At 37.3% G+C, this 144,179-nt stretch overlaps 2 protein-coding genes across 2 annotated transcripts; both read left to right on the forward strand.

Annotated features, from left to right (window-relative positions):
* Nucleotides 1-53,711: 53,711 nt before the first annotated feature.
* UFL1 (UFM1 specific ligase 1) lies at nucleotides 53,712-77,222 on the forward strand. Its single transcript, XM_016220229.2, has 19 exons — nucleotides 53,712-53,810; nucleotides 54,950-55,095; nucleotides 56,117-56,145; nucleotides 56,831-56,928; nucleotides 57,374-57,488; nucleotides 58,276-58,406; nucleotides 58,743-58,801; nucleotides 60,898-61,044; nucleotides 62,276-62,451; nucleotides 63,627-63,806; nucleotides 66,120-66,240; nucleotides 68,432-68,548; nucleotides 71,812-71,929; nucleotides 73,208-73,374; nucleotides 73,460-73,590; nucleotides 74,309-74,389; nucleotides 74,713-74,798; nucleotides 75,298-75,478; nucleotides 76,110-77,222. Exons 1-19 carry the CDS (start codon nucleotides 53,734-53,736, stop codon nucleotides 76,326-76,328), a joined length of 2,379 nt encoding a protein of 792 aa, XP_016075715.2. The 5' UTR covers nucleotides 53,712-53,733; the 3' UTR covers nucleotides 76,329-77,222.
* Nucleotides 77,223-100,232: 23,010 nt separating this feature from the next.
* Nucleotides 100,233-111,068, forward strand: FHL5 (four and a half LIM domains 5). Its single transcript, XM_016220199.2, has 5 exons — nucleotides 100,233-100,403; nucleotides 101,207-101,381; nucleotides 102,255-102,424; nucleotides 106,090-106,276; nucleotides 110,905-111,068. The coding sequence occupies exons 1-5, from the start codon at nucleotides 100,245-100,247 to the stop codon at nucleotides 111,066-111,068; spliced, it is 855 nt and encodes a 284-aa protein (XP_016075685.1). The 5' UTR covers nucleotides 100,233-100,244.
* The last annotated feature ends 33,111 nt before the right edge of the window (nucleotides 111,069-144,179 follow it).

The following is a 144,179-nucleotide window of genomic DNA, read 5'->3' on the forward strand; positions in this document are numbered from 1 at the left end:
ACATATCCTGCAAACACCAAGATTTGTGAGAGAGAGGCATTTCAGAGGGGATGGCCATAGTAAGTGGCTTCAGATGGCACATCAAGTATACTTTCCCCAGGTTATATCACACACACACAGCACTCACGTCATTCCATAGCATCTGCATGAATCAGAGGGAAAAGACCACTCCATAATCAAAGATGAAAATAAAACACGATAAGGCAGGAGATAGAAGGTACATAATTTGCAATTCATAAGTCTGAGTTTTGTTTGCCCTGTGACAGTATAGATATTGCAAGTTCTTTAACCAAGGATTTTGTGAGGAGATGCCATGAACACAATGACTCCTCTAAGTGTAATTCCCTGGGTGTTAGCAACCTGTGAGGATGAGCAGGGTATCATGCAATATGCTCCACGCTGAGGGCCAAGATTTTCTCTGGTTGTGCTGTGCTACAACTTTTCTGCCCTGTTTTTCAATGTTCATGTTGCTCTTGCCTTGTTTCCAGTTTAAACATGAAACTTTGAGTGAGATTATATTTTATGTTTTTGTCTCTTTTTCTCTCCCCCATGCTCCTTTCTACTCTTCCTGATGTGTGCCTCTGGATGTTGATCCCTGTCTGCATGCCGAGAGGACCCTTCGGTTCCATATTCCAACCCTGTCCCCTGCCCCCTGTATAGCTGTTTTACAGTCCAGCTCCATTATTTATCGAATGCTGTGGAACAAATTATCCCAAACTTGGTGACTTAAAATAGCAACAGCAATTATCTCACAGTCTCTGTGGGTCAGGATTCCAGGCATGACTCAACTCCCAGCTCAACTGTGTGGATCTCTCTATAGAGCAGCTCACAACACTGCAGCTTGCTCCACGAGAGTGAAAAAGCTTTAAAGGGGGAGAGAGTGCCAGCAAGAGAGACAGTGCCAGCAAGATGGAAGTCATTGTCTTTTGTAATGAAATCACAGAAGTGGCATCCAATGCCTACCAAGCATGAGCAGAGGCGAGTAAGGGGAATGTTTGGGCAGGATGGAGGAGAGGGCTGAAGTGTGGGGGCCATGTCAGAACTGCCTATGGCCCTAGCTTGATGGCTCACCCACACCAGATACACAATGTCCTTTTCTTTCTACTTACACCCAACACTCACCTCGCTTTGTCCTTTTAGCAAGATTCTATACTCTCTGAGCCCTTGGTTTTAACCATTTGCCTAATTGTCTAATTTTCTGTCCTGCCCAGTAGCAATAACTAACATTTATATATTAATATATATATAGATTACAAAGCATTTTCCTATAAGGAATTGAGCTTTAGAAAAAGATATAACCAAAAGGCAGAAAACGGTGGTCAGATAAGTAGAAACACCAGAGAGTGCAGGATCATAGCAATCAGTAGTTCCAAGCATTCAATGGTCAGCCATTAAGAGGCTTATGCTTCCCACTTAAAACTAGATTCCCTGAATCACCACTGTAGATCTAGGATATTATTTGCAAATTACAGAGTTTTATAACTTAGTTATTTTAGTAAGCTTAGTAAATTTGATATAGCTGATGTTTGATTACTATAATAAACACATCAAATTGTGAGAGTTGTAAATTTTAAAAAGAAAAAAAATCACATAATTTTGAATATAACCATGGAAACTGAATTAATATCAGGCCTCTTTGCTTATTAAGGTCATTTCTAACAGGGGTTGCTATGGTTGTGCTTGATGGTTTTCACTGACTGCATAAGAATGAGAAACTGATCTTTCTGGTAACCAGGGACTGAAGCAAATTCAGGTCCAGCCACCTTTTGTACTTTGACCTGGCATTTCTTCCACAGACACGGTCATAGCAACACACAAAAATCAATCTGCAGAAAATGAAGATTTATGTCAAGTATGGATTTTCCAACAAATAGCCTGTGAAAACACCTTTCATGTGGATAATGACTAGAAGTAAAAAGTAGATTGATTCCCAGTCATTACAGCCAGGTGTGCTTACTGCATCACCAGTAAGTAGTCTATTGTTAGGGAACCCAACAAGCCCAAAGTAGGTTAGGATACAAACTATGGCCCAAATGAGGAGATAAATGGGGGGCAAAAGAGAGAGTTTATTCTATCTTGTTTGTTATCCCCTCACCACATCCCACTGTATTGCATTTGGGCATCTTTTCATTTAGATAAAGGTACATAGGTGTCAGCCGATGAACAGCGTGCTTGTATTCCATGAGCACTTTCTGGTAGATCTGGATTACACACGGATGAAAAATAGGCCATATGGCTTTTGAACAAAATGAATGGCTGCAAGCCCTGAAAGATTCTAGTGGAAAGGTTGGTGTGGTAAAAGGTTAATTAAAATTGGATTCTGCAGGATGGATACTTTTATTTATAGAAACTTTGGCTGATTTTCAGCGGCCATGTTTTCTTCTAATTAAAATAATATGAACAGCTAATAGCAATCAGCTTAGAGAACTGAATATTTTAGAGAAAGGATGATTCATAGGCTTTTCAATAACCATTTTACAGTAGGTGTCTCCACTAAAGAGCATATAAAACATTTGTATTCAGCCATTGTCTGGTTCAGCTATCAGGAAATATTAAGTTGGAAAAAGCGAATTATTTAAAGCTGTCTAAAATAAGTCACTGATATTATCATATAAATTTGATACCTCCCTTAAGGTTCTGGAATCACTCTCTGACATGGCACTGCTCATAAACTCTGTTCAAGTAGACCATTAGAAGCATTATCCTAAAAATGGGAATTTCCTTATATATTCACATATATAACACACACTGGCAAAGAATCATATTTAGGAAAAGCAGACGTTTGTTATGGGAACATTATGTACACATTCAGATAGATACAGAAGTAGAGAGACAGAGGAATAGATAGATATAATAAGAATCATTTTCACTTCAATAGGATTAACTATCCTTCTCCCCAGCTCATTGAGAATGAATAAAAACCTGATTAAAATATGAAGTGGGAAGGTGGGAACATTTTGCATCATGACTACATATCCTGACATTGACCACAAGCTTGGTGCCGGCCAGTGGAATGCACATGGGGGTGAGGTCTGCATCCCTGTGAAGTGTGCATCCTCCCCTCTCCCCTTCTGCTGATAGGAATGTGGGTGCTTGTGCTCTGGTCAGGGCAGCCTGCTGAGGTAATGGGAGAACTTGAGTATGCAAAGCCTGCAAGACCAGGCGTTAAAAAGAGCCTGGGTCGCTAATATTGTGTGTGTGTGGCGGGGGGGGGGGGGGGGGGGGGGGGTGTGTGTCAAGCCAGTCTTGGATTGTTCTAACTAGCTTGTACTTTGAGAGAGCAATTTCTACCACTTAAATCCACTATTTGGTTTTGTTTTGTTGTCATTTTAGGGTAAACCAAATCCCAATTAAGTATACTCTCTAAGATATGAATTTATTCAAGAGAAGCAAGAAGAGCAACATCTCCACAATTTAAGAGAAACTACTAAACTTTAAAACTCAAAACATACAGTCTCCCTGGAAAGACATAAGTGCACTAGACCAATTATTCTCAACTTTCCTGTACATCAGAATCACCCAAGGGCTTGTTAAAGCACAGGTTGCTGGACCCCAACCCAAAATATATGATTCAGCAGGTCACAGTGGGGCTGAAAATTTGCATTTCTAATAGCCTCCCAAGTGATACTGACCGCTGCCTGACTACAGAATAGGCTCCCAGGACACACCTGCACTTCCAACACGTGCATATTCTGTAAGTCCCACAGCAGGATATAACTGCCCTTGTCCTATCATCAGGATGTCCTCATTTCTAAGTGTCATGCAAGGCCACTTTTAACAACCTGGAATACCTTACTATTCACCTAACAAGCTCCACATTTTTATTATTTTAAATTGATTACAGCTTTATAAAAATAGGGAAATGAATATAATACAGAATCATGTTTTTATTTATTACTTACTGTAATAGATTTATTTCAAGTTCCAGGTAAAACATAAACAAATTGTAGAAAAGGGGTTTCCCCTATATGTAAAGGGAGGTAATATAATTGGGTGAGCATTTGTTTCAGATTTTCCTAGAGCCCTTATGAAAAATGGAGATTCTGGGCCTCATCCTATACATACTGAATCAAAGTATCTGAAGGCATGTCCTAGGAGTCCTATTATTTAACAAGCTCCCCAGGCGATTTTTATGAACCTAAATGTTTGCTAATTATTGATCTTGTTGAAGTGTCATCAGAGACACTAGCTCAGACACAGGAGGATTTTTTCAGCATGACTGAGCATGAAACAGACAGCTAGGATGACCTCCTTAATACTGCAGACAAAAGGCTTGAAACCCACTTGTAGTTACCAGCAGGTAGTTAATGGCATGAGGCAAGTAATCGCCAGTAGAAAATAACCTAAATAATGGAATTCTTCTAATTCAACACTATGTTTGAAAGATGTTTTTCCCACCCAAATTCTAGCAAATACATAAAATCCACCCATGTAGTCACAAAAGGCACTGTTGTATAGGAAGCCTTTTGCAGAAGGCACTAGCAGGGATGTTCCTATTGAGAAGAAAGCAGAGAAAGCTGCACCCCTTTTTCCCCCAGCATTATAGAGACCTAAGTGGTAGGATATAGTTAAGAGTAAAACATATAAATGGCCAGCAGGTGTTGAAAAGGTGCTGAACATCACTAATCATCAGAAAAATGCAAATCAAAACCACATTAAGACATTACCTCACAATTGTTAGGATGTCTATTATGGTAAAGACAAAAGATGACACATGTTGGCAAGAAGAGAAAAAGGAACTCCTGTGCATTGTTGGTGGGAATATTCATACAACCACTATGGAAAACAGTATGGAGGTTCCTCAAAAAGTTGAAAAAGAAACTACCCTGTGATCCAGCAATCCCACTTCTGGGTAGATAACCAAAGGAAACAAAAGTATTGTCTTGAAGAGGGATCTGCATTCCTGTGTTCTTTACAGCGTTATTCATAACACCCACGTCGTAGAAACAACCTAAGCGTCTGTCAACAGATGGATAGATAAAGAAATTGTGACGTGTGTGTATATACCGAATATATATATATCAAATGGAATACTGTTCAGTCTTAAAAGGCAAGGAAAGTCCACCATTTGCAACAACAAGAATGAATTTGAAGGGTACTATGCTGGGTGAAATAGGCCAGACAGAGAAAGGCAAATACTGTGGTGTACATGGTGTCAAAAACAAAACAAACCAACAAAAACTCTAATGCATAGAAACAGAATAGAAGAGTGACTGACTGGGGCTGGGAGGCGGGAAAGAGGGAGAGGCTGGTAAATGGGTGCAATTTTCAGCATTCAAATGAATAAGGTAGGAGGATCTATGGTGACTGTAGTTGATAAGACTATTAAACAGTTGAAATACGCTAAGGGAGTAGAACTTAAATGTTTTCACAAGAAGGAGGAGGCGGAGGGTAAATATGTGAAGTGGTAGATGTGGGAATTAACTCATTAACTTGATAGGAAGGATCTTTTCACAACGCATTTGTATATCAATTCATTACTTTGTACACTTCAAATACGTTACAATTTTATTTGACAATTATACCTCAGTAAAGCTGAATTTTTTAATTTAAATTTTTTTAAAAAGAAGTAATACCCAGAGCAGTTGAAAAGCTAAAGCTACCTTTTTCATATCTCTCCACTCCACCCACTTACCTTGAGCTCCACCCACACTGCTGTATTTTAGGCCACCATCAAGTCTCTCCTACACTACTTTGGTTGCCTGTTAAATGGCTTTCCTCTCTCCAGTTTTACCCACCTCTAATCAATCCTTCACATGCTATCAGAAGACTTTCTAGACACAAATCTGATCTTAACATTTTACCACTGAATATCTTTTGGGGCTCCCCATGCTTATTAGGAAAAAGCCCAGATTCCTTAATGGGAGGGAAGCCCTTCATGATGTCACCCTTTCTTACGCCTCCCACTTCATATCTCGCCATCTCTCTCCTCCCACCTGCACCACAGCAAATTTTGCAGTTCTTTTAATGTCTCCCGCTTTCTCATCCAAAAACTTTCCTCTCTGCTTGGAAAGCCCTCTGCACACATCTCTACCCACCCACACCTTTTATCCCTGGGTAATTCCCACTCAGCTGTCAGGACTCCACCCAGGTAGCACCCTTTTTTGGAGGTCTCGTCTGACGCCTCTGCCCCGGACTGATTTTCCATTGTTATTACCTTTGAAGTCATCTGCCTCTCCACACACCCCCTTCTTTTTCTTCACTCATGAGCTCTTAACATACATACTAAGAAACAAAATTACTATTTACCAGCCAAAAGTAGGAACTTGCATATCCCAGCAATGGGAAACATTTCTAGACCATAATGCATCTTTGATACACTTTTCACACACTCTATTATGTGATTCCAAGGACTATTGAACAGTGGTGTCCTGAGGAACACAAAGGAACAGGAATTTCCCTTAGCATCACTCTATCCAGCTTTCAGGATCTCCCTCTTTTTATGCCCTCACCCAATCAGAATGCTATTGCTTCTACAAGACACTAACAAGACCTCATATTCTGGGTGTTTTCTCTTGAGCTCCACTTAATTTTCACCCCCTTCAAAACTTGCCTATTCTAAAACAAACCTGAAATTCTGTACTAAAAAACACACACAAAAAACAGCAGTTCATGCAGATATCATAAGCATCAGATGAACATGGCCTACAGACCTTAGAAGTAGAGGCACTAGCAGAGAACATGGTAAACCAGGAGATAAATGCAGAAAGAATTGCCTCAGAGGCACTATTGGACTCAGCCCTATTTGTGGTCTCGGTAGTATTCTAGTATTCAAGTTCTAGTCAGCACTTTCCCTGACACACATCCATTCAGGCTAATATAAACAGTCCCAGGCCAGGAAGAGATATAATTTACCTGATACACTTAGATGACTCAGTGACTCTGCCTCCTGCTACCTCACCCGCTTTCCAGGTTTCTGTTTTGGCAAAATCATCAGCTGTGCCCTGGCTCACCTCTCTACTAAATTTTATTCCTGGCAGTCAGCCTTGGCTCCTTCCCACACATGCTTACCGTAGGCCTCTAATACTATATCCTATTTAATACCTGGCTTCTCTGTCTTCCCTCCATTTCCATGATTTCAGAATTTTTATGCCTCATGCCAGGATGGTACATCAGTAGGAGGATTTTCTATCTAAGGTTTGAATATGCTGTTGTTACAATTTTCAGTTCAATTTTGGTGAGCTCTATATACTTTATACCGTATTGTAGACTCAATGGGTCTTAAACAGTTTCAAGTTAAAGAAATCTCTTTAGGTACTGACTAGTAAAGATGCTGGAACTGACTAGATGAAACCATAAGATTAAGGAACCCTGTAATGACAGGTCTTTGAGCATGGTTTCTGTGGGATTGCTGTTTCTTACAAATAGTGATGGACTTCCTGATCCACCTATCGCCTGGCCCACCAGGGTCTCTTAAATAGTTCTGGCAATATCCATATGATGATATTGCTGTTACTCATGGTTTAAATTACATGTTTGATCAATATTGACTTTGAGCTACTTTTTATTATTTCAGTATGAAATAATTTGGAATTATAAAATTAAATTTTGAGTTTATTACTGAGACTTAGTTCACTGATCCTTGTGAAAAAGAGTAACTTTCTCTTTCTTAATCCACAAGGTAAAATATAAATCTATATGGTGAATGGAAGTATTTGTCTCATACTGGGCACCCTCTTAGAAACTATCATTTCTTTATAATCTATACTTTAAAGATCTCTGTTTTACAGTTCAAAGTGAATTTATCACAGAGGTTGCCAGTTTATAGCAGAGGGCAATAAATGCCTTTTAGTTCAAGGACCAGAAAAACATCAATTATAAAAGAATGCTGCAAATCTCCCTACTCTGATTCAAAGCATCTTTCAGTTCTTTTCCACTGGGATACAATCTAATGCTATGCATTCTTATTTTGGCCCCTGCTGTTGAAAGAAGATGACAATAGTTGGTGATATTCCTCAGGCTAAATCTATCAAAAGTGTATTCTAGCAGAAGTGACATATGATAGCAGTACATCTACCTTTTACACACACACACACATACACACACACATGTGCACACACACACATACAGACACTTACACACATGCACAAAGTAACTACTCAGATCTGATAGAATATTAAAAAATATATTTAAATGATCTATTCTCAAGTATAAAATCAGAGGATTGAATGTCAATGAAACTAAATTTTCTTCTCCTTAGAAACTAAACTTACTAAATTTAGAAACACAAATAAATGAGTTGCCAAATCTTTATCTCAGGTCTGCTTCTGGGAGCATCCAAACATTTATACTGTCCCCATAACACCCCATATACCTAGACTCTAAAATCATTAAAAGCAAAGAGTATGTGTTGTTAAGTATATTTCTACTCTTTGCCCAATGCTTCACATGTCAATTAATAATCTGCTTTCTACAGGCAGAATTGTGTAAAAGAGTGTCCCAAGAGATAACTATTGTGAGCTCCTGGAAGTCAGAGGCAGCCATGTATTTCCTTCTCTGTACCCTCTTAACCCTGTGTGTCCCATAATCATCTACTGGGACACTTAGAGGTAAATTGTTAGTACTAGCACAGAAATCCAACCCCCCTTTCCCAGATTCCCATAGAATAAGTCATAACATATAAAAATGGGAGAAATCCTGGCTATTGGGAGGTTCTCTCCATTTCTCAGTATTTATTCTAATTTCTGGTAGAAAAAAAACAAAAACAGGACCAAATATCTGACACATACCTGCCTGATCTTCCCTTCTCTGAACATATTAGTCTTGCAAGTCTTCTCTACCTAGGTAGGTCTTTAATGCCTTCAATCAGATTTGGGGCGATTATATTTTTACAACTCTTTTGTCTTACAACTCTGTTTAGTTATTCTTCAGTTGTCCAGAAAGTAAACTAGCTCACTATTTCTGGCATGAGAACACTTTCAAATAAGATATTGTTAAAAGGTAATAAAAAGAATTGTATTGAAACCCCCCAGAATAGCAGAAAGTGTTCTCTAAAAAGACTTAAATATATTAAGGAGAACACAAAAAGTCAGGGAAAATCACCTATAAAAAGAAGGAAAGTTTAAGAGATGCAAATAATGATACCTAAAAGACAAATATGAAATACTCAACCTATACATAATAGGAATTCCAGGATAAGACAGAAGAAAGAGTTAAAAAGCTAAAAATTAATCGAAGGAAGTTTTTCTTCACTGAAGAAAATTCTGAGATATGTCTGAGCTTGGGGATTGGAAAAAAAGAAAAAAAATAACCTTACATGTACAAAGAGAGTGAATGAAATTCTTTGTAAATAGTATGGAAAGAATGATTATTTCATGAAGTTATTATTCATTGTTTTCTTACATAAAAGATACCAAAATTTAGGTTCATTTGCATCTCTACAATAATAAAAGCCTATACTTTTAAATTGGTATTTAGGTGCACTCAGAGTTTCTCTAGACTGATAACTACTGCTTGGTATCAATTTAGTGGTGTGGTCGGGAAGAGTGATCATAGTCTTTGTTGTCAAGTTCATTGTGGGAAGCTTAGGGATAATGCCTTCATCTACTGCAATCTATGATGATTTCATATTGTTCTCCATTTCTTTATCATACTTTGTACTTTCACTCTGTTCATGATTGTGCTTCACAGATCCAGGTTCCAAAGAGAAATATAATTTTTAAATTTTTTAAATGGTAAATGACATTTCAGTGAAGTAAAAAAGTACAAGTAAATAAAATATAACATTTGAGGATATTTTTGTGAAAAGAGAACTCACTTTGGTTGGAAACGGAAGGAAACAAAGTCACATGTCTATAAATTAACATTTAATAAAGCACAATTTTAGCACAAATTTGAATTGATTGAACTGATGGAGCTTAGCTTGGTTGGTTGGTCATTGGTTCAAGTGGAGAAATAAAGCAATGATTTATAAAGTGGTAAATTTTACTTTTTTTAACAAAGCTACATGGGCCCCCCACAGACTTAGTATACAATCACACAGCCCTGCTCCTCTGTCTGATAGACTTGCAAAAGCCATGGGGTGGATGACATGAGTATATGTTTTTAACATCATGGCATACCCCACTTTGTTTCATCTATCATACTAATTGTTTATACTAATTAATAATACTAATTGTTTCCTGGAGTACATAATATGCCAAATTTTCCATATACTCTTCGCATATTTTTTTTCTAGGTAATATCTCTCTCTCTCCTCTCTCTCTCTCTCTCTCTCTCTCTCTCTCTCTCTCTCTCTCTCTCACACACACACACACACACACACACACACACACACACACTGTGTACACAGAAGGTACATACAAAACCAGAATTCTTCTGATTCCTTTGTAAATATATATGACAAAAGGATTCAACAACACTTTCCCAAGCCTTCAGATAAATGGCATTCCAGTAAAATAGCCCATTCTTTGCTGGCTAAGATAAACACAGGCAAGGGATATCCTAGGAGTATGTAACCCTACTTCAACAAATCTTGCTCTAAATAATTTTTGTTAAAAAAAAAGCTAGGAAATAAAACTAAAAATAAAAAATAAATGAAGATGATTGAATCATCATTGGGTAGCTTAAGAGCTTAATAATTAAGAATAACAATGCTGGAATAAAACTGCTTGGGTTTAAATTTCAGTTTTGCAATAAACATTCTCTAATTTTTTACACTGATCAGTAGAGAGAAAGAACTTCAAATCTGGTATAAGCAATAAAAAATAATCACTAGTGTAATAAAAAGTAGAATGTAGACTTTCCAATGCACCAGAGGAGAAAAACAAGCCCACACAGAGTCCAAATAGAAGCACAGGAGAGAGGGGGAAGGGGGAATGGGGGAGAGAGGGGAGGGAACTGGCAAATCTATAGAACTCAAAAGTATTTAAAATGTAAAGCAGAACAATTTTTTCTTCATCTTTGTCCCACTCGCCCACTGTCCCTTCTTGATTCCTGAAAATGCCAGCTCCCTTCTGGCTTCCTGTTATATACCTAAGCAAGGGTGAAAAAAGTAGGCTTTTGGTAGTGCAACTAAAACTAGAGCAAGAAACCAGGATGCTCTTAGCATATCAGTGCACAGGACGTCTGCACTGTAATATGTCTGAGTAATGTCTGATGGCTTTGCAGCTTCCCCTCCCATACAATCCAAAATGCAGCCATCCCCACACCATTCCAATCCTGTCTAAAATAGACACAGATTGAACTGAATAATAATTCTTCTGAGGTCTAGAAGAAACTGGGGCCAGTAGTAGCCGGGAGGTGTGAAAAGAGAGCAAGGAAGTCCAAAGAAGCAGAGGTTTTGAATTTCAGACTAACTGTGACAAGAGAAGACTCATAAGGCAGCTCAAGAGTTGAGCCTGGAGAGCTAGGAGCATGAGATGAACAGGGATGAGAAGTCATTCCTTAATTCCACTGGACTCTGTGTGGGTTGGAGTGCCTGACTCAAGACTGGAGTGCTACTTTATGCATTCCCCTGAATCCTCTCAGCATTTGATGAGCTAAGAGTAGGGCATTTGTTGTTGTTTTTATTTTTCAATTACACTTTACATTTCATATTATTTTGTATTAGTTTTAGGTGTACAGCATAGTGGTAAGCCAATCCTATATTTTACAAAGCAATCCTTCCAATATTTCAAGTACCCACCTGGCACGATACATTGTTATTACAATATTATTGAATATAGTCAATAATATAGTCAAGAGCAGGGCATTTAATATTGAAAAGTTTCACCTCTCCTAGGTACTAGTACGGGTACAAGAGTATCCAAAGTACACAAAGGTAAGCTTTTCCTGATAATCAGGTTGTATCTTTGTAAAGAGTATCTTCTTTCACTTACCTATAAGACTCTAAAGAGAGTTTGCCTTCTTAGCAACTATACACCCCCAATATGAACACACAGTACATTTCCTGAACACTTAGCCAAATGTTCAACAATTGATCATTCAGCTCCACTGGGTAGGGAGTCTTCCAGTATCCAGGGAAACCAGCTTAGCGAGTCCAGCTCTCTGGGGTGTTAACTGGTCTGCTATCAATTTTGAGACTCTCCTTTGGTTCAGCTTGACCTGTTCTGAATTCCTGACATTTCTTTTCTGTATTAGTGACAAATCCCTATCCATAAGAGGCACAATTAAACATGACACCAATGCCTTGATGTTTTTACTTTTCTCCACTTACATTGCACTCCACATTGTCAAGGCAACCAATAAAAATTTCTTCCTTATGTGTGATTCTGTCTTTGGCCTTAATCACAAAGCTCCTCACAGAAGACAGTATCAGTGGTCCCTATGAATCTTAGCTTCAAAACTCATATATCCTAGACACAGCAACAGTTTGTTCTATAGTTGTCAAATCAAATGTTTTTGGGTCTATGTTATTTAGAGATTAAAAATCTATTCATCATGATTAAATGCAATTTGTTATTTTGGAGTGGATCCTGAAATAGATAAAGGACATTAGTATAAATGTTGGTAAAATCTGAATGTAATCTAGAATTCAGTTGAAGTGAAGTACCATTAGTCTTCTGATAAACGTATCTTGTTTTATACAAGGTGTTAACCTTAGGGGTAACTGAGTGAGGGGTGCACAGGAACTCTCTGCATCATCTCATATTTAAATTTTATATAAATTTAAAATTATTTTAAATTAAAATCTTATTTTAAAAATGTTTCTTTACTCACAAGCTCTAAGAAGTAGGCAGTTGAAGCTGTTCATAGCAACTGAAGGAAAGCAGCTAAAACAAGCCACTGCCTTATTTACACCAAAAGTCTTTGGAGGAAAGACTGCAGCCATCAGTAGTGGCAGCTCTTCAGGCAAGCCCTTGTGAGGAAGACCAAGACTTAATCTGCACTTAAATCTCATGTAGACATTTTATTAATAACTCTGTTTATTACATTAATCAACTTTCTGCTAGTATTAGAGACTGTGACAAGATTTTTTTATATATTCAAATATTTTTTAAAATATGTTTCGCCCGGCCAGGCGTGGCTCAGTGGTTGAGCATCGACCTAGGATCCAGGCAATCCGGGTTTGATTCCTGGTCAGGGCACATGCCCAGGCTGTGGGCTCGATCCTCAGTCAGGGGCATGCAGGAGGCAGCCGATCAATGACTCTCTCATCATTGATGTTTCTCTCTCTCTCTCCCTCTCCTTTCCTCTCTCTGAAATCAATAAAGATATATTTTCTATTGATTTCAGAGAGAGGAAGGGAGAGAGAGAGAGATAGAAACATCAATAACGAGAGTCATTGATTAGCTGCCTTCTTGCATGCCCCCTACTGGGGACAGAGCCCGAAACCCAGGCCTGTGCCCTGACTGGGAATCAAATTGTGACCTCCTGCTTCATGGGTTAATGCTCAACCACTGAGCCACTCTAGCCAGGCTCAAATATTTTTAATGGGACAAGTCAACACAGTGATCCAGAGGGACAGAACCTACTCACCAGATTCTGTTCATGAATGGACTCACTCACTGCATTTCATGTCCACTAATGGGACTCTCAGGCAGGGCCAATGTTACAGAAAGGCCAAATCTATTTGCAAAGCAATAAATGTAAATGAGTTAAGTTCTCTCATTAAATCACAAAAATGCTTAATTTGAAATCAGAAACAATAACAAACTTAATACATTTTATAAAGAAAAAACCCACATTGAGAGACTTCTAGATGAAAATGACATAATTCATTCTTGAAAAGTGTCTCTGTTTTATAGATAAACAAGTGACAGAGAAGTAATATAAAATGAGAATACCAAAGAATTTAAGAGTTAAATGTCATGATGGACTAGAATTGGACAGAAAAGCAAAATTGTCAGTGGGGAGTAGATCCATAGAATAGCTGGGCTTTGGACCAAAAGCTGACAGTGGGGACAAAGGAAACTTAAAGAGTTTCACATAAAAACAGTGCCAAGTTCACTTTTCAAAGGGTCTGGGTTTTGGCTCTTCCAAGTCCTAAAACGAAGATTAAAAAATAATAAATCATTTAAAATATATATTCTCGTAGAATGTTGCCTGGGATTATAGTCCAAATTAGGGAAGCAGAAGACTTAGAACAGCCTCTAGACCAGGACCTAAGGCCAGCTACATTTCTCTCCCCACCAGCCAGACTCTGTATTCAGCATCTTCAACATCATTGTGGGAAACTGGCATTTAAAAAGTTATAAGAAATGGTTCTGGATTGGGGATCAGTATGTTTAAGGGAGGCAGCAAAACCATTCCTCAGGGGTGGGTAAAGAAAGCAAGTAGAAGGTAAAATGTATGCTGAAAATTTATGTACCTTCCCCACCCAAATAATCTATAAGACATGTGATGAGCGGAATTCTAAGATGACCCTCAAGATTCCCATCCTTTGGTGCACATGCCCTGTGTAATCCTCTCCCCCTGAGAGTAGGCAGAACCTGTGAATATGATGAATGGCACTCCAGGGATTATGCTACATCATATGGCAAAAAGAGAAGGGATTTTGGAGATGTAATTAAGGTCCCTAATCAACTGATTCTGAGATAATAAAAAATGAACTAATCCTAGATGGGCCTAACTTAATTAGGTGAGCTCTATAAAAAAGGTCAGAGATGTTTTCTCCTATTGGCCTTGAAGAAGCAAACCACCATGAGTTCTACAGATGCAAGGAAACAAATTATGCTAGCAACCACATAACTTGAGAGAAAAGTTCAAGCCTCAGATGAGGCCTCAGTCCTGACTGACACCTTAATTGCAGCCTGTTAGACCTTGATCACAGGACTCACCTAAGCTGTCCCTAGACTTTTAAAACATGGAAAGTGTGAGATAATAAATGAATGTTGTTTTAAGCCACTAAGTTTGTGGTAATTTTTTATACAGCAATAAAATACTAATAGAAATTCCAGTGCTAGGAAAGGCAACCAACAAAATTAATACTTGGTACAGGAATTCACTCCAGATGAAATCCATCTCATTTTAAAAATCTAACAAAAACTTTAAAATAAATGTATTGCAAATTTCCAATGAGAAAAACAAAGGTATTACTCAATTTGAAAAATAAAAAAGAAATAATGAGACATAGTAAAAACAAATGTAAAATTTTAATTTAAGATGCTGAAATATAAAATAGAGCAATTAGAATGAGAAATGCAATGAAGCAGATAAACTGTATAGTGTACACAGTCAAACTGAGAATTAATACGTAGAAATGCAGTACTAAGAAACTCACTAGAATGCAGAGAATAATCAGAGATTTATAAAAACACAAAAGAAACCAAGATGAAAACTTAGTTGTGCATTGATAAGAGAGGCTTACACACAAAAACATTAAACAATATTAATAATATGGTAAGAAGTATTTAACTGATAATTAAAGCATAACAAGATTTTGCAGTCAAGAGGAATATAAAATAATGAATAAATGTAGATGTCATACTAAGTAATATAAACGTTACTCTTAAACCATAGACTAACACTTTTCTTGCAATCTGGCATACTGTATAACCAGAAAAAAATTCCAAATACAAAAAAACTAGAAATGATGAATAAAATTTAAAGTATGAGCTCATTGGTGGCCTAAAGACAGTGAGGATAAGATATCATACCTGGCATTGAATAGAAGGAGTATGAAGGTTTAGGAAGATGACACTGGAATATAGCTACTATGTGCAATCTGTTTAGCCAACTCTAGCCACTCCTCTTGGTAGGGCCCAGAGGACATCACCTTCGTCAAAGTATTAATAAATGCATTGGCGTGGGGAAAACCAGTACCCTCAAAAAGCTCTATGGTAGCTCTTTTCTATAGACCAGAGATGATGTTGAAGGTGCCATCATAAAATTGGGCCCCCAGTTTCATTTTCAGATGAATAGAGACCATATGGCACTGTGTAATCATTAGAGACTTGCTGTGTGCAATTACCCTAATAAGCCAATGGAGTAGAGCAGTAATCAAAGTGTTTTAACCTAAAATGATCTCTCGTGGTGGTTAATTGAGTATGAAGATGCTGAGGAATGAAAAACTGGGCAGTCATTAAAATACTCCTTGACATATAAAAGTGAAAAAATTCTAGGTCTAGTGGCAAAAACTTGATGCAAGTTACTGTGGGGATAAAAGAGCACTTACCTAGGTTCTCAACTTAGGCCACTTCTCAAACCCAGGGTCCCTTGATTAGGTACTAGAGGAGACCATTCACATGGCCACAAATGTTTACTAAAACTCTTTCTTAAGTCTTCTCCAGAAGGATATGTGGTCATATATCAGGTTGAATATGCACTGAAGAAAGGGAAACACTCATTAGGAAGTGAACAGAAGCTACACTGAACTTATGCTCACCCTCAAAGAGCTGAAATGCCACCATAGTCAAACTGTCAGAGGGGATTGCAGAGGTATGGTGATAGATGGAGTCTTGGACCAAGTCTATCTCACAGTTGATCCACTGGGACTACAGACCCACTTTTTGGTTATCCCCCTCCAAAACTGGGGGTATCTGCACATTGGTTCTGTAACTCATGGTGTAACAAGCCCCCTTTACTTTCTACCCCATTATTGAAAGTAATAGTATACCCTCGGTGTTGTGAGATTAGTGCCATCATCAGAGACATGAAAGATGCAGAGGTGATGATTCCTAGCATATCCTCTTTTTACTCTCCTATTTAGCTGGTACAAAAACCTGATATATATTCAGGGAGACCTATGTATTGTCATAACATTAATCAGGTTGTGACACAACCTTCAGCTGCTGTTCACAATGTGGTATCATCAATGGAGCAAATTATCACAGCCCTTGGCATCTTTAATGCAGTCATTGACCCAGCAAACATTTTCTTTTCTATACCAGGTAGTAGAGAAAATTAGAAGTGATTAACCTTCACTCTTTTACTTCAAGGCTATGTCAGCTCTGACTTTCATTCTTATGTACTAGAGGGACCTTGATTCCTTTGATATTCCACAGAATGTCATGCTGGTTCATTACATTTAGAACAATATGCTAAATAAACCAGGTGAACAGGAAGTAGTAAAAGAAGATGCTGTTTGAAAGGTACGTGCAGGCTAAATGGAGGCGAAACAAACCCTTGAAAGTTTGGAGACCTGACACATAGATGAAGTTTCTACAGGAGTGGTAGCCTGTGGCAGGTCAAGATAGCCTCTGTAAAATGAGACAAATTGTCTAAACTTAGCATTCTACCATTAAGAAGGAAGCACAATGCTTGATAGACCTTTTTTTTTTTTTTTAGATTTTTGAAGAGAATATAAACCATATTTGGATATGCTGTCCCAACTCATTTACAAGGTAATACATAAAGCTGTCAGTTTTAAGTGAGTTCCAGAGTACGAAAAGCCTCAACATTGGGCACAAGGTGTGGTGTCAGTGACCCTGCCATTTATAATTTATGACCAAAGAGAGTCAATGATTCTTAACGTGACTTCAGCAGACAGAAGGCTCAATAGAAGAATCACAACACAGATTTTAGGATTTGGGACTAAGGACATGCTGTTATTTTCCAACTGCTAACCTTCATTTGTAAAGTACATCTTGGCTTGGAACTAAGTCTGGCTGAGGTACACGACATCATGTGACTAAGTGATCAGAGTTGACCATAACAAAGGAGGCTTTATTTGATGTGCCAAATTATAAATTTGAACATGTGCAACAGCATTCCACACTTAAAATGGTACATTCATGACCAGCTTCAAGATGATCTAGACAGCATAAGTAAATTTCATGCTTTGGTAAATCAAACTGCATGGGACCTACCCCACTGCCTTGATGCCTCTTCCTCACCAACACTTATGAGCTCATAAGCTGTGCTTTACAACTAGCTGATAGGGGAGGAAAAACACAGACTTCTTTAAGGATAGGTCTACAAGGTATTATGTCAGCAGCCAAGAGTAGATCACTGCTTTATCACAGCCCACTTAGGGTGTCCCTAAAAGATACTAGTGAAGAGAAATCCTCCCTCTGAGCAAAAATTTAGGAAATAATATTTGTTCCAATTTTTGGAAAAAGAGAGTTTGGCACAAATCTAAATTAATTATTTGTTAATGGCTAATGGGTTGCCTAACTAGTGAGGGTCCTTTAGAAATGTGAAGATTGACAATATCTGAGGGAAAGGTACACAGATCAATGTGGTGGCCATGAAAATGCGTTGCTCAGCTCTCCTGCTTTAGAGAGCGCAGTTGACTAAGGACTCAAGCTTTTGATCTTCTGGATCTGCCACCATATTTTTGTCCAGGTCACACTTCCAATGGGCTGCACCAAGCCAATGACTTTGCAAATGAATTTATGGACACAGATCCATTCCTGCAGACACAAGACTTTTTCAGTGAAGTACTTTGACTAGAGGACTTCCCATCAACCTGGGCAAACTTTCCTGCAATTGCATTGCAGTCTGAAACACTTTGTACACATTGTCCCTTCTCTCTCACTCTCTTTCAGAGATGTCAGAACTGCACTGAAGGTTTACCCTCACCACCTCTAGTTCCCTTCCCCTTTCTCTTCACAGGTATTTCTCCAATAAATCTCTTACATATCATAGGAGGCTATATTTAATATATGACGATATCAGGTCATAATCCCTAAAATCTGTAAATGTACCTTATTTGGGAAAAGAGTCTTTTCAGCTGTAATTAGTTAAGGACGTGGGAATGAGGAGATTATCCTGGATTACCCAGGCTTGCCCTAAATTCTATCATTAGTGCCCCTATAAGAGAGAGGCCAAGCAAGATTTGACATAAATGCCAGCAGAGGAGAGCGCAATGTGAAAACTAGCAGTGAGAGAGACATTTGAAGATGGTAATGTTAAGGTATTCCAGCAGCCCCCAGAAGCTGGAAGAGGCAAACAATAGATTCTACCCTAGAGCATCCAGAGGGAGTGAGGTTCTGCTGACAGCTTGATTTTGGCCTATTGAAACTGATTTTGGAAACTCTGGCCTCTAGAACTGTGTGTTTCTGTTTGAAACTACTAAATTTATGGTAATTTGTTAGAGCAGCCTTAGGTAACTAATACACATGTCTAATTCTGTCTTGTGCCTGCCTCTTGAGGACCTGAACTAATATAAATGGCGCCCCTTGTGTCCCAAGAAAAGAGGCAATGAGGTAGGTTTGGGGGATAAGTTCACTCCAGCAGGCTAGGATGATCCCATTCTGAGTGGTGTATCAGACATGGTTAGTCCTTGGCACAAGGCAGCCCACTTGCTAAGCTCATCAATGATGACCTGGAAAGCATTTGAAAGACAAAAAGGAACAATACCAACAAAGATAGCAGAGTTCACTGGTTACTGACAAATTGCATTGCTAACTACAAAGGAAAAACAAGAAACTGAGTGCTACTAAAAAGCCATTAAAGGCTCAGTGTGAGAGCCATTGGCCAGTTTAATAGCTTACAAAGTGGAAGAAAAAATACAACTGAGCAGCAAACAAAAGATCTGAAAGTTAAAGTTGCAGAGTTCCAGGTTGTGAAATACTCAGTCAAGGAAGGTCTGTTGTCCTAAGGTCAGAGCCCTGGGTGGAAAACCATGGGACCCTGACCCATAAGTTCCCATGCTGGAAGATGCAGCCCAGGCCTTTCCCATGCAAAGCAAGATACCCCTCTCAGAAGCTGCTGCAACTCCTCTCCTGGTTGCCAGCTTGATGACTAGGGTTAAATCCCGGCATGACCTGCATGGTGCTATGCTGGGCAGAACAAAACTAAACACCCAGTGAGCTGCAAGAATAGCTACCTTACACCAGCAGGAGCTGGGAAGGTGCATTGGATTTAGAGGGAGCTTTATCAAAGGGACAGGAACATACAATTTGGTGAATAAGGATTTACTGATTTGGGGCACTTTCTCAGGGCATGAGATCTGACAACCTGGCAGAACCTCAGGCGGTGGGTACGTTTGTTCCCAGAGCAGTTCCCAGAAGTCTGAGGAAAGTGATGGCCCATGGCAAATGAGGTGGTAATGTTTGGTTTTCCCAAAAGGTAGTAAAGAATAAAGGCTGAGAGAAGGGGGCATGCTGGAATAAATTTATTAGTTAAGCTGGAATAACCATCAGATTATGTTCCACCAGTTAAGGTATCATTCAGCATGGTCACGAGAGAGGAACACGGGCATCACTAAGAAGGTCTACAGTGGTCCTCTCTGCAGGCCAGGGCTGACCATGGGAGAGGTGATCACAGAGTTGAGTTTGTTAATATCAGTGGAGATGGGAGTGCTGCTGGTGGCGCTTAGCACCAGAAGCCAAGAGCCAAAATTACCTGAACCATTGGCAAGGCTAGATGGGCAACCCAGGGGCTTTAACTTGCTAGGAGTTGTTAATAGAGTTTCACACTTCTAGGGCTCAAACAGACATGCATCCAACAACAGTGCTACTTAATCTCTACAACCAGATAAAAACTCAAGAACAGAAAAGCAGGAAGGTGAGCGTGGTCGTTCCAATAAGAAGTCACAATCCCACTCAGTCCCCCAATATAAGCCATTTTTCAGATTCAGAACACATTAACTAAAGAGATGGACTGAGTCAGTTTGACTTTAATTTAAAGAAACCGAGACACAGGCAAGATAAAAATCTTGCCCAAGATCACACATCTAGTGCAAAGCAATAAACTCAGGAAAATATATGTGCAATATTTGTGGCAAAATGTTATTATGTAGAAGGAACTAATAAAGTAGATGGATATGCATGCAAAAATGTGCAAAGGAATAAAGGTGATTCATAAATATATGATAAATTTAGTAAACAAAAAAACAAATTAAAACAATGTGCTATCATATTAAACTTAATAAATATTTTTAAATAATAAAATGCTGAGTAAAAAATTCAGGAGTTTATAAAGTGGCATCTCATGTTTAAGGGTAATTTTTACTGTATTTATAAAAATAGTTAAATTTGAGGACTCATTTGACCTTTAAATTATATACTTCAGAATTTATTTTACATGTGTCATCAAATGTGAATAAGGGTCCATTTACAAAGACAATAAATGAGCATAAAGTATAACAGAAAATTAGAAAAAACAGACTTAATGTTTAAAAAATTGGAAAAACTTTTATATAATCATGTAATTGAATAATATAAACTATTAAAAATTATATTATTGAATAATATTCAAATGACATAGAAATGTTCACAAAACATTGTTAGGTATGACATGGAGGTTTCAAAAGAATTTTTATACTGGTATGCACGATTCTTAAACCAAAGAAAAACTGAAAATTTAATAAAGATTCAAAGAATTATAGGAGCCAGACTTCAGAGATCAATTATAGCAGCACCTCCATTTCTGATGAATCTACTGAAACCCAGAAAAGTTAACATTTTAAAGTACAAAAAAAAGAAATAGATGAGAGCAATTTTGAATCCAAGAAAAAAGTATTTGTGTGTAATAAAAGAATTATAAAAGTTTATGCCAAAAATGTTCCTAGTACTTATCTGTGGTGTAAGTATAGGTAAATAATAATTTCATATATTTTCTTCTATTTCCATTACTTTCACAATGAACACGTAAGAACAAACAAGATAAGTTATTTTTTTAAATCTGTTCAAAGAATTAATGTGTGATTAAAAGCCCTCTGATCCAAAATGCTTCTCAAGATGTGTCTGCAGATACCTGACAGTTCTCAGGTGGGCATTCATTAGTATTCACACAAATCCTTTAAGATCAATATCACCTTGGGCTCAGTTGGGCGTGGCTCAGTGGTTGACTGTCCACCTAGGATCCAGGTGATCGGGGTTCGAGTCCCAGTCAGGGCACATGTTGGGGTTGCGGGCTCAACCTCCAGTTGGGGGCATGCAGGAGGCAGCCGATCAATGACTCTCTTATCATTGATGTTTCTATCTCTCTCTCTCCCTTTCCCTTCCTCTCTCTGAAATCAATCAAGATATGTTAAAAAAAAACAAAAAAACAAAAAACTCAAAATCACCTTGGTCAGAATGCAATCTAAATTTTTTTTAAGATCTGAAGCAACAATCTCATTGCATGATTATAGGACTAGATTATATGAACACTGATGAGTACATGAGTAAAATTAAATACAGGAATCAATAAAACTTAGAATGTATGTGATATATTTAGCTATTTATATAATTGTTATTTTGCTGCTCAATAAATAAACCTAAGTTAAAATTAGATCACAAAAATACTGTAATCAGTATTTTTTTCATAGCCAAACCAAAATTTGAAATTTCCCTCCTTATGTTGTCTCTATTATGAGCACAAATTTCCAGTTTTCCCCAATGGCATTTACTATTTAGTTGTCTTCACCATCATCATTAGTATAATTACCCTCACACTGCACTGACATGACACATTGGAAAAGCCTGGACCTGGAGTTCCAGCACCACTGACTTCCCCCTCAACCCTAGCGTTGATATTATGTATGTTCATATCCATCTGTGCACTTCCAGACTCATCACCTCAATCTGAGAAGTCTTGGGGCAGCTAGTAACTGGACCACCCCTGACACAGGACTTTAAGGCCCTTAGGAGAATGAGCCCATAGCTTATCTGGAGTGTCAGTTCAATAAATACAAGCAGGTGCAGGTGGTGGGGGAAGGTAGAATGAGGAATGGCTCTGCATCTCTGGAGCCTGAGAATTTAAGGACTGAGAGATCAGAAAAGAGAGACTTGCATTAAAGAACATGAAAGACAGAAGCTAGCCCAGGAACCTTACTTCTAGTCCAGACTTCTAGGGCATTCTAAAAGACGACAGAGGTTTTACCTTCAGGGTCAATCTTAAACACAATTTAATTTGAGGATAAAGAGGCCATTTGCCAAAAAATATTTCTAACCATTCATGCCTAAAAATATTTTACATACACACAAAAAAGCCTTTATTCCTCAATGAGAGAAACACAATGAAATACAAATACCAGGAAGAGTTTATCAGAAGAGTAAGTGGAAACAGTATGCACGTTAATAGAATTCTAGGGCGGGGCCTTAGAGATCAATTATAGAAATATCCTCATTTTATAATGAGTCCACTGAAAGTCAGAGAAGTTATATTATGAAGAATATAAGTAGAATGCACATTAATTTAGTAAATCCCAAACCACTGGAACCAGAAGTAAGTTTGAAATTTTAAAGAGATTGTCCTAAGACAAAAATAAAAATGCAAATTTTTGTAGTGGTACATTAATTTAATTGAACCCATAATCATGCACATGCCTCTGAAAAATAAAGGTTTAGATAAGTATAAAATAATAGACTCCCAGTAGTTTATTAGGATTGATATTATGATATAGTCCAAAGGCCTCTGGACAGAGATCAGAAGTTGTGTGTTCTCCTCCTATTCCGCTAACCCATATATGGCCCTCGGCAAGATAATGGATGTCTTAGGGCCCCTCCAGTCACTCGAGTGTAAGAGAGAGGGAGGAATACATGATCTGTAAAGCCCAAATTCCACACAATACTATGAAAATCACCCCTTCTGAAAATTTTTTGAAGACTCTGTAGAGAAATACTAGACTGTCTGCACCTTTGGTTTTATCCATTAAGAACCTCTTATGATTTCCACATAAACAAAAAAACACACACCTTATATCATTAAATCAATAGATCTGTGCCATTACTGTTTTATTAAAACTGCCTTGAACTTCTATAGCAGACCCTAAAATGATGCATAGTGCAAATATATGACACCAACTTAATAAATGCTATAGTGATAAAATTCTAATAAAAGTGATAAAATGTGTCCCACAAAAAAGAGACAGCAACAAAAATACAATAACTACTTATCCCCATGAATGATGAGCTTATATAGAACTGTCCTGATAAAGCCTATGAAAATTTTTATAACTAAAGATAAAAAAAATTTTAAATTAATTCTCTTTGTAATTATAACTAATAAGAAAGGCTTCTAAATCAACACTGACTTCAAGCAAGTTTCCATGTACTGGCTCTTCAAATACCCAATCAATTAAAGCATTTCTTTAAAATCACAACTTCTGCTTAAATTATATGACTGTATCAAGACTTAGAAGACTTTTTAAAATTATTTCCTTATCCCTTCGTGAAAAAAATGCTTTGCAAATGGTTTTCAAAGACCTGACCTTGCCAAATGTTTTACCTCCATCACCCTCTTTCTAAGAGTCAAGGAGACTCAGTACAGTGGTTGGTGCAGTGCTTGTTAAATTAATACCTCATACTCCAGAAACAGGAGTACACAGAAGTTAACCTCTGACACACAGGTTAAATGTAAGCCTAACAGGAGAGACATTTTTTTCTAAGATTATTGGAAAGAAAAAGAATCCAATCTTATACTATTTTTTTCAAGGAGTGAGTATATTTCATTAAAATACTCAACCACCTGGAAAAATAATAACTGAAGAAGTTCTGAGGGCTATTTTTTTTTTTTTAAATCAAGTTTAAAGGAAAACAGTAAATGAAACTCTCTCTTTCTTGTTAATTTATTTACAATATTAGAAATTCAAGCATATTCACTCCCATCAAACACCTAACCTCCCTGAAGGGCTCGTGCACTCCCATTTATCAAGAAATCATTCAGATTTTCAGCTTGCCTCATTTATGGTTTCAGGGAAAGATCTTGACATCAATTTTGGGTATAACTCTGACTTCAATTGGAGTCCTGCACACAATTCAGTAACATAAAATGATCCCTCACTTAGCAGTCTATGCCTCTCCCATAGAGATATTTTATAGTTTCCATTCCTACATTTTTATTTTCTAAATCATTTGCTCATATCTTCAGAGCTTTCTCCCTAACTCATCTAATATCTTAAAACATAAAGCTCAAAACTTGGGTAAACCACTTTTAGTTTAATTTTAATTTAATATTTAACACAAAGTCTTCATGGCCTCAAGTGCCTACAAGGCTTTCCAAACACTGTTACTGGCACTATCTTTCCAAAAGAAAAATTATAAATTACAATAATCTTAAGATTAATTTAGTTTATAGCACTACTATTAATGAGTAGTTGTATACTTTTATTTTGTTGCCAATAGGAATAAATATGTTTTTTTCTTTTCACAGGAATTTGTCATTTAGGAAAAGTTCTGGATCAGGTAAGAAAATATGTGTGCTAATGTGGTTCATACATTAAGGACATTTTAGTGTCTCACTTACCAAGACTCCTTGAAATTTCAAAGTTGGTTACTTTAGCTGCTCAAATATGTTAGGGCTCTGGGTTGGCACTTCACTCATGGTGACAGTAAGGCTGCAGCACCTCCAAGCTTCTTGCTCTCACACCATATCTCCTAAGGCATGAAAGAAGATTGTGGGCTTCATATCATAATTTATCCCCTGAAGCTAGTGGTATCATTAAAATTCACTTTACCTGCTCACATTTCAGTCATATACATGAACAAACTCAGAGTTTTGTTTTCAATGAAGTGGGAAACAAGGACAGCCAGTCAGTAGTGTCTATAGCTAGAACTTCTTGCTCTAACACAATAGAAGCCACATTAGCTGTTAATTTGTGTGAATTCTCTTGGGGTAGCCACAAACATACAGAAAGTTCCCAACAAACAATACAGAGTATATATGTATGGTGGGGTGGTGCTCAGACACGCAACATACTTTTTCACCAACCAAGGACCCCATTATTAAATAAGGCACCATAGTCAGAGATGTTGAGATAACTTATGAACTCATGAACACCTAATTACCTTTACTGTATCATTAACCAGAACATTAGTATATATTTATTTAACTATGCATCCATTCACATGAGTGCCAAAGATACAGACTTTGAAAAATAACCAACACATTTGCAATGAGTGAATTGTATGGTGTGTAAGTTATAACTTAATAAAGCTGCACCTCCCCCCCTCCACAAAGGTAATGCAGCTTCTGCACTGGTGCTCTCTCTTTGGGATATGTGCCCCTGGAACCAGCCATCATGTAGTGAGAAAGCCAGGATTGATGGGGAGTCTACATATAGATGTCCCAACCAAATCCCCAGCTAGCCCCCCAGCTGACAGCCAGCATCAACTGCCAGACACTAGAGTGAGCAAGCCTTCAGATTACTGCAGCCCCAGCTGAGGCTTCAGACATGGAGCAACTCATCTCTGTTGTTCCCTATCTTAATTCCTGACCCACAGAACCATGAAAGATAATACGTAATGATTGTTGCTTTAAGCCACAAAGTGTTGAAGTGATTTGTTACATCAATAGATAACTAATACTGACACTAATTAAACCACAGCACAAATGAATACAGAGTGATGACTATGACAAGTTGTAAACTGAAAATGTATTTGGAATAGTGAGAGTATATGACTTCTCCCACGTTTAAAAAATTCAGGGAGTCAGGAAGGGCTTACAGCTGTGATATGCTGAATGAGTGGGTACCAAGTAGAGTCAATAAGTAACATGACTTTGTTAGTACGTGAAGGCAACCATGAACTTGGGCTTATCAGACAAATCTCTCAGGTTGGTATTCCCACTTGACCACAATTAACTATGTGACTTTGGACAAAAAATGGGTGTTTGGGAGGGTAAAATGAGATGAAGCATGCTAAACACTTAGCACAGGGCCAGACTCAATAAACATTGGTTATTTTTGTTAATATCTTGAAATACTTGGAGTACCACCAATATCATGGCCCCAAATTATCTATACCAATAAAGTTGCTACTTAACCCTTGGATTTTAGAGACATGAAAATAATAATTCTTTTGAAGTCCTTCTTGTGAACATATTATTTATGAAGTTCAAGAATCTTCATATTTTCTAATTCTTAATTAATTGCTCAAAGTCACTTGTAGAAAATAGTCATGGAATCAAGAATTGCAGTGGTTGCTAAACAGATAAATAATGAGGTTTCCATTTATGTATTTTATGTAATTCATGGAATTAGATGGTAGTAAATATAATTTCAGATGATGCCTTCATTGCTAGAGAGGCAGTATTGCCATGTCACTATTTGCATGACTATTTTATCAGATGATACGTTTCTCTACACTCTATTTATGCTATTTTTGAGAACAAGTGAAGTCAGGAGTCGATCTAAAATACAGTGATGGAAGAAGAAAGTTGATTCTTTTTCTTCCATTAAAGACATTACATGTTTATGACCTGAGAAGCACATCAGTAAGCAAGCAGGTAAATAGGAAGCTTCAAGCAACCAAGAGCTTGCTGCTGATAGACAGAGAGGACACTATGAATCAAATTCATCTGAAATGGGCATCTTCTGTTGAACTTCACTGAATGACGTGGAACATGAACAGAAAGTGAGGTTGACCTCTAGTAAGAAACAAGCATGTGTTTGAAGCTTTGCATTCTCACTGTGTCATTCCATTACTTCAAGGATATCAGCAAGAACTTGCTATCTGAGGACATTTATGAAATAAAGAACATCTTTCTAAGACTTAGTGTAGAGTCTAATTGTATCTTACCTGTCTTTCTGTCCTTAGCACCTTATATGATTTCTATATCATAAGAAATACTCAGTAAATGTTGCTGAACTGAATTCAAGTACCAGACAAAAAGTAGACTCAAAACCTTCAGAAGAATACCCTATAAAACCTTGAGCATGAAGAAGTGATGTTTCTCCCCTAAGCCCAGTGAAGCTACACTATACCTGCTGCTGGACTTATCTCACTCACTCCAGGGCTTTTCTAGGGCTAGGACTATACAGTGTAGCATAGTAGGTAATAGCAAAATCTCTGGAGCATGATGCATGAGTTCAAATCTCAGTTCTGCCACTTTTCTAGCTGTGGTACCTTGGACCACGTCACTTATCTTCTCTGCAAGTTAGTACTTCATATGCAAAATGTAGAATAGCAATGCCTACCTGTTAGGGTTATTGTGAGGAATAAATACATAAGCGTATGTAAAGTAAATATATTGAAACTGGCACATAAACAGTCAATACATGTTAGTTGTAATGATGGGCATCCAATCTGCTATTGTCTGGTGCACACCCAAATTCTTCCCCTTTGCTAAACTGATTAGGGAGTCACACAGATGCTGCAGCAAAGAATGTTCTTTGCATTCACACACTCTGAGAAGGATGGCAGGGGAGGACTGTCTTTCCACCAGAGCTCTAGAGAGTGTGATGGTTGGAGACTCACACTGACAACCCTTGGAAAGTCCAGCTATGAACAAAAACAGTCTTATTTTTTTTTTTTTTTTTGTGAACAGTTATTTTCCTTCCAGTACAGTTGCAATTAATGCCAACTATGTCTTGAAAATTCAACAAGTCCTTGATTTTTCTCAGCATATTGGAGAGTCTTACCAAGCTTCCCCCCAAATCATCTCTAGCCACATTCAAGAAGAACACCTTGTTTTGTGTATTTTTGTATGTATTATAAAGACTTGAAATGCTGCCACCTACAGACAACTATTTCAAAAAAAAAAAACCAAGGCAGTCAAAGACCACTAAAATAGAACATGGACATGCTTTCTAAATGTGATTTTAAAATTCTATCATGTAAACTGGTAATTTACCTGTTTTATACAAAATAAATAGGATCCAGTCAGATGATTACCACACCTATTGTGGTAATCATTTTGTAAGGTATAAAAATGTTGTACACCTGAAACTGAGACAATATAATTAGAAACTATAATTAGAATTAAAAATTTAAAAATAAATGAGATCAAATAAAAAAGTAGAAAGCAATTTAAAGTAGAAATAAATAGCATCCTTCATAATTAATATTTTTAAACCAGTTGTCCTACCAGCATTACACTACTTTTGTTGTTATGACTGGAATAACCCCTCAGTCAGAGCAGAATGGGAGCATATAGGAGTTAGAACATTTGGCCTTTCAGCCTACCACCCACGCCTGGGTGTTGAAGTCCCCCCTGCTGTGCCCTGCTAAAGCACGTGCTTTCTCAGGAGAACAGGAGCCAGATGGTGTGTGCATGGGGTGTTTCCTAGAGCCTCATTTACAGGCTTCCTGCACTGCTCTACAAGCCTCTCTCTGTGCGCACACACCTTTTTAGTCTTCCGGGATTGAAATTACACAATGGAGGACAAGACCTGAGTAGCTAGTTAAGTTCTTTGGTTACAATTAGAAATTTCATGAGGATCAGAAGAAAATTGTTATTTCAATCCCAAAAGAAGGTTTTTCTAATACTATCCTTTCTGCAAAGGGGAAAAGTGCAACCATAAATACACCAAAGTTTCCACATTTTCATTACCATATCACCAATGCCTCCTTTCCAGCCTTCAAATCTCTCTTGCTGATATGTTGCTTTTGTAAAGTATTACTGTCTTTCGTTGTTGTAAAGCAAACTTCATTTTTAAAAATCATTTCCACCATTAACCTTTGCCTCTATTCTTGTCCACTTTGCATTCACCTACAAACTCCAGGAGTTAAGTCATTCCACAACCGTCCACAATTGTGCAGCCCCTAATAAGAATGGAATAAAACAGAATTACGGAGATATCAGAGATAGTTTGAGATCATTAAATAGAAAAGTGTCATATTTAGAAAAACATATGAAGAACTTTAACTCCCAAGCAATGTTCTAGCTATAGTCTAGCAGATACTAAAGGAATAAAAGCCTACATGTCTTTTATTACACACTTGGCCGGGTGGGACCCGATTTCCCAATTACCCCCAAGGAGTGGCATAATCACTACAACCACACTGTTTAGTGGCTGAAATCTCATACAATACCTAATGCATTCTGACATGAGATATGAACTTAGATCTCACTGTTCACAACAGGATGAGATTTGATTATGCATCCAAATGCAACCACAATGAAATTATAGATTTAGGTTAGGAACAGGCATCACAGTGAGATAATGCTGTATCACATTTGTTCTGGAATCCTAGATCAAGGATAAAAAAAAAAACGTATGGAATGAAAAGTCCTCTAATATTTTTCTCCCTATCTTATGGTTTTGCTCTGCTGCAGTCAATCTTGGGACTACTGCACTCTTTTGAAGAGAATACAAATTAGGTTCTAGTTCCTTTGCAAACTCCTAGCTGAACTGAGTACTTGAAGCTGTTTTATGATATGTTTTATAAGTAATGCTTTTGAATGCCGTTTGTAAATATTCTACTTCTAATATGTAGACAAAATATATGAGGAAAGAATTCTTAAGCCATGTGAATTTACAAAAAGAGAAAAAAAATATGGAAGCACGGCAAAGCATTCCTGAGATCAGAAACCCAGTCTCCCTCCCTCCCTCTCTCTCCCTCTCTCTCACATTCTTTCTCACACACACCCACAAATGCAAGTAAAAATAATCAGAGATAGAGAGGCATAACAAAGTAAGACATCTCTAAATCATTGAGAAATCAGATAAAATTCAACATATGATACTTGCATAGTCATTGTTCATATTCCTAAGTGAGAAGCTTCTGTTTCATGGAAATTAAAAATCTGTTGATGTGAAATCTCAGAACAAGAAGAGTATGGATGACAGAGTAAAATTTTTTCCTCTCCACACTTTTTAAAGGTTAGTAGAAAATAATTATCCCAGAATTTGTTAATGGTGATAATGGCCTGGCCAAGTATTTGTCCATATTCTCACAAGAAAGATATTCTTTCGACAGAATTTTTTCTGATTTCTTTTAACAGTTCTTCTAAAGCTAGTTCTTAAGAGCAGGAGAATAGTTCGAAAGCCATGCCTTGAAAATTAGTGAATGTTCTGCATGTAAACGTACTTTGAGATCAAAATCACAACTAAAATCCAGAACCACCATCACTCAGAGCCTCCTGAGATCTGGCTGCACAGAAGCCCCACAATCAGGGAACTGAAGAAGCACCAAGAGCAGGAGGAGGGGCGGAGAGGCGGGCGGATCGGGGCTGAATCCTGGACACACAGCCACGGGCCCCCACCCGGTGCCGCGGTTGAAACCAGGGAGGGAATCTCGGCGGTGGAGGTTTCCCGGAGGAGGGAGGGGTCCCAGCCCCACAGCAGACCCCCAGCCCAGGGCTCCAGGGGCCAGGAAGAGACATCCCCCCAACTCCGGGCTGTGAAACCAGCGGGGACTGTGGCTGAGGGTTGAGGAAGCTGCGGGAGCCCCAGCAGCTCCTCTAAAGGGCCCGGCACGGACTCACTCGGACGCTCCCTCTGAGCCCAGCGCCGGGCAGCAGCCTGACAGCAGCTTGAAAGGAACCAGGGACGCTTGGGGAGGAACTAACCTGCCTGAAATCTGGGCGAGAGCTGGAGGGCGGCTTCCTCCCAGGCAGAAGAGCTGGCAGAGGCATTTGGTCGTTTGGCGAGTCCTCTCCGCTCACAGCCGGCAGGCAGGCGCCATATTTGAATCCCCAGCACCTGACCCACACCTTTGGCCCCGCCCCGTGATTCCCGGAGGCCCCGCCCATCCCCGCCTGCAGCTCATCCGGGCCATTTCCAGGGGCTTTTCTGTGCAAGTGGCCTCTTGAACCTCATGCTTAGGACTTTCCTAAAATCTCTCAAACAAGCAGCAGCGGGCCCCATATGGCTTGATAAGTGGCCCCAGGCCTGGCACTAGTGGCAGCCTGCATTGGCTCATAGCTTGGCCTCTCCTGGGCACCTCCAAGCCCAGCACAAGTAGCAGCCAACTACGGTTTGCTGTGTAGCTCATGCTGGGTGGCCCTGGGCAAGGCACTGGCACAGGCTGACTTTGCACCTCCCGGGAGGCCTCAGAGACATGCACCTGGTGGTCAGACTCGACCACGCTGGATTACAACCCTACCATATCCATGAGTGACACTCAAGAGGCGCACTTGGTGAACACCAAAGCTCCACTGAAGTAAATCCTGCTCCATAGGGGTGTCTCCAGCACAGCAGCTCTCTGGCTGTAGTTGCATCTGGTCCTCACAGCTGATTGGCCTGGGGGTCAGTTCCTCCCAGGGACACCAATAGCAACCAAGGCTCACCTACAACAGGACAGTGCACACAGCTCACACAGGGGAGAACCTAGAAGGTCCAGCTCAGGTGACTGGGGAGGCTGAGCCACTGGACCCTACAGGTCACCTACTACACAAAGCCACTACAAATTCCAGAAGACATAGCAGCTCTACCTAATACATAGAAACAAACACCTGGAAGCAGCCAAAATGTGGAGGCAAAGAAACATGTCACAAAGGAAAGAACAGAAGAAATCTCTAGAAGAGGAACTAAATGAAATAGATCCAAGTAAGCTAATAGATACAGAATTCAGAATTTTGTTTATAAGGATGTTTAAGAAGACTATTAGGGAAATAACTGAGAAAATCAATGACATAATAAAGTACCAATTTGAAATGAAGGCTACACAAACTGAAATGAAGAATAATTTACATGGAATCAACAGTAGAGTCGAGGACACTGAGAATCAAATCAGCAATTTGGAACATGAGGAAACAAAAAGCATCCAACCAGAAGAGCAAAAAGAAAAAAGAATCCAGAAATATGAAAATAGTATAAGGAGCCTCTGGGACAACTTCAAGAGGCCCAACATTCATATTATTGGGATGCCAGAAGGGGAAGAAAGAGACCAAGAAATTGAAAACCTATTTGAAAAAATAATTACAGAAAACTTCCCCTATCTGGGGAAAGAAACATACTTACAAGCCCAGAAAGCACAGAGGGTCCCAAACAAGAAGAATCCAAAGAGGCTCACAGCAAGACACATCACAATTAAAATGCCAAAGGTTAAAGACAAAGAAAGAATCTTAAAAGCAGCAAGAGAAAAAGTTAGTTACCTACAAGGGAGCACCCATACGACTGTGAGCTGATTTCTCAACAGAAACTTTGCAGGCCAGAAGGGAGTGGCAAGAAATATTCAAAGTGATGAAAAACATGGAACTACAACCAAGATTGCTCTACCCAGCGATGCTACCATTTAGAATTGAAGGTCAAATAAAGAGCTTCTCAGACAAGGCAAAGCTAAAGGAGTTCATCACCACCAGACCAGCACTACAGGAAAAATTGAAGGGTCTTCTTGAAGAAGAAGCTTATGAACAAAAGAATCTGGTGAACTAAATAGATCCAGAGACACTGACGCATGCAACAGATGATCATATTCAGAGGAAAGAGGGCAGGGGGCTGGAGGGTGGGAAGAGATTAACCAAAGAAGTTATCTGCATAACCCATGGACTCAGTTAATAATGGGATGAAGGCCTGGGGAGGGGGTAGGAGCAAAGTGGAGGGAGTCGATTGGGGGCGGGAAATGGGACACCTGTAATTCTCTCAACAATAAAGATAAATTAAAAAATAAAAATAAAAGAATAGCCAGTTGACTTCAAAAAAAAAAAAAGTACTTTGAAGCATAACAATGACTCATTTAACAGTCAGGAATTCTGATCATCTACAATGTATCCAAACTGTATTGGGTTTGTAGAATTCTGGATAATATTAAATGATCTCCACATTCACCAAATCCTAATGACATGTGATTCAAAACAATATACACATGCTAAAAATTAAAATAAATCAGAATCCAATGGTTCCCTAGCATTTTCCCCCATAATAGTACAACAAATCATACCCATTCTAATTATTACCATAATTTTTATGAAACAACCTAACATGTAGTGCCATTATGTCATCAAACTGAGAAGTCCTATTCCAGCTTGATCCCAGGACCTCCTTTAATATAGCTTCCTTGATATACCAGGGTGACATAAGTAAGGCAGAGTAGAATTCATAGGAAATTTCATTGACTATGCTGCCCATCAGCATCATGGGTGCAGATGCTAGTAACACATAAAAGCTCAAAAGGAAAAATTTTTCTCTAAATGTTTTTCCACATTAAACTATCTTCTCCAATTCCCTCCCAATTCATCCCCTACCTCAATTCCCAGAATTTCATAACAAAGTTGTTATAAAGAAAAGTAGAAGAAAAGAGCTTTTGATACTTGCTTTTGAGAGTTCCATCTGATGTGCTTATCTGGTGGTGTAACACATTGCCAATTAGTACTGTAGAGGTTCCAGATTCATGCAGGTGCTCTAGATATTTTGGTACCTGAGTTACATACATCTTTCATGACAAAAAACTAAAGATAAAAATGTGCTTCCATTTTATCACAAAGAAGATTGAAATAAGCCTGAAGCTAAAATGAAATGCAGATTGAAAGCCTCTATGGAGGCATTCATTATTAATTCATTTTTATTAATAAAAAAATTAAGTTTTTATAGAAAGCTTTTATCCCCAAGAACAAAGGAGAGCTAATAAAGTCATGCCAATATATAGACTTTTAAATTCTGAGCTGCCTCTTCTGGGGACCCACAGTTGTCCATCCAATTTGAGTTCTAGGCTACTAGGAGATGTAGCTATAGGATAACTAAAATATCACAACTAGGGTAACATAAATATTCTTGAGCAAAAATTCACAGATACTCAACAATGTATAATGTTTTCATTAAAACAGTTTCACACCTAATAAGATTAGTATTTCTTTATCTGCTTCATACAGGTGAGCTAAAGTAAATATACTGTCCTCTCTGACTATACTAAAGGCAAAATGAGAGAAATCTTCTCTCTTCCAATCCAGGGAACGCTTCACAGCCAGAATAAGTTCTATAACTGTTCTCACCATGTTACTTTTTTCCTCAGCCACATCAAGGGCTTCCTGATGAGAGTCGAAACAACCCTGCATGCACTGGCTCCAGCAGCTTGGCCCTGCCCCGCTTGTCCTCTCTTAGGCACTGGTGCACGGCCACCCAAACCCTCTGCTCTAGTTAGGCTTGCCAGCCCTTTGTTTTCAAGCACAGTCGTAGATTTATGATGGCACAGCAATGTTCCCCGACTTTCTTCACTTCGAATGAGCCCTCATCCGTATCTCCAGCCGTCTGAACCTTACCCATGTTTTCAGGGTCAGGGAAAGTCTCATGTTCTCCTTGGAGTTGCTCCTAATCAGCCCATCTCACAGTTGTGGATACTTCTAGGGACTTGTATTGCATTTATTGTCTTTTCTAACTAATCAATATGTGTCTATTCCCTGTGTTTTTAATTATTACTTGAATTGTTATAGATCTCTCTCCATGCATTTAAACTTAATAAGGAGAGACACTTTTTAAATATTGCTTTTGCCTTTAATTGGCCTCCCTCAGTGTACTGCATGCTCATAGCAAGTGCTCAACAAATTCTGAATTTATTTGGATAAACACTAAAAGCAACAAAAGCGATTCACCGCTATATAAAAAACATTCCTTTCCAGAGAAACCTGCTAAACATTGCTCTAAGTTGCCAAGAAGACTCTCACCCCCTGAGTGTCATTAAAAATAGATACACACTATATTGTGCTGGATGATATAAAGGAAAGTAATAACTCAAAAAATATAACCAGGGGTGCATGAGCCCCAGTTCTCTTGTTTCATTACCCTTTAGATAGTTCAATACCTTCCAGACATGTAAACATCCAAAGGAAATAATTTAGTACCTGTATGGGTGCTTTGGACTCCAATGGATGGGAAAATGAAGTAAACCATTGATAGTGAGTCCTATTTGAGATTCTAAAGTTAAGCATGATAAATTTGTGAAAGTTTTAGAATATACCAAGTAGCAATGTCACATTATATCCCATAGTTTTCACAATATATAGCTTCTACTGAGTAACAGTCAGAATCTACTATCACTGCATCTCTCTGTTTCATTATTTTAAATCTATCTCTACAGTCATCAACTCTGCCTTTTGATTGGTCTGCCAGGCCATTTAATTATTGGTTATTGATTTGGTTATTGATAGGGTTGATTTAAATACACCAGTTTGCTACTTGGTTTGTACCTGTTCTGCTTTTCTTAATTATTATTATTATTGGTTCCTCTTTCCCTATCTTTCTTTGGGGGAAAGAAATTAATCATATAATTTTTATAATTTTATTTTAATTCATATGTTTATTTTGGAACTACACCTTTTTGTATTATTTTGGGTAGTCATCCTAGGGATTAATTTACCACAGTGTAGTTAGACTTAATGGTGCATGCATTCATGTAAAATTAAGAATCTTGCAAGAGTAAAATTCCATTTAACTACCTCCTACCCTTTTGCTATTGTTATCATATTATTAACATGTTAATCATGTCATCATGTTAATCATATTAAAGTTCTGTGTTACTTATTAGAAAGGAGACCAAACACTTATCTAGCACTAATTATATTCCAGACACTTTTTATGAACTTTATATCAACTCATTTGATCTTTCCAACAACCATATTAAATAGGTAATAGTATTACCACCATTTTACAGATAGAGAATCTGAAGTCCAGAAAGATTAAGTATGACCAAGTCCACAGGGCTGCGAGGGAGGGTAGCCAGGGTCTAAGCGCCTTAGTCGGACTCCAGAGTGTGTGTCCTTTATGCTTAGCTCTCTCATTCTAGTCGAATCGATTATTCCCTGGCACAGCCTTGATTATACACATACAAATGATAATATTCTGACATGCTTTCAAATTCATTTAAACCACATTTTAAGGGAGTAGGTTTCTGTTGTTTCAGTTGCCTTGATATTTTTTCATTTTTCTTCAGAAATGGAAGCAAAGGGATTGACACTACTCAAGGACTGTTGCTACAAGGAATTAGCCACTGGGCTGCAGAACACCAGCTTCCTTATGTTGAATTAAGCCAATAAGTAGTTTGTTACTTTGATCAAAAGGTTCTTGGTTGAAACAATATTTAGACTATGTGTATTTTAATTTAGAATTAAGTTTGATAAGGGCTGTGTTTTAAACATATGCACATGCTAAAAATAAGCCTGCCTTTTTAAAAAAAAAAAAAAAGCCTGACTTAAGAAACTAATAAAAGGATATCAATTTTCTACCTGGAGGTCATATTTTTAATATGGCTGAGTTTGTTTTCAATCCAAGTAGTTGACAGTTTTCTCAGTAAAAAATTTCACAGTTTAGGTTATTCAAGACAAAGCTAACAGACCTCAGAATAAAAGTGAAATAATTTTTATTCCAATTAACTCTAAAAGGCAACACTGTTAGTATCACAACTGGGATTTTCAGGTCTCTCAGGATATCACACATCTGGTTCATAGGAAAGAGCTGGGTTTCCTGAGAACCCTAATTATTTTCATTCACTCATGTATTCAACAAATATTTCTTGTGCTGCTCCCATAGGAGAGCATATGCTGGGCATTGGAAATCAAAAATTAAGTTAGATCAATATGGTCTCTGTCCTCATGGAGGGTGCAGTCCAGTGGGTTTCTCAGGGTTATGTAGATTTACCTATTCCAAATGCCATTTGTAAACTGAAAAAGTAGATAACCAGGCATATAGGCATGTAGGAATGTTATATAAAATGCAGGAAGTAGCTTCTGAATGAGAGCCTGAGGGATTTCCTATAAAATAAAGCACATGAACTTTATGACGTCAAGTTGGAACTCTGAGATGTTCACTTCCCTTTCACTTCAGATTCTCTATTTTTATTTTACAGCATTATCATTTTGTAAGGGGCAGTAACATTGGTCACATTCATAAATTTAAAACTCTCTGTGGCCATATTTTCAGTGAGCGTGTTTCTGTTGATTTGTCACCTGGCATTAGGTGCTCCCTTTTGCCAAGGCAGAAACGGAAGCCAGGGAGAGCAGCACTCTCGAGGGATTAGCATGTAGCAGCTGGGGGGTTTGGAATTAGCACCTTCCTTGAGCTTCCTCAGTTGAGTCAAAATGAATTTCAGAGATTTTTGCTAAGAAGTTTATTGATCCTGCAAATATTTTAGTCAGGCCAAAAATATAGCTCATTCTGATTCTCACTGTCTCAAAATAAACATCACAGTGTTAAAATAACAAAAAGAAAATATTGGCAACCTATGAAATCCCTAGTATCAAAACTGAATGTAGCTATTACTTTAAACAGGCTAATTATATTACCTAATGATTTTCATAAATTCCCCCCGAGGGGCTCTAAGCAGTTAGCCACCTCCACAGGAGACTTGCCTGCCAAGAGCTGTGAGTTGCCAAGACCACTGGTATCAGACCAATTGTTGGCTTCCTTTATCCCTGGGCACGTCCTAAGTCTGACTTACCCACCAGACCATTAGTGCAGAGGCTCTTTCTTCTTATTGTCTCTGAATTTCACATTTTCAAAAAAACTATGTCTTATCTTGTTCACTTTTTTCAACTCATTTTATCTTTTATTGTTTCAAGTCCCCCTCATGTCTCCTTATTTTCTCTCTTATTTCAGGTTCCCCTGAACCAAAGTTTTGTTTTTGCTTCTTGTTTTTTTCCATGTGGAACCTGCTGGGAGTGAAATCAACAAGGCTCTCTCATCCATGTTTAATTTTCCTCCCAGCAGGTGCTGTGGTGCAGCAGAATCCTGCACAGAAACGCGGTCAGGCTTCTGTCACAGCTGCCAGGCTAGTTACAAGAGATCAATAAATGATTAGAGCACCTAACACAGTGAGCGATCCCAGGGGCGGCACTGAAATGATGATACAGGAGCCACCTAAAATGTATACATGCTCTTATTACTTGGCTGCCAAGATTTCAAATTTAACATGCATAGTGCCACCTAACCAGTTTCTGCATGTATTCTTTGAAGTTTTAATGTGGATTTTTGTGTCCCATGTTGCTATACACATTTAGAGAAAGAGAAAAAGCTATTTAAATGCTTTGGCAATTAATTTAATCAGGTAAAAAGTAAAGGCATTTGGTAAGTTTTTTTGTGCAGTATTTGTCCTTGTAAGGAGATTTTCTGGATAGGTAATGTTTATTCTTTCTAGCACAAAAACTTTAAAATCTATAATCATTTCAACTTCAATAAAAGCTTTCAAAATGCCTATACGCAATTCCTTTTTTTCTTCAAATTTTAATATTGAATATAATTTCATCAGTTTCTTGATGCAAGATTCTAATTATTCATTTGTCCTTGCTCTAAATGTGCCTTTGGTTTTAATTGTGATTTTTTACAGTTTTTCCATCTTTCCATACTAACAGAAAATGCCACCACAGTCTCACAAAATGAATATTGTCCCAATTCTCACGTCCACACTCAGGCTTTCAACACTGATCAACAGTCCTTTCTATCTTGATGGTCTTCTTTCCGTTTCCATGCAGAATCTAAAGTTTCACCCATGTCCTCAACTTCCAATTCCACAACCTATCTTTTCCTCCTTCAGTCCTATTATAATGCGAAAACTGAACCACAAAACTATCTAGATCTTGTCCATTTCAAATTGAGCATTTCAACATCAGCTTCCCTTCCTCAAAGACTAAATGGGCCCTCTCCCTTCAACCTCTGCTCTCAACCTCCTTCCTGTGTACTCCCGGATCTCCATCAATTATATTCCCTGACTCTTCCAACTTAAATCTGTTTTTCCTCTTGACCTAGAAACATACTTAAGTCTCTTCCATCTTGAAAATCAAAACACCAAACAAAGCAAAACAAAAACTCCCACTGATGTACCACATGTTAAATTCTAGTGTTTGTTGTTCATACTGACTCACTCATGGTGGCTTGTTTCTTGACTATTTTGTAATTTTGAATTTTGAGCTCAATTCATCTAAATCTATGGAAATAATGAGGGGAACTGAGTTAAATGTATATTTTTTCCAATGTAATATTATTTGCTTCTGCCAGATACCCATGAGCATGTTATTTTAATCTCTAGAATTGCGATGATATAAATCCAGATACCAATTCCACATGAAGTCAGGGTTATATTTAGGAATTTTTAAGTACATTATTTTTGCTATACCTAGGGCCAAACCAAGGACAAACAAGTGACCTTGTCATGTATCTTTGCTGGTTAGGAAGACTTTCTTTTCCCCTAGCTTGTCTTTTCTCTGAGAAAACATTCCATTGAAACTGGCAGTAGGAATCACTTTGCACAAGAACAAGGTATTACTGAGCCATGAAAACACAATTCTCCTTGTTCAGAAAATACCTTCACACAGCCACAGATCTGGTGTTGGCTTACTACACAATATTTCTGCTTTTTCTTTTACTTTTGGAAAATGAGGGATTCCCTTGTGAACTTTTCAAAGTTGTTGCAGTATATCTAGCACCTTTTGTTGTGGTGATCTAGCCTCTACATTGCTGGAAGCAAATGTGCCCCCCCCCACCCCCGTTTCTCTAGCAGTAAAGATTTGAGTCCTGTTTGTCAAGGTAATGTCAGACTGAATCATTGTGGTTATGGGAAGCTCTAAAATACCAAACTCGATATACTTACAAAGCAAAACATTTAGATAATAACATTTTCTGATAGAAGCAAAAAATTAGTCCAAGGTTCCTCACCTTTATATTACTAGGACAGGTAAAAATAAAATCTACATTGTACTACTAACCATGGAAATTATATTTGACATAATTTTCACCTCAAATAGATGGAGAAAATCAAACCTTAAAAAGTTAAGCAAACTGCCTCAGGTCACACAACAATTAAGGAATAAATCCAGCGTGCCAACCTAGATCTCCTCCTTTAAAAGCCCCCCAATAAACAACAAGATTATATCACAAGAACTTCTAATAATACAGTTACTGAGTAAATGAGTAAACACTATAAAACAACCATCTTTAGAATGAAAATAAGAGACATGTAAAAGGAATTTAAGACGTACTAACAAAAGAAGACTGTAAAAAAATTTTAAATTTAGGAAAATTTTTCAAAGATTAAAATAGAACTTATGAAAATGAAAAGCCCAGCAACTGCTTCTGATTTTTACATCCAGTAATTCTAAGCTAAGTACATCTGATCAACCTTCATGCTAAAAATAATTTTTAAAGCTGGCAAAATATATTTTTTTGATCTGTTTGGTTTCATTTGAGGATTAATGAGACAGGAATAAATTAAAAGACTAAGATCTAGGGGATGACAAAAAAGAGAAGAGCTCTGCATTTGGGGCCACTTTTCCTTGATAGGTTTAGAACATGGTATCACACTGTGTGTTTAGAATATTTCTTATTTGTTTACGATGGCAACATATCAAATTTCTGAAACCAAGCCCCATACATAACTAGTAATGCCTTATGGACTTCTTAACATGTTTTATTTTATGTTGTTTTTTCTCTACAAAATTATCCAAAAGACAGCTATCATAGACAGAAATTAAATGTGTGATGCCTCCATATGGTGGCTGTGGCTTTTCATGGTACAGCTATAGAGTTGAATCTCACTCCTGCCTTTAGCGTTGGAATCATGGTCTCAAGTAGAACCACTGAATCTTTTTTCTCCCATATCCCCATCTATTCTAGTGCGCATCATTTGCACAAAAGATAAATATCTCATATTGCAAGGAGCACAGATGTGCCTCTCCTTCTCAGATATAATGATGAAAAACTCCAGTAAGCAATTATTTTGTGAATAGATTTTACAGAATACCAACGCATGCTGCAAAACTAATTTATCCTTCTGTGAGCAACAAACATTCATCCAAATTTCTCCCCACGTGCCAGAATAAATATGGTAACAAATATAAGATTTTAGAAAAACATATATTTACCAAGTTCTGGAGCAGTGTTTAATCATAGCAATATTATAGATTTTTATGAGGAAAATCCATTACCTTAACATGTTGCAGTATCTTTCAATCTAGAACATTGTACTGTTACAGTATCTCAAAGGAGCAACCTCATTCTGAAAGTTGTTTTGACCTCAGGAACAGCAACAGGAAATCTCTAATTTAACATATGATACATTATGCATACCTTGAGGAGTTGGATATTTCCTTTCTGACCCTTTGTTTACTGTCTGATTTTTTTAAATTTATAACTAAATACTTAAAGAAGCAAAATAAGCTTTACTGTGTTTGTCAGAGTAAAAGATTATAGGTTTGAAAAAACCTCGATGCTTTCCATTATATTTGGGGTTTGATCTGAATTCTGTGTTTTCTACCCAATAAAAATCAGAAAGTTCTTATCACATCATTATTTACTAAATGGAGAGTCTCTAATTGCTTCAAATGCTGCATCCCCAGCACCCCAAGATAATCAGTGTATAAACATCCTTACTTTTGTACCTCACATCTGAAAGGAAGAATATCGCCTCTGATATCCAAGTGTAGTCTATCTTTATTAAGTTTCTGTGTCTGTGCTTTAACGAAGTCTTGGCTTACAGAATTAACAGTGTATTTTCTCCATGCCTCTTCCAAGGTCTCATGGCTCCAGGCATTCCTTGGCTTGAGGCCGCATCACGTTAACTTCTTTGTCCCAAAGTTCTCTCTGCCTCTCCCTTATAAGGAGGGTACATGCGACTGTGGTTAGGGCCCACCCCGATAATCCAAGGTAAACTTTTCCTTTCAAATATTTTTTCTTTATCACATCTTTTATAGTGTAAAGTAACAGTCTCAAGCTCTAGGGAATTGGCAGGGATATCTTTGGGTGCTAATTTTCAGCCCGTCACACACCATCTATCTGTGATTTTTATCTCATGCTTTAGGCCATTTCTGAGATTTTTCTCCCTCTGATGCCCATCCTTCCCCCTGCTTCCTCCCTTTGCCTCTTATCTTTTATTCCTCCAGCTGCAATGCTTCCTTCCTCTCATTGTATAATTATACTGTTTTAGTTTTCTAGAGTTGTCATAACAAAAGACCAAAGACTGGGGGGTTTAAACAACAGAAATTTATTTTCTCACAATTCTGGAAGCTAAAGTCTGAGGTCAAATTGTTGGCAGGCTTGGTTCTTTTGAGGCCTCTCCCCTTGGCTTGTAGAAGGCTGTCTTTTCTCTGCCCTCACGTGGATTGTCCCAATTTCCCTCTGTACATTTCTGTCCTAATTTCCTAATTTCCTTTCTTATAAGGCCACCAGTTATACTGCATTAAGGTCCACCCTAATGACCTCGTTTTACCTTAATTACCTCTTTAAAGACCCTACCTCCAAATACAGTCACATTCTGAGTTACTGGGGGATTAGGACTTCCACATATAAATCTGGGGGGAACACAATTTACCCCATACACAGACTATCCTTATTATGAGAAAAACAAAAGCAAAACCAAAAACCTTCCATCTAAAGAACCAATCCCTCAAAGTACCAGCTGTACCAGACATTTACTTCCCATCAAATAGCCCGTTCTCCTCCACTTTCCCTGTTCCTCCTGCTAGAAGGAGGAGCCTTGGGACTAATTTTCAGGAGGCAGTACTACAGTTCTAATGGACCAGTAGGGGCTTGTACTATGAAAATGTGGATATAAAAAAGAAAAGTAATTTCATTTTAGAGTCACAGTCTTATAAGACTGGCAACAAATGGATTATAATGTTTGCTTCACAAAAAGCAGTTTCTGTGAGATTCTCAGGTGCATTTTGCTCTTCTGCCCTCAGCTTTTATCAATGGAGGCTATAATAAACAGCTTTATAAAACCCATTATGACATTTCCTATAAGAAAACTATTTAGCACATCTTCGAAACTCTTCGCTTTGCTTCCCCTGAGGCTCTCTTTTCATATTTTGGTCAATGATAGTATTGTAAATGACACATTTGTTTGCTTTTTGTTTGCATGTTTGTTTGTTTGTTTCTGTTTTCCTTAAAAGCCATATTTGGGATGCCAGTTATATAGCTAGAATGTAAGCTCAATGGGGTTAACAAGTAGGCTGTCTTAGTCATTCATGAATCCCCTATGCCCAGTACGGATGCTCAATAAACATTTATTAAATAAATAAATGAATGAGCCAACTTTATAAGACTATATGGCCTAAATATCTGCATTGGTATTTTGTTCCCAGATCTGTACTTTCTATTCTTATTTGTAGTTCTCTGCACATAATTATTTTCTGTTTATCCTTGAGACAATAATTATTTCTGTATCAATAATTCTGGCATGTACTTTCTTTAAATTGTGAATGTACATATTGCAAATGTTATAAAAATATCTTTAATAAACATTTGATTGAATAAATTATCTAGCTTGATATATGTTGTTTCCACAGACCAGATACTTTTTGAATGATGCACTGCTGAGGGTAGTCCTAGCAAGAGGCCTTCTGCATTCATTTTACATCAAGTCAGCAGTCATCCTACAATGGGTTAAGGAGGCAGTTATGAAGGTGTCAGTCAGGAATCTCTGCTGTCCCCAAAATCTTTAAAGGGGAACTGTGAGGTCAAAACTATTTTCAAAATAGGATTAAGACATTATTTTCCTTTTTCACACTTATTTTCTCCTGAGTGTATAGTGAAGTTTTCCAGAGACTACATTATGTGTGATATCATAATAAATTGAATTAAGAAGGCAATTATCTTCTATTAAGCCTGTAAAAAAAGACACCAAGATGGAGCACACAATCTGAATGCACCCCTAGATCAAACACTTATGGACGCATCACCAAATTTTAAAACTGTCCTGATTTCTATGAAATGCTGACGTTGTCCTTAAACAAAACTTAAGCTTTCTTCATCTTAGGATGGCTTTATAGCTTCCTTGCCAATCAAGTAAGTGTATTTACAAACAAGTCAGCTTATACAGTGCTGCTGCTGTAGCCAATCACAACAGAAAACAATGTACATTTTCATTCATATAAACTAAGCTGTAACTGCTGAAAGCCAAGCTTCTACCACTTTTAGCTTTGAAGTCTCTATGTGACACCACAAAAAGGCAGCATCTTGTAACGAGAGGAATCTGAGTGAGAGCTACACAAATAGACAATATATAGATCTGTAGGTACAGCTCCACGGTATGTTTTCGATTTTCACTCCACCCTACATTTACTCCAAATTTAAACCAGAATTATCTTCTTTCAATTCCTGAGAAATCAAAATCTTTATCTGATTCTCCTGGTACAATTTCCTACTGAAAAAGATTTCTGACATACTCCTTTGTGACCCTTATATTTTTGATGCCACTACCCAGAAATCTATTTATATAGATTATCTCTCAGTGGTAGGGTCTTTCTCTGGAATGGTAAATATACTTTATAGCAAGCGCCAACTCTGATGTATTGTTAGTGGTTGGCTGGAACATTGTTTGAGAAGGATTCTGAGGCATTTCCAGGCTTAGCAAGACAAATGCCATAATTGATTAGTGGTCTACCCTGGTGCTAGAAGAAAGAATGTCAACTTATGTGCAGTGTATTTGCTTACCATATGAAATCAGTTGGAATTGCTATGGTCAAACAGATGTAGAGCGAGACAATTTTTAATCCATGTGAAAATCACACAGAAATATAGTTACTATGACTAGGTATCAACAATACTATCACTCTCATACACAAACTCAATCCACTTAAAATATAAGCATAAATTTTAAGATTCAAGGAAATAAATTACTTTAAAAGAACATAAGAATGTGGAATCTAAAGAACAAAATAAACTGGTGAACAAAATAGATCCAGAGACACAGAAGCATGGAACAGACTGATGAATCTCAGAGGGAAGGTGGGGGTTCGGTGGGTGGGCAGTTGGGGGAGAGATTAACCAAAGAATTTATATGCATATATGCATAACCCAAGGACACTGACAATAGTGTGGTAAAGGTCTAGGATGGGGGAGGGGGGACAAGGTAGAGGGGGTCAATGGGGAGAAAAAAAATTAAATAAATAAATAATAAATAAATAAATGAACATAAGAATCACCTTAAAGGTTTGCAATAAAATATCTTATGTATCTATGTATCTGAAGATTTTTTTACCTTTCACATTAATTAGTATAGATGCCAAGTACCCTTGAATTTGGCACTTTTACAACTTTGGCCAGAACTTACATTCGGAAACAATCTCCTCTATGAAATTTCCTAAGATGAATTTTAGAGATGTCAGCTGTGGCTCTTGACAACTGCTAGATGTTGTTACTGCTACTACTATAGTGTGACATCTGCTACAAGTTCTCAATTTCTTTACAATTTATTGTCTTGTTGGTGTAATTAATAATAAGTGGAGGAAAAAACTCATAGATACAGAGAACAGGTTGGTGGTGGCCAGAGGTGAGGGGTTGGGGACGGGCAAAATGGGTGAAGGCAGTCAAAAGGTACAAAAAGAAAACAACAGAAGAAAAGGAAAGATACAAGTTGTTGCTGGAGATTTGAGCCAGTCTGACTTTTTCCTTGCTTGGGAGAGAACACAGATAACTATATATTTCTTCAGAATGTGTTCCTATGACTATTAATTCTACACACCACTGCCTTAGCGGTGATACAAGCTGGCAATATGTTTCTTTAAATCACATTTTGCTGATAAAGTAGAAGAATTTTCAGCTTCTTTGAGAACAAGGCCCAAGCACCGACAAGAACACTAACTTGTTCCATTGCAAATTTGCCTTTTTGTCATTTTGTCTGGGGATTATACTGTGAAGAAGTATACACAGGAAAGTAACTGAAGCCTGGAGCTAATAAATCTGTCTCTAAACACAGCATTGTGAAGAAATTGGAGGGGGGGAAGCAAAACCAGAAAAGACTAATATAGAATTTGTTCCCTTGGAAACAAAAGAGTACTTACTGCTTCAGAAATAAAGATATATATATATATAAATATATATTTGCAGCACAATTTTCCCAAAGATGAGGCTCTAAAATGAAATTTTGACAATATAATCACAAATAACAGTAGTGAGAAATAAATTGGAGGCCTAAACATATACAGAATTTTATAATTTACAATTATATGCATTTGACTCTATAGGTCAGACTACAAAGATTATGTACCAAAGATGAAGTGATGTAAACAAGAAGCAATGCCAGTTATTGCTTTACTGATGAAGGTGAAAGGTCACAACGAGTAGAAATTTGCTCCCTCAACCCCCAATAAAACCTACAAATAATATCAAAAGGGAATTTGAAACCTCATTTTGGAATTTGAAACCTCATTTCATATATATATATATATATATATATGCAGGAAATATTCCAAAATAGATTATTAAGTAGATAGATAGATGGATCTGTAGGATTCAGATGAAGAAAATGGTGATTATTAGGAAACAGTATGAGTTCCTTAAGAGTAAGTCTTGAAAAATTTACTCCTAAGAGCAATAAATTTGAATTCTGAAATTCCATAAACAAGGTAGCATTCCATGATCTTCCCCTTAAACTAGTGGAGAAATATGGTATTTAAGACAATCATATGCAAAGGTACATACTAGCTCTCTTTAATAAAGTAAAGGAATCAGGCTGTTCGATATCCCTACAGTCCACCCTAGCTCTAAAATATTTTAAATCTAAGATCCTAATGGATCATTGTCACCAGCTAATCACAGGAATATATCTTTTATTTTCTCTGAACCAGTTTTGTTATTAACTTGAATAAAGTCTTAATCATATATTTTCAAATTTATAGGTGATAGATAAGGACAGAAATAACATTGTTGAATGACATATTTAATTTTTGAAGTAATCCCAACTGGTTAGAGCAGTTTGTTCTTCTTGGTATCATCAGGGCATACCACAAAGGCTAGCATATAGTAGACCTCAAACACTATTTGCTGAAAGAATAATGAATAAATGAATGAATGGGCCAAACTAACACTGTGAAATTTATCAAATAAAATTAATTTGTTCAGGTACAGAACAGCCTAAACCTGGTTTGATAGCAATTTAGATAAATACCAGTCAGATACAGTTCATTACCAGCTCAATTTAAGCCAAGAGTCCAATTAACGAAAGTATAAAACCGAGGGAAATTAATCTCACTGTCATCTGCTCTAGTCAGGCTATGTGTAAAATACTAAATTCCTTCTGGGCATCACTCTCTAAAGCTGACCTTGGCAGACTAGAGTTCAATGAATGAGAGAGGGTGTCCAGGCCATTTAGAGGTCTTGAAATCTTATCAGAAGATATAAATGAAGGATCAAAGATGTTTAACATGAAAAAGGAAAACAGCAGGGACACGCTTTGGCTCTTTGGAAAGTTGTCATGAGAAAGATATATTAGAGTCATTCTGTGGATCACCCAGGGAAAGAATGTGAAAGCCACAGGGAAACAGATCTTGCTTTAGTATAAGGAAGGAATTTCTAACAGACCTGTCCAAAAACAAATTAATCTACCTTGCAAGGATGGGAACACTTCATCATTTTAAGTGTTCAAGCAAAAAGTATAATCTACCAGGACCTTGCAGAAAAATTATTGCTATGGATGGATATTAGCATGAATGATCTGAAGAGGCTTTTTTGACTTGATATTCCGGGTGATTTGCTGCCTCCCTCTTCCACATCATCATCTCTCTTTTCACTGGCTTATCTTCATTTTATTTAATACCTTATCAGGTCTCTCTTTGTTCCTTCTATCATTATTCTTATTTGCTCTTGAGGTAGTCTTACAACCTGATTTCCTTTGCAAACATAGAGGGGAAAAAAATCCCCTCTTAAACATCACATCTTTGCTCTAATAGCCAATGGGCTTGCATTTATTTCCATTCTTTTTGACTCTATAGAGGTACTATTAACTATTCATCCTTTATACTTTCTTGCATCCCTTATTTCTTTTTTTTTTTTTCAATTTCATCATCTTCTTTACTGACTTTTTTCTCTTCTTCCACCCATGCACAATAACGGTTTCTTAAGGAATTGATGCTTACTGCGTATAGGATTTACTGCCATTTTTTGATGGTGGCCTAAGGTATTGTTAAATCTCTTACCACAATAAGATAATATGAGCAATGTCATTTACCTTGTCACTGTCTTTGTAAATTCTCTACAGTGACAAATAGTAAATACAATGACAAATAGTAAAAATTCCCCCCTTGTCTGGGATGCATGCCTGAAACAGTGGGTAGTACCAAACCTCGTATATGCTATGTTTTTTCCTATACATACATACCTATGACAAAGTTTATAAATTATGCACAGTAAGAGATTAACAATAACAAATGATAAAATAGAACAATAATAACAATATACTGTAATAAAAGTTATGTGAATATGTTCTCTTTAAAAATACCTTATAGCTCGGTCGGACGTGGCTCAGCAGTTGAGCGTCGACCTAGGATCCAGGCGATCAGGGTTTGATTCCAGGTCAGGGCATATGCCTGGGTTGCAGGCTCGATCCCCAGTCGGGGGTGTGCGGGAGGCAGCCGATCAATGACTCTCTCATCATTGATGTTTCTATCTCTCTCTCCCTCTCCTTTCCTCTCTCTGAAATCAATAAAGATATATTTTTTAAAAATAAAATAAAATAAAAAATAAATAAAAATACCTTATAGTACTGTACTCACCTTTCTTCTTGTGGTGTATCGGTGGAACCATTCCATAAACAAGATGGCTATGATCCATGCTTTCTGACTATGCTTTCAGAAAACAGGCAGGTAATTTTGTTTTTGTTTTTGAGAGCACATGGGTTCTTCACTTTGTGCACTATACTTGGCTTTATTATGTGCCCTGCAGCATTAACCTGTCCTTCCATATTTTATGCCCTGGTGCCTCCTTTGCCCGTATGAATGTAGGTTCTATTGGGCATCTTCTTCCAGAAGAGCCTGATTTCACAACAGAAGACTTGCTTTGGTGGTGTCCTTTCTCCTTAATCAACTTCAACTCTCCCAGAAATATGACACCAGCTTCTTCATTAGCAGATACAGCTTCTCCAGTAATTTTTATATTTTTCAGTTCAAACCTATTCCAGAATCTGTGTAACCACCCCTTATTGCAATCAATGGTTTGGTGTCACTCATTTCAGGGGATCCCTTGCCAAAGTCTTCATGTTTATGCTCAGTGCTTTCTGGCCCATCGCATTGCCCATCAATTGGAGCACGTTTTCTGTTCTTCTTTTCCACCCACAAATACAATGCCTTTTCCATTTTAACTAAGCACTTATCACGCACTACTTTTGCAGTTTGAGGCAAGACAACAAGACTAACATGAATTTCATTTTCCTTTTTCACAAAAGATTGTTTCTTACCTTAGAACTTAGCAACCTCAGCATAATTTTTTCCCCCAAATTAAGTGAAGAACTTTCACCTTTTCACTTAAAGAACTTTATGGCTTTCTTTGACATATCCAAATTATAGCACAACTATTCTTGTGCTTTGGGGCTATTATTAAGTAAAATAAGGTTACCTGAACATAAGCACTGTGATTCCCCTGCAGTCCATCAGATAACCTGGAAGACTACTAAGTGACACAAGCTCCATCTCGCGACGGAGAGGGCAAACACAAGATTTCATCACTCTGCTTCCTCAAACAGTGCACAATTTAAAACTTACGAATTGTTTATTTCTGGAATTTCCCATTTAATATTTTTGGTCTGCAGTTGACCTCTGTACTGAGACCATAGAAAGCAAAACTGTAGATAAGGGGGTCTACTGTATTGACTTGTTTCACAAAACCCCTTTTAGTCACTTAGTTTTATTTTCCCAGTTAAGTTGGAATAAGTACTTCAAATTTTATTGTTTCATCTTTCTGGTAAACAAAGGAAAATGCTTCATATTTTATTAAAAGAAAGGTTTATTTTGGGGGAACTTTACAAGATTACATTTTCTATGAGTGAAACCATCAAGCCACATTACTGATGTTAGAATAGTAGCCTTTGAATTTAAAATATATCTGAGGATGGTGTCACAATCACAAACCTAGTGTAGCTGAAAAGAGCATGAGCCTTTACCACATAATGTACATGTCAAAATTCATCTTAATTTATAGACACAAGCTGTAGAACATTTTCTATAGAATTGAAGCTCCACTTTCCAAGTCTATCCAAAGCTGTTCTTAAAAAGAATCTCTTAGCTCTTAATCAAAGGTCAATAGTGCTGTTTACCATTATGCTATACATTTATTATATTACTTAAAGCTCCTTTAATCTGTATAAGATGTTGTTCAACACTGAATCCTTCTCCATTCAGATTCTTATTCCCCATTTAAAAATATGGAAAACAGAAGCTGAGGTTGCTAGGTAGAGATAGCTGCTCACAATCTCAGCGTCTGAACAAATGTGTGCCCTTATCAAAGGTCTGAACCAGAGCTGTCCAATAGGACTTTCGATGAAAATGAAAATAGTTTTTCTATACTATTTCATAAGATAGCCATGAGGTGCATGTGACTATTGAGCACTTGAAAGGTGGCTATTGTGACTGAAGAACTAACTTTTAAATTTCATTCAACTTTTAAGTTTATTTTTTATAGAGCAGTTTTATGTTCAGAGCAAAATTGAGAGCAAAGTACAGATTTCCCATATACTCTCTGCCTCCACACATGTACAGCCTTTCCATTACCATCCCTCACCAGGGTAGTACATTTGCTACAATTGTTGAACCTACATTAACTCATCAAAATTACCCATAGTTCACAGTTTATATTAGGGCTCATTCTTGCTGTACATTTTGGATAACTCCTTTATCAGATGTGTCTTTTGCAAATATTTTCTCCTAGTCTGTGGCTTGTCTTCTGTTCTCTTGACATTTACTTTTGCAAAGCAGTTCTTAATTTTAGTGAAGTCCTGCTTATCATTTATTTCACTTGTTGTGGCTTTGGTATTTTATGGCTGACATCATCTAAATTTTCTTCTGTTATCTTCAAGGAGTTTTATAGTTGCATTTTATGTTTAGATCTGTAATCCATTTTCAGTTCATTTCAATAGGTGTGTTAAGGTCTGTGTCTAGATTCATTGTTTTTGCACATGAATATCCAGTTTTCCAGTAACATTTGTTGAAAAGCCTATCTTTGCTCCATTATATTGTCTTTGTTTCTTTGTAAAACTTTAGTTAACCGTATCTATGTAGGTTTATTTCTGGGCTATCTCTTCTTTCCCATTTATCTATTTGTCTATTCTTTCACCAATACCACCCGGTCATGATTACTGAAGCTTTATAGTAAGTCTTAAAGTCAGGTAGCGTCAGTCTTTCAACTTTGTTCCTCTTCTTCAATATTGTGTTGGCTACTCTGGGTCTTTTGCCACTCCAGATAAACTTTAGCATCAGCTTGTTGATATTCAACAAATAACTTGTTGGGATTTTGAGAATAACTGACATCTTGATAATATTGAGCCTTTCTATTCATGAACATAGTATACCTCTCCATTTATTTAGTTCTTTGATTTATCAGAGTTTACAATTTTTCTCATAGATTTTGTAAAATATTTTTTAGATTTATACCTAAGTGTTCCATTTTGGGGGGTGCTAATGTAAGCGATAGTGTGCTTTCAATGTCAAATTCAATTATTCATTGCTGGTACAATTTCATTTAATTTTAATTATATTTAAAGAGCTTCCTCTGGCTAATGGCCACCATTTTATACAGCACAGTCTAGTCGATAAAAAATACAATCATGAGTTATTCCTTTTTAAGGAATAAAAGTAAATGCTATTACTGTACCAAAGTTTAATGCTACACCAAAACAATTACCCTGACTTACTCATTTCACATGTATGGAATATATCAGGCACTTTGTACTAGTTGTCTTATTGAATGCTAAGGAGCATTTAGAAGCTTATTGAGGACCTCAGACTATTGAGAGATGTAATAAGTAAAAATTACTATATATTTTTGCTTGCTACTAGAGACATCTGAATAGTGTTGTGGAGTCAAAGAATATAGAATAACTGTGTGACTTTTAAAAGATTTCATTGAAGAGTTTTATTTAAGCCAGAACATCATGGAAGAATAAGTTACAAACCAAATGGGGGCTGGGTGGGTTGAGGAAGAGTATAGGCATTTCAGAAATGGCAGGTGTCCTGAAAGGACTTGGTGTTTCTAGGATTCAGCAAGCTATTCCACATGTGGTGTACAGCAGCTGATGATGCTGCTGGAAAGTAGACTCCAGGCTGACCCTGAGAGTCTTACATGATAAGTAGGAAGTTTGGAAGCCAATTTGTCACATAGTATGTTATATTTCCCCTATTGTTATAATTTTTATACTCTATGTGAAGTACTCTTTTAAAAATCTGCTTCATTAGAGTTGTAAGTTGTTTATGGCAAGATCATGTCTGCCTTATCCACTGCACTCCATGGCATCTGATAAAGAATCAGAAAGTATGTTATGTGAATGAACGTTTGTTTCTGCTTGTTCTGAAGCTTGATGCCCTTTGGAAGCATACCACCTACCATCATCCAAGTTACCTCTCTGACTTGACTTCTGGTGTTCCCCGTTGGTTGGTAATCACATTGTCTGACAGTGCAGCTGTTTGGTGGCAGTATTTAGTGACAGGTTTTATGACTGTGTCCTCTGCATTTTAAATAAAGCTGGGAACTTTACTAGAAAAGTATATTTATGGTATTGGATTTGAGTCATCCAAAGTAAGATAGTGAGTTGGAAAATGACCTGAAAAAAAACCTCCCTTCATGAACTCTATAGGGCATGCAGTTAAAAGGATTTTTTTTAAGTGAAGAGTGTGGTCTAAAAATAAAAGAATGATAAAGGTACTGTGGAATAAGTATCTACTTCTTTCTAATTTCAATGTAGGGGAAAGCACAATAAATGTGTCCCTTGCTTCCTCTATTTCACCCATAGCCATATACACTTATTACCTTGTGTTTATATTTCTTCATTATTTGATGGGGCTAATCAACCCCATAAGAGAAATAGGAAAGGCTCCTGAATACATGAGAGTAATTCGCAGCCTTTATGGCATCCGAATGAGTCATCCTTGTGCAAAGTAATTACCTTCAGTAGTGTTGCCTACCTGTCTCCTAAAAAGTATATCTTCTCTGAGCCCATGTAAAAATAAACATGATTCCCTACTGAGGGAATGCTAATTACAGGCACAGGCACATCTCCTCCCTGCCCCCTCCTTGCCTCCCAACCACCAGCACCCCAAAATAGAGGGCAGAATAAAAATAAAAGTGGTTAACTTGATTATCACTGCGCAGAAACATCAGGAATAACGCAAGCACGGACTTAAGTCACACTGGACTACTTTGGCCCCTCCAGCATCCCACCCGCAGCCCCACAGAGACCTCCAGGCCTGGCTCCCAGCAAGCCACGCCCCGCTGGTGCCCGGAGGGCACGCCTCCTGCGCGGGGTGGGCGGGGCTGCGGCGCTTCCGGCCAGGCGCGCCCGCGCAGGGTGCGCGCGTTCGGTAATTGCTTAGGCGGGGAAGCCTCTTGTCCCTCTGCGCAGCCCGTTCCGCCGCGGCTCCCGCTGGCCGAGGGCTGACGTGTCTGCGTTCCTCCGCCGCTGCACTGGTCGGGCCGTGATGGCGGATGCCTGGGAGGAAATCAGGCGGTTGGCGGCTGACTTCCAGCGGGCGCAGTTCGCCGAGGCCACACAGAGGTGCCCGACCCTCCCTCTCCTTTGTGGCGTCCAGAATAGCCCCTGGGTGGCCACCCCAAGATCTGAGGCCGCTGGTCCCTGACCCTTGACCCGGGACTTTGCCAGCCTCTGTCACCGTCCCCGCCTCACCCCTCTTCCCGAGCCGGGATTGTGGTCCCCAGTATAGTTCTCGGCCCGGAAACCCGAAACCTGTGCCCCGAAATTCCCCACACGTACCCCAGCCAGGTGCTAACGCCCCCTGCCCACCCCCAGATGGCCTCGGCCGGTGACTTCGAGCTTTCAAAGTGTCCCTTTAATCCTTACCCGTCGTCAGGCGACTGTGGCATCGTTGTCTTTTATGCAGTTCCTAACCTAGAAAGCGCGTGAGAGGAGAGGGTGGCCCCCTCATACAGTACTTTGCAATACTATGTTGACTTTTGCCTCTTTGTCCACCAGAGCAGACGTGCTAGGCCCGACCCACGGCCCCTTCTGTAATTTCTAGGGACGCCTGGACCCTGACATTCCCTGTCAAGCCGCTCACTTGGGGGGATATGCATAGGGCACCCTCACTCTGCTTTTTAACAGAATGCATATAATGGTAATAGAACTCTTGTTTACCCCATTGTCTGTTTCTGGCCTTCGATGTTTTTGTTCCTTCTGGGGCTGGAGACCTTAATGCCTGATGCTGTGTTTTGGAGCACGGAGCAAACTGGGGCACATGCGGCGCTGAAGGGCTGGGGGAGCTAACGATTGCAGCTCTGGTTTTCCTAGAGGCCAGAGCTGCCTACAGACCAGGTGTCAAAGGCCAGGTTTTTTTCTACCTAAATTATACGTCCTCACTTTTCTATTCAGATTTGAATATTAGAAGCAGGCCTAGGAGAGAGCAAACTTGAAATCCACGGTAGAGTGATATGTACGAATCAAATACATGATTTATGTGCATGTGAACCTGCTTACTCCCGGGTGTGTGTGTGCTTTTTAACTCACTGAATTAGTATTGTTATAGTAATAAAAGATAGAGATATTGTAATATAGAACCTAGTGACTCTTTACCAAAACTTTTATTTTTTTACTTTAAAAAAGCCCCTCATCATACAGTATATTTTATTGAGCACCAACTGTATCAAGTGAATTTTCTAAACTTTTCTTGTTTCCCTCAGGTTGTCAGAGCGGAACTGCATTGAGATTGTGACTAAATTGATTGCTCAGAAACAGCTAGAAGTAGTTCACACACTTGATGGGAAGGAATATGTTACTCCAGCCCAAATTAGTAAAGAAATGAGAGATGAGCTACATATCCGAGGTGGTAAGTAATTTTTTTTTTCCTTCTTGTTCTTTGGAAGGGGAAAAAACCTTAAAACCATGAATAATAAATCAGTTGGAGGTTTTAAGACACCCATCTCAACTGTCAATATGGTAACACCCTTAATGTTTTTAACTGGTTCAGGTAAACATGATTATATAATTTAAATGAAGTCAGATACAGTATGTCACTTTACAAAATAGCATTAATATTTTGAGTTATATGTCTGTATGATTTAGTCAGTTCTTTTCACAATTCATGAATTTATTGCATGGCTCAGGGGAGGGTACTTAGCTGCCTATTAGAGTGGTAATTATGAAAGGGAACAGATTTTAAATGATTATAGATGGTTGAAAACCAAAGCTGTGCTACCATGCCCTTTTTTTTCCACTTACCTTTAAGTTACAAATTAGGAAACAATTCAATATGATGCTACACATATTGTAGGAAATGTTATTACAAGCACACACAGAAAGTTTTTGTTTTCTTTTGTCTTTTAAAAATTTGAACAAACTGCAGAACTAATTTGGACACTGATTAAAATAGAAACAACTATTCATCAGATGTTACCAGATACACCCTTGGTGTTTGTTTTCTTTATTTTCCTGCATAGTGCTAAGAAAATATTAGCCATTATTTGGAATACTTAACAGATTTTCTTTTTCTCATAGGCGGAAGTCTACCAATTTTAAATAATTGAAAATAAATTCATCTCAATTTAGTTGTCGATGTCTCTTTGGTCACGGTAGATAATTGTGAAGGGAGATAAATAACCTCTATAGGTCTGGTCAACTTGTATATCAGTTGATGCTCCTGACTTGCCTGATGTGACAAATAATACATTGAAAATAAATTATAAGCCATGAAGACTTATGCAGTTAATGGTTTATTATTATTGTGACTGTATGTCTTTTGTAGAAGGAGAACTTCTACTGTCCAAAATGAAAATCTGTTAGAATTTACTGTGTTTGGCTAGTGTGTACTTATACATAATTTAAAATAAATGAATGTCTTTTCTTTAAAGGTCGGGTAAATATTGTTGATCTGCAGCAGGTAAATTTTTAATTCATAAATTTTTTTTCCTATGATTTGTCCATTATTTGATACTATGAAGTTTTTCAGTGTCTTAAATATTTACCAGTACAGGTATCAGATTTTGTATAATGTTTGTGAAGAAGTAATTATATTTCTCACTAGTACACTGAATCAGTTTAATAAGTCTTGATATATTGAATTGATTTAATAATTTCTTTCTCAGTTGTCCTAGTTATTCTTTACTCTTTACCAAATAAACTCAAAATTGTCATTTTATATAATTACAGGGTTATGTAATTTTGGGAGGGGAAGAATCATTATTTTCATGTTCACTTGTTTTTAGTATGTGGAAATAAGAGAGAAATATGAAAAAGTAGAAGATACTTTTAGAAAATATAAGTGCTCATGTCATCACTGAGGTATACCATTTATAGAAAGCTTTTGAATCCTGTGTGAAATGGTGCCTATTATATGAAAATGTAACTTCTTAATACAAACTTCCCTAGCAAGTATAAGTGTAATTGTTCAGAAGTGAAAATAAATAAGCAATAAGCCTCTCCATTTTATTTGACTAAGACTTTTTACAATATTTCCAATAAATTTGAAATCCAACTAAGACTAAGTTTTTAAAAAGGTAGTTCTAAATATATAATTTTGAACTTAACCATATGAACTTATCACTAATAGAATTTATATTTTCCAGGTAATTAATGTGGATCTGACTCATATTGAAAATAGAATTGGTGACATTATTAAATCAGAAAAACATGTTCAGCTAGTGTTGGGACAGCTGATAGACGAGTAAGTAAAATATTTAAGAGCACTTTGTTGTGTGTGTTTTTTAGTAGTGTTTATATTTAAATTTAGAACAATTGTGGTTAATTCAGTACTTTGTTTAGAACACTTAATGCTAATTTTCAATATAAGGGTCATTGTACTTTAAAAAGTAAATGCTTAATAGTGTGGAGTACTTAGAAATAATATAAACTTTGATTTCTTCTATTATCTTAAAGCAACACAAAACATTTTTTACAGAATTTCCATTATTTAAAGAAATCCCAGCATTTATCATTTGATTAACCTTACATTTAGCTACACTGATAAGAAAAATTTTTTTCTGAGAATGTGAGTAATGAATAGTTTTGGAACATACCTATTGCAACAGAAATTAAACATAAAAGATAGGGGAAAACCATTTCATTGTTCCTAATTGGTTGGTTTTTTGTTTGCTTATTTTTACTATTAGAAACTATTTGGACCGGTTAGCAGAAGAGGTAAATGATAAATTGCAAGAAAGTGGTCAGGTAACCATATCAGAACTGTGTAAAACCTATGATCTTCCTGGAAACTTTCTGACACAGGTATTTTTTTCTTAATAGTAAAGTGTGTCTTTTTAGAAAGATAAACAAAGAATCTTAATGTTTTTCAGTTCTAATTTTTCTGAATATCACAAACAGTATTATGGAAGCTTGTTAAGAAGTTGATTAAACAGCATTTTTCTGTACCATAAAAGTATCAGCTAGGCTGACTTGAGTAGATTTAACTTATCTTGGGATGTGAAATATGTTCACACTTATTTCAGATGTCCTTGACTCCAGTAATACTGTAGCTGTGGAGAAATACTCTCTGGAGGTTACTAAGAAGTCAGGTTTTCTGCTAGTGTAGATTTCTGTGCACAGACAACTTGTTAATATTTGCATCAAAGGAGGTAACTTTTCAAGTCTTGTGTCTCCCTAGGTTGCACATTCTTGGAATAATATTTCTCTCTCTGTTAGTGTTAGAAGCTACAGAGTGGGTCTTCTCCAAGACTCATGTATATGTCGTGGCTATCTGTGTTTCAAATTGGCTATATCAAGGAAAGTGGTTAATCATTTTTATTTTACTTTAGAAATAGCCCTTATTAGCAGGTAACTAAGTCTTTTAACATATCAGTTGTTTGACTCATTCAGTTCTTGGCTCTGTCATGAGATTATGATATTTTCTAGATCCTAAATCTTGATTTTGACTTATATCTTATTTATGCTTGTTGGAATTTCTCAGTTATATGATTAATACATCAGCATACAGCACAACTCAAGTAAGACTGTAAAAATGTATATGTGTAATTTTTTTCTTTCAAATTTATAAAAATTTGCATTTTTACCCCAGGCACTAACTCAGCGACTAGGTAGAATTATTAATGGACATATTGATCTTGATAACAGAGGAGTAATATTTACTGAAGCTTTTGTGGCTCGACATAAAGCACGCATCCGTGGACTATTCAGTGCTATTACCCGGTAAGCATGTTTTAAAGTCTGTATATTTCTTTGATCATGGTTTGCGTCAAACATACAATAAAGGTCAAGGCAGATAGTCAGGTATCCCTAAATCTGAGGTAAAAATTTTTGTGGGAATGTAAATTGATCCTGGATTGGGAAGGCAGATCCGTTCTCCTGGTATTTCAGTAGTATAAGTCTCATTAAGGATGTACAACTTGATGCAATTTTTGCCCTCATTTATTTTAAACTAATTGATGTTTTTCATAAACTAATTATCCTAATTATTTTTAATTCATAAATATGTATAACTGTATAACAAGTAAGAATTTTTTGTTTTGTTTTCTTTCCATAAAGGCCAACAGCAGTGAATTCTTTGATATCAAAATATGGATTTCAGGAGCAGCTTCTTTACTGTGAGTTGGTTTAAATTTTGTGGCTTAATTAGCTGCTGAATAGACTTAATATAAAACTTAATCTTAAAATTTATGTAACAAATATTTCTGGTTGAAAAATTTTTCTGTACCAATTTCCATGTATGTGTCTGTTATACCCACAAAACATTTGTTGTTGGTTATCACCAGAGGAGTGGAATAAAAATTAAAAATGCGTGTGTGTGTATAAATATTCTGTTATGCATATACATACAGAGAGAGATTTAAAATTGTATTAAGAATAATTTTTACTTTGTTTCTTACAGATTTTTACTACATTTTCTAATACCAAAGTAAATAGTGTTTGTTTAAAAAATTTTACAAAGACTTTATACCAATAAAAAATATATTCTTAGCATTCAAACAGAATAGGAATATCTCCAAAATCATCTTGGTTCATTACCTATTTTGTGTGTGTTTGTGAAGCTTTTTTAAAGATTTGAGGGGTTTTTAAAAAAAGCTTTGCTAGAATAATTTTCAAAAGCAGTGACTTGATCTTTTGATTCAGATTCCTGTGCAAATATAAGAATTAAAATGAAGAATGGAAAAAACTCAAGTTTAAAACAAATTAATTTTTATTCCCTATATTTTTCAGAATATGGAGTTAAATTTAAAATTTTAAAGATGTATTTAAAACTAAAATGATATACTTTGGAATCTACATAAATGGGGGTTGGTGGGATTTCATTATAGTATAAAGTTCTTCAAGTAATTATTGGTAACTTGATAACTTTGGTCTGAATTTAGCATTTAAAATTATGTATTGCAGTCTATTGAGAAGTCTAGACTTTTCTGATGAATTCTAATTTATTCAGTAATGAAAGTCTTAATTCATATGTAAACTGATGTGTATTTCTATTAAAGGCTAATTTTCTTAAACCTTCTTTGTGCCAGGCATCTTTTGAATGTGCTTGCTGATTCTCTTAGAAATAATTCCTTCCTACCTGCTTTGTCTTTTTTTAGGGGATTTTGATGTTTAGTTTAGTTAAATGTTATTGTTTAAGTAAAAACAATAAATTTGGTCTTAGTCACAGCACTATCCAGTTCTCAGATTGGCATCACCAGTCTTTTGATGTTGATGATTGTGGTGGTGGTGGTAATGGTAATGGTAATGATATACAGTTTACATATAATGGGTGCTTATGATATACTAGCTGTGGTTCTAAGCATTTTACTTGAATACATCCACCCTATAAAATAGGTATTATTATTATTCCCATTTCACAGATGAGAAAATAAGACATAGTAAAATTACTTGCCTAGTGTTTGTCAGCTAATAGATGGCAGAGTAGAGATTTGGACTTAGGCTGTCTGTATCTGGATCCATCCTCTTAATCATGACATTATACTTTTCTTTATAGGTAGGGTTAAAATGTGTTGCTCCAAATTAGTGGAAATGTAATAACTTATCAAAAAAATTTTGGATTTTTTTGTTTTTGGGGGTGGGGGTTTGAGAGAGAAGAAGAGAGAAGAGTGAGAGAGAAACATTGATGTGACAGCAAAACACCAATCAGCTGCCTCCCACTCACCCCACACCAGGGATTGAGCCTGAAACTCGGCACGCACCCCAAATGGGAATCAAATCAGCAACCCTTCCGTGCACGAACAATGCCCAACCAAGACACACTAGTCAGAGCACTTATAAAAATTTTATGGCTTAATTTCACACTGTTGATTCTGATATGATCTAGGTATCTTGATTTCTCTAAATATGAGAAAACTGCATTTGGTAACATCTATTCCCAAAGTATTTAGTCATCTGCTTTTAAACAAATCATGAGATTAAATAATGGCATGGTGTTTTTTTTCTAAAATTACTCAAACTAAAAACTTAGTGTTATTACTAGTTTTTACAATTTCTGCATCTTTAGCTAGTCGCCAGATTTTCTAAATTTATGACCTGAGTATTCTCATAAATGGCAGGAAAGTTTTTTTCTAAAATATGTCTTCATTTATGCAATTTAAATTTTAAATTGTGTTTTTAAAGGGTGAGAATAACTAAATTATAAAATAGTAAAGTTTCAGGGTTTTATTGAGATTTATACTTGCTGATTTATTTCTATTTGTTTTGTTTTAAGCTGTCCTTGAGGAACTTGTTAATAGTGGACGCTTAAGAGGCACTGTGGTTGGTGGGAGACAAGATAAGGCAGTGTTTCTACCTGACATTTACTCCAGAACACAGAGTACTTGGGTGGATTCCTTTCTCAGGCAGAATGGCTATCTAGGTAACTTTTTTTTTTCTTCGAAACTAAAACTTCTTTCTAATACTAACAACATGCTTAGGAACTTTTGTATGGTCCTGGGAGTACACACATACTTTACTGTTGCCCAGCAAATTATTTCAGTTCTCTTTGAGTGCAAAAGTAGTCACACTGCAGGTTTTTGTGGGTCGTGGAAACTGAGTTTAATTCTGTAGTTATTGAACTGTTGTAGAAAGGCCAAAAGCTGGCATTACTTGTTATCAACCTTCCAGTTATATACTATTAACAACTTCAAGTATTTTTTAATACATAAAAAGGAATTATATTTATTACATTTTATGAAGTTACCCAGTTTTTCAGGTTATTATTCCTGAAAATATTAGAAATATTTTTATTGGCTATCAGCTTTATGATGTTCATTTTTATTAGTTATCTAATACTTCAGAAACATTGAAGTTATTCTAAATTCAGATTCTGAGGTTCTGTCATTTTGATAAAGTAGGTTGATTGAATTTAGCCATTAAAGCAATTAGCAAATATATCTCACTTTAATTTTATAATCCAAGTCAAACCATGTAAGAGATCATTTGCTTTCTCAGTAATAAACCTGTGTGTAAGTTGTTAGTGTTCAAATACTTAAAGGCATGCTAGAATACAGGGTTTAGATTAGAACTTTGTTTCAATTAGTTTTCTTAAACATTATTTGGGGATGGAGAGAAGACCATAGATACCGTCAGTAATTTTAATGGTTGTAAATCTGTCTTCAATTTTAACTTCTGTTTTATATGCTAAATCTCTTACTAGTTTAAATTAAAATGGAGAATTACTTTTTCCTAAGTTGTCTAATGAAACATTTGAAAAATAAATTCCATTCCTTTATTTAACTATAATAAGCAAAATAAATTCCAGTTTTTGGTTCTTTACTAAAATCGTTACATTCTCCTTTACCCACCCTTTCCACTTTTATTTCTCTATAGTTCTCATGTTTCCCTTTGACCCCTCAGTTGGAGAGGGAGTAAAGCAACTGAGGTTGAGAAAGTACTTGAACATTTTTCTACAAATATGTTAATAAAAATTTGGGAAGGTAACATAAGCAGGGGATAGGCTATGGTACATTTCTATGCTTTAGTCTTTAAAAAAGAAAAGATATTAGAATATAGTTCATTCACAAAGAATAGGGTTTGGTAGAGCTTTTTCTAAGATTCCTGGGAAGTGGAGATTAACAATTCTTTTCTAACTTGGGATGTATTTCTAGAATTTGATGCTTTGTCCAGACTTGGAATCCCAGATGCTGTGAGCTACATAAAGAAAAGGTACAAGACTACACAACTTTTGTTTTTGAAAGCAGCTTGTGTTGGTCAAGGACTTGTGGATCAAGTGGAAGCATCAGTAGAGGAAGCCATCAGCTCTGGAACATGGGTTGATATTGCAGTAGGTTTTTTTTCTTTTTCTTCTTAACTTTTCTTTAAACCAATGACAACTGATATTTCATTAGTTTATGGCCATTTTAAGAATTAGGATACATAGAGGTCTTGGCTTTAGAGCCAAATTCTAGCAGTCATTGTTTCAACAAAATTAATCTTAATTATTTTATGCTTAAAGATTTTCTAGCTTTTGAAGTTAGGTGGCATTTTGTGTATGTATAGTGAACATCCAGAATTCTTATAAATATCAAACAAGGAGACAGTATAACACTCGTAAGTCCTGCCAGACAGAAACTAATGAGACTTCTCACACTTTTATCCCAGTATTTACAACTTACTGGCATCAGGCATCATGTCGCATTTGTTTGTCCCTTATCCGTTAATCTCTGCTAATATGTTAACACAGGCTGCTTTAGCACTGATAGTCTTTTACGTCTGTTTTCAGTATTGACCTGCCTTTATTATGTCAAGAAGATGAGTGTAGGTGAAGAGAAGGCCAATCCATTACACAGCAGAAATTTCCTTGTTTTAGATACATGAGTTCCCAGAGATTCTAGATATAAGGGTTTATTCATTGAACAAATTTTATTAAGTGCCTTCTGCATGCCAGGCACCATTTTATTTGCTGGGAATGTGATGTCCAGAGAAGATTCCTGTTCTCAGGAAGGGGTACTTTCATTGGGGGTAAATAGTTAATGAAAATGGTATTTTCAGATACTAGAAAGAGCTTAAAAGAAATATAGTTTGGAAGTAAAGTTATCAAGACTTGATGGTGGATTGTTTGTAGGTTTATGAGAGGAACTGAGTGTGACTTGTAGGTTTGGGACCTGATAAGCTGTGTGGAGAGTGGTACCATTAATTGAGATGGGGGAAACGATGGGAAGAGTAGATGGGAGCTGGGAGTCTGGGGCAGGTGGCTGCAAATCAGTATTGTCTGCACATGTTAAATTTTGATGCCTACTAGGCATGGGAGTGGGAAGGTTAGGGAAGCAGTAGGGTATATGATTCCAGAACTCAGAGGGATGATGAAAGCAGAAATGTAATTTGGGAGGTTATCAGCATATAGATGGTTCCAAAAGCCATTGGACTTAATAAGATCATCTAGGGAGAGCACATATGAAACAAATGGTTTATCTGTATTATATTGCATTGATATATTGTTCATTTTGTTTGCAATTCTAGCCTCTGCTCCCCAGTTCTTTATCAGTTGAAGATGCTGCAATGTTGCTTCAACAAGTTATGAGAGCATTTAGCAAACAGTCTTCAGCTGTAGTCTTTAGTGACACTGTTGTAGTCAGTGAAAAATTTATAAATGACTGTACAGAACTCTTCAGTGAACTGATGCACCAAAAAGCTGAAAAGGTATGCCAGATTTCCTTTCACCTAGCAATCTTAACAGTATTTTCACATTAGAATCATTTTTTTAAATTGGGGTAAGCTGTATACCCCAGAATGAACACTGTTTTATACATCATTTTCCTTTACTGCACCATTCCTTTTTATTTCCTCTCCTGGATTTGTTTTTCGCCTGCTTTATTCCCATCAGGACATATAAGTTTGAACTTAGGGAGCTGATTTCATGAATTAAAATCATATAAATGAAATTATACACTTCACAATTTATTTACATGAGGGTATCGTCCAACATTAGAATCCATAAATATACAGTGTATTTATCTGTCACTACAAAATATATATATTTTTTTAATTTATTTTTTATTGTTGACAGTATTACAGATGTCCTCCATTTTCCCCCCTCTTTGCCCACCTGCACCCAGCCCCCACCCCACCACACCCCAGGCCTTCACCACACTATTGTCTGTGCCTATGGGTTATGCACATATGCATATAAGTTCTTTAGTTAATCTCTTCCCATCCCCCCCACAGCCCCTTTTCCTGTGAGATGAAGTAATTTTTTTCCCCAGAAAGATATATGTATTTAATATAAAATTCTATTTTTTTAAAATTTATCTTTATTGTTGAAAGTATTACAGATGTCACCTTTTTTCCTCCATTGATCCCCTCCACCGGGCATCTGCCCCCACCCCCTGGGCCTTCTCCATACTATTCTCTGTGTCCATGGGTTATGCATATATGCAAATAAGCTCTTACTAAATCTCAGAACCTCATTAATTTTACCTGTTTGGTGCACAAACTGGATTAACTTACTGAGGAAAGAAAGTGTTATTTTCAAAGTTGATTAGTTCCTCAGAGCAACTACTGTCAAAAGTATTTAGAAGTACAGGTCATAACAAGTCTGTTTTAAGGACTATTCAGTTCATGTTTCTAGTTAGCAGCACTATCTACTTATAAAATCTACTCACAAATAAGTAGAATAAACCCATTTATCTTAGACTGTTAATAAACTTATGAGAGCTTATTAAATATGTAAATAATTTGTATTTACCCACGTTCCTTTAAGCTCTTTAATAGTCTAAACAAATGAGATAATTTTCTACATTTGGCCTGTAAGCAGCAGATAGGAGTAAAAAGTACACAGGATTGATATCAGTAAACCTGAATTCTTTTCTCAACTTGTTTACTCTCTGTTTAACTTTGGACAATAGACCTCCAGTTTCTTCATCTTCAAAGACAGGATGGTGATACCTACTCTCAAAAAGATAAATGCAAATAGCCTTGGCCAGGTGGCTGAGTCAGTTAGAGAGTCTTCCCTTGAACCAAAGGTTGCTGGTTTGATTCCCCATTGGGCTCGTACGGCAGGCAGCTGATCCATGTTTCTCTCTCACATCAATCTCTCTCTCTTTCAAATGAATAAAATCATATCCTTGGGTGAGGATTTCCAAAGACAAAGATAAATGTACATAAAGGAAGGATGCATATAAAACGCTACATGTTAGCTACCAGTTACTAAATGTCTGTATTATTATTTTTATTTGTGACCTTTTGCTAAAACAAGAACTTAACATGGTCATTGTTGCTTTTTACCTTGTGCTCCTGCCTTCCAAACACAAAAATTCAGAAAAAGAGGGTTTTATCATTTGAACTGTCAGCATTCTAGACATTTTTCTTTGGAAAACCAAAAGGGAAATATTTTTAACATGAAAATTGACTTTTGTCACTACAGATTTAGAATCCTTTTCCTTAATAAAGAACCACTTTCTAAAATGGGAAATGGTTCATTGTTCTTAACATAAATTTTTTAAAAGCAGAAATCAAGAATGAGTCCAGAGGAGAGAATAAAGTTTATATGCTAAATGTACAATTCATATATGCTCATTATGATGAAGTTGTGTGGGTTGGGGGGTAGATTTTTTTAAATCTTTCTAATAATCTCATGTCTCCAGGTATGGCACTGGATTTGGGAGTCTCAAAAGGAAAGGGAGTAAGGGTCATCTTTCAAGCAGTGGTAAACCAGCCAATAACAGCTGAAGAGGATACTGTGCAGTTAATACTGTGTGATCTGTTGTTCAGTGACCAGATAGGATTTCTCATTAGTTGATAATAGATAAAAAAAATCCAAGAATAGCAAAGAAAGAGACTGATTTTTGGCAAAGAGAAACAGTCTCAGTGGCAACTTTGAAGTGAATCTCTATAGTTCTTAGCAGTGAAACCAAACAAGAGTAATGAGGATATGAGTATATAAACAACTTTTATTTTATGCTTTTTGTAATGCTATATATTTTTGCCTACCAAAAAAAGCATATTTTATTTTAGGAAATGAAAAATAATCCTGTTCATTTAATCACTGAAGAAGATCTGAAACAAGTCTCCATTTTAGAAAGCACTATTACAAGTAAAAAGGACAGAAAAGATGAACGAAGAAGGAAAGCAACAGGTAATAAATTATTAACAAGAAGAATGAAGGATGAGTATTTTATATGTTGCAGTGAACTCTGTATTTGTTAGGCCTTGGAAATGCCTTTTATTTATTTGGTCAGATCATCTTTGATTGCTAATATTAACCAAATATTTTACTAATGAATTAAATATTGAATATAAAAATGGGAATATTGGTGATTACTTATTCTGTGTTTTATTTGAGAGAGCTAAGTTAATTTCATGCTTGGCCCATATCCTGTTGTTCTCCCTTCACCCTTTATATTCCAGCCCAGTAGCCTTTTTTTTTGATTCTCACAGTTGGCAAGTTCCTGTTTACCTCCAGGCCTTTGCACTAGCTATTCTTTCTACCTGGAGTGTTCTCTCCTGAACTTCAAGTAACTGGTTCCTTTTTTTCCCTTAGAGATCAACTTTAAATGTCAGTTCCTCAGACAAGTCTCCCTAATCTCCCAGAATAGTGGACACAGTCACTCTCCATCCCGTTATTTTGCCGATTCTTTTCATCACCTTTATCACTGTGATGTGTTTTATTGTTTGGGAATCTTGTCCGTCTCATTTTTTTTGCTGTTTTCCTAGTACTTAGAGCCCTCTTTGACATATTTTAGGTGCTCTATACATATTTATTGAAGGAATGAATTTTATAAGGAGATACTACTTTTTAAAATATCTTTTTAATTTAGAATCACTGGAAATTAGGTAGCACTGTTATACTAGTAACTTGCATTTGGAAACTAACATGTATTTTCTGTAATTTTTACTGTAGGAACAACTTTTATTTGCTGTGGAAATTCACTCCTATTTCTTTGAGATCGTTTTCTTTCCTCTTCGAAAGCCTTTTCCTATAATCTTTCAACAATGATATTTTGAAATGTCTTTCTGTTCTTCTAGGAAAACTATATAGTAAATTACTCCAATAAATCATGGTAGTATTCACAGCCATGGATAATATTCATGGTCCACATTTTATGATATTATTTGAAGACACAGTTATAAATTCACCTTAATGAATTGGTTGCACTTATGTCAGTATAAGTAGTCTGTTTTATTTCCTTCTAAAAATGTAGGGTCATTTGGTGTTTTGTCTCAGTGGTAGTACTGTTGTATTATAATAGTCGAATTACAATGCATGGAATAATGCCAGACATGAATGTCTTCCCCATAAGAAACTTATTACCAAATGCAATAAAAAGCACATTCACTTTAAACTTGTGCTTTTAAAAATTATATTTTCCTATCATAAAAGTAAGGAAAAATAAATTAGTACTTAAGAATTATATGATATGATGAAATTTAAGGTAATTTTACTTAGAATTAAAATATATATATAAATTATTTTATTGAAAAAATGAACTTTATGAAGGAAATATATTTTCAGTAGTTCTCAATGTTTCAATCCCATTATTAGATAAGTATTTATTTTGTTGAATAGATATTTTGAATGTAAATATCAAATAAAGAAATACCTCAATAACATTTTTTACTTTTATTTATAGTGTTTTAGTTTGTTTCATAACTTGTATGTGTGTGGTTTTTTTAGTCTTCATTTAACCAGTAGGTGATTGATATCTATATTTTTGTACTAAACCAAATTATATTCATGGTCCACATTTTTAGGTGCTCTATAAGTGGTATTTATTGATTGCTTGTTATATGTCAAGTATTGCTTTAACCCCAAGATACAAATAGTGAGAGATGCTTCAAGTTTATTTTGTAGGGTGGTGGAAAAGTCAGAATGTCTCCTATAAACATGGGTTATAATTTTTCAACCAAGAAGACAAAACCAAGGATAATTAAATTTGTGATATAGTGTAATAGGGGATATTCATGAGGCTGTGGTAACAGAAGGGCAAATGAGGGCACATTTCTTTTGGGGAAGATAGAAAAGGAGGTAAATGAATGGGTTTGGCCAAGAAAAAGTCAGACAAAGCCACAGAAAAAGAGTGTCATTAGAGGAGGAGGAAGAGACTACATTTAGAGCACGTAGGCTGTCTAAGTGAGTTCAAATTCAAGAGATTTCATATTTTATTTTTTTATTTATTGAATTTACAAAACTTTTAGTGAACTTTAACATTAAACAGTGACTAAAAGATTATTTGGCTTTTATTTCTCTGCTGTGACAATATAGTGTCATTGTTTTCTAAAAATGCTAATTAAGTTAGGTAGTACTAACTAATGTCATTTTCCACCAGAGGGCAGTGGAAGTGTGAGAGGAGGAGGTGGTAGCAATGCCAGAGAGTACAAAATTAAGAAAACCAAGAAGAAAGGAAGAAAAGATGATGATAGCGATGATGAGTCATCTCACACTGGTTTGTAGCATTATTTTACTCTTCCTTTGAATATGGATAATTTTTTTTAACATTTTTTTAAGATGTGTACAGTTAGGTGCATATTCTTATACAGGAAGTCCTTGCTTTGCAGTTTCAGTGGGCATAAATTTCAGTTACCACAGTTCAGTAAAATGACAGTCTCCCAATACCATGGTTCCTATTTCAGTTGCCAAGGTATAGTAACTGTGAGTAATTGCATAAAGTACCAACTTCACTCCTAGCCTCTGAGCCCAGAAATCAGCACATAAATAGCAGATGTGTATCATGATCTGTGACAATCACATCACTTCTTCTAGTTTGTTAGTGTTTGATCACTGTGCATCTCTTGTTCACTTTATGCACAAAATATGTAGTTGTGCTGCCTCATTGTTTCCCAGTGGTAAATCCATGTGACATATTACAAAAATGGATAATCAGCAGAGAGAATTGGCCATCAAAGGTGAAAGTGCAGCAAATAAGTGAAAAGTGGTAACACTGGGAATAAAATATGAATCAAGAATAAATGGAGTCATAGGAAAAGTAGCTGACTGTGGGACTGTTGACATTGCCACTGTCAAGGGACTCTAGCTCTGCAGCCAGAGGAACTTCGTAAAGGTGCACTTACTGACGTAAATGACGAAAGTGCTTGTGACAAAAGGGATGAAAGTATCTTAGAGGATATGAAGAGCTGGCAAAAAACTTCACATTAGAGGAATTCTCAGATGTTTCACAATGTTGAAAGGGCAAAGGATAACATGTAGGGTTAAAAATCGAGTAGGACAGCTTGCCAAGGCATCGGAAAGATGTTTGCTTTGTGTTATAAATGTCAGGGTCAGGAGCAAGCAAGCACTGTTCAAACTATTCTTGATTAGTTTTGTACAGAGAAATAAAACTTTCATTCTCGGTGTTTGTGATGAGCTAAATTATAGTGTGCTAAATTATAAATACTAGTTTTATTTTTCACTTCCCTATACATTTGTAACTGCCAGTAAGAGCTTTTAATGTTTTCACAAACATTTTTAAAAGGTCACAGAACAATTGTAAATTTTCCCATTGTTTATTAAGAACACTTTGCATAGTTTCAGCTTGCATAGTCATTTTTAGGGTCTCCCACTGCTTTGTAAAACAAATTACAATATTTTATGAAAAGTGTATTTCTGCAAATTTAAGTAGGAAACATTCATTTTCTTTTTTTTCCTCACCCAAGGTAATTTTTCCATTGATTTTTAGAGAGAGTGGAAGGGAGGGAAGGGGAGGGAGGGAGTGAGGAAAGGATGGAAAGAGAGAGAGAAAGACGGACAGAGACACAGAGACACTGGTTGGTTGCCCCCCACATGCTCACCCACCAGAGCAGGATCTACCTGCAATCCAGATACATGCCCTTGCCTGGAAATCGAACCCACGACACCCTTCAGTGCACTGGCTTAGCTCTAACCACTGAGCAAGACTGGCCAGGGCAGGAAACATTAATTTTATATAAATTTAATTTTTATGGTAACACTTAATTGGTTAGTTGCTTCTATCTAAGGGAGAGAATTGAGTATATGTATCTTTCTTTTCCTACACTTGTTAGTGTTTGGTGTGGTTAAGTTAGCAAGAGACATACTTTATTTTTATAAATAAAATTATGATACTTTCTGTTTTTTAAAAAAATAAACTATTATACCTCCCGCCTATTGCCCAGCAAAAAGAGAAAAAAATTGAAATGATAATTTGAGATTTTGATTTTACCCCTTCCACAGAGTTCATTATGTATGGGCTAGAGCTGGGAGATGGAGATATCAGATGACATGGCTTCAGCTATTATTGTGCTACTACTTGTAATAACACAGCTGCTTAAGCTCTGTCTTTAAAGTATTTTAAGATAGGTAAAGATAGCTACTGTTCTTGTGCATAAAATGGTATTAATTAGAGGAAAAGTATCTTCATAGAAACTACTAGCTCTACCCTTATTTTAAATATTATTGAGACTCCCCTATGTGGATTTTAATTTTTCACTGGTAAATAGATTTCCCTATTCCCTGGATGCAGTAGCTGTGGGAGTGAAAGTGCATTTAAGAAAAAATCTCTCTAATATCTGTGGCCTGAAGTAATTATTAAATGGGGCATGCACTACTCCTTTATACATAGATTATGAAGAGGGCCTATAAAAGTAAAGTTAAACCATTCTACCTAAAAAAATGTAATTTCATTGCTTTTGAAAAGGGGTTGTGTTGTAATCTCTGAAATCAGGATGTGATTAGGTTCTCAGATAAATATAAGGTCAACTCACTGTAAAAGATTACTAGAAGGAAATATAATTTAATAACTTTAAATGCCTGCAGGAAGCAAACAGAGAAATCAGAAACTATTTGATGTAAAAGAAGAACAAACAGCAGATCAAAAAGGAGAGTACTCATCTATTCTAAAGCTGTGATCTCAACTACTTATATCTTGATGCACAGTGAAAATAGATTTTTGAGCTGTTTTATTTTATTTTTAAGGTTTCATTTTTAGTACCTGATTTAGCTGAAAATAGTCACTTTTATACTTTTTTAATCAATAAGGGAAATATTGTTAGCTTTCTTTGTCTACAGTCTACTTTTTTCCAAGTAAGTGAGTAGGCATGACATTTTTACAAGTAACAATTAGCAGTTATTTCCATTACAGTAGCTACATACAAATTTTCCTCGGTGTAGAATTATTTTTGAGCAAAAATAAATTACCAGTGTAAAATTACGAGGTTCTGTTTTAATCTCTGCTTTTGCAAAAAGACAATTTTTAGTTTAATTCTACTTCATCTGTGGTTCACATGATTATAAAGAGTTTTCCTGAAGAGCTTAGGTAGATTATAAGGATGATTTGACTTTTAGTAAATGTTCCTTTTTATAAAGAAGGAAATTCTGCTCAGTCCTTTGCTTAACAAAGAGATTTATCCTTTTCTAGAAGATTTCCATCCGCTCGATTGGCTGAACTTCTAACTATTTGTTAGATCAGGGGGAAATTATCTTTATTATTTTCTGATTGACTTGTAGGAAACAGTAAATGAAGTTAGGAAAATGTAACTCAAAAGAAATGCCACTATATATCCTGTTTTTAAAATTGTTTTTGTAAGTTATTGTTACTAGACATTGGCAATTTTGGTGACAAAAAATTAATATCAGAGTCTTTGTGGTAGGCAGTGAATGAATTACACCTTATTAAATAGTTAATGGAAAATAATTTTATTTATGTTGCTCATTTGTTTGTTTTGTTGTTTTTTCTCATTGCTCGTTTCTTTATAGGAAAGAAGAAGCCAGAGATCACTTTTATGTTCCAGGATGAGATTGAAGATTTTTTAAGAAAACGTGTACAAGATGCCCCTGAGGAGTTTATTTCTGAACTTGCTGAGTACTTAATAAAGCAAGTATAAAAACATATTTTTTTCTACTTGATGATAGAAATTGAGTTTTTAAATTAAATTTTCACCAAGATGATAGGAAACTGTTTTAGGTGGCTTTTTTCCCAAAGCTTAGAATTTAATCTAGTCACCATATTCCAGACTTTGTGTGCCTGCAGAGGCAGTTCAGTAATCATTTAAATGCTTTGGTGGCAGTGTGGGAAATAATAGGCAAGAGTGTGGAGGCGTCTCTGTTCACTGATCTTACAGTCCATTTGGGAGAAAACCACCAGCACAAGTCACTGGCTGGTCTCTTCTGTCACGGGAAAAGTAACATCTAAAAGCAAGAAAGGATCATTTTCTATCTACATTTGACAGAAAGTACACAGTGCACTTTTAGAGAGAAAAGAAAGTAACAAACTGCCTTCAAAGAATAAATTTAACCCTGGCCAGTGTGGCTCAGTTGATTGTCATCTGGGCACCAAAGGGTCAAGTAGCCAACTGATGTTTCTCTCTCACATCAGTGTTTCCCTTTCTCTCTCTCTCTAAAACCAGTAAAAACTTTTTTTTTTTTTTTTAAGAAAGAATAAATTTAAATAGCACTAACTTAAAATGAACCAGACTAAATTTATTTCTTTACAGAAGTCAAAGAAATTGTCTTTTACTTGACCATTACTAACTAATGTGGTCTTTCCTCAAATTAGTAGCCCCAGTGTGTAAGCTTGCATAAATACAATCCAGGAGCCCAGTGCATCTAACTTATTGAATTTAGAAATTTGGCTTTTCTAATGAGACTTTTTAAGAATTTAGGTGAATGTTTTTGTTCACGAATTCATTACATAATCATATTTTTATATATAAAAAGCTGAGTTACTAATTATTTGCCATTCTTTAAATAACCTTTTCTGAACACAAAAAGATTTTTTTAATACACTATGTTTTATTGTACTTTATAAATGGAGAATTTAAGTTATTACTCCTGAGGATGGGGAACAAATTTAGAGTCTACTATTCTCCAAATTAACTTTCAAAAGCTGCACTGAATTTAATTTGAATTGAAGCTTTTGTTGTTTTTGTTGTCTTCAACACAATAAACTTGAGTACTTTAAAAATTGAAAAAAATAATTCATTTAAGTTACAATTTCTGGGATGGAGGACAGATTCTTGTGATCTCCAAATTAATCTTATTTGTTTAAATAATAGAGATGTTTTCATGAACTTTATTTCCATAGAATCAAAAAATTTTATCTATGTAAACCCAGTACATTTTAATAGACTAAACAAATTTATCTCGTTCACAGACCTCTTAATAAAATTTACCTCGAGGTGGTACGTTCAGTATTCATGTCTTCAACAACTTCTGCCTCTGGAACTGGCAGAAAGCGCACAATCAAGGACTTGCAGGAAGAGGTTTCCAACCTATACAATAATATTCGATTATTTGAAAAAGGCATAAAGTTCTTTACAGGTATACTTAATACTATTTTTTTAATTCATTGATTCTCATAATTTTTCTTGTACATTGATTTTAATAAAGCACCTTTATTTTTCAGATGATACACAGGCTGCTCTTACCAAGCACTTGCTAAAGACAGTCTGTACTGATGTTACCAATCTCATTTTCAACTTCTTAGCTTCGGATTTAATGATGGCAGTCGATGATCCTGCAGCCATTACAAGTGAAGTATGTTAGTGATTTTCTTGCCAGTCTTGATATGTTTTTTGAAATCTGAACATACTTTATTTTCTCACATCTGAAATAGTCTAAAAATAAAATAAAATATAGGAAAAGGTTTTTAGGAAACAAATCAGTGGGATTTTTAGGTCAAGTTCACCACAGTGAATACACAGTTGCTAGCAGGATTGGCAATATAACCAGTCTATGAAAAGTATTGATGCTTAATTACTTGGGAACCAACAGTTTTATTTTTTCCTAGTTATTGTTATGTCACATCCCTTTTCCTGATGAGTTATAAAATGTTCATGCCAGATCCCATAACTTCTCAGTCATTTTCATTTAGTGACACTACTCATTTCAGTATTTACACTAATTCTTAAAAGAACATTAGAGTCTCTAAAGAGAGTGCTTGTGCTCACTTATCCCCCCTTTCTCTGTCTCTCTCTCCCCTCTTTCTCTTTCATCTTCCTCTTACATAGCTGACAGATGGGAGGAGTAGGACTGTATCTGTTCTTTTTGGCTGATTGCCTATTGGCCAGCTCTGATTTGAGCATGTTTTTAGCATATTATTATCCCTAGTTTGAGATATAAAATTCAAGAACAAAGATAAATCCCATTCAACATTCTGTTATAGTAGTAAATATACTTTTTTTGTTTTATTTTGTTTGATCTTATATTCATTTCCTGTCAAAAATACAATACCTAAAGAATTTTTCCCCCATAGGTAAGAAAAAAAATTCTGAGTAAATTATCAGAAGAAACTAAAGTAGTCCTCACAAAACTCCATAGCTCCCTGAATGAAAAGGTAAGTAAAGTTTTGATTCTATTTAGGTATATTTGGAGCTAGCATTTGTGATCTTTGAGTAGATTTTTATCAGAATAATTGTAAGCTAAGTCTAAAACTAGTATTCTGCACTCATACCTTTTGAGAGGTAAAGAGGGGAGACCAAGCTAGGTGCAGTTTACCCTCTTTAAAGTCCTAAGTCACAATTTCACCTTTAATGACAGAAGAACCTTTTTTAAAAATTGCTTTTAGGCTGTAAAATTATAAAACAGTATTAAATGGCTGTATTTTTTTTTAGACAACCTTTTTATAAAGGTTAACTATGGTATTAAATACCTTTTCAGAGCATAGAAGACTTCCTTTCTTGTCTGGATTTTGCAGCAGAAACTTGCGATATTATGGTGAAAAGGGGAGACAAAAAAAGGGAAAGGTAACATTGAATTAATCTATATTATTAATAAATTCTTAGATGTGTTATATCTGAAATTGGAATTTGACTATCTGAACCTTGCATAGAGAACTGTTGTGTCTAAGTGGTTGTACACCTTTAAGCATATTTGGCCTTAATGTACTTCAGTGTCCTTCTCTGACTCGTCTTGATAAGGTAGCAGAGTTGTTTAATCCCATAGTTGATCAAGCCTGACAACTTTTTATTAGCTTTGCAACCTTCTTTACAGGAAACCTATTTAAATCAGTGCTCTTCTGTTTGATCCCTTACAACTCATAAAGCATACTTTGAAGATCCTTGTTATATTGTTTTTTCTATCATTTTCTAGCATATTAGTTTTTCCATGCCATTTAGGGTTATGTGTGTCTGTATCCCATATTTAAAAGATCCCTTAAAATGTTTATGGAACTAGAGAAGTTAAAAATGAATACAGGAGGGAAGAACCGAAATTGGTGAGAATTTGTGTGTGATTTTTGTTTAGGCAGATCCTGTTCCAGCATCGACAAGCACTGGCTGAACAGCTAAAAGTCACAGAAGACCCTGCTCTTATCCTGCACCTCACATCAGTCATGTTGTTTCAGTCCTCAACCCACAGCATGCTCCACGCACCTGGAAGATGTGTCCCGCAGATCATTGCTTTTCTTAAGAGTAAAATTCCAGAGGTATATTTTCAGTGCACTTGAAACTTTTAAGCTTTTAGACAGCAAGTATTTTAAATGGATAGATGTGAATCATTGTGAACACCAAGACATAGTAACATTATCTTCCTGTTTCTGCAAATGCAAACAGTGAATTAGGTTGGTTTTAAAAACTCAGTATAGCTCAAAACTCAAAAGGATCCTATCAGATCCATGGTAAAGAATATTCTGAATTTGGAAATTAAGCTTTTGGAAAACATGTAATAATGTCCAGTCTTTTATTTCAGCTTAAATTCAGGTTTAACCTGTCCTTCAAGGGCGCCTCAAAAAGTCTCATCCTGCATAAATTCCTCTGAGAAACTCCTCAACTAAAAGTAATTTTGGCTTCTTTGAACTTCCATGTCACTTTGACTTTATCTTTGATGGTAGAACTGAGCTAAATCAACTATTAAAATAACTTGAATTCCTGTTTTCTCTCTCCTAAAATGTAAGCTCCTTAAGAGCAAGGACCTTGCTATGTTCAGCTTTCTACTTACATGGCCAGTGATTTGTAAAGACAAAGACCTTCAGTGTGTATTGGCTGAGCAAATCCTACTTTGTTCCACAAAAATTAAATCATATTTGTTAACTTTTATTCTCCTTTCTCTTTTCACAGGATCAGCATACACTTTTGGTAAAGTATCAAGGATTGGTTGTAAAACATTTGGTTAATCAAAATAAGAAGACTGGGCAGGGAGAGGATCCCTTGAGTGATGAATTAGACAATGAAGAAGAAAATAGCACCAGTAATGCTCGAAAAGAGCTTTTAGAACTTTCTTCATCCATTAAAGACCTTGTTCTCAAATCCAGAAAATCATCTATGACAGAAGAGTAATGAATTTACTTTTGCTATATAGTAAACATTTTTCCCCAAAGTTATTGGTGAGATATAAAAAATATTTATTTCACAATCCCCAATCCCCCAGCCCAAGCCCTTCCCACATACATAATTTAGTTAAAACAGTAGTGTTGTATTCAATATGAATCTTACAAAAATGTGAATTTTTGTAAATTAAGTTCTCCATGGAAAATTTCTTTTAGACATTATAATTCTAAAAAGTATACGTTTATTTTCTTTCCATGTACTGAATGAAGAATAAATTTTCTGATATCTTTCCTTTCTAGGAAAGGGCTCATTGTTGTATTATTATATTTTGAGTGACATCATCATATTTTTACATATTAGGCAGAAGCTTAAAATGTGGTCATGTTTTTTAAGAAAGAAAAATATATCTTTGCTGTCAAAAATGAAAATTGTGTATTTTTTTTAAATCAATATCAAAAGCTTCACACCTAACATACAGAAATTTGCAAAATATTTTTTTTATTGCTGAGCCCTTGCTGTTATTTCTGGCACATAGAGGGCCTCCCATATTCCCCACAGGAGTGAACTATTATGTGTTGGGATTTTTAGGGCTGCCTTTACAGGTGCAGAACAATACCTGAGGGGCCCATGCATTGCTGAGCTCTATTCTAAAACAAGATGCTAACAAGAGTAAGAGAAAGACTAAAATTTACCACTAATAGGTATGTCACATTATACCAATGGAATAACTAAAAATTTTATGCAAATATTTTTCTTTAACCCATTTTGCATTTCTAAATGTCATTTATTTAATCAGTAGTCACTCTAGCACCTAATACTTTCTTGTGGGGGGTTTTCTAAGTGCATTTACATCATTACAACCTTTTATTTTTTCCCCCAAAATAAAAACACTTATAAAAAATATATAGGTATTCTTGTTTTCTAAAGATTATTAGTGGTTAAAACTATTTAAATTAATTAAACTAATTAAAATTAAAATAGTTCCTTGGAGGAATCATTTCAGTCTAAGCAATTGTTACATATCAAAAGAAATTTCTTTTGAATATAATAGTAAATTAAATCTCAAATATTAAAAAATACTGTTTTATATAATTCCTGTGTGGCATTTAAAATTTTTATGTTTTGCCTGGCCAGCATGGCTCAGCGGTTGAGCATGGACCTATGACCCAGGAGATAGAGGTTCAATTCCCGGTCAGGGCACATGCCCAGGTTTTGGGCTCAGTTCCCAGCAGGGGATGTGCAGGAGGCAGCCGATCAATGACTCTCTCATCATTGATGTTTCTATCTTATCTCCCTCTCCCTTCCTCTCTCTGAAATCAATAAAGATATATTAAAAAGAAAAAAACTTGTTTTAAAATGTTTGAATACAAAGATCAGTCTACCTGCCCCTAATTCTAGACAAAGTATTAATACCGAGTGAAAGGAATTATATAATTGCAGACTAATAATTATTATTAAAGTTGATACGAATGTAACGGAAATTTTAAGAAGTTACTCCATTGGCAATTTTTTATTGTATTTTCATATGGGCAAAGGAAGGAAGATGAAAATCCTCTGACCACAAACTACAGTTCACTTTATGTGCTTATTCAGCTTTCAAAATATTGGACACCCAGCATAATTTTTTATTCAGTCTTTGCTTAAGAACTTTATCATTTGTTTCAGCAGATACCAAAGTAATCTTTGTTTTTGTCAAACTAGATAGTAGTTTGTGAAAATAAAAATAAAAGATCTTAATTTGTGATAATAAAAGACGAAGCAAATAAAAAAGAAAACTTTTATTTTGTTTGCATTAAATATTTTTCATTTGTAAAAATAGTTCTTATTTTTTCATAGTAAATAAGAACAGTTTTTATTGTTTTTGTAAATAAAATTATATGGCTGATTTTTTATGTAAAAATCTAATTTAATAAAATAAAAATTGTTAAATGTTTACTGTGATCTTCATGGGCAAATTTAAGAATGTTATTTAAAATAAAGTTGCCTGTTGTTTCTATTAAATATTATGGCACTTTCAAGCTTCCATTATTTTAATCATTACTAGGTTAATTAATGCATGTATTATATGTATTTATATTTTTAACTCTTTCTCATCCTGAACATTTTAAAAGTAGTTTACTATATTTTTCTTGCACAAAAATAGTTTCATAGTCCCCAGTGTCCTTTATTCCTTGAAAGTTTGCCGTTGATGGACCATTTCACTGTAGTAAACCTTTTCATTTAGCTAGATTTCAGCAAATGTGCATTTATACTCACCTGCTACTTTTGTCTATTGCAGACACAGTAGAAACTGTGAATAGCGTGCTCAGGCATTCATGTCATGTGTCCCATCTCTAGACCATGTGTTTTGGAGACATCAAGGGAAACCCACTTTGGGCCATCGGAAAGATTCAGTGAAGAGTGGCATATCTTACCAAAATCAGTGTTTTTAGAAAAGATGTTAAATGTAGAAGTTGCCAAACCTGACTGCAGAACCATCTTGAACCTTTTAGAGAGTGAACTTTATTCAGACCATAAAACACTCAGGTGAGGTCCAGAGCAAAATGACCTAAAGCACAGTGCAGCTGCAGGTTGAGAACTAACGTGGGCAGGAGCGATGCAAGGTTTGCTTTCTTTGACTAATACCTGTGATGCCTTCACCCCAGTGTATGTGGAGATGAAATAAAAACAGATGTATAAACTCTGGGGTGTACATTGCCACAGAAATCTGGGAGCACTGTTAATAGTGGCCTAAGATTCACATAAATTCCTCCACCTTGAAGGTCACCCTACGCAAACAAAAGAGTGAATAGAAGCCAGGAGACACTTCTTCCAAGCCATCTAAGAAGGAAACCCTGGCTTTCTGGCTTTCAGAATCACAGTGTTTTCCATTTACATCACAAAAGTTGAATAATTAAACGTGTAGTAAATTTTTGTAAGTTCCTGGTGGTGTGTTTTACCAGGCTTGCTCTGTTTGGCTTGTGTTTCTCTTCAGTGATTAGTAGTAAATTTACCCAGATGGGTATTTGAAAAGCAGGAAGGAAGGGTTTGTGTTGTGTGACAGACAAAGGGAGGACTGGGTGAATTGAAAACCGCGGCTCAGGAATCTGGATCCTGACAGCTAAGTACCAGGAATACTAAGGTAAATCTTAAAAATGTGCCTTGCTTTCAAGGAGATGGCAAGATTCAACGATAGTTCAATACACATGTCGTGTTTTGAGGTAAGTAATCAGGGGATGCTATGGGAGAAGAAAGCCAAATGTCTTGCACAGCAAAGAAGGGAATCGAGCAGAAGAGGCCACCTGAACCAAGTCCTGAAGGAAAAGGAGGGCTAGCCTGGTGAAATAGGGGAAGGGACGGCACACATTTATGGTCAGAGAAGTGGAAATTCAGAAGTATTAGAACATCAATGAATATGAAATGAGACATTTGAGAAACCCTAAAGTAAGAGAAATAAATAGTCTGAGAAGGGCGTAAGATGAAGCTAGAGACCAGAGGAAGATCATGAAATTCCATAAACACTAAGCTAAAAAGTTCAACCATTATCCTGAAAACAAGGGAGCCTTTAAAACATTCAATTAGCCAGGGAAATAAGGTGACGAGATTTGTCTTTTGGAAAGATCATTCATTCTGGAAGGCAGTTTGACAATTAACTAAAACCTTTTGAAATATATTATTTGTGATATCAATATCTCCTCTTTCTGAGAAGTAAGATGAGTTAAAAATATGTACAGGTCTTTCCCCAGCCTCTAATAGAAGAGAAACATGGACAGTGTGTCCTGCACAGAAAGGAGGCAGTCTTCCTGGCTCAAAAAATTTGTTTATTCAGATGCTAGTCCACCAAGAAAAACCCTCTGTCTGAATGCTCAAGCTACGGCAGAGGTCCCAAAAGCTTTCTCCTATGCTGCTTCTTATTCAATGTAAAGAAGAAAAATCACTTTTTCAAATTGTTTTCCTGAGCTTGTCTTCATTCGCTTACAGGTTGGATCATTGCTTGAAGGCAGACTATATATCATTGTTTAATTAGTATCTAATAAATGTAAAGAACTTAAAATGAGTGTTGTATATTTTTCTTTTTCCCTCTTTCCCACTTAAATCTAAGTCCTTGTGATTCTTATATTATTGATGCTCAGGGTAATTTTTGGTGTTAAAGAAAAATCTGAGAGAGAAAAGTAAAAGAGAACTATGCCATAATGTATTTCATTTTATTGCAGCCATTTCTCACAGCCACTTCAAAAATACATTAAGATTTGGAAAATCATTCACAATGTATTAAGTAAAAAGGATATAGAGTTGTATACAATGTGGTCTTGGTTTTCTAATTAAACATATACCTATAAAATTTGCATAGGAACATTTACATAAACATGTTCTTGAATAGTTGTACGCATGCATACATAATATCCTAAAGCAATGTGGGTAAAGATTTGGCTGTTGCCATCTCTCTAATTGCAAGTCATCTTAAATTTTTTGTCAATTCTTATTCCAGATTTTCTGCAAGAAGCATGTATTTATAATTTGATAAACTGGTACTTTTAAATAAATGTTGTTTTACAGTGGTACAGAGAAATGATAGCAGGAGACCAGACTGAGGCCAATTGTTTTATGATTGATACAGCGATCCAAGTGAGAAATGTGAGGACCTGAATGCAGGGTGATGAAAGGGTTGAGAGGTACTTAAAGTAGAACCAACAGAAGTCGGGATGAATGATGCGGATGGTGGGAGTGAGTGAGGAAAGGGAGGAGTCTAAGATGACCAGTTGGGTGATTGTCATGGGAAATACAGCTGACCACAGGCTAGGAGTGGGGAGAAGGGGGCGAGGCGTTTTTGGAACTGAGTTTGAGATGCCTGGGAACCTCTAAACAAAGATGTCCAGTAGACAACAGAATACAGGCCTAGAACCTTCGAGGGTGCTAAGAGCTGAGAACCAAGAGGAACAGCAGCTTGGGAATGGTTCACTGTCACGCCCCATGGGGGTGTAGGAAGAAGCATTGTGAACCGAGGAGGCAGCTCTGGGGAGGATGGGGTGCATGAAGGGAGGAGGTGAGACCTCCAGCAGGGAGGCAATCAAGAGTGCAACTGAGTCAGCCAAGGGGAGTTTCAAAGAAACATAAACAGCCAGAGATGAGGACTTTCTGGTAAGATGAAAAACAGTGCTCTTTGGGGTGCTAATTAAGATCTTTTATGAGCTTAATGGCGCATTTTTTGGTGAAGCGGTGAGTGGAAGACAGATTGCAGCAGCTTGAGGAGGGACAGCTCCGCTGAGCGAGTGAATGTGGGCCGCCCTCTCAGGGAGCGCAGCGACAGAGGGCCATGCCCCAAACTAGGCGGGGGCTGGGGCATTTTTCATCTCCCAGGCTCCGCTTCCTCACTTCTGAAAGGAGAAAAAAATAATGTCTGTCTAGCAGTATCAGGAGTGTTAAAATCTGTTACCAACTGAATGCTCTTAGGTCCTTTCGCTGAATCAATCTATTGCGGCTAATCCCCATGTTTTCATTTTCATAATATCCTAAGCATCAACGTGAGGTGACTAATGAAGCATAAAGTTGCTTGGCTTTACCTTTCCCTAACTCAGATTTTTTATTTTTTATTGTACATACCTGAGTTTGACCTCAGAAAATATTAACATAACATTCCTTTAGCACTTAGGACAAGGACAGTTTGGTCTGGGAATAAATGGAATTAAGACAGAACATTTCTTTTCTCACCCCACCTTGCAAACCAAAGGGCCTCCAGTGGAGATTCTAGGAGCGAACGCCACTTGCTTTGCGAATCAGTTTGACCCACTAAGAATTCCTGCTGTGGATTAGTTCAATATTCAGGCATTTCTTTAGAGTCAACTCTTGAAATCTCTAGCCACTTTTCATGTTTTGAATTGTAGATTTCAAAAAGCCAGCTGAGCCTGTTTAAATGAGACCCTAAAGTGTGCATGTGACCTAACAATCGCTGCCAGCTCATAGGGACAAGGGCAGAAACAGGGGAAGCTCCGTCCACAGTGCAGGTGCGGGAGGCAGGCAACAGCCTTGAGTCGGTCTATCACATCCAAGGCTCCAAGTCCCCAGGCTTCCCAAGAAGACAAGTGACAGTGACAGTGGCCACGACCGAGGGCTCCTCTCAAGCTACTAACAACTGCAGGTAAGAACAGGAAATCTCTGTGTTTCAGCTGTTTCTAACCTAAAAGAAGAATTCTGAGAGTCACCAGAAAACAAACCAACAAAACAGATTAATCAAAGGAATAGAAAATACATTATCCTTTTAGAAATTTTTAAAATTTAAATGTGCCCTTCATGAGGCCTAGGCAGTGGGAATCTCTCTAGAGTGTATGTACAATTAGTATTTTAAACTTTTTGGAGCTTATCCAGATACTAATTCAAATACTAATCCTGGCAGGATTGCCCTTTAAGGATGCCCTGCACAGAAATTGTTGCTCATAAATTTTAAGTAAAAATTGACAAAGAATGCTTTTCCCGCCCAGTAGGAGTCAGCTATGTGCACGTCATAAGACTTGGAGGAAACCCATTTACCCTCCTATTTTCTTCTACGAAGTTGAAAAAGCTGCAATTGGGAGGGACCCTCAGATAGCTCTGGAGGCTTATTCTGTTCCTTTTGGAGTTGACCTATGAATGTATTGGAGGAAAAAAAATCATCACGTAGCCTCCTTTTATACTGTTCAAACTACAGGAAGAAGCAGCTTTAAGAAAAAGTAAGTTTTGTTTTCTTTTCCTTAATGTTTTCTATGTGTGTTTTATGTGGTATTTTGGCTTCTTATATATATGAAACTCTTACAAACTTTATAGTGACTGCACAAGATGAAACTTATAATTGGAAGATAAGCATAGATTTTGAAGTTTCTTAGAAACTTTTTAAAAGCCATTTGAGCCAACAGCTATCAAACTTTATAAGCTGAGCTGTTGCAGATTTCTCATTTTGATGATATGCATGTGGAAGCAACATAGTGTCCTGGTAATTCTTTGGAGCTGCCTCCTGAGTTCTGAAAATGTCTTTAGTCACGGGGGCATAGCTTCACTGTCAAAAAGGGGTGGCAGGATTCTGGGGTTTCATCTGACTTAATTTATTTGAATGACTAACTTTATCACTGGTGATATCTTATGGATGGTTTTATAGATCCAGAGCACAATTTGAAGTCATTCACATATTTTAAGTGAGATTCCTGCTATTTTCAAGAAAAGTCTGCCTACTTTCCAGAAGCAGGCATAGAGACAATTCCTAATCTTAGGTGTCCTAAAATTAAATAAAATGTCTTTGTGTCTGGCCCACACAGATATATAATATACTGCATGTACCTGAAGCATTGCTTTTTGAAACTGAGATAGCATTACTTAAACAAACGCATGTATCCCATATGTTTATGCTTCTTTCCTCCCTATTCTAGTCAGACCCTCTTTTCCGTCTGTCATCTATTTGAAAACCAAAGGCAACTTCTCAGCTGTCAATTTGGGTTTCAGGAATGTGAAAACTAATATGTGAGATATATATATATATTAATAAAATGTTCACTTCTTATAAATAATATGTAAGAAAACCCTCAAGTCATTTTAGCCTTCATTTCACATCCATTATACTGTCATTTAGAAATTCTAGCATTTTTATTAGCAAAGCATATGGATTAAAATATAACACAAATGTTGCAAACACATGTATCATACAAGAGAGTTCTTAACATATTTGTTATGATATATGCCTAAAGCCATAATTCAAATTGCTTGATGGGGAAGGTAAACCCTGATGTCTGTTTTCTACACTTGTTCTATTTATTCCCACATGTTATCATTAATTGCCAATTCTGGGACTGTCCTACCCAAACAAGAGCAGCAGACTTGCGTTTTAATGCAACATCACCTCACTGACAAGTTCACCTCTTATTTTTATTATTCTTGCCAACAACATTCTGAGTAAAGCTGGATTAATTTTGGTTCCTTAGACAAGCCTAGTAACTTTCTACTACAATATTGAAAATAAATGATTTTCTAGAACATGTTGGAGAAACCTTGATTTGTTTTTTATGTTTCCAATCTAGGAAACAAGATCTCTTTAGAATTGAAAACCAAATACTTGGGTTCACATGGGAAGCTCTGAGTCAGATGTCAGTGAAACAATTGTGTATTTCCATGTTCTTGTAATTGTCTTTTTCCTGTCTGATTGTCATCATTTTTCTTCGTTACCTTTTGGTACCCTGGAACAGACTGTGAGGAGGAGGAGGGGAATAACATCTTGAATCCATAACATCTTGAATCCCTCCAAAATGATCAACTTGAGCATTTTATCTCCACATCTTTGGGATTATAGATTCCCTTAATCTAACAGAATCAATGAACACTCTTCTCAGAAAAAACAAACAATTGCAAATAGATATTTCAATGACATTTATGGGGTTGATAGACTCCTGAAATCTGTCCTTGAGTATTCTCTGGGGTCCTTACCCTGAATCACTATTCCCCAAGAAGCCATACACCTCAGCTTCAGACACATCCTGGGGCCAGTGGGTTCACCAACTGGTGAAAAGCTTTAGGAAGGAAGTATGCCTACACTGTTTCTTTAAACTTTCCTCACCTGAGGACAGGTAAGGTTTAGGCAAGGATTGTAGCTGAAGATGTAGTTTAAGGGTCAAGTTTCAAAGCAGGTGTTTAATTCGTGGTCAACGTTGTTCTGGGCAGAGTGTCATGGAAAGAACAGTGGAAGATTCAAGTAGCAGAACAGTTCCTTTTGTGGAAGCAAGGCTAGGATGGAAGGGTGAGAGAGCTGGGCCTCCAAAGCCCCCGGAATGTGGGAAGGATGACTGCAGCGGGTCTTCCCGTTTCTCTGGCCGTCCTCCCGTATCCCTGTACCCACCTACTGCTAGATCGGAAGACGAAAGGGAAGATCTAAACCAATGCCCATTATTTATACCCTCCACTTCAAGGATTACAGTCTCTCACCTCTCCTTCTTTATTGGCTCCTTCCATCAGCATTTAACATGTTCAAATTTCCCATCTTGAAAAACTTCTCTGTTAATGAGCTCCCCCAGTTACCCTCATTACTCAGCTTCACAGATGAATCTCCTGAAAGACCTGTCTACACTCGATGAAGAACCCCCGCTTCCTCAGCCTGCACGTCTCCATCTGTTGCGCTCTGGCTGCAGTCCTCAGTTTCCTCAGTGCTCCCGGAGGTTATCAGTTATGAGTGCACTGCTAAGGCCCGCAGACATCTCTCTCTCTCTCCCTACTTGGTGTCTCAAAAGCGTTTACCCTCTTCTCCACTTTCCCCAACTTGAAACACTCTTTCCCCAGGACTTCCATGACATCAAACTCCTGGCTTTCCTCCCACCTCTAAGACCACTATCCTCAGCCGGTTTGGCAGAGTCCCCTTCTTCCCCCCTATATTCTAGACTCCTTTTCTCTTTCTGGGCAATGTCATTGCTTCACTCATCACCTATTCTATAAGCTTATGAATCCAAAATCTTCCTCTCTAGCTAAGATATCTTTTTTAAGCTACGGACCTATATATCTAACTGTCTGCTGAGCACAGGACTGCCCAGGCAGAACAGGCTTGGGCCCCAGTGAATACAATGGGGAAGGTGGGAGAGGAAAATCAGAGACAAGCCAGGCAAAAAATTTGACATAGAATTTGCCATAGGACCCCTTCCAAAATGCCCAAGTAACTTACATGGTTTCTCTGCCTCACCTCTTTAGCCCCAGCTGAACAGCTCTACTTGGCTGTCCCACAGTCCTCTCAAATTTTATCATTTTTTATTTAAAAGTAAAATCACTATTTCTCTCTCCTATTCCCCACCCTACTTCCCTCAAGTATATATACTCTTGTACAGTAAATTATACCATTAAGCAACCAATTGTTCAAGCCAGAAACTTGGGGTGAACTAACTCTTCTCCCTCAACCGTATACCCAAAGAATCGCTCAGCCCTGTCAGTGCTCCTTTGTACGTTCACCTACTTGTCTCCTCTGTCACTGCCACGTCCTACTTCAAGCTGCCCTCTCCCTTTGCTTGCCTAAGAGTAGCCTTCCCCTGCCTCCAGAATTGGCCTCTTCTACTGCACCCCGAATAATGAAGCCAGTGATTGACCTAAAACAATTGATTTACAAGCACTTGATTTTGCCAATCTCTTACTTCAAACATTTCCCTGACTCTCCATTGGCCTTGGGATAATGTCCAGATTCCTTCTCGAGGTTAAAGAGAAGTAGCATAGTGAATTATAGCAGATCTTTTGAAACTCAAAGGTGCTCAGGAACCCGCTCTTGGTTTGTTAAAATGCAGATTCTGGGTCTGAAGGTCAGGGTTGGTGCCTAAGTTTTTACATTTCTAATAAGCTCCCAGATGATGCTGATAATACTGGTCATGGCTCATACTTTTCCTACAAAATTGGCTGAAGCCCAAATCCCAGTTGTGTCACTCACTAGGTCTCGGAACTTAGAGAAGTCCCTAGCCTCTGTGCCTGCTTTTCCTTGTATATAAAGTGATCGTAATGATGTGCCTTCTTCTTAGGTTTGTTATGAGAAATAAACATGTTATATTGAAATTACTTGCAACAGAATAAGTGTTAAGTGCTAGTTATTATTATTACTAGTCAGGATCCTGAGTAACTCAGCCTCTATACTCTTCTCCAGACAACACACACACACAGCCTACTAATTAATAGAAATAAATGTATGCCATTATCAAAATTCCACCTGGAAAACTGATACTCAAAATCCAAAGGAAAAAAATAGATAAGTTAAATTCCCAAAAGCATTTCAAACAAGAATTAATGATTATTCTGATCACGGTAACTAGAATATTTATTGTTTTGTTTGTTTTTTTAATTAGCCAAGAGCTTAGAAATAATGCTGCTCATCCCTTCATTTTATTTTTGTTAAGTTTTAAACTACAAAACTAGCATAATCAGAGAATCATAATTTAACATCTCGGTTAATAAAAGCTTTTATATATATAATTCTCTCTCTTTCTTCTCCCTTCCCTCCACTTACACATGCATGCACAGTACAACAGACTAAAGAATAAAGCCACCTTTATTGTAACATATGTTGGTTTTGGAAGTTCCACTTAATCATGTGCCCCTCCTTTTCGAGTTCAAAGACAATTGCAAAATAGACACAGGTGTCATATCTGGATCAGTTTGTCATCAACTGTATTATTATTAAAGCTGGATAGGAAAACTAGGCCTTTTCTAAAGACTGCCCCACCCAGCCTGAATCCAGCTTATTCCCAGTTGAGGGTAAAACAACTTGGAGCCCTGCATGCTCCTCCATGGGCTGGGCAGCTGCTGGGAGCTCCCTGCAGGGAGGGGAGCAGAGCTTGGGCCTATGCACAGACAATTTCCAAGGGAGCAAGGGGGAGTGGGGGTTACACTTGAGAGGGTCCCTTTGCCCAGTTACTTATCTCTCCTCAAGTAGAGTAGAATCAGTGAGCCCAAGGGCAGGACATTTTATCCCCAATACTTTCAAAAGAGAGAAATCTTTCTAATGATAAATATAGAAATCTGGGGGAAATGGGAGATTCTTTCTTATAATTTTTTTTAGGTATTAATCTTTAAAAATTTTTAAATTATTTTTAATTTTTTAATTATTTTTTCAATTACAGTTAACATTCAATATTATTTTGTATTAGTTTCCAGTGTACAGCATAGTGGTTAGACATTCATATATTTTACCAAGTGTTCCTCCTTGTATTTCATATAATTTTTAATTCAAAAATATTCCTGGTTTCTTATAAATTTGTCATTGACGTAAATTGTTGAAATGCCAAGTAAGAGAAATTTTTGGTTGACAGTGTACATCACAGACCTACTTTTCCAGCATGTTCTTCAGTTGGCTAAGAAGAAAAAACAGTGAGCTAAATATATCCATAGCAGTATGTAGTTGAGTTTTTAAAGTTCTGACATGTAAAAGTATTTTGTTTCATGTGCCCCTTCCATTATTCGTGTATGAGCGAAATTCTACCCTCCAGGTGTGGCCCCTCAAACCATACCAGCAGTGCTCTCTGCTGTGGTCCACACCCTTTGGGATGCTATTTCTCCATCTCCACAAGTCTGTGGACTCCCCACTGCTTAGGAACCTCCCCCCACCTTTTCTTAGAGACTAATGTTTCTTCAAGTTATAGCTCCAAAAGAAGCTTGACCTAAAGCTTTCTAGAAATTTCTTATAATTTCCAGAGCACCCTGTGCATATGTTCAAGCATTTCCACAAATCCTCTCCCCTTTCCTCCCTCACTCCTTTCCATCCACAATATTTACTGAGTGCTGAGCATATGCTAGGAATACGCTGGACACCAGCTGTCTGGTGGTAACATAGCATCTGCCCCTTGGAAGCTTATTGTTGAGCAGGAAAGATGATTAGGGCTAATGTGTAGGACGTGTGCTCAAGTGCCAAGGGCCATGAGAATTTACAGCTCGGCTCCCTAATACGGTGGAAGAGTGATGGAGTAAAGAAATTATTTGTGAGTCTCTCCCCCATGCCAGCATGGAAGCTTTTCATGGGTAGAGAACTGGTCTTACCTGCCCAGCCCCGTGAATGGCCCGGAGCTGGCATTCACGAGCTCTTTGTGAAACCTACAGAACTAGAGTACACTGTGTTCAGAGAGCTAGCTGCTTGATATTGCTGGGTTTAAAAGTAAAACAACCAGACCAGGGCCAATGCCAGATTGTGAAAGGCCTGAAATGCTAGCTAAAGAGCTTGGAGCATGAGAGTCACAGAAAGTGGTGCGATTCAAAGACAAGTCATGCAAAGGCTGGTTGGCCTCTATATATAAAATGGAAAGGAAGCGACTGGCTCTAAACCTTTAATATTCTATCACCAAAAACATCTGACTTTTTTCTTCCTGCATTCACTCAATATATACTTGTGCCAGGCTCTGTTTTAGGCACCAGCGACACAGCCCTGAACAAGGCAGGAAAGGTTTGGGCTCCTGTTTGTGTGACATGTTCGGATGCCTTAAAAATTCACACACCTAGTGATGCTTAGGGTGAAAAAGAAAATAACACTAAAACATAACCAATATTTGTCAATTTACACTGGGAACATTCATTTTCCAAGAGAATGATAACTGATTTTTCCCTTTCCTTTATACACCGAACTAGCATAAACAACCCAAGATCAACACTCAGTGTTTCCCAAGCTATAAACCCACAACCACTGAGTGAAGGCTCTGAGCACTCTGGCTACAATCATTTTCCTTTGATGGATTCTGAGAACTAATTTTGTCTGAATCTCTCAGACTGGGAACTGATAAAAATCAAATTAAGGCTGGTTTTAAATATCACCATATGACCGTTTAAATGGTCATTCCATCACCAACAAATTTTAAACTATCAAGAAAGTAGCTTGTAATTATTGATAAGTGTTATCACCAAAATACAGGATATAGTTCTGCCTTGAATCTCTTTAAATCACATTCTGGTAAGAAAATGATTATTTTGCTTTAGGCATAAATACTGAGAAAATTAGTTAACATGAACTTCCACCCACTTTCAACCCCAACCTAAACACCTCCTCCCGACACACACACACAAACACACACACCACATATGCACACAAATCACTACCTCCTTTTTAGGTAGGGATCCAGAAAATAAAGCCAAATGTGGTTTGGGGCTTTTCTTCCCCGATCCACAGTAAACCAAGAATAACTATATAAACAAAAACCAATAGAAATTGAGTGGCCTTGAATGTCGCGGGGGACATGTACTTGCTTTTGAGGATAATTGGTTCATTTTTTACAGCTAGTGGCAGCCTGGCCTCAGGCACAGAAGGAACCTCTCTGTTTATGCATGTGAGGCTGCTACTTGTCCAGCAATTAAAACCTGGAGTGCCAGATACAAATAAAAAAAAAAGGGTTTTCATCTTTTCCTTTTTTTGAAAAACACAGCAGAAACCTAAGCTGTCATCCCATACAAGCTTTCTGCCCATTTATATATGAAAACAACATCAACAAAAGGCCCCCATTAGGAGCCTGGAAATCTGAATTCTGGGTGAAGCTTTCTCACTAACCACTTCATCAACTTAACACAACAACAAAAAAAACCTCAATTTGCTTATCTAAACTTCAGTTTCCCTCACTTGTTAGATGATAGATACAAACAGGAGAATTTTAAAAATCCCTCCCATCTCCTAGATTTAGCAATTTTGTGAAAATGAGCCTGGATCAGAAGCATGGTATCATAGCAAAGGAAAGCTATCAAAATGACGGAGAACCAGGAGGCTTTGTCTCTAAATATCCTCCTGTATTCATAGGAGATTCTTTTCCCTGATTTTCCCTGCAAGTCTCCTCTTCTGTGCTTCCCCCTCCCTCCTCCTTCCTCCCATCTTCTTACCCTCATAGTTGAGATTTAATTTTTTTAGTAACTTATGACAGAAAAGGCTGGCTGTGCCACCAATATACTGAAGAAATCAATTCTTTCTTTCTCCTTGAGAAAATGAGGTCACACAGAGCAAAACTGAGAAACAAATTATTCAAAATTATGGCAAATGTAAGATTCTTTAAATGGATCACCAAACTGGCATCCAATTTTGGCTTATCATAAAGAAAATCTCACTTTTATTTGACAATCTAGTCCTAAACAGGTCACTCATTACAAACTAGTACAACTAAGCTTGCTAAAGTTTATTTTGACTAGCAATGTGGGTATTTTCTATTAAGTATTTACAAAATTTTATTTAGAAGATATATTCCACTTTCTTGAATTTTTTAGGAAAGAAATATTAGTTTCCACTGTTATAAAATGAGGAGTTGAAACTGATATATCTCCTCTAGTTCTTATGTGCTATGATCAAGAACAAGAGGTTCAGGAGACATAAATTTAGCCTTTTGATTTGTATTGATTTCATTTAATTTTAAACATAGGTCACTCATTCATTTTGTGCAAAATCCAAAAGGTACAAAAGGCGACACGGTGAAAAGTAAACCCCACTCCCTTCCCTGTCCCTTCATCACACACTCTGCAAGAGGGACTCCGGGAGATTTTAAGTGCAATGTCGGTTAATGAGAAGCCGTGTTGAGTTTTGATCAGTACCAAATGTTACAGCACTGTTAGGATAAAAAGTTATATATATTTTTAAAATGTTTTCATTCTCCATCTGCTATTACTTTAATTCCTGTATACTTTCCTCCTCGGCAATGTTTATATTTAAGTAACTCATGGTTTTTAAGGTATCGTGATGTGCGTTATCTCGTTTGCTCTAAAGCACCACTTAGGGAGATAATTTACAACATTCCACCTTGCAAGGCAGAATATAAATGTCATGGTTTGTGGGGTTTTGTTTTTTTACAATATATGTATTCAGATGCTGCCAAAATGCCTGACGGGATGTTGATAATGGAGTGGTTTTATAAAGCATTACTGTAACCTGTCCCAAAAAAGCACGAAAGTGATCAGCTGAGATTTCAGAATTTGGAGACTGATTAGAAATTGCATGCATATGACAAGGGGTGCGTAGGCCTTATGACCAGCCCTTAGTGACAAGCTGCTGGGCTTCACAGAAATGCTTGGGATCCCCCCTCCCCACCAGGCCTGTGAAGAGCCAGGGAGGGCTCCTTCTATCAAAGGTCTAGCCCTCCCCTCCCCAGCCCTCTACAGGCTCAGCAGGTGTCTAAAAGCTGCAATGACCACGGTTTTTGAAAACAGAGTAGACCCGTCCAAAGAGATAGGTAGCAAATGCCCGCATCCATCTTCACACCGCTGGCAAACTTACAAAGGATAACAAGCTTGTTATCCTTTGGCTTGGCCTACCAGTTCAGAGCCAAAGAAGGGGGAGCTGGAGCATCCTCCCCAGAAATCAAGGACAGAAAGCTTACCTGGAGGGCTTCTGGTCCCTTAGGAAGTCATTCAATGAAGCCTCCCAACAGGAAATCCCAAGACTTGGCGGTGTTTCCGCTTATTTTCCTGGTCTTGGGCCATTATCACTTTCAATGGAATAGAAATCCTTTGAAAACTATCATCAGTTTTATCTGAGACATTTTTCAAGATCATCCAGTAAATGTTGGGTACTTTTAGGCCTCAATTGGAGAACAGAAATAAGGAAGACACAAAGGTGGCTCTCAGGGAGCTCACATTATGATTATAAAGAATACAACGAACTCCCTAAGCATTTATAATACAAGGTAGAATATAAAAAATATCTAAGCGGAACTCAAAGGGCTTTTTCATAAACACTTCATAATACAGCTTGCAAATGTTCCCTTAAAATTCAAAAACGTTTGAAGCTTTAAGTCAGAGGTGAAATAGAGGTGAAATAGTACTTGACAGACTCGCCTTATTTCAGAAAGCCCAGAAATGAGCTCTTCTTTTATTATTGTGTTTTATGAATTTGAGGATCACAAACCAACAGAATCTGTAATACCCATTAATGCCAGAACACACGAGAGCCAATATATTACACAGTTAGACTTGGCTTATTCTCAGGAAAGGATTAGGTGATTGATTGTGGAATCTTATTTATTGCTCTTAGTCGAATGGTTGAAAGGTCTTTCTAACTAATTTGTTCAACTGGAGTTGTCATTAGGTAAGTTGTGGATTTAAAACCTACTATATAGGTTCCATTAGATAAAGAATACATCTAACCTTTCATATTGGCCACCTTCCAAATAAAGCATGCTCTTCATTTATCGGACAGTTTCTAATACAATCTGTATTTTCAGAACAAAATTTATTTGTTTCTTATATTTGAAAATGCGCTTGTTTAAAAGAAAACTATAGACAGTAATTTTTGCTTGATTCTGTTATATTATAAAGAGCATGTACTTTTAGTTTTTCAAGATTACATAGGGTTAAAGATAAACCAACTGTACAATGGTGACTGGAACACAGCTCCTCTAAATCCCTGGATCCATGGTTATTAACCTAACCTGCTCTCAAGCCACTGTTTGAATATGTTTGTCATCCTTTTAAAGTAAATTAATTAAGGACTGAGTTTTCTCATCACTCTCTATGGAAGGAAATTGGACAAGAAAATACGGTGATGACAGTGATCAATTTATAACCTCCTCATATCACAGGATATTGAACTCAAAAATGAAAAAAAAAAAAAAAAAAGTTGCAAAAGACACTGTCTTTCCTCTGTGATCAAGTGTGGTCCTCTAGAATATTCCCCCAGACAGCATATTTTTCATGTGACAGTGTGCACTCAAATGCCAGGACTTTGGGAGTCAGTCAGCTGATTGGCATGTGCTGTAGGCGTGGCCCAGGTTGCAGGTTTAGACTTAGTTTTTACAATGACAGGTCATGCTTTTTGCTAAATAAGTTTGAATTTGTTACTAGAAACAAGGGAAAGCAGGTAGAAACACTGTTATGCAAATGGATCCATGGAACTCCCTCTCCATTGTTAAAAAACAACTACTAGAGTTCAGATACTGACAGTAAATGAGCATGATGAATTAGGTGATATTCAAATAGAAAGGAAGACCAAAAACAAACACTCACACAATCAGTACCCTTGAGAAATTCCGTACAGCACTTGTTAAATTTTCTAAGAATCCAGAGGCAGGGGAAATACTTTGATATATATATATATTAGATCTGCAGTGACCTCAAAGGCTCCAGCTCTAGGAAATGGGGTTGATTTGGAGGATTCATATATAAGAAACACTTATCCTGCCCCTGCCTACCATGAGCTGATCCTATGCTAAATAGTTTTAGATAAATTATATCTTTTAGTTCAGTCCTTGTATAGACCAAACCCTAGCATTAAATCAGAACCTCAAACAAGACCTTGAGGAGACCCAGAGCCAACCTAGGAACTAGATTTGCTCCTCTGGAACAGTAAATAACAGCAAGTTTTCAAGGAGTTGAAGGGAAGACTCGACTTATACCTACTGAAATGATTGTGGTTCCTTTGGGATCAAAATTGAGAGGCAAGCCTAAAGACGGGTTTAAAAGCAGAGAGTTGGGATCTGGGTAGACAGAGAACTGAGCAATCCAGTTTTATCTTAAAAGGCAATGCTCTTTTGTCTTGCAAATTTTCTTATATCCCAGTGAGGGGGGAAAAAATCAAGAATGACAATAAACCTATGTATATTTTAAGAGTTGGGATTTTTTAAAATTTTATAAAGAATACAATGTTTGATAAAATATGGTTATACTTACACATTACCATGAACTATATCTATTTCAGTACTAGCTGCGAAAATTGCATGATTTGGAGTATAATCCCTCCAAGAAAACCATACAAAGCACTTTTTTCTTTGCTGGTATCTACAGAACAAATTAACCACATGGAAAGCTCTAGTCAGCTGTTTTTGTTTCATGGGAGAATAGTTCATCAGCTCTCAGGAGGATTCATATTTGACCTCTCCACCCAAGGCATTCAGCTTCCAAGGAACAGAGCTTGCAAATATGTCCCTAGAGACTAATACCAAGCATTCCACCACAATTCTATAGTGCTCATTTTAGGTTATTTTTGATGGATGGCCTGAAGTTATGGCTTTAGTTATTTTTAACATTGTTTGTTGAGTTTTTCAAATGTCATGTTTGAGGGGGGAAGAAAATAGCCTCCCTCTTTAAAATGGGAACTACAGTTATAATCGCCTGTCCCATCAAGTCAAGTACACCGACAGCCGACTTACCCATGACTTTTCCATTCTTGTATCTCACTTGATCCTAGAATTGGATCATAAGAGGCTGATATTGTTCTCATTTCACAGTTAAAGAAAGTAAGGGCCAGGAAGGTAAAATGGTTTCCATAATAGTGGCTAAATTAGATACTAAACAGTGCTAAATCAACCAGTGCAACAATCTACAGCTTCTGACTTCTAACCCAACACTCTTCTTGGTGTGTTAGGTCTTGGGTTATAAGCAAACACAGATAAGGAAGCACACACAGGTCTGCTCAACTCCACTCTGAGAGCCAGGGAATTAAAGAAAAGCTTAAAAGTAGAACTTCTTTACTAGTTATTCTGATTCCTTTAGATTTTTAAAATATGTGAATTCTAAATGTTTCTGCTGTAGAACATACATTTATCCCATCTGGCATAGTTTACACAGACTTGAACGACTTATATTTTCATAAATCTTAACTCCCCTAAATTTTGTCAAATTCAGTCAATGAAACAACACTTCAGCTAATATTATAGGCCTCAGAAGACAAAGGTCTTGCACTTTTGGTAAGGAAATGGTTTGTCTCAAAATGTCATGAGCACAGACCCAGAAAGGCTGCTATAGCTTCCAACAGAGAATTGAATTCTGTGATAAAACAGTTGGAAAACTGTTTGTGAAAGCTTATTGGTGCCACTAGTTTAGACAAAAACCCGTTAATAATGTCAACAGATTGAGCACCGACTTCTGCTATTTCTTTGGTGTCCTCCACAGCTGGTATTCAAAGACACTCTAGCCCGGCCGGGGTGGCTCAGCGGTTGAGCGTCGACCCAGGATCCAGGCGATCAGGGTTCGATTCCCGGTCAGGGCACATTCGGGGTTGTGGGCTGCAGCCAATCAATGACTCTCTCATCATTGATGTTTCTGTCTCCCTCTCCCTGAAATCAATAAAGATATATTTTAAAAAAACACAAAAAACCAAAGACACTCTAGCTGTCTTCTCCAGCTGCCCTCACAGGGAAGGAAGGGAATTCCCCTTGCAGTGGACAGGCCCTTAGGGCTTTACCCTCTTCTCTAGCCTTTACTCTCAGTCCTTTGACATATCTGCCGCAGATGTAATAGATATAAAGCAACTCACAACTCAAGTAAACGTTGTCGCATGCAAATTCTTAACTCTCTTATACTCGAGCTTTATTCTGTTGACTGAATCCCCTTTGCGTGTGTTGTCAGTACTTGTGCTGGACCCCACGCCCTTAGAGAACAGGACGTTTCCCATTCATTTGTTTCTTCGGTCCTAAAGCCTGTTCTGAGGTCCCGCTATGCTCAGACCCGAGACGCACAAATGACATAAGCAACATCCTTACTCTGGAGGAGCTAGCACGTGAGGGAGGCGCACACAGGGCAGAACAACCGGCACAAACACGGCACAAGAGAAAGGGACATCTGTACGAACTGAAGAGCGCGGCCGCTCTGTCCTGAGAGAGATGAGGCAGTTACTGAGAGAAGGGTTTTTAACTGGGCTTTGATTAATGAGGAGAGTCCCCAGGTGGACCCTCAGCGGAGGACAAGGAGGGGGGGCGCTAGAGACCAAAGAAAAGCCACCTGCCAAGGCTCAACGGAAGACAAAGAATATTTAAAGAGTAGGAAGTCAGAGAAGTGGCTAGAGCGCGGGTGGGGTGTGAGCGTGGCGCCCAGTGTGCTGCGGGGAAAGGGACAGAGACAGAGGAAAAGCAGAAAACCTCGCCCAGGGTTTCTGTGCTAAGCAATGGAGTTCAAACCATTTCCCAGTCAGGGAGGGGCTGCTGGGAGGTTTTCCGCCAGGGAAGGGAGAGGACTGAATGAGTCTGGAAAACGTTTTTCTTGAGCACTGGGGAGGATGGTCTGGAACCCCCTGGGGATACTGAGCTTATCACCAGAGAACAAAAGTCATGTAGTAGAAATGTGTTTGGTTCCAATCAACAGAGTAAGAAATCTTTAATAATATCCTCAGTTTGATGTAAGCCACTGTGGTCCGTGGGAGACATGGGGAGAGCCTAAATTAAGATGTGAGAGATGCTTCTGGAGTGGAGCCAATGGGATGTGTGGCGCCGGGTAAACATGTGCAGGGGTCCAGGCAGGGAAGGGGGAGAAGAGAGTGATTGAAACGCTGCCTTAGGAGGCCGGGCGGCTTATATAACTATGCACTAGATGGTTTCTGTAACTCTTTATAAAGCATCGAGCAATATACCTTGTTCAATGAGGCTTCCAAAGTGCTCTTGACTGGCCATCAGCCCCCTGTCTACCCTCAGAGCAGCAATCCAAATTAAAATCCCAAATGGGAGAACTGCCACAGGTAAATTCAGTTAAACATAGTTCAAATTAAGATTCTGCATCCAGTTTCTGTCTCCATCCAAGTTTGGTACATCAATCAGGTATGTTTCAAAGACTTCAACGTTTTGTAGTAGCATCTCCCAAGAGCAATTTAATATTCCTTATGCCATTTAGATTTAGATTCTTTCAAGTTCTTCCCTGAAGAAAAGCAGAATCAAATGTGCTTTACAGGATCAGCGAAAGACCTGAATGGGCAATTGAAAGGGCCGTGTGGCACTTTCAGATGAGCGTAGCTGCATTCGTGCAGGGAGACTGAGGCTACTGCGAATAACCGGGCGGACATTAAACCAGAAAGCACTGCAGAGAGCAGTGCACTTGGACATGTGTGCAAAAATGGTGGTTATGGCATCACTTGCATCCATTTAGCGAAACTTACAGATCGTGTTTTAGAGATAGAGGTAGTCTTAGATACCATTTACTGTATGTCCTCTATTTTAAGACATGTAACCAATGTGATGATTTTACATAGTATTATCTGCCTCCGTGGGAAACAAGAAGCTGTAATCAAACCAATGTAGTAACTTATCATTGACATTTACAATAAAGGATATATGGTAATTCAATTCCCTCAAGTAAATAAAACTCAGAAACACGTCCACAGAGACACACTGGAAACCAGAATGCACACATTATAATCCAGTACATTTCAACTCCACCATAAGATGGAAGAGTGCCCTCATTTTTGAAACTTGTAATCCACAGCAGGACAGTAATGGGATGCATACAGGTTGTCTTAAAGCGATGCTCATGCACAAGGCTTGTGTATGTTGGAACCCTGTCCTTGCTTTGCACATTTCCATGGTAACTGAGTATTGAGAGACAGAGAGGGAGGACTTTATTGTCCCTCTCCCCTCTCTTGCATCTCAAACGATTCCCCTCAGCAGCCAAGCCTTTGCATCAGTCCACAGCATCCCAGATCTCCCTTGTCTGGGCAACTTCCATGATCACCATCAGCACCCAAAACCCTTTTCTGGATATGCTACTCCCACCTGGATTATTTCTCTGTTAACAAACATAACGAAAGGACATATTACTTCTTTACTTCTACTTATTTATCGTCCACTTACTTTTTAAAATCTTTAGAAATCAAAACATGACATATGTAGAAGAGAATATCTCCAATATATGCAAACTATAAGAAATAACAATTTGACTTAAGAAATTAAATATTTCCTATATATTTGAAACCCTCTACCAATTTTGTAATCCTTTTTGTTGTTTCTTAATTTTATAATATACTAAAAGCCTTACAAAATGAAAGTATCCTGGGAGTTCCCAAGTCCTGAGAGGCCATGCTTCATGGTGCTATTATATTCATCTAGGACTAAGTAAATATCATGATGAAAATGGCATTTTCCATTTTAAGTGATAAAAGTTAAAGGTATATGCCTTATTTCATTATTAAGAGAGAAACACTTGATCACTGTAAATGAGAATAAAACTTGCATTTTGAAATCTTTCAAGGGAATCAGATCTATTTCCCTCCTGTTTCCAATCTCTCAGTAACACATTGAGTGTGTTTGTACTCACTAGGAGGGCACATTTCTCTGGAAATAATCAAATAAGGAATTCAATGTTCCTTGCAGATAGATAATTTGGGGATGTTTCATTGAGGACTTTCTAGTCTGAATTTTCATATCTCCTGAGAAAAGACATGTTCCAAATCCTCAGTCTTTTCTCTATCAGTGAAGTACAGTATAGCAAAACTGCTATACACAGAATCAAAGACAATGTATATTCAGCAAGACCCTGCTGGTAGTGTCATTAAAATGAAAGAAGGCAAAATATGTGGGAGTACAATTCATATGTAGCAAATCAAAATTAGCATTTATAATGCTGTAAAAAGCACCATAATAATTAATTGATTATGTGATTTTGCTAAAATTTAAAAAAAAATCTGAGATGGAAAGTTAGAAAATATTCATAGTTCCTCATATATCCCAGTAAATCCAGAAATGACAAATCTCACTTTCAAAGAAAATCAGTGCTACCGCTTTTAATGACAATGAAAAGCTCATGTTCAATGTTTAATTAACCTTTTGAAATCTTTGTTTTGTTTTTAATGGTATTCCTAAATTACAAAATAACTAGAATTATTTTCCTGGCCTTGGCTTTATATTTCATGTCAGTTTTTCATTCTGTAAGATGCTGCTGCTATTCTTCGTTCTAGATACATGCTAGTTTAGCCCTAAAGCCTTGGGAAGGCTATCGCTCTTTCTACCATTGATGGTTTTATCTGCACTTCTACATCTGGGCAATTGCTCAGCTGCAGTCACAAAGACCCGGCACTTGGACTGCATCCTACCAGCTGAGGAGTTTTATTCAACCAGCTTGGTGTGGGATATTTAAATGAGATGCCCAGGAAGCAAGTCATAAACAGGCTAAAGCTAGAGATTTTGGAGTCAACAGAATATTTGAATCCACAGGTAGGAAGCATGTCCCAAGGGAGAGCATATAGTACAGGAAGATCTTAGGACTTATGTGTCCAAATCCTTAGGTACCCACTAAAGATTTAAGAACTAAAAGAATGGCCTAGAAAATGCACTGTACTTGATTAATAATTTCTATTTCAGTTAGAGTAAAAAAGACACTCTTCTTATTTCCATGGAATGCTGCCTCCAGAACTCTCCAGCAAGATAGAAAGTGGTGACAGTTAGTGAAAGCCCTATCAACAGTTCATATTTATATCCCTGAGGCCAAACCATCCTATTTCAACACATACCACATTCTCATTGAATAATTCCACATTTAGTGAAGGATGAATGCAGAAGGTTTTCCACAATCTGGCTGCTAGCTTGATGCATTTTGTTAACAAAATACACAGGAACTGCCAGGATGGGAGCGTGGCCTTTCCTAAATCACTCCGAGTGTCACCATGGCTACAGCATATTTTCCTAAATTGGTGAATTTTCTCTTAAGGAAATATAAATTCATTCCCTTGCTTGATTCACATTGTATTGAGGCTCTATAATTTCTCTTATCAACAAAATTTGCTTTTCTATACATGAATCATTTTCTTCTTCACAGGATTGAACCAAAATGACAGCTTCTCAATTTGACTGTCAATACTGCACAGAGTCACTTCTTGGCAAGAAGTTTATGCTCAAGGATGGCAACCCATACTGCCTCAAATGTTACGATCGCATCTTTCATAACTATTGTGAGGAGTGTAAAGAAGCAATTGAATCAGGTTCCAAGGTAGGCCTTACTTTAGTTCACAGAATTATTGCTTATGAGCTTTGGAATGCCTATTAACTGTTAATATGCTATTGCTCTGCTACTGGGTGTAAGGATCTTCAAAGTTACCCTCAATCAAGTAAGTTCCAGGCACTATGCTTAGCACTATAAAATATAACATATTCTAATCCTCACAATGATTTTAAGAGATAGTTTAGGATGCTAAATATTAAAGGGGGTTATTTGTCCAAAGTTACACTGATAAAAATGTTGAGTTGTATCTGAAATCACAAGAGTATAAATGAATAAATACATAGATAATGGGACTTGTAAAAATTGAGAATCTGTATTTTCTGACTTCAGATCAACCTCATCTCCACACCAATTGTATCCTGAGACCTTTCACAAGTATAGCTCATTCCTCCTACAAAACAAATTATTGTATTTTTTTTCTTTTTCTCCTTCACCTTTTGCCTTTGTTTTAGTTAGGTGATGTTGAGATTTTGTTTAGTTAAATCTCAAATAATGATAAGATATGGCAATCTAAAAGTAAAGACCATTCCATGAAAAACCTCTCTTGTTTATGAAAGGAAGACAGAGGAAATTTTCCTTCTGTCTTCAGTGATCAACCAAGAAGGCCCCGGGCTCTAGCTCTTCATTGCCCCAGTCTCCTCTCTATGAGTAACAGTATCAATGACGACTTTCCCTCAAGCTACCAGCAGAACCTACTGGCACCAGAGTCCCAGGAGTGTTTAGTTTTGTCTTATAAAATGGCCTGTTTTGTCACAAACACATTTAATTAACTTTTATTCACTGTCTCGGAGGATCTTTGCTACAAAGGCCGGCACTGGCACGAACGATGCTTCAACTGTGCCAAATGCAATCACTCTTTGGTGGAGAAGCCTTTCGCTGCCAAGGATGAGCGCCTGCTGTGCTCGGAGTGTTATTCTAATGAGTGCTCCTCCAAGTGCTTCCACTGCAAGAAGACCATCATGCCTGGTAAGATCAAAAGGGAGCTCTGGTGACTAACGAAGCTGTGGTGCTTTGAATTAAGGCCAAGCACAGAAGAGGATATAGCAGCTAACAACAAATCCCTGCCTCTGAGAAGCACTTTTCTTGCTATCTCTTGATCTCATTTAGTGTACTGTAGAAATCATTATTTCTGTCTTGAATAGGTGAATTAAGGCGTTCTGTGTATATTCGTAAACCTAGGCCGTAGAAACATTTTGAACTAGAATGTGAGCCATAGATTAAAGATGAAGTCTATACCGATAGTGCTAAATCTGCGTTACACACCCGGTCCTAGATATAACCAAGAGCAGTTGGTTCTCTTAGGGAAGACAAGGATCCATGTAATTGCTACACTTTTAGGCAAGCACTAATTCTCTATGATTTCGACCCTCTTCTCAACCCACATAGACAGCAGGATAAGAACACGATTCTCTCGTATTTTATTACGGATTCAAAGGTTTCCTGGGAGATCATGACTACGTGACATCCGTCTCAAGAGTCTGTGCCCCTGGCATTCCTAATATTCCTGTAATGATGATTCTGGCCCAGTTTATCTAAACCACACGCAGCCTTTCAGAGTCTCTGCTTATAACACTTTCATATCTCAAAACTGTAGCTTACAGGGCACAAGAGTTTTCAGTGAAAGGGTGATTAACCGTCATTGTGGCTGAACTCTGTTTACTTTCCCCCCCCCCAGATAAATGTTTTGGAAACCAACAAAACATTATTTTTTTATAAGGACAATTAGTTTATCATCTTAATTTTAAAATACATATTCTAAGTAATTTGACATATCTTTGCTTAAAGGAAAATAAAGTTATGCTTGATTTGTACTAATGGGTTCTTACTTTGGGGGTACAGGTTCCCGCAAAATGGAATTTAAGGGAAACTACTGGCATGAAACCTGCTTTGTGTGTGAGCATTGCCGACAGCCAATAGGAACTAAACCTTTGATTTCCAAAGAGAGTGGTAATTACTGCGTGCGGTGTTTTCAGAAGGAGTTTGCTCACTACTGCAGCTTTTGTAAGAAGGTAACTATCTGAAGAGAATGAAGCTTGTGTAATCTTCCAGACCATTACCTTTTAGCCACACTATATATTTGAGGTGAACTGATGCTACGATCATGATATATCTGCGTTTAGTGTGAATTCCAACATGTCCAAAAGTACTAACTCTCACAGTGAGGATGGCTTCTGTTTTTATCACTATAAAATTCCACCCAGAACATGAATTTAGTATTCCAAAACCTCACTGCTTTACACTAGATTTCATGTATTCTAGTAGAGAGCACACACCTCTCTTGAACAAAATGTTGCAAAGAAAATAATTTTTGATCCAGTTAGTTTCAGAGAAATATGGACTTGTCTCACAGACTGATGACACGAACCAATTCAGACACGATGCTTAACTCCTCACATTATATCTCAGCAATGCAAATGTCTTCTTGGCTTGAAGCTTTCATGTTTCTAAAGAGTAGATAGGCAGGCTCAAGACAGTGATGAGATCATTAGGGAACTTCATTAGACATAAAGACAAAGAAGACTAAGAACTTTGAGTGCCTTCCTTCACTTCCAGTACCAGAGTGTCATGCAAGGCCCTTTGACTTAGATACCCATTCCAAACAAATTTTACAGTAGAAAAAAAAGTCATTTTTTTCAAGTAAACTTTGTACAATTCTTTTTTATTCTCTAAGCATTTTTGGGGAAAAGTCACTCATCTGTCACCTTTATAAAACCTGTCTGTAGTCCATAAAATATATATCGATGTTCTCGAAGAAATCCTTGACCTCTGAGGCATCATAAGTTTACAATAGGCTATAAATCGTTACGAGAAAGCTGAATCATGAAAATATATTGGATTAGTACAGGAATTTCTAAACCCTTCTGATATATGGGCTACTTTGGCAGATCTCTAAAGAGCTTTTGTATACTTGCATCTGGAAAGCCAGAAGTCTCATTACCACTTTCTACAAAAGCATATACACACACAAACACACACACAGTAATTTTCTAGGTATATTTAAAATACTACTACTGTATTGGAATTATACCCCTAAGGTATAATTCTTAAATTACATTATAATGATGGCTGAAAATTACAAATGATAGTAACATGACATCTTACACCCAGAGACTTCCATTACACTACCAGGAACACTGACTTAGAAAAATGACTTCAAAAGCAACAGTCAGACCCTAGGAACCTGTGACATGTGAAGCTCCAAAGAAATACCAGAGTCAAAGGCATACATTTAGAAACAGATGCTGGAAATAAAAATGGATAGATTTATCTCACTATTTTGAGGGACAACTAAGCTGGCCATTTTTAAGCTGTTTCTTAAAGATTTACTCTGAAATATTAATGATACTTATGGGAATTATCTTAAAGTCATTTTTTGGGCACACAGTGTAAAGATTCAAAAGGGGAACTTCTCTAAGTACATCAGCTGCTTAGCACTGCCTGGGCCAAAGCTCTAGTATTTCCCACATTATCTAATGAGTTTGTCCTATATTGAGGACATGATTTGAAGTCACCAAAAATTTATGAGATGTCTATCTTGGTTAATAGACTGATCATGACATGCCAGATTATTTTCTATTTAATTTTTTAAGCCACAAGACCTTTAAGGAAACCTGGATATAAATGTTTCTCATCAAAATGGTCCAAGCTGAAGAAAAACAATTAGTTTCAACCTAAACCAAAGATCAAATATGATAAAATAACAATAGGCAAAAACTACTTGACAATCAGGATCTTGGAATTTTTTTTCATAGATATTATTTTGTGAAACTATTTTTTTTTTTATTGTCTACCAAATAGCAAGTAACCTCCAACTGCAAGTACTTTGAATTCAAATGTCTCAAGGTTCAAATAGAGTATTCTGCAATTTATCGGCTGCCATCCACTGAATGTAAAATCATTATTGCCTCCACTTTGTCAGAGAAGAAACTTGATCTAAATCCTTGGATCAATCAGTGGCAAAAACTAAGCTTAGATATTACACTTCAACTTGGCCCACCTGCCTCTTCAAAAGGAATATAATCACAAGCAAACTATTTTTAATGTCTCCCAGAGTATCTTCTCCCTAATTAAACAGTCTTCGCTGTACATATCAACTTTTATTTTTCTGTGAATATATTTTTCAAGTTTGAATCTTTTAAGCACTGCCTGCTAATCATTTGACCAAACAAACAAAAGGAATCTTGAATTCTGCTGTGCCCGCTCTAAGGCATTTAAAGCCAGTAGGGAGTATTTTAAATTGCTTGTGTTCACACACACCATTATGTTTCCCATTTACTTATTTAGAATAGTGTGGTTTTTTTCCTTTAGAAAAAATAGCATTTCTTCCTAATACCTTTAATTTTCAGATATTTATTGTTAGATTTTGAAATATTTTTAGAATAATCATTTAAAAACCCTGTATCACAAACAATAGCATTTTTTAGTTTGTCAACAATATGGTGGCTTGTCTAGTTAATTTAAATACGAAGATTACAAAAACCATCTCAGACACAACACTGCTTTAGTCATAAGACATTTACATGAACACATTCTAAGTTCCACAGCTACTTCAGGTCAATAGCCATGGCTCTGAAAGATGCTATGACTTAATAACTGTTACACAAGAAGAGTTGTCCAGTATTTACCCATCTGATTCCAAAGAAAGAGGTCTCTGCCTTTTAAAAAGTAGAATCTATGGATTAAACTGGTTTAGAAAAATACATTATATTACGGAGGAATAATAACCACCTCTGACAAAACCCTAGCACCTCATACATGAAGGCTCAATGGACAACCAGTGCTCATGACTGAGAGTCCTAAGGCTGAAAACTCACACTGTTGCCCACAGTACCCCATTTGTGCTAAATACCATACTAGAATTGCTTTATGAACACTTTTCCCCTTGGTGTTTATTCATTTACTCAATAAGGTCTTATCAACTGTTTACCATGGCTAAGTTATCTTGCCTCAGTATTTGTATTAATGTTTATGTGCATAGGGTCTGGAGCCAGATTGTGTGGGTTTGAATGCTAGGTCTGTATGGCCCTGGCAAGAGACAAACACTCGAACTCAAGTACTTGCTCATCTCTTAAGGGGGGAAGATAATAGTCCCTCCTGCACAGAGATGCTGAAAATAGTAAGAAGAGGTCATGCCTTAGCACAGGGCAGAAAACACACGTAAGAAGTCTTAGTCTTCGTTAGCAGATGACAGTACTTATCCATCCCATTCAGGGTTGTTACTGCTGCTTATTTTTGAGCCTGGAGTAAAGCCTTCAAAAAAAAAAAAAAAGCTTTTGATTCAGCATCCCTAAATGTAAACATAGATATAAGAACATAATGTATAGAAAATATCTTAGCTCTAATGACAGATCTTTGAAGACCAACAAGAAAGCCATAGAGAGATGAGCGAAAGAATCAACAGCCAACTTCTTTTTCTTCTTTCTGGATCCATTATGGCCCTGCTTCTTTTATGTTCCATTATGGGAGAAAAATTAGGATATTTATCACCAGTTCAGTTTAATCCCTATAGCCTTTTGCTTCCCATATTGATTCAAAAAAATCATAGAAAAAAGACATCCTGACACAGGGTGATCAAGTAGCCCAAAGAACCATTTATGGGCGGAGTAGAGAATCACAAAGGGTCTGAATTCTGACAGCTCCCACGCTTATTACCTTTTGTGTGATCCTTTGGCAGGCGATAACTTCAGGTTGGATAACATTTCATGACCAGCCATGGCATAAAGAGTGTTTTCTGTGTAGTGGCTGCAGGAAAGAGCTCTATGACGAAGAGTTTATGTCCAGAGATGATTATCCATTCTGCTTGGACTGCTACAACCATCTTTATGCCAAAAAGTGTGTAGCCTGCACCAAACCCATTACTGGTGAGTTCTTTAGTTTGATACAGTCCTGCCAAAAGATAGCCGTGCCTATGTAAATGCTATATATATAGTTCATTTTGAAAATGTAAGTAAAAAAATGAGTAATCTTTTCCTTATGTTTCTTTTTGAGATAAACACAAAAATGTATAAATATAAATATTACACAGATGCTTCAAGGCAAGTATACAGTATAATTAGAGTAGTTATGCTCTATAGAGGGTTATTAATGTTAAACCTAATGGTACTGACTCTCAATAAAGTCATAGTTCAGCGAAAGAGGAGAGCAGGATCAGCCGAGACATCAGAGATCTTCATGAGGAGGCCTGATCTGAGCTGGACCTTTAAGGATTTGAGCAGGAGGAAGGAATACTTAAAAATCAAAATCCCACTTAATTCCAAACAAGGGTGAAGGGCCTTTAACATAGAAGAAGTTTTCATTAAATGTAAGGATTGTATCAAAATCCAAAGCTGTACTAATTAAGGTACCATAGGTTAGGGATTCATTAAACTTCATTTTAAGATGCTTCTAAGGAATGTATTATTCTCTTTTCTCTTTATTCCCTTGCAATAAGTTTTAATTATGAACAGATAAGTAAAACAAGATAGCATTCTGCAGAAGAAACAAAGTACACGTGGCATGATTTGAAAATAACATGAATGGTAAATCAATCTGTGTTAAACAGATTTTCAAGGCAAAAAAGCAAAACAAATAAAAAAAATGCATTATCTTTCCCTCAGGGACCCTTCTGAATGCTCACCCTACAGTATAAGAACTGAAGCTAACGTGTCCCTTGAGAAACCCAGCGGTCATTCTTTAGGCAACTTATAGTCACTGAATAATGTGTTCTTAGTATTCTTAGATAATAGTTTATTTTAGTTCAGTTTATGTAGCACGGAATTAAAGATTATTGTACCCCTCTCCTTCTCCACCACCTTCAAATAGATCACAAAATAAAAGTTGAATCTTCATGAATGTTTAAAAGAAAGGAAACAGTTTTGCTGCAAACCCAGCATGGCAGGCTTTCCCTGACTTGCAACCAAGAGAGTTACCTGGGTACACAAAGCATGGTCCTGTTTGTCTATAGGGGGCACCATGCTTTTCAGAATCTCACACTGGCCCGCGGGCTACATCTGGCCAGCAGCCATGTTTGGTCTGGCATGCACATGTTTGGAAACTAATGTAATGTAATGTAATGTAATGTAATGTAATGTAATGTAATGTAATGTAATGTAATGTAATGTAATGTAATGTAAAATCCTGCCCAGAGTGAGCAGACGGCCCTTACATTCCAGAGCCAGGTCACTGTCATACAGAACCAAGTGGCTGCCCCATTGTGCAGGGCATGTCCCTCTGTTCCGCACACCTTGCTTCCATCACTGACCTACAACCTTGCAGCCCTTTGAAGACCTCGTTTTGGCAATTCCATACAATCAGGCTCCAAAGCTTGGACTCTTAACCACTTTGCTCTCCTGCCTTTTACACATCTGGCATCTCCTGCAGTCAAAATAAGTCATTGTCTTCACTGATTTTATCTAGAAAATGGGACTTACAGATCTGCAGTAGTACCTGGAGCTCCAAAATCTCCTGCAATCACAACCCAACAGATTCAGTTGACTTATTCTAGGACACTTTTCTTGCATTAGTCAGAAAAAAGGGGGACTCCCATGAGGAAATGAGAAAGTTAATGGGCTCAAAATGAGCTTGAAAACTTTCTGGGGACCCAACTGGCTAATACTAGTTTGCAAAGAGCCTACATGAACCCTGGACTTGATGAGTTTCAGCTCTGATCTATGATAGATTCATGAGTCTAGGAATTTTTTTTCTGTTGGATTGTTGCAGGTCAGTCACTTGAGCCCAGCTCTTTAAGGTTCAAACAGCAAAACCACATTGTTCTGCATGTAACATAAGGGTGATCAGGAACCAAAGATTTGACCCCAAAGTAATCCAAGTGCAGGATTATGTATTTAATTTCAAATAATCTGTCTTTTGATAATTATCTTAATCTTCTTTTGTCCCTGTGACTGACAGATACCAGAGACTAAATTGCCAGCAAAAACTTGCAACTCACTTTAATATTTTTTATCTAATTCTTAAATATATATATATATATATATATATATATATATATATATATATATATATCCTACAGAAGCGTGTCTTTAAAGTTGAGCTATTTGAACTAATGGACCAATTCTTATACTGTCATATATTTATCTTCTAAAAGAAGCACATTCATGCAAACAATATGTTACCCTAAGGAACTATGCTAGAATGATTTCAAAATACTATTGTATATTAACTAAATCTTTAAGTCACCAGGTATAATTTTTAAAATTTCATCACAATGAATTTGAGTCATTTGAACAAACTCAAGGTAAAACTTTTTTTTTCCTCTAAAATAGGACCAAACTTTCAAACCTTCCAGGATAAATGAAGCACCCTGACGCAGTGAAAAGTACTATGGATTAGGGAGTAAATTACCTTGTTCTGGCCTCTGCCCCTGACTATTGCATGAAAGTGGTTAAATAATTCACTTCTGAGGTCCCCACTGGCCTTATTTTCAAAATAAGGAGTTGAACAGGATTATATCTTTGCTTTCTTTCATTTCTGTTTATTTTAACTAAAAGGGGTTTCAATATTATGATTTCTTCAGAAAGGAATGCTAATGTTTTGGGTTATGTTTTTTTACAAAAGGTAAATTCAGGCTTAATTTGGTGGCATTAAGAGCATAGTCTCTAAAACCAGATGGCCTAGGATTAAATCCAGATCTACCTCTTACCATCTGGGCAAATAGCCCAACTTTAAAAAAGCACTTCTGTAGGACTTATATATATATAAGTTTAAGAATTAGATCAAAAATATTAAAGTGATTTGGGCAAGTGGTTGAAACTCTCTGTCAATTTTTATATGCAAAGTAGGGTTGGTGATAATATCTACCCCATGAAGGTGAGGTGAGAGTTGTATGAAACAATGTATGTAAAGGCTGAGAATACTGATGGGCTCATCTTTAAGTGCTCAACAAATGTTAGCTCTTATTCTACGGGATTTTCAGGAGTAAATGAAGCTGATAGAAACAGGGACTGGAGACCCGTTTCCTGGGTAACTTTCTTACCGCAAATGACCCTCATGACCTGCGGGAGGAAGCCTATCTAAAATGGAAACGATGTATAAACATCACAGTTCAGCCAGGCCTTTCTTTAATTCCCTACCAGGTGCTTCTATTATTTCCTTCTTTGTAAAATTCTAGAATTGTTTTTACATTTGCCATTTGTACAGGCTTACTAATAAACTCAAGAAAAACTCCTGAGCATCAAAATGCTAGATGTGTAAAAATTAGTTTTATGAACAGAGATGATTTACATATACAGAGAACATTATTCTTCAGTTTGCACATCATAGTCAGTTTATTAATGTTCTGAATAACATTAAAATAATTAATTGGTTCATTGTTGATTTACTCATACTAGAAAGTGATGATAGCATCATAAATAGCAAGCTATAAATTTAATCAAGAGAAGTAGAGAAGTCTGATGTAAATGTATCTATGAACTAATAAATTATACGTAAAGACACCAAATAATGTTTCTAGGATGGAAATAAAAGTTGGTTACAATAATTAAGGAGAGTTTATCTGAAATAGAATGCTTATTCACTCTTTTTGCTTCCCCTCCCAAAAACAGAATGTTTGGAAATTATACGTGAGTCAGCACATGAATTATTATAGTAAATCACAGGAACTTCACAGTACTAAGGTCACTAGGAGAAAACTTGGCAAATAAAGACACAAGCTTAGGACATCCCAAGTCCTCCCCAATTCCCAGACCTCTCTTCTTTTCTACGATCCCTCGCAATCAGCTCCTTGAACTGCACCCGGGATCCGTGTTAGGCAAAGAGAGATCGTGTCCACTGAGGACTCAGGCTGTACCTTTCCTAAAACGCTGTGGCTGAGAGCGGCCCAGGGGGTGGAGGCCAGCAAGACACTTCTGAGAAACTACTCACTGGGTCGCACGGTCTCAGAGTGATCGGGTTCACAGATCTTTGCCGCCAGCCCAGGCTGGAGTTGTCTCTGGGCAAGGTAATGTTAGACTAATGACATCACAATCTGGATAAAATTCTCTGCTGGGGGGCTTTTGGAAACTGTGTCCCACACCACGATATGACCATGGGGCCTTCTCCTAAATAAAACTTAAACAGGGAAAAAGAAGAGAACTGAAAGTCATCAGAACATCAAACATCAGGCGAGGAGGTACACTTTTAATTTTATCCTAATGCTGCTTCTAAGAAAACAAGGGCACAAACAGAGAAAGGAGAAAGACAATTATGCTTAGCTATCTACTCCCAGCACACTACAATGTGTTTTTGTTTCTAAAATGACATACTTTTTATATCCAAATTCTACCTACTTGTGTAAATGAGAAAAAAGTTTCACTGGGAAGCAGACCTGATCTCACTGGAGGAACTCACCTCTGGGTGACATTCCCAGATGGACACACAGCCCCGGGGGCAGCAACGTTTTCTAGGTGACTTGCCTCAGCATAGTCTCCCTGTGTCTCCTGGGTGAGTCCCTGATCGGATGCTCAGTTTATTCATTGAAATAACAGTTTATTCTTTTTCTCCAATTCCTTTGCAGGGCTCAGAGGTGCCAAGTTTATCTGCTTCCAAGACCGCCAGTGGCACAGCGAATGCTTCAACTGTGGGAAGTGCTCCGTCTCCTTGGTGGGCCAAGGCTTCCTGACCCAGAACAAGGAAATCCTGTGCCGCAAATGTGGCTCCGCGGTGGAGGCTGACATCTAGAAGGAGACAGTCCTTCCCTACCTAAAATCCACCTCGCTTTAGTTCTCACTAAATCCAGAACTTGGTTGAAGTCGTATTCTGACTTTAGTTTTAGAAAATATTAACGTAGAGTTCATAGCAGAAGGGCTTTTTTGGGCACACATTTTGATTGAACTGTATTATCAGAGCTCCAAAAAGCACAGTCTAACAGGAGTGAACACATACTAAATCACAACAGCACCTCTCCTTGCAAAATGCTGCACTCTGCTGTTAGAAACACAGGAAAATATCTCTTTACTGTAACCAAGTGTGTGATCGACACGTAGAAGTCGTTGATGTTATTACTGAAGACAGGTGTTCAACACCGCAGAGTAAAAAGGACAGTTAGAGGTCAGATTAAAAGGCATAGGTAAGACTAATGTTTGCCTTCCTAGCAAGCTAGGTGTACGTAAGGCGATGGGAATAGCAGTGGAACAGTGGTGGGGAAACTGATCGGCGGTCATCCCATTTAAGGACCCGGTCGTTCTGTCACTCTTATTACTCACACACTCTGACTCTGAAAAACAAAACTGCAATTAGCTCTCATTCATGCTGCTTCCACAGCCACTGGGCCCCGTGTTTAATTGACGGAACTTGAGAATTTCAGGTGCCATGGTTCTCCTACGCTGTGTAGATATAATGGGGCCTCTCTACCTGGGGATAGTCAAAACATAGGTTTCAACACAGTTTGTATTAAATATATTTTCAAAGCCCACAGGATTTTTCTAAAGACTTAGAGATTTCATGAAAGAAAATGTCTATTCTTTCAAAAGAGCTAACCAGGATAATCATTGTCCCCAAGGGCAAACCTTTAAAGTAAATAGATCATTAAATCATCACTTGTGGAGATGAGTTTCAGGGAAAGGATTGAGTGTTGGAACATGACTTTCATCCAGATATCTAAAGGCACAATAGAATGCATAATTAGCTCTGAGCCTCATGCATTTCGGCTTCTAAAATTACATAGATGATTAATGGAAAGACATAAAAGTGGGCTTTAAAGAAATCTAGTAACAACAAAAACTGAAAAAGAATATTTGCTGGTAATTCGGAAGCTGTAAAGCAATAACGCAGGCTATAGGTGAGCCCTCTCACTGTTCCTACACGCCTGTGCCACCCTCCCTTCCCACGCCAACCATGCCCTAGGGCTTCAGTCTCCTGCATGACCCAGAGGTGCACTCTCAACCTTAAGCAGCCATTCTACAAAGAAGTCAGTCAGATTTCATTGGTCATAAGGGAAGTAACAGCCTTAGTGAAAAGTCTAGCTGCCCTGGACAACATTATCCACATTGTGTGGGACAAATGGAAAGCAACCTCTGCTCTCTAGGTCAATTATAACCCTTTTTAAATGCACTTAAGTGAGATAGGAGAAGGTCAGGAGAAGAAACCCACACAGATATAACATTTTTATGTATCTACTCTCAGATTATTACATAGCACTAAAGTTTCTGATTGAAATCTAATTATATACTGTGGCTGATTACCATGATTAAAATAGCATCACAGGAGATTCAATTAAAACTGTTATGGAAACACAATTTTTGAAATAGTTTAAAATGCAAGGACATTTGGAGATGTTAACAATTTAGAGATACTAATAAAAGGTCAGACTGCATAGGCTATTTGCAAGTAATAATTATCTTCTTTTGTATTAAAAATGCCAAGATATTTTCTTTCATTCACTTTATAAAATTTTGAAAAAAGCTATCAATATTTTTTCCTGGTTTGTCTGAAATTTCACATAGCAGGTAGGGAACTAAATATGCCAATTTTTCTATGATCTAGAAAATAATAGTGCCTTACATATCTAGAAAACCAAGCCATTCTAAGTCTGGAGAGATACACAACATATAACATTGTCTCAGTTAACCAGTTATATACAAACATGCAAACTGTAATATTTTCTTAGTTAAACAGTTGCCAGTATTGAGGTATTTTGCTGTGTGTGTATGGGGGTGGTGAGTGCACATGATCAGGTTTGCATTCTATCTATATGATTAAAACTCACAGAATTATTGCTGAAGCAGAGATGTTATTATTCTTTGATATATATACTCAGGTCTATATACTTCTGTATATAAAGAATTCCATATTTAGAATGTAGCTTAGTCAGCAAATCTGTATTAAGCATGTTTGTGCACAGAGTTAGAGCTTGAGCTGTTGTGGCTCTGGGATGAGGGAAGGGGTCAGGTTATGGAGATATGGGGATGTCAGATATGGAGATCCTTCCCTACAGCTTATTAAAAGTGCCACTGTAGATACAACACATATATGCAAAACAACTAAGAAAGAAGGTGCCATTAGACTGGCTTGTATACAGTGATCAAAGTAAAAACCTTATACTACAATTGATTTACAGACAGTAAAGGGAAAACTCTCTAACAGGCCCATTTAAGGATGGAATTGACTGCCTCAGGAAGCAGTGGGTTCCCAGTGATTCAAAGAGTGACATCTGCACAGGCAGGAAGCAGCTTTCAGAAGCAAATCCCCTGCTAAAAACAACCAGATGGTTTGGAAGTAACAGAGAGAGAGTGCCAAAGAACAAGACATGAGATTGCTAAAAGAGAAAGGGTCATGTAAAAGGGGAATGTTAATTCAGGATAAAAGGTTTATATCTGATATAGCATCCAACAGAAAGTTACTAACTACTCTTCAGTAGAGGAGGAAAAGTATCACAACAGTGTTTGAGACAGACCGTGCTACTGATTCTGTGTGGCCTAGAACTGAAGAGGGCAAGGTCCAGAGGCTAGGCCTCAATGCAGTAACATGCGTGGTTAGCGGCAACAGAAGTGAAAAGAGAAAAGCAGTAAGTAATGCAGGTCAAGAGCTGTATCTGTCGATATAAATGAGTATGCAAGACAACAAATCAAAATATTTCACGCAGTCATGTTGAAATTAAAGATGACAAAAAATGCAGAAAAGAATTTCTGCTTCCATGATAAACAGGTAGGGTGCCCAAGGGTTCAATTTCCCTTAACCAATGGGCATTGGAACAATCCAGGTCCGCTGGTTAAATGAAGTGTGATAATGCTACCATCATGAGTTCAAGACTTACATAGTTACCATAACTGAAAAAAAAAAAATTCTGTTGAATGTTGGAGTAAATTTTGTGAGCTTGGTTAAAAATCACTGCAAAATTTATAGTGCCATGAATGAACAGTCAATCCAAAAATATATCTGATGTTAGTGATGCCAATTTTTAATTTAAAGAAAAAATACTTTTTAATCTCCCTGGCATATTACTAATAATTTGTATTTTAAATAAGAAAATAATTAAGTATGTTTTTGATATATTTAATTGAATATATAAATTATTCTCAAATACATTTATAGATAGATGTTTATTATTGCAATAATACACAATTTTACAAATTGTGGCTTTCAAGCTTTTTTATGCTAAATAAAATTTCATCGTATGTATTTCTCAAGTAGGTTTTAGATTTTTATTTTTACATTAACTGTAGAAACAGAATAGATATGGAATAACTTTGTTGTGTTTTTAGCTCTATTACATAAGGAAGCATAACAACTTTTATCTTCTTGTCCCATCCATTTTTACAACACCCACATTAACTATCTGTTCAGGTATCATTTCAGGGTTTAATAAAAAAATGACACAACTGAATTCTGCCTGAACAAACAGTAATGCCTATCCTATGAACCACATCTGTGCTCTTTCTTACAAAGATCAACTTTTTAAATATTCTAAACTAAAGTTATTTTATCTCTAATTATCACTTCTATGACTTTAAATATATCACAAGCAGCTCACTCCAATTGAATTTTCCTGTTTTGACTGAGATAGCCTTTGCTAATTTCTTATTTCTACATTGGAGGAATTGTTAAAACTAGTATTTTATCTGAAGTAAAATTTGTGTCTTCAACACAAGTCTTTGTGAAACTTTAGCTAATTCACACTAGTTAGGTTCTCTCCAGAGTTGTATTAGATTATGAATTAACTGAATGTCAGAACATGTTTCATGAAGAAATATTTGGAAGAACATATCTCACCAAACATTTCTAGTTCATTTTTTAAAAATCACATGGCTTTGAAATATAATAAAATTCTAATGGGTACCCAAAAGGTAAACTTTATGCCTTGGAGTTATGTTTCTTCAATGAGTCAGAAAATCAATAGAAATTATACTTGCTAAGATATTATTTTTGTTCTGAACCTCTTTCCCCAGAAGCATCAGACCTTTAGATCATTGTTCTACCAGAAACATTTCAAGAGTCACCTGGGATCACTGTAAAGAAATGTTGGAGGAGCCCTGGCCGGTTTGGCTCAGTGGCTGGAGCGTCAGCCTGTGGACTGAAGGGTCCGGGACTTGATTCGGGCCAAGGGCTTGTCCTTCGGATGCGGGCTGGATCCCCGGCCCTGGTCAGGGCACCGGGAGGAGGCAACCAGTCAATGTGTCTCTCTCACATGGTTGTTTCTGCTTCTCCCTCTCTCTCTCAACCTTCCACTCCCTCTGAAAAGCAATGTAAAAAATATCCTTAGGTGAGGATTGAAAAAGAAAGAAAGAAATGTTGGAGGAACTTTGAGATCCTCTTTCCAGGAGGAGATAAAGGAGATCTAGCAAGGCTTGGGGGAAATGTCATAAGATAGATTGGCCTTACAACTTCCGCAAAGTTAATGTATGTGGATTTTGTTATCCCAGCATAATAAAGGACACCAAAAAGCAAGGATACCAAGAGTCCTCACTTGAGTCATCCAATTCAAGAGAACATAAGAAATGAGTCCATCCATTCCATCACCCAGGTGGCTTCCTAGATGTTCCTAAAAATGCAACCCAAGAGAATCAGAGAAGTTCTTCAGAATTCTAAAAAGTCTGAATTTTCCCAGATGACTAGCTTTAGGACCAGATATTTTGTTAAAAAATGAGGTGGGAAAAATATTTCTCAAATGGGAAATTAAAAAGGAAGAGAGAGAAACAAGATTCGTGCTCAAGTTTGAGTCTATAAAAGAAATAACAGGATTTATGTGTATTTGGAATGACTGGATTATATATCTCTGTGGTTGAGAAAGGGAACAGTGCACTGTGGTAGAATTATGACTCATGTCACAGAGGAACAGAGAGTATTTGGGTCAAATTTTTTCCCACGAATGGTAATAAACTTATGAAGTAGATGTCCATAAAGGGTTTTCTGAATAAGAAACATTAATGAGCTCAACAGACATCCATTCAATGACTCAAGCAGTGACATTAAATGCTGTTCCCACCACACACAAAAACAAAAATCAAGTTTGATGTTTACAGAAGTCCACACACTGTATCCCAAAGGCTTATTCTTTATACAAATGACAGCCTATCCCTGATTTGTCTCTGTAGCATCATTTATGAATCTGTTTAAGAAGCCCAACCCAAGCTTTCAAACAGGAAATAATTGAGGGTGGATGCATAAAGAAAAAATGGGGAAAAGGGGGGGATGGTAAACCGTCTGGGTAGCTCAGTTGGTTAGAGCATTGTCCTGATACACCAAGGTTGTGGGTTCAGACCCTTAAAAATTTTTAAGACGAATTAGTGACATGAAAAAAATGTAAATGATGTAAGGTTGAGTGGAAATACAGTGTTATAGAACAACATGTATGGTATTATCTAATGTGGCTAAATTTATTACAGTAATCGGTGTGTGGAAAAAAAAACAACATGCAAAAAAGTACAATAAAATATTGACATTAACTAAACAAAAATTTTTCTCCCAGTGGCATCCATAACACCAGTCTCTCTTATGTCTCCTAAAGCCCACTGGTACACCATCCTTCATCTGTTTTTTCTGAAATAGATATTTTTAAATATTCTCTACTCGAGTTTTTTGCTCTACAGTTTCTCTGCCAGTGAACTCATCTAGTTTCATGATTTCAACTGCCTTTTCTGCATAACTGAGCCCAAATCTATGTGTTTTGCCTTAAATTCTGAGTTCCACACTCAGGTTTCTCTCTGCCCTCTGGACAATTGCAACTCAGTATAATTTGGACAGCTCACAACAACTTTATTATTTTTCCTATGAATTTCACTTATCTTCTTATGTTCCCCATCTTAGTTAGTGCATTATCCAAACAAAGCCTTTAGAATTTATGTCCTAGGCACATAAAAAGATGCTCAACACCATTAGTTATTAGGAAAATGCAAATTAAACCACAAGATAGCGTTTTACACCAACTATAATGGCTATAATATACAAGGCAAGCAATAATAACAAGTGTTGTTAAGATGTAGAGAAACAGTGACCCTCATAAACTGCTGGCATAGGGCACCCACTTTAGAAAACAGTTTGGCAGTTTCTCAAAAAGTTAAATATAAAACTACCATGTAACCCAGCATTTCTATTCCTAGGTACCTACCCAAGTGAAATGAACACATATGCCCACATACATATTCATGTCAGCAATATTCATAATCACCAAAAAGTAAACAACCCATGTAATTGATGAATATATAAACTAAACATATTATAGCCATACAATGGAATGTGACTCGATCATAAGAGTGAAGCACTGCTATGACCACAACATGGATGCACTCTAACAACATGCTAAGTGAAAAAAGCCAGACAAAAAAGATCACATCCTGCATAATTCCATTTATATGGAATGTTCAAAAGAGGCAGATTTATAGAGATAGAAAGATTTGTGGCTTCCTGGGGCTGAGAGTGGAAATGGATTCATTGTAAATGGCCATGAAGGACCTTTATGGAGGGGATGAAAATATTCTACAACTAATTGGTGGTGATAGGTGAACAATAAGGTAAAATTACTAAAAATCATTGAATTGAATAAGTTGAAATTAGTGAATCATATAATATGTAAAGTAAATCTTAATAAAGTTGGGTTTGTGTTTTGTTTTTTTAATTTGTCTTGGCTCCTTCCTCTCCCCAATCCCTTATATCTAAATCCTATTCTAAAACCAATAATTTTTTCCCAATGGAATATTATGTAGCTGTAAAAAAGAAGGATCTCTTACCCTTTGGGACAACATGGATGGACCTGGAGAGTATTATGCTAAATGAAATAAGCCAGTTAAAGACAAATATCACATGATCTCACTTCCATGTGGAATCTAAAGAAAATAAACGGACGAACAAAATAGGTCCAGAGGCATGGACTCATTGAAAAGAATAACAGATCTCAGTAGGGGGAGAGGGAGAAGAAGAGGAGGGGACAGGAAGAGATTAACCAAAGAACACATATGCATATATGCATAACCCATGGACACATAGTGTGGTGAAGGCCTGGGGTGAGGCGGGGGTTGGGTGGAGGAGGGCACCAAGGGAGAAAATGGGAGACATCTGTAATACTGTCAAAAACAAAATACAATAAAATAAAATAGTGTTATAAAAAAGGGAAAAAAATAAAAGCCATAATTTTAAAATTTTGCCTTGCAAGCTTTTTTTGTTTCCTAAAAATACCATTCCTTTTTATTTTTCTGAAGTGAGGATTTCCTCTTACTTGTCAAAATCTTAATCAATCTTTAAAGCCCAGATCAAAGTTACCTTCTGTGTGAAATCTTTACTAATACCCCATAGAAAAAAAGTTTGTCATTTTCTTCAGCCTCTTTTACAATTCTGTGAGCAGCTGAAACAACTTGATTTACATTACAGTTAGGAGTGGGAGGCAATCTAATTAAAAGATAGTGGTATTTGGAGCCAGAAGGACTCGGTTCAGTTCCAAGGTGCGCCACTGACATTTGGTAATTACTAAACTATCTGAGCCTTAGTTTTCCAAACTTTAATTGGGGTCTATAATATAAATTTCAAAAAGCTGCTCTGAATAGTCTATGAAATAAAAGCATTTTGCCTCACATCCACCTAGAACATATCTAACTTATGAAAAAGTTATTAAATGTCCATTACCTTCACCTTTCTTCTTACCCCCAGTCAACCCCTAGACCATGCATTTATTCATCTTTTATAAATTCAACTCCTACCAAAAGTTGCCTGGCATTTGGTAGACAACCAATAAATACTTGCAGAATTAAATTCTAGTTGTGAAAGTATTATTGCTATACTAATACTCTCCCTATGTAGATTGTCAATAACCAAGATAAATATGTAAGTCCCTTTGTTACTCACCTTGACCATGTTATAAGGAATTAGTCAGGTAAGAAGCAGCTAGATTGCAAATCAACACCTACAATTTCAAGCATCTGCTTTGAAGTTTTGAATTTTATATCACTGTTTCCTCTGTCCATAGGCTACTTAGTGGTCTGTACAGTGTGCTTCTTCTCTCAACCAGCATTCTCAGGGGTATCCTGAAACACTTAATTTTCAAGTTCTTTGGGGAATAACTGCCTATATTGAAGTTTCTCCTCTTGGGCTCCCAAAGTAGATTTTTGCATGCACTCATAGCTCTTAGGTTCGGCCAGGCCATCTCAAATATGCCTGCCAAATGTGGAGTCAACCTGTCCAAGTTTTGTATCCTGTACTTACAGACAGTTAGAAATGTAATTATACTTACTTTGCATAAACTGCAAAATGCATCCTCCCTGTCTTTCAGAAATGCAGACAGTTTCCCTTTAACCTATTGCTGAGTATGTGTAGCTTTGGGAGCCTTAAATTCTCTTATCTTACCGCAACAGCATCCATGGGCGGCCTCGACCCTCCCCGGGTACAGCGCTTCTCTGTTCCTTCTGATTAAGCTTCCCCCTTTCTTGGCAATTTCACCTCCCCTATTTCAGTGTTCCGCATCTCTTAATTTGCATTAATTCCCTCTGGACACAAATTCAGACTATTCACATAATTACCTTAGATGAATTCCAGAAAGTAAACATCTAGGTACATTTTTTCCTCTCCCTGTATTGCCTGGTCCTTAACCGGCTACCACAGCTGCGCTGCCTGGTGCGTCTGTACTGAAGCCTGTGTGCGGCTTCTAAGACGGGATGATAAGTCTCCAGCTAGCATGTGTTCGGGGACAGGTCCTGAGACTAGGGGAAAGGAAACACTCTGGGTACTGAAGCTTTAGTCTAATTCATATTTTTAGGTTTTTCATGAAATCCCTCATAAGAAGTATACGCCTAGCTGCTGAAATGAAGCCATGGCCAGCTTGTGAGGGAAATGATAGCAAAACTTACAACCACTTTGATTCCCAAACGCAAAATATGGCCTTTCAATTTGTGGCCTATTTTCTTTTTACATTTTTAAAACAGTTTTAAATTTATTTTTCAGTTACAGCTATCATACAATGTTATATTAGTTTCAGGTATACACCCCGGTGATCACACATTTATATACCTTACAAAGTGATGCTTTCACTAGGTCTAGTATCCATCTGCCACCACACATAGTTATTACAACATTATTGACTATGTTCCCTATGCTGTACTTTACATCCCCATGACCATTTTTATAACTAGCAGTTTGTGGTTCATTTTCTAATGTGAAATAACTGCTGAAAAATCCTCAGCTAATTATCTTATTTGGGAACAATTGTCAACCTTAAGGGGGGAGCAACCTCTCCTCCAAATACATCTGACTCTAAGTGCAGGTGGTGGAGGTGACTCTGCCTTACCCTCCTCAGGTTTCCCTATAGCAGGAACGTCAGAAGCTGTATTTGTCCGTTTTCCACACCAATCTAATAAAGTGGCACTTTAAATTTTTCCCATTGTACTAATGAGGAAGTTGAGATTTAAAGAGATCAAATGATTGCTTTGCGTCATTACCACACTGGTGGGTCTGACTCGAGTCTGCTGCAGGCCCTGCTGACAGTACCCGGGATACACCGTGCTTCGGGCCTGAGCAGCAAGCTTAGGGTCATCATTTCCCACCACTTCCCACACGCCCCTTCCTGCTGCTACCCAGCCCTGCTCTACACCTAGTGGATGTGTTTTAAGTCTGTTTTCTTTTTTCAGTCTCACAGTTTAAGGCTTCATTACCTCTCACCTGGACTCTTTAGATTGCCTCCTATTGAAATGTTTTCTATGCCTCCAAGGCCTCGGATCCTTTTACCTGCCCTTCAGACTTCCTCCACCAGATGGATATTTCTCAAGTAGTGCCTGATCAGGGCTCCATCTTACTCAGCAGCCTTTGTTGGTTCTCCAGTAGGTCCCTTCCAAAACTCTAGCCCTCCCTCTCTTCCTGGTCATCTGTCTCCATGTTCCTCTCAACCTGGAACAGGCATCCTGGAGAGTGGAGTCTCTGTCTGTTCTGCTCACAATCATGTGTGTACCTAGGGCACAGCCTGGCACAGAGCAGATGCTTAGATAGGTGTTGGGCGAAAGAATGACGAAAGCTTATGCTTTCGCAACATCTTATTATTCATTGCGTCCAAAATAAATAAATCCTAGATTTTTTCCAACTCGATTCCTTTGTTTAAAATACATACCGGTGGAGTCCTCCCTACTATCCCCACTTACGCAATTTAATTTCCATGAAAATGTTTCCATTATTTCAGTTACAACTCGTAAGTCAATTACTCCAGCTGGAAACTCCATCCCCCTTCTCTGGGCCTTGTTCATGATCACCCTGGTCTCCCACATTAGATCTGCTTTGAATTATAGTTCATTCTCCCCCATTAGTTTATGAAGACATTGACTCAAAAACGGGGCAGTGTCTTGTTCAGCTTTGTATTTCCCATAATGCTGAATATAAAGTAGACCTAAGTAAATGCTTGTTGATGTTTTAAATGGGACTGAGTCTCAGTACAAGCCACTTCTGAACTCCTTCCTCATAATGAGTAAACACTGATACACGTGTAAACAACCACAATGGTAAAAATAGTAATGACATTGAACACTAAGTGCTTTGCATGGATGTAATCCCTCCAGCCCCCCGTGAGGCAGGTTTTAGCATTATCAAGTGGGGGAATACGTTACTTTCTTCAAGTTCCCACGAGTAGTACAAGGAAGAGCCCAAATGTGAAATCAGGAGGTTTGGCTTTGCAGCTCATGCTCTTAACCTTGGGCACTACTGCCTCCAACATTTCAAAGGAGAAATTTCAAAAGGAGCCAAATATAAACACATGTATCTATGTCACAGGCCTATAAGTATGCAAACTTTTAGGAATTGAGTGCAATTGCATTTACATCTTGTGGGTTCACAATTTTCTTGACCACATTAAAAGACATGACAGAACATAATGAACTTTTTTACATTAAAAATAAGTCAACAAATCAATAAAAATGGAAGCGTACATTTGAGACATGGTTTGTGGAAAACTAAGTGTCTTAATAACACGAAAACATTTTCTTTCAGTAGCAGGAGGCTTAGAAGTCAACAGCTTTGTGATAACATTGATTTTCTAAAAATAAAGACATGGTTTATTCTCTGAGTTCTCCACTAGATGGCAGAAAATTGTTACTGTCCGAAGTAACCTTACTGGCTTAGTCCAGGTTCTTTTCTAAGCTTCAGATTTATGCAAATTGCTTTCACATCAAACTCTAGCAATGCTGGCCTTTTCACACATGGCATTTTAAAGCAAATGACTATTTTTAAGCTGGGAAAGAAAAATCAGAGGTTTTCACAGGAATAAATATTAGGTATGAGCATGCTAATTATATGCTTGTGTTGCTCTGCTTTAACATAGTAAGAACAGATGTACAGACATGTTGGGAGAAGGGTCGAGAAAGGAGAATGTTTCATCCAGATGTCAGATATTAGAGGGCAGATTTCAGTAACTTTCAAGCCACAATTCTCATCCCTGGCTGCACCTGGGGGCCTTCCCTGAAACCCCAGTTCTCTGGTGGTAGAACGTAGACATTAATATTTCTTCAAGCCTACTCCACTATAAAATAAAGGGATAGGCTAGACACTCTAGTCTTTTGTCCAGCGCTAATGTTCTAGGATTGAAGTCAAACAGCTAATCTGTTACTATTATCTTCATGAGTGAAAGAGTTAATTCTGCTCTAGATCCTTTATGGGTATTAACTTAGTTAATCCATAACACTGTGACAGAGCTAGGGGAAAGTGAGACACAGAAAGGTTTCCCAATTTCCCCAAAGCCACACAGTAAGAGGAAAAGATGAGACTCAATCCAGCAGTCTGGCTCCAGAGTCTGAGCATATCACATTATGCCATAATTCCCTCATTAATAATTGATTAATGAAAGAACTACATCCATCTATCTCCTTGTCTAATTTTCTACCTATGTCTAAAATTTTTCCTGCACTAACACTAATGGTTTCTACATTGTTATTTAAGCCATTGCTGCCAGCCTGGTTGGAACATTAGCATAGCATATTCTGAGAACTGAGCTATGGCAAAGGCCAATACTTAAATAAATAGTCAGTATATTTGGGAGTGCTGCTGTTTTTCTGGATGAAATTGTAATTGAATTCAGTAATTTTGCAAAAGAAGAGCATTTGAAATGCGCTTATTAGAATTTTCAGGAAAACTCTAATTGAGTAAATCCTATAAACATCAATTGACATGGGTTTGACTCCAGGGCTCATAGAGACTAATAAAAACTGAATTCCGTCCACACTTTGTTCTCTCTTTTGAGAACTTCATTTCTTTTTATTTTTTTTTCCTCGCATCTGAACATGTAGGTCTCCTGACCCAGCAGGGAGGGCTTCCTTAGAAACAAGCAGATGTGGTATAGATGCTTCCACACAGGACAGACCAAGCAGAATTTCCTGGACCTTCTCTTTGAAAAGTCAGTATGTGCTAAGCGAAATAAGCCAATCAGAGAAAGACAAGTATTGCATGATCTCACTCATATGTGGAATCTAATGAACAGAATAAACTGATGAACAAAGTAAATCCAGAGACATAGAAGCATGGAACAGACTGAAGGATCTCAGAGGAAAGGCAGGGGTGGGTGGGTGGGGAGAGATTAATCAAAGAACTTATATGCCTATATGCATAGCCCATGGACACAGAAAATAGCGAGGTGAAGACCTTGGGTGGGACCGGTTGCAGAGTGGAGGGGGTCATTGGGGAGAAAAAGGGGACATCTGTAATACCTTCAACAATAAAGATAATTTTTAATCCTCACTGCGGATATTTTTTCCATTGCTTTTCAGAGAGAGTGAAAGGAGGAGAGAGAGAGGGAAACATTGATGTGAGAGAGACACATCTATTGGTTGCCTCCCGGACCGGGGCTGGGGATCGATCCTGCAACCGACGTAAGTACCCTTGGCTGGAATCAAACCCAGGACACTTCAGTCAGCAGGCCACTGCTCTAGCCACTGAGCCAAGCCAGCTAGGGCAATAAAGATAAATTTAAAAGAAAGAAAGAAAAAGTCATTAATACTTTTTATCAGCATTGTTTGCTGAATAAAGACCTAGGGGGCAGAGCACAGTGTGAACATGAAGGACAGTTGCAATGAACTTTTGGATGATTTGTCTCTGAGGTCAGTAATCATGTTCACAAGAACCCAGTCCCTCTAACGGCGATCATTATATATTATTTTTTAACTTCTTATGATGAAAAACATATGCAAAAGTAGAGGATAATAAATATTCATATACCCATCATTCAAATTCAAGAATTATTAACTCCCAGCCAACCTTTTATCTATGCATCTATCTAGTCCTTTCCCCTCACACATGGATTATTTTGAAACAAATCCGACACCATATTACTTCATCTTTAAATATTTAGCATGAATCTCTAAAAAAAGGAGGCTTTTTAAAGAAAACGACCATTATATAATATTTAAAGTAATAATTACATTTTTAGAATCCCCTTATCTAGATCCCATTCATTATAGAATGTCCTGGCCCTGAGGAGAGTGGGTTAGTATTGGGGAATTAAATTTTTATTTCCAGGAAGCAGTATATCAGGCAAATTTTAACTAAAAAAAGCATTAAGGGCCTCAATACTGCACCAAAGATTACCGTAGTTTCCCCTAGCACTTTGTCCAGACTTTAGTTTAGACAAGGTTTGGCTCTTCTCAAATAGTTGTAATGTCCTTAGTAACCATTTACTTTAGAAAAAATTGTTTCTTTTCTTTTCTTTTTTTCCTGTCATCATTTACTCCCCCTATACCCTCTTCTACGCCCACCCCCTGCAATCACCACACTGTTGTCCATGTCCATGAGTTTTTTCTATTTTTTTCTTTTTGGCTCAATCCCTTCACACACACACCAAACCGCTCCCCTAACAGAGCTGCCAGCCTGCTCTCTATCCATGAGTCTGTATCTATTTTGTTGTTAGTTCTATTTGTTCATTGAGTTGAATATATGAGTGAAATTATATGGTACTTGTCTTTCTCTGACTAGCTAGCTCATTTCACCTACCATAAAACCCTTTATGTCCATCCATGCTCTTGCAAAGCGTAAAATTTTCTTCCTTTTTATGGCTGAGTAGTATTCCATTGCGTAAATCTATTATAGCTGTTTTATCCACTCATATAGTGATGGACACTGGACTGTTTCCAAATCTTGGCTATTGTAAATAACACTGCAATGAACATAGGGGTGCATATACTCTTTCAAATTAGTGTTTTGGGTTTCATTGGATATATTTCCAGAAATGGAATCGCTGGGTCATAACGCAGTTCCATTTTTAATTTTTTGAGGTTAAGTCCATGCAGCCACGGTGGAAAGGAGTAAGGAGTTACCTTGAAAAAATTGTTTCTTTGGGTTACATACCAGTAGTAGAAGTTGTGTGAAATACTGGAATACGGTGATTTAACAAACCACAGAAGTCTACTGTATGTCCCAAAAACTGAGGATTGGGTGATAATTTTTAAGCTGTGGAGAGACTTCTATTGCTACCAGACAGTGCAATCAAGGGGGGGCTGACTTTGCAGGAAGCTCTCTCAACAAGGAGGTGATCTTCACAACAGCGCTCTGGGCTCAGACTTTCTCCCTCAAAGACAATTGGGTTAACATGGAGGTGTTTCCCCAGACAGAGCTTCCTTATGTGCAGTCACTGGTCCTCAAGTCCTTGAGGGGGTCACAGGAGGGAGTATTTCTCCCATGATATGGGCAAACTTCTGAAGTCAATGAGAGAGAGGCTTTTTCCAACCCATCGTCCTGGCTCAGACTGGCAGCCACCCACCCTTACCTGGGGGAGCTTAAATTCTGGCCTTATTAAGTGAAGAGGTGCATGAAGGAAAGGAGACCATTTACAATTGAAAACTCTCTACCTTTGAGGTTCCCGAAGGGCCATGACAGTTATTCTACAGTTAGAATGGGACTTGGCCTTGTTATACTCTGGTCCCTGGAGTGCATTCTCAGCAGCAGAAATGCAAATATGAGAAGTGAAATAGAGCCAGCTACATGAAAGTGATATTTCTATCAGCCTAAAATTAACGGAAAATTATGCACTAATATAATTCAGCAAGCACAGTGAAATCTTCTTTATAAACAGATACACAAAACACATCTGATATTTTCATTCAAAGACCTTTCAGATCTATAGGTCTATCATCAAACGGATTCACAGTCAACTCTCTTTGCTCTGCTTTTTGTCTAACATGGGAGTTGGTTTGTTGGTTGGTTTTTTTTTAATCTTTGTTGTTGAAAGTATTACAGATGTCCCCTTTTTTCCCCATTGACCCTTTCCACCTTGTACCCACCCCAGGCCTTCACCACACTATTGTCTGTGTCCATGGGTTATGCATATATGCATTTAAGTTCTTTGATCAATCTCTCTCTACCACCCCCCCTTCCCTCTGAAATTCATCAGTCTGGTCTGGTTTTCTTAATCTTTGTTCTGGCACTATACTTTTCTTTCCAAGTATGCCAGCTTTTTCAGCCACAAGGCTGGAATATAAGGCAGAAAGAAAACATAGTACACTCACCACACTGTATTTCTTGGGTCATAAATTCCTAGATGGTCTGCTGTCCACCCTTAAGAGTCTTCCTGTGTTTTTGTTTCTTTACATACAAAATACCCAGGATTTTTATTTGTATTAAGAGAAGAACAGGAAAAATTACATCTATTCTATCTTCCTGGAAAGTATACCTTTCTTCTAATTTAAATATCAAGGTATATCTATCCCAGTGCATAAAGACTTTCTCATTTTTATTGCTACACACTGTTCCTTTGCAAGTATGTACCAGAATTCACTCAGCCCCTGATTTTTGAACATTTTAACAATCATCTACAATCATTAACAATTATACAAGTAATAAATTATACATGTGTTATTTTGTGTGCATACAACAAATATCTGTTGTACAAGTTCCCCTGAAGTGGAATTATTAGTTTAAAAGGTATAGGCATTTATAATTTTGTTAGTTATTTCCAAACTACCCTCCATAACAATGGTACCAACTTATACTTCAACCAGTTAAGTATAAGAGTACCTGTTTCCTACACAATGTGTTTGTTTTCAATTATTTTGCCCAGATTTATAGGTGAAAAAATGATGTCATGTTATATTAATTTGCCTTTCCTTTATTTTGAAAGGAGTCTAGCACTGGTATATTTTTTCAGTGCCATTTATATTTCCTTTTCTGTGAATTCATTGCTCATATCCTTTAAAGAACATTCTATCAGCTGGGCTTTACATTAATTTCTTTATAAATTGGGGGCAAGGTATGATTTAAATATATTAACAATTCATCTGTTTTGAATTTGTAGTTTGATGTGTTCGGACAAATATATTCACTCATGTAGCCACCAGCACAATCAACATATAGGACATTTCCATCACTCAAAAAGTTCCCTCAGGGCCCATTTGTAATCAATTGCTCTTCAAATCATTCTCAAATATCATCTACTTAACAAAAATATTACTTAAGCATGACCAGAAAAGGTGTTGTTTTACTCACAGCCTAACTGTCACTGTCCTCTGGGTCTGAACAGCATGAATGACTCTTATTGTCTTAGAGTATGAGCTGTTAGATGACAGGTAACGAGGCTTTCATATGTTTCATATCATATTTAGCATTTGCAAGTGTTTAATAGCTATTACCATCAATCAATACTTGCTTCTAATTTGAGACTAGTCATCAATTGGTCATAAAAATGAGGAAATACTTGACTCACAGTCTGTAATATAAAAACAATCCCCTGCTTCCCTGATGCTTTGTTCCTGACTAAACAACTGTGAGTAAATGCTTATATTCTTGTAGGGGAAAAAGCATGACAGCAAAGCTATGCAGGCAAAGGCCCTCTCATTAAAATGGGCGTGCGCAATGTGCCGTTGAACTGGGGTGGAGTTATCATCGTCAAGCTGAAGCCTGCTGCTGCAGAGCTGATGTGAAATCACTGCTCCGCAGCCAGCCTTGCAGGGCTGAACAGGAAACCCATTACACACCCTCAGCCCAGAGTGGCAGCTTCTGCTTGCTGCAACTGGACTTATTTTTCAGGTGGTTGTCTCAGTGTGGGAAGAATAGAAGTGTAGCGTCTGGAGATAGATAGAGGTCATCTGAACTCATTTCCTATACACTTCTGTAGGCAGCATATAGATATTTAACCTTTTGTACCAGTTATTCTGGCAAATAAATGGGAACCTACTATAGAGTGCTGTGTTTTCAACACCAACATCATTTCAAATAGATTCCTCTAAAATTAAAAACAAACAAACAAAAACTTTTTTTTTCCATTAGAAGGATTTACATATGATTAAGACTAGGTGCCCCTTACCACCATATTTAAGGTGAAGTTCTACATCAGTGCGACCACCTAAAATAACAACTTGCATGTTCAAGTAAACCTCCCTCAAATAGAGAGTCAAGGCTGTTCTCTAAGATTGTCACAGAACAAAATAAGGACTTAGAGTTTCTAGAGAAAATGCTTCTCCAAGCAACAGAATTTCTTACTTGGGGTAGGCACAAAACTAACCCAAGTCCTAAATGACCTGTTGAAAGGATAACTAGTCCTAGTTCAATGCCTCTCACCCCATAGACTCCTTCCTTCACTCCTAATAATTTCATCTATTTTCTTAAGCTCAAGAAAAGGCCTCATCAAAAAGGCATACATATATATTTTCCATAGTTCTGATCTAAATTTGAAGTCCTTCCAGACTCTACTTTTCCTCCAGGTAATTTTTCTCTAGGAAGTTTCACAACTATTCTTTAGCCTCTGAACAAGTGTACATAGAGTTTTCTGGGTGCAATGTCAATGAAACCTTTCCATGCCCCCTTGTTCAATGACGATATGAGAAGCAGTGGTGATCAATAGGTTCACACTTTAGCTCATGCCCACAGTTCTCCTTTGGGGTCTAGGTTTGTTGATTTCTACACATGAAGTAAGATCCAATTTGAAAATACTACGATGTAGGGTTTTCAAAGAGAGAACGACCAGAAGGTATCCCAAATAAAGCAGAGCTATTAAGAGTCCAAATGAGTAATACTTAATGGACTAAACTATACAAAAGAAATGAGTAAATAATTAATAATTAAGAGCAACTATTTATTATCAAGATATTTTTTAATCTATTCCTGTCCTCTCATTCTGTTCCAGGTTAAGAGGGTACCTGAATAGAAAAAAACAGAAAAATCTTACAAAAGGTGTGACTAATGTGAATGTACCAGAACCTAAAATCGAAAAGAGAAAATCATCCTACCGATAGTGGTGAACTTTATACTAGACTAGCTTTAAAGCAATATATTGGTTGATTGATATTAGTAAATTGTTTGAGAAGTTGTACACTAATTACAACAAAGAGCTACCAATCTTCAAAGCCATTGATTAGTCATAATTGACTTGTATGTATTAAATAATCAAATTCCATGTTTTAAGGATGTATTTTTTATTTTATTGAAGTATCATTGACAAGTAAATTGTGATATTCTTAAAATGCACATCACGATGCTTTGATACAGGTATACATTGTGAAGAACTTCCTCCCAATTAAATTATTTAATACATCCATCACCTCATATAATGATAATAAAATATTGCATCCCACTAAGTTAAAAAAAATCCATGAGTCCAAACTGATATAAATAAGTAAATAAATACATAATGGAAGTGAAAAAGTTCCCTGCTGTAGAAGGAAAGAGAAAAATCACCATTTCACAACATCATAGTAATTGACTCAGGCAATAATTGTCAATGAATGCCCCAAAAATGATTAATTACAAAGAGAAAAACAGTAAATTCACAGAGGAGAACTTGGTAGATACCACCTTAACTGAGTGGCAAAAATTAAAATCATTAGCAATTTACTTAATACTAGGACTAAAAAATCTTATACTACCTGCTATGAAGTACCAAAAAGGATACAACATCATTTCTTTAGTATTCTTGGTAACAACATATGTTCTAATGATGAGTTAACATCAAACACATTCAAACTGCAGAACATTCTGTCAAATAACTAGCCTGTGCTTTGTTAAACTGCCGAAATCATGAACAACAAAGAAAGACTGAGGAATAAAGAGATTAAAGAGACACTATAACTAAATACAAAGCATGATCCTGGATTGGACATGGTTTGAACCACTCAGGTCCCCATTTGTGCAGCTAGTTAGATAGAAGTTTGTATCTATAAAAATATAATAAAAATATATTTATTATACTCACACTCTTTGATTATAGAACACTTTACCCAGTGTTCACAACAGGGCCCTTTCAAATAGAGCTGCAGATATTTAGCCAAATATAATCCACAACTTTTGAGGAATGCACCAATTTCTTAAAATGAAAGACCCTGTAATGTAATGATTGATTTCAGTCATATAATGTATAAAAAACATATGACTAAAAATACCAATCAGAATAACAGTACTTTGCTGAGTTTTTCAAATAAGATGAAAATTTCTTAAACATAGACAGACTCCCCTAAATGAGGATATTTTCTTGATATCTTAGTTGCCCCAGAATATCACATAATTTTCAAACTACTAGGAAGACTAATCTCCCCACTTGTAGCTTTAAATCCTATACACCAAATCTAAAATGTAGGATAGTCACTTAGTCGAGACTCAAATTATTGCTCTGCTAAATGGGGTGAAACTAGTGTCTATAGCATGGGATTGTAGTTATTAAACCTTTTTGATGCTTTTTAAGTAAGTAGTACAATGCCTGAGTGATAATCAGAATTCACGAGGCCTGGCCAGCATGGCTCAGCGATTGAACATCGACCTATGACCCAGGAGAGCGGAGTTCGATTCCCGGTCAGAGCACACGCCCGGGTTGCGGGCTCGATCCCCAGTGGGGAGAATACAGGAGGAGCTGATTGATGACTCTCTCATCATTGATGTTTCTATCTCTCTCTCCCTCTCCCTTCCTCTCTCTGAAGTCAATAAGACATTTAAAAAAAAAAAAGAATTCACATGAGGAGCACAAATCCCAGTGATTTTATCTAGAAGGACATGTGCTTGGTAATCATGAAGGCCATTTTTCATTGAGCTGTCCATCAGCTGTCTCAAAGTGATCGATGTAAATAATCTTTTCCTTACATGTCAAGCAACATTGAAAACTTATTCAAAATAATTAAAAAATAACCATCTAGTTCTTGTCCTCAGCTTGTCCCCAGTTTGTTTCCTGGGATCAATCAGATGCAGAAGCTGAAAAGCATACTGGTTGTCCCAAGAGAGCTGTCCCTATTTATAGAGCAGGCCATGAAACAGGACTGTGGGAGCTGAGCTCAGCAGAGGAACTGCTTTCCAGGGGTTGCCTGCATTTACTGCTGGTTACAAGAAATGCCTGGGTCACATCCTGAGATCAAATACTACATCTTAGTCTATTTGTGATTGTTTTCACTGAAAGTTTTAAAAGCGTATCTTTAATTATATGTTTTATTTCAACCCCTAAGAATCTTTAAACACACACACACACAGAGGGAGAGAGAGAGCTGCTAACTTTACAGACAGATGAAATCACTCAATCACCTTCTTTTTGGAGACGTTAAAATAGAAAGCAGTTTTCTGACTGTGAGGCACAGCACTTTCCTGTTCTTCCTAGAGGCGGCATGTTAATAGGAAAAGGTATCAAAAAGAGCTATTTCTGTTTGGGCGTAGAGAATAATCCCTAGACATGTGATGTCATTTCAGATTGATTTCTCTCTCAGTGTTCCCTTGCATATGTCCTTATTTATTTTAAGAAAACATATATAGCAGGTATATATAACAGGACAACACACACACACACACACACACACACACCCCAATGAAGGCTTGAAAACAGATCTATGTAAGAAAGTGCCAAGAATAATAATTCATCTTTTTAGATTTACAATCCTACTTATCTGAGAAGTCAAAATAGAAAAATCAGAGCGGAACAGATCTCAGACATCAACTCTCTCATTTTTATTCTTTCTCCTATATTTTATCTCTCTTCCTCTCTAAAATCTTATTCATTTGTATGTGTAAACATTCCCAAATCTCTTATTCCCAAACAAGCATTTAGAATCAGTGGCCCACACCCAGGGGCCCAGTTTGCTTTCCTCATGTTGTAGTCCCTCTGCTTTTTGCCCTTTGGCTCCTCTGCTTCTTGGGCCACCAAGGTTGGCATCAATCCCTCAGGTGCTAAAGCCAATGGACACATCTAACAGCCTTGTCCTGCGTGAGCATGCTGGATAGCTCCTCGAAATGAATACTTCCTTATGTTCCCCACTAGTTTTCCTCTGAATTTCTGATTTCTCATTCTTAATGTTTTTAAAGCTGCCCCTTTCCATAAATATTGGTGTTCCTGCTTTGATTCCCCTCTCCTGACCCAATACACTAATCTTAGCTGTAGAACAAATTCACTCCCACAGCTTCAAATTCCACCTGGATATCAATGACTCCTATTTGCAGCCCAATTTCTCTCTTGCAAACCCTCTTTATTGGACAAATCACTGGGATATTTGGTAGCTCAAACTCCATATTCCAGAGCAGAATGTAAGATCTTCCCACTCCCTGCTCTGAGATTTCCCCTGAGCTTCCTCCTGTCTGTGAATGTGATCATCAAAGAGTGATCAACCTAGAGCGATCATCAAAGCTTCCGTCCCTTCATTACTTAGTCAGCGCTAGGAAGATGGCTAAGTTTTCCATTATATTCTCTTGCTTGTAATGTTCAATACAACTCTTAAAAAGAAGTACTATTATTACACCTGTTTTACAAATGGGGAATGGGAAGAATGGCATCATTACAGAACTCTCCAGAGTCAACCATGGAGTGACAGCCTCGGAGGGCAGCCCCAGAGACAGGTCTTCACCACGCGTGGTCCTGCCTCTCCTCCACCTCCCACTCTCTCCTGTGTACATAGACCCTTGCCTGGAAATGAGATAAGTTCTCTGAAGGTAGTGAGGAGGTAGAAATAAGATCCATTTGAGGTTTTCGTCAGAGTGATTCCTTTTGCCAGTAACAGACGTCCTTATTTAGGATACAGATGTCATTGTCACTTCCGTATCTCTGGAGGCTACCATAAAACTTTCATTTCTGAGAGGTTCTTTTGGCTCAGTGGAGACAATAATTAGCCAAATAAATCGGGGTACAGTTTTCTTATTTTACATTGGTAAGAATAATGAGGGATGCTTTGAATGACAAATATTGAAAGGAGAAGTCTCTACACCAAGTTTTGACTCATTTATTGTCTCAAGAGCTCTACAATTTCACTCTCAAAATGAAACCAGAAGTGCTCAGTAGTATGTCCAGCCAAGCAGGTCCTGAACACTCTTCAAACTGAACTTAGAGAGACAATGTCCACATGCCACCCATTCTGTCAAACATGATGTAGAGTGGAAGAGTGATCCAAACTCCTTATTTCTCAATGTAATGAGCAATGGGATGACATTATCCTTAACTGGCTTTTTATTATTAGATACATTTTAATGTATTTTTTTAAAAGCATATTACTAATATTACTGAATTGCAAAAAGAAACTAATTATTTTATAGATACGATCATATTTTAAAATGGGTTTTCTTTTTCACCTCTTCCTTACACCAACACACACATCTACCCCAGACTCCAGCATTTTTGTAATTGATTTTTAAAGAAAGAGGAAGGCAGAGGGAGGGAGAGAGAGAAACACTGATGTGAGAGCCAAACATTAATCGTCTGCCTCCCATACATCCCCCACCAGGGCAAGTGCCCTAACCGGGAATCGAACCTGCAACCCTTTGGGCACAGAACGATGCCCAACCAACTGAGCCACACCTGCCAGGGCAACTCCAGCATTTTGAAAGGAAAAAGAAAGAAAGATGACAAGACATCAGAAATGGCAATTAAATTAATAAGTGTAGTAACTTTGCTGCAAGTCCTCTTGGTATTATTGCGAATTTCTGAAGAGATTACCTTAAAAGTCACCAAAACCTAGTTTCTGTTATTATCTTTTCATCATCATATTAAAATATTTTTCTTTTTACAAGGACAGTGGAAAATAACCTAACCAAAAGTAAAGTCCTTGGTCAAAAGGGTAATAATTGATCCTTCAGTGATCTCAGATTTATTGCTTTTGAAATGGTCAATGCAGCTCTTAAGGTACCTAAACAATCTTTGAGAAACACATCTCTAATGTAATTGAAAAAATATTTGCCACTCTAAAATAACTAAATAATTTAATACAATGAATCAAATATTCTATACTCCAATTGCTATAGCATTTTTTACATTTTTCTCCCCAAATTTCACTCGTTTCTGACCACTGAAATCTTTTCATGTTAGTGTTTGAACATTAATAGAAGGCCTTCTATCCCGCTCCCCCCTTTTCTCGCCCCTCCTCCCTCGCCAAATCTTTCCTTCCACATTTCTGAGTCCTAAAGACGAGCGGTTCCCTGGTTGTCAGGGTGTTCACAAGGTCATCAAAATAAACCTAGCGGGTCGCACTTACAGGTAAAGCAGTGTCATGAACACGGACGTACAGACAGTCAAGTTTGAAACCCTAGAGTTCCACGAGTGTTACAGTTAAACCTCAGACCTAAAAAAAGAACTTCAGTATTTTGCTGCTTCTTTCTTTTAACGAGCTAAATACTCTCCAATTCCACTATAGTAACATTTAAAAAATGACAGCTGAAAATCCCCAGCCCGTGGAGCCTGACTCGTCCCCATAAAGCCAGCAGCGCCGGTGGCCCTGCACATCCTCGCTCAGCACCTGCCCAATCACCTTGCTCGCCCCCTTTACACCTCACCAGTACACCAGGCCACTGGAAGTGGGGTGCTGGTTTACCATGGTTACAGACGCCTCCTCTAGGCCCAATGGGAAGTGAGGACCCCCCTGCGATGCTTTCATCGGTGTGGAGTCATAAAGGCACCAGACCGCAAACATTTCATCTCACAGAGAGAGAAACCAAGCCCCAAAGAAGCCAACATACTTGCCCAATACAAAGCAGGTGGCTAACCATTAACAAAAACTGACTCGATGTCATTAACCGCTTATTAGGTGTCTTTATTCCACTTTCACGTGGGCATATTGTCTCAAAACACCAAATTGATGGGGCTTGAATGCAGTGGACTAATAGCAATACTCTGCAATCCAGACATGCCAAAGACAAGAAGATGGACTAGGAAACTAAAAAATAGCTTCCGTTTCTGAAATCCCAGAGAGGTGATCTATCTGTGTTGCTACTTTAAGGGTACAATTTTATACTAGGAAAAATGATTATAAAATGAGTGGTTAAATCATGAATTTCTTTTTTATCTCTTTCCACATAAGTGTTCAAGCTCTCTTTATGAATCACAGAGCAATCTCTGCTTTTCTCAGTTAGAAATGGATTTACTTATTTCCATTTCAAGCTGCTTATCTGTGCCCGTTATAGGTTTGCCTTAGAAGCCCTTATCTTGTTGCCTCTCAGAGACAAACCCACCTGTCTCTTCCCTACTTTATAATGCTGGATGTGAACTCTGCAAACTTCTTTTCTTTTTTGCCAGTTAACTTCATGTTAGGCTCTGCCAATAGCGGGTGTTAGAGGGAAGAGATAAGACTAGAAGGAGAAGGAAACTTTTTGCCCCCAGGAATATCTGCCACATAGCTCCAAGAAATTAAAGGTTATTTTAGGAATGCTATGGCACTCTTGGTCCTCAGACTGTGACTAGAATTGAGCTTATCATTTTCTTTATGCAAAACCTCAAGTGGACTCAATAGAATCTGTCACACACCTCAGTCAATGTTGTCGTCATTACCACCATCACATCCTTCTACCAGCGCTCTGACATTAACTTTCAGTCAGTGTTTTAGTAAATGGTTTTGTTATTTATGTTCTGTATTAGTCAGAACCTGGTCAGGAGACAGAGAACACACCAGTAATCATTTGAACTGGAAAAATTTAATTTAAATAATTAAAATTAAATACAAAATTTAATATGTGGGTTGCAAAATTACAAGGACAGTGGAATTTGAAGCCTTGCCAACTTCCTCATGTAAAATTTAGGGCACTGTTTGGTGAGGAATAGGTCCTTGAACCTGTTTATGGGAATATCTGGCTCAATTCAGACAAAACTGAGAATCTTCAAATCCTGAGTCAATCATCCTCCCTTAGCAGGAGAAGGAGCTTGCTCTCCCATGGAAGGAGAATACCTTCCTTTACTTTGAACCCTATGATAACCTCACCTGAGAGAGGTGTTTTACTAGGGATGCCCATTCGCTCAAGATGCACCCAAACCACCCCTTTGCCACAAGATCCTAGGGTCAAGTATGAACTTACAGACTCCAGGGGGTCAGATATAAGTATGACCAAAGAGAAAATAGTTTTACACCAAAATAACTGCAATATTTTGTTAGTGTATATTGGAGAATACTGGAGAATATGTCTGTGGACAATTTTTTTGGTTGTTATACCAAGGAGAAAAAATTATAATGCTAGATCAGGCTGAATTCCTTGACCAGAGTACACTTACTAGAGATATTGGATTCAATGTGCTAGATTGTGCTCTAACAGTTTAATTAGTTGACTGAAACTTGGGACTCAGTGACTGCCTGTGTTTAATGAAGTTGAGATGCCAGTGTTTTCCCTGCATAACATAGAGAAAGGAATACAAAGATAAGAATACAGGAGTGTGGAAATGGATCTATCCTGTATAAGCTTCATACCCACACATACCAATTATATTCCATGAGGGACCCAGAAGAAACTCCCTTCACCAAGGCTTAGACATATATTAGTGAGGATATCATTGAAAACATCTGTGTTTGCTCTCATTTCTAGGCCAGTAATGATTTTGGAATAATGCCATTGAGATGGGTTCCCTCGTGATGTGGGAGACTCCAAAATAGCAGAGATCAAATGTCAGCATTTTACTGCCAATGACAAGGTAGATGCTTTAAATCTAAAAAGCTCAGAAACCTAGTGATGGTAAGAATATTTTGACCCATAGGGATGTTTGGTGATGTCCAGATCAGTGTGTCCCCAATAATGAAATATATTGGCAGCCAGTCAGATTATTGCTTGATCTATAAAGAGATCCTGATTTTCATAGTCAAAAGTCTGCCACATTCTTCATCACCTCCCATCCAATATCAACATGGCAAAGGGCCTGGATATAAAAAGGGGTGAAAAATGGAAAAAATAATGCCATATACCACAAGAACCTTAGCTGTATAATGGGGGGGGTGTCATATTTCTGACACACTCCGACATATGTCTAATATCAATAATCCATTAAACCCAAGTTCACTAATAAACAACTTTTCAGAGACTATCAATAAAAAACACAAAAATAATTTGATCTGTTATATACATTGGTTATACATTTTGTTGAATCTACTCCATAGATTTTTAAATATTTGGTAATTAAAAACATCATAATATTGAAATTTTTCTCATTAATGGTAGCTACACTAGTAAACAGTTACTTGGAGTTTTTCATGGTTCAATATTATATCTTTTATATTCATCATAAAGTTAATAAATTCTATTAATTTCATAATTTTCTCTGAGAAGAAAAAACTATCTGGATAGTTGATTTTGTAAGCCAACAGTACACTTATAGTCCCCAGTGAATGAAATGTGCACTTCCCCATCTTAAAGTCTCAAGAAACAGTAGCTGGTGTTTGGAAGGTAAGCTACCGTACTCAAAAGAGCAAAAAAGTTTATAGGCCATGAACGTCATCTCAGATTTTGAGCACATTCGATTTCTAGCAAGATAGCCTGGCTGAGAGAATTCCCACGACTTCAAGGATAGACCTCTGATTTCTTTCTGCGATGGCTGGGTAGTCTCACCAGGCACTGCCCCCTCATTCCAGCAGCCAATCACTGCTCCTCCCAAGCAGAATTTACCCTTATCTGCCATTACCTACCTATCCACCCCCCCCCACCCCCTCGTGCTCCCACTCACTTCCAAAACTCACACCTCAATCCCACTCTTCTCCAGCTGGGAGAATCAGTGACGTGGCAGTGACAGGGTCATAGTTCCAGGTGCTAGGGATAAAATGAAAACCTTAAAATATGGTGAAGGAGACAGAAAAGTAAACTGACCATTTCAACACATTGTAATAAGTGCTGCATAATTCCAGGAAAAGAATAGAATCAATAGTAGCAACAGCATCTCCAATTACATAACAATAACTATTATTATCAAGTTCTTGAGAATCATCCTCACAGTAGATTTTTAAGTTGCATTAAACATCTTATATGAGAAAATGCAGTCGCAGGGATACAAAAGATGATTAGTACATTCTGTGCCCTTGTTGGTGCATGGGCACTATCATCTCAGACAGAAATAGGCCCAGGTAAGGTCAGATGTGCCATCTCTTTGTTTCAGCTTTGTGACTCCTGCTGTCTTCATTTCAAATACAGAATAAAATCACATAATAAGAAACCTTTCATAAGCAGCAGGAGAAAAAATGAGGGGGGGACTAAAAACTAATGTAAAGCCAATGCTGCCCAAGGCACTAAATTTAAGCTGCTTATCCTCTGAGAGAAACAGTTGTTTTGCCAGCAATAACCCTTATCATGGTGAGTGACCATGCTGAGCAACCACAGGTCTTCTGAAAGATTGGAGGCAGCAGGTAGGAGCCTATTTCCTGAATCCCTCCTCCTGAGCCTCCGCAGGCACGAAGAGCTCAGAGTGGGAATTTTTGCATATTTACAATGATTATTTGGGTATCTTCCATCACCAGAATTGGATAAGTAATGTCTCACATTTCACTTATTTAGCAATAACACATTTAAGGTGCCAACTTCAGACTTCTCAGGAAACTGTAGTGCTCATGGAATTCTGCCAACAGCCTAAGAAGGTTTTAAAGGGCTTGGCTGAGAAAAGGAATCATCAGAGAATAATTCCTAATCCAGCAGGAAAGGTCACACGACTCAGTCTGTTGCCAAAATGCTGCTACTGAGGATTAATTAATATCAATTGAACAGCCAAGAGTGTCTGGCATTTTACCAAGACTGCGTTTCTCAGTCCTGCCCCACTGAAAATGATTATGGAGATTAAAGTTAGCAGGGCCAATAGACCATCACCTCTCTGGCATAATATAATGAAAAAGAGCTGATGTGATTACAAGGGTGAGCTCCTCTCCACTTTCAGGAGACAAAAGATCAATTTTGTAGTTATTTATCCAGGACCATTTCTCTCTCTCTCTCTCTCTCTCTCTCTCTTTTATTTTTATTGTTGAAAGTATTATAGATGTCTCCTATTTTTCCCCCATTGACCCCCTCCACTCTGCACTCCCCAAGCCTTCACCACACTATTGTCTGTGTCCATGGGCTATGCATATATGCATATACGTTCTTAGGTTAATCTCTCCCCACCTACTCCTCCACACCCACCTTCCCTCTGAGATTTGTCAGTTTGTTCCATGCTTCTATGTCTCTGGATTGTCATTTCTCTTTTTCATTCCCAGAGAAATAAACAAAATAACTAAAAATTATCATGTTCTAAACATATGACAGACCCTAAATTGGGCCCATTTTCTTGTGTGTAATCATTTAGCCTTCACAATAATTCTGAAAAGTATTATTATCTTAATTTTACAGATGAAAGAACCAATGATTTAAGTATTGGCCGAAGACACATATTACACAGGAATCACAGAAATTCTCTACCTGCAAAGCCAACACCCCACCCCCCACCCCACCATGCTGCATGTGTCTTACTGGACCTAAGACTCATTATCTGCTACAAAAAAACTTTGCATGATAACCAAAGTATTTTCTATCACTGGAGGCCACTCTGATCCTATTGACCAGCTTAGAGTGGCCTATATCTCTATGGCACATTTAATGATTAGGAATCATTAGTGCAGAGTCTTGGTTCAAAAGTTTACCTAGAACAAGATGAATCCTTGCCAGGAACAGTAAATCTAGAGCATAAGTAGAGCATAAATTCCACACCTTGGTATTACACCATGGTTCACTGGAAACAGAAATATGCAGAATATAGTTTTTTGGCGGGCAACGAAACTTTAAATGCTTCTCTTTGTCTGCACCTCTCTCTTGCTCTAAGATTGGCCCATTTAATGTGACACATTTGTAGCGCATGAAGGATTTTCTGTTCTTTTCTTTCTACTTCTGCAAAGGTACAATGTCAAAGCCCAGAATTATGATTTCCTAGACATTTTGGAGGGTGCAATAGATATGTTGTGAGTTGTACTCAATTTTTTGCATATAAATTTTTTAATGATGGAATAGCATATATAACATTTCAAAAAAGCATGAAACGCTCCAAAAGGAAGGAATGGCTAAGACGCTGATTAGGATGGGCCCATGAATATGCCATAAAATTAATGTAAGTCTATACTGTCAGATTCTAACTTCTTGTTTGTTATCACTGTGTCAATCTATCCCAAGGACTCTGTTGTATTTGTTTTCTTTTTTGGCATTTAAAAAAAAAACACATTTTTTTCTGCTTTCCTTAAGCACACAGACAGATGCTTTGGATTGCAGAGAGACTGGGTGTTCTACAAAGCAAAACATGCTTTGAACTCTTGCTTTTCCTCCTTTTGGGCAGGCACCCTCTGCAGAGCTAGTAAATGGGTTGGGAGAATGGAGTTTGCTGGTATTTGCACCTGGGTAACACAGCTCCAGAGTCTGGGTTTTGCACCACTGTGCTCTTCTGCTTCTCCCACTTTAGAGGTAAGGACACTGCGACTCATGAAGGTTAGGTGGCCTGCTCAAGGCCACATATACAAAGGGTTGAATTGGGATCTGTACACTTTCAAGTCATTATATTTCTGCTGTATTCCATTATAACCCATCTCCTCTGGATTTCCTGGTTCTGTTAGTGACTTTGTTGTGCTCTCAGTTACCCTGGCTGAAACCCCTGTCATCTTTTTCCTACTCTTTCCTTATGCAACTAGTTGCCCAGTCCTATAGATTTAACTTGACAACTCTCTCATCTTAGTCCTAAATCTCCTTTCTTCATTGCTCCTGCCTCAACTCACATTCTCAGCTAATTTAGGCTCCCTCCCACTTCCTTTTCCTGATCCCCAGAGCTAACTATTTTCAGATCTTCTAAATGATTTTTTTGGCATATGTACATCCTTACTTTTAAATAACATGTGCATATCACTGCTGCTTGAGTTTTTAATGTTAGCACTGACTATTGATTTCTTATAGTAGATGGTGAAAATTTAGCTCTTTCTTCCCAGCTTTCACCACACACTTTGCAATCTTTACCTTCAACTATAAATATATTGGAATTCTGATTGGATCAGTGATTACATTGTTATGACCAAGTAAATGTTTTTATTGATTTATGTAGTATAATATGATGTCTTTCCCTTTTCTGCTGAACAGTTTGTTTCCTTGGAAGTTTCATTTGCTTAATTTTTCTGTCACAAATTCAACCATAAATTCTCCCCTATTGTGTCAGTATCTTTTCAATATGTTCAAAGAGCTCAGCTGTCCTTTCAGCTTTATCTCAGTGACATCTCTCACCAGAACTTTGGACCTGTTCCATGAAGACTGTAGTACCACCTCCCAGCCCCACCCAAGCCAGCTGCATTGCTGCCATGTTTAGAAGCCATTCACCATCATTCTGGAAAGTTCTTTCTTCCAACCCCTGGGTTGGTTCTCTGTTTTCTGGACCCCATGTCTTCTTTCCAGGTATAACTTCTCATTTTCCTGACATAGCATCGTGAGAAAAGGTGCATATTAGGTAAATTTTTGAGACTTTTAAAATTCTACCCTCACATTTGATTGAGAGTTTGCAGGAGTGTAGAATTCTAGGATAAAAAACCAACAACAATATCGTTTAATCTCCAGTGTTGCTATTGCCTGTAACATTTTTGTTCTTTAACTTTTTAATGAACTTTCTTCTGTTCTTCTTCGTTTTATTTCTTTTTCTCTCTCTCTGGAAGCTTGCAGGATGTTTCCTTTGTCACCAGCATTCTAAAATTTCACAGTGATGTGCTTTAGTGTGGATCTAGTTCTATCCATTTTTCTGAGCACTCAACTCAGTGAGCACTTTCTGTGTGGAAACTTACATCTTTTAATAGTGAGATTCATATATATGTGTGTATATATGTGCATACTATGTATTATATATAACATATGTGTATATTATATAGATTATATATATTAAACTATAATTGGAATATAGTCTATATACTCAATTATACACACACACACACACACACACACACACACACACACACATATATATATATATATATATATATATATATATATATATATATATATATAAAATTGAAAATCATTCCCCTCTATGTTCCCTGTTTTCCCTTTCTGAATTTCCTAATATTTGGATTTTGAACTGCCTGGAATGGTCCTCTTTTCCACTGTATTCTGGGATATTTTAACTTTTACTTCCAATCATTCTTAGAGGGTTTTTCCTTTCATGTCTTCTATCACATTTTAAATATTCAATAAGTTTTTTGTTTTCTCTGTTCCACTATTCAGACGAACAAATTTTCCATCAGGATTACCTCTCAATACAATGATGCTTTTGCCTATAACTTCTGAAGTTATGATGCTCATATGTGGCCTTAGCCTCCTGTTATCACTTATTACATGTAATTCCCCATATCCCTTGCTCTATCCAAAATGGGCTACTTTTTTGTTCCCTTAATCTACCATGTATTTTTTTCTCTCTTGACTTTGCCTATGCCTTTTCTGATTAGTGGGATGCCAATTTCTAGAATACAAACCCCTCTGAGCAGCCAAAGCTCAGGTCAGATATACCTGTGTACTTTAACATAGCACCTTGTGCATCTCATTTTCTTTTTAATAAAAATATTAATTGTATCACTTCCATTTCTTTATATAAGCTCCTTGAGAGTTGGAGTTAGGTTTTATTCTTATCTTAACCAATGCAGCAAACACACTGGCTCATTTAATCACAGTAAGCCTTTCCAAACCATAATATAAAAGAATATATAATAATTTCTAAAACCTTAAAATATTTTTTCTAACTCCCATATTTCACTTATGAATTTATTTGAAAAAGCAACAAGATTTTAAGAAAAGGAAATGAAAGAAAACAAGGAAACAACAAAAAAAGAAAAAAATCCCCTCTTATTTCTCCAACTCTGTTAGTTTAATTGATCCACAGCAATTGTATAATTCTAACCATGATCTGAAATTTGATTGCAAATTGTGTACCTATGAGGGGAAAAATTCATTATCCAAAAATGTAATTTTTTCCATATAAACTATAAATTATATAAACTATATGGATCAAAATTTCTGTGCACCTTACTGCTGAGAATTTGCACATGACTCACTAAAGCAATTTCCTCAGATAAAAGAACATTGCTGGCTTGAGGGGTTCATGGACATTATTGTAGTAACTTCAGAAAGATGCCTAAGCAGCCATCCTTGAACCATTTTTAAAATCTACTTCAGCATTTAAAATATTGTGTGTCAGCAAGAGGAAAGGGTGATTGACAGCAGCACATACTGGAGTACAAATATCTACACAAGAGTGTTGTCAAAATAAATTCAGTTTTACTCTCAACAGCCCATCCTCCAATTCTTATTTTCAGGGCCATATTTTAATAACTTTTCTGATTACTATTAGTCATTCCATATTATTCCTTTTAACATAAATAACTCCTCTTTATTGAGCATTCATTTTCTGTTAAGCACTTTACATACATTTTTTTACTTAATGGTTACATAATCCCATTGGGTACTATTATTCTCATTTTTACACATGTGTAAACTAAGGCTTAAAAGGAAGCTGAGTAAATTATCTAGGGTCAGACAGAAGGGAAATATTTCTCTTTCTCTTACTAAATTGTTTTTACTTTGAGGTTATTTTTAGGTGCTAGTTATCAGTTTGCTATATAACTTTGCTCCTAGGTTTTTACACTTTGGGTTTTTTCCAAGAATCAGTGGAAAAAGGCTATCCAAAGTGAACAGTTAAAAGGAAAGTTATCTACATTGACAGTTTCTAAAATGCAAATCCTTTGCACGATATTT

The sequence above is a fragment of the Miniopterus natalensis genome, chromosome 5, assembly GCF_054644295.1.
Source record: "Miniopterus natalensis isolate mMinNat1 chromosome 5, mMinNat1.hap1, whole genome shotgun sequence".
NCBI classification, from domain to species: domain Eukaryota; kingdom Metazoa; phylum Chordata; class Mammalia; order Chiroptera; family Miniopteridae; genus Miniopterus; species Miniopterus natalensis.

Coding starts and splice junctions, on each gene's coding strand:
- FHL5 (XM_016220199.2), top strand. CDS start 100,245: ATGACAGCTTCTCAATTTGACTGTCAATACTGCACAGAGTCACTTCTT. Junction 101,382..102,254: donor CAAGAAGACCATCATGCCTG/GTAAGATCAAAA, acceptor TTGGGGGTACAG/GTTCCCGCAAAATGGAATTT. Junction 102,425..106,089: donor ACTGCAGCTTTTGTAAGAAG/GTAACTATCTGA, acceptor ATCCTTTGGCAG/GCGATAACTTCAGGTTGGAT.
- UFL1 (XM_016220229.2), top strand. CDS start 53,734: ATGGCGGATGCCTGGGAGGAAATCAGGCGGTTGGCGGCTGACTTCCAG. Junction 62,452..63,626: donor GAACATGGGTTGATATTGCA/GTAGGTTTTTTT, acceptor TTGCAATTCTAG/CCTCTGCTCCCCAGTTCTTT. Junction 71,930..73,207: donor CTTGCTGAGTACTTAATAAA/GCAAGTATAAAA, acceptor TCTCGTTCACAG/ACCTCTTAATAAAATTTACC.